This window comes from Pelodiscus sinensis, chromosome 1 (assembly GCF_052426305.1).
Source record: "Pelodiscus sinensis isolate ZL-2025 chromosome 1, ASM5242630v1, whole genome shotgun sequence".
Classification (NCBI taxonomy): domain Eukaryota; kingdom Metazoa; phylum Chordata; order Testudines; family Trionychidae; genus Pelodiscus; species Pelodiscus sinensis.
In genome coordinates this window covers 326,920,413-327,051,060 of record NC_143052.1, presented here as the reverse complement: position 1 = coordinate 327,051,060, position 130,648 = coordinate 326,920,413, and the positions used below count along the sequence as shown (strand labels likewise).

The following is a 130,648-nucleotide window of genomic DNA, read 5'->3' as shown; positions in this document are numbered from 1 at the left end:
AAATGCAAGCACACCCTTCTCACCCGGACCCAGCTTTGCTGTCCTGCAGATAAGCAATAGGCATGCTTCAATCATCACACCCTCTACATATTCCCAGAAGGTCCAGCCCCTGTTCCACTGGACACTCCCAGAATTCACAGGTTTACTACTTACCACCTTACTATTTTCACCTCAGCATCACTGATCCATTTAACACATCGCTCTTAGGTGCATATACAGTGAAAATAAGTAGAATTTCATTCACAAAGAATGGAAATTTGAGAAGCAGCAAGCAGAATTAATGTAAACAAAGATTACGTAAAAGTAAAATCACCACACACTTCCTAAAGGTTAAACTTAGACAACCAAACATTCCGCTGTCTCACAAAGGATAGCTCTCCCAGCTTGAAGCACCCAGACCAAATGTGATCCTCCTAAGTCAAGCAAGCTGGCAGCTTATTCCCTAGATGAAGGATAACTGGTACAGGATACCGCTGGACCTCCCAAAATAGTTTCAAGCATCTCACTAGTAAACAGGTATCCCCTATTGTTTGGTTTTCTTGGATAGAGTCTCCTCTGGAGACTTTGCAATTACTTAATTAGAATTTTCTCAGTCGATTAACATCCATTGTGAATAATTACTCAGCCTACATACAGCCAGACAAAGTTGCTTTTCACCTTCTGGTGACCAGCCTCAACTCATAGACCTCAAAAACATAAATTTTCAGTATACATCCAGAAGTAGTATTCCCTCTAAGGCTACGTCTAGACTGCAAGCCTCTTTCGAAAGAGAACATCTAGACTGCAACCACTTATTTCAAAAAAGCGAGCCGTTTTTTTGAAAGAGAGCACCCAGGCAATCTGGATGCTCTCTTTCGAAAAAGCTCCATTTGCATTCAATAAAGCCTTTTTTCGAAAAAGCCCCATTTGCATTCAATAACACCTCTTTTCAAAAAAAGGCATTATTCCTTGTAAAATGAGGTTTACCGCGGTCGAAAAAACTGCTGCATTCTTTCAATTTAATTTCAAAAGAATGCAGTGGCAGTCTATATGCAGAGGAAGTTTTTCAAAAAAAAAGGCCACTTTTTTCGAAAAAACCCTGTAGTCTAGACATACCCTGAGATTTCCGATCCATAAACGGAATGAGTTTTGTCTTGTGCGCTGCTGTGGCATCTACCAGTTATTAACATACATACATATACTGTATATATATGCAGTCTTTTTCTTTGTTGAGACTGCCATCATATTCTTTCAAATCATAACTTTTTAAAAAGTGTGCAGAAAAGAAATGTCTGTTCTTTTTAAAGTTTGCAAAACATTATGGTGATACTTAAAATAGTGTGCATTCTAACCTACTTGAAAAAGCACATTTGTACAATTTAAAAAAAAACTCTTAAAACCCCCTAAGCAGTTGAAATTTTAAAAATTCAGGTTTTTTCAGAGAGCTGTAGTTGTGAAGACTCTTTAAAATGTGAAGCAAGTGCAACTAAGAGACATGGTGATAGCTGCACGTATTTTCAGAAAATCATAAAAAATAGCTCTGCTACACGTGAATTGCCTTATTTGGGTCAATCATGAATTAAGTTGGATGCCCAGTGATGATATTTAAATGTATTCATTGGTTATTGTGTTGCTCATACAAAGCATGTAATATAGTGAGGACATCATTCATAGTCTATTCTGAAAGGCACTTCACTTTGGTCTTAGGAGTGAGTGGCAGCTGGTTACCATAATTTATGTCTTCAATTTGACCTGTAAAGCCATCAAACCAGAAAGAAGGAACAGAGCCTGAGGGACTCTTGATCCCTACCAAGAGAAGCCAATCCCTCAGGGCCCAACAGAACTGACGAAACTGGGTTTCTGTGCCCAAAGTATCCAGTACAAGCCAATTCAGGAGCCAAGCTTGAGTAGCTCAGCAGAGCCCATACGTCGCAACATGAGGAAATTAAACCCAAGATGCTTGCCAGATCCCACTGCAGTATCCAAACTCCACTGAAGGGATAGCAGAGGACTGAGGTATTTGTGATGTTACTTGTTTGTGATGAAGGTGATCGGTCCTGCCTCAGCTTATTACTGGAAAGTTAGGAGGGCGGCCAAAGCCACCCAAACAGCCGCTGCTGGCAGCCACCACTGGCCACACGGCTCGAGCCCCGGCCGTCCAAGCAGCTACCCCTGGCCACCTGGCCCCACCAACGGGGCCATGGTGGCCTGTCCACTCCAGATGGAACTGGAGCAGCGAAAGCCTCACCATGCCCTGGCTCCAGCCGGAGCAAACAGGGGCAGGGCAGCCTGCTTGCCATCATGCGGCCCTGCTAAACTGCCTCTGTCACCGCTCACCTTCCGATCCAGCAGGACAGTGAGAGGTGAGTGCTGCTGTGTGGCTCTGCAGGCGAGGTGTTGGGCTTAAAATTTGTTGTGCGTGGCCATGCAGACACGCAGCTTGTAAGGCCAGTCCAGAAGGCCTTATATATTATCCATCCAGACATTTTGCAATGATTATGATGATCAGTGTGGCCAGCAGAGGCTTTACATGATACTCTTTGATGAACTGAAATGTAGAGATCAGCTCTAGAGGATCCTGGTAATTCTATGCGCCCCGCAACCTCTGTCAGTTTCCAAAGTCATACCCTCAACTCCCATTGAAGTCAGCAGGAGATCCAAATTTTGAACAGCAGCCAGGTTATACTGGAAACCTCACAAGAGAGCCTTCATGGAGACATATATAGGTCCCTGCTGATCTACCGTCCATCCAGTTCCTTCATGCCAGCCTACTCTGACAGTGGGGAGGAGTGGGATTTGGAAAGGACATGACCACACATCTCGAACAGCAGTTACAAAAAGGTAGGTAACTGGTTTGTTTCTTTTTCGAGGGCTTGCTCATGTCTATTCCGATAGATGACACCCAAGCAGTTCCCATGGAGGAGGGAGCCAGAATTAATTGAAACATCACATCACCCCTTACCTGTTGGGTGATGGTGTGGTGTGACATGACGGTGCAAATAGAGGAACACGTTGCTGCCCTGCAAATATCCTCAATGGGAATCTGTAGGAGGAACGCTGCCAAAGATGCCTGTGCTCTGGTGGAGTGAGCTGATGGCGCTGGAATTTTGGCAAAGTAATAACAGGAAATATCCACAATGAAATACACTGGGATGAGATGAGAAGTCCCTTCATTCCTTCAGCCATGACAATAAAGAGCTGTGGTGATTTACAAAATGGCTTTGTACATTCAGTGTAGACGGCTAGGGTAGGGTCTGTCTGACACATGGTTGGCATGACGTTTTGGGAAGAAAGGAAAATGTCCTGGTTTAGATGGAAGAGGGAGACAACCTTGGGTAGGAACACCAGATGCGGACAGAGCTGCACTTTGTCCTTACAAATGACAGTGTATGGAAACTCATAGGTAAAGGCCCGGAGCTCTGAGACCTAACTAGCCAAGGTTATAGCCACCACAAAGACCACCTTCCAAGAGAGGCAAGCTAGAGGGCAGATTGCTAGGAGCTCAGACAGCAGTCCCATAAGTCTAGAGAGGACCAGGTTAAGGTCCCACTGTGAAATGGGGATGTCTGACCTGGGGATACAGCCTCTCCAAACCCTTAAGGAAACATCCCAGCATAGCATTGCTGAACAGAGATCTTTCCCCAGCCCCAGGATGGAAGGCAAATAACCACTACGTGGACGTTAATGGATGACAGTGTCAGTCCCTGGCACTGGTTAAGGTATAAAAAGTAGTCAAGCACAAGGAGATGGAGGTTTCTTGTAGGGGGATGTACTTTTGGAGGGACCAAACTGAAAATCACTTCCAGATTGTTAGGTATGTTGCCCAAGGGGAGGGTTGCCTCCTGCCCAACAGAACCTTTCTAATGGAGTCTGAGCACTGTAGCTCGAGCTGGTTTAACCATGGAGTTTCTGCACTATGAAATGGAGGTGCCCCAGGTGAGGGTGCTGTAACTGGTGATGGTCCTCGGTGATGAAATCAGGATATGGAGCAGAAGGATTATCGGTCTGTCTACAAATTGGTTCACCATGCTGCTGAGCCTATGCTGCTGCAGCTACACTGCTGCTATGAGGATGAGTTCCGCCTTGTCCTGCCAGATCTTGAGGAGAACCTTGTGTACTAGAGGAAAGAGCAGAGACATGTACACCAGGTGACTGGACCACGATATCTTGATTGCATCTGCTACCGATCCACAACTGTGGGTCTGGAAGGAACAGAACTGGATGCACTTATTGTTGCTCCTTGTGGCAACCAGGCCCATTTAGGGATAACACCAACTTTGGAAGACAGAAAGGACAATATCTGTCCTGAGGAACCATTCACGGGTGTTGACTGAGCAGCTGAAATGGTCTTCTAGGTTGTTTTGCATCCCTGACGGTAAGAGGCGAACAGGTAGATGTGGTGATCTACACCAAAGTCCCACAGGTGAAAGGGTTCCAGGCATAGAAGAGAGAAGCAAGCACCGCCTTGTTGGTTTATGCAGGGCATCACTGTGGTGTTGTCTGTCAGTAATGAGACGCACCTGCCCTGCAGTTGGGGAAGGAAGGCGAGGTGAACTGCCCTGAGCCCTCTGACACCAATGTGCAGCAGTAGTTCTGATTGTGACCACAGGCCCTTAGTTCTGAGCTGCTCAGGTATGTCCCCGCAGCCTGTATCCACTGCGTCCAGGACCAGAGAAAGAGAGTTGGGTTTGGCAAAGGGCACTCCCTCACAGACCCCTGAGGTTGAAGCCACCAGTTGAGATATTCTAGATTAGAACTAAGGTGAGAAGGGTGACCAAATTATGCAACAAATCCTTGTTGGGCTCGTACAGTAACCAGGCCTTTAAAAGGCAAAGCCACAGCGTGGCATGCTATAGGACAAATTTGCAGGCCTCCATGTGCCCAAGAAGCCTCATGTAGCTCCTTTCTGCAGTGGTGGTGAACCACTGGAGGCTGCCAATGAGGTCTATGATGGTGTGAAACTAGGATTTGGGCAGGAAGACTCTTGCCCACGTGGAGTCTAGAACTCTGTCTCTTGTGTCGGGAGGGACCAGTGTGGACTTAGGTACATTCAGAATGAGACCTAGGTCACTGGAAGTGGCTTACATCAACACCCCAGGATCGAGAGCCTGTTTCTAAACTTGGCCATTGATGAGTCAGTCATCCAAGTACGGGAAGATCTGTACCCAATTTTTGTTCAGGAAGGCTGCCACTGCACTCCTATGCACTTTGTGAATAGAGGTGGGGTCATGGAGAGACTGAATGGGAGCAGAATGAATTGGTAATGCAGGGCTGTTGAGTACAAATCTCAGGAATTTGCTGTGTGTGGAGATGATTGAAATATGGAAGTACGTATCCTTCAAATCGAGGGTGGCATTCCAGTCCCCCGGGTCTAGGTAGGGGATAATGGTGGCCAGAGAGGCCATATGAAACTTGAACCTTCTTACGAATGTGTTGATGTTTCGAAGGTCCAGAATGGACCTGAGCCCACTGTTGCCCTTGGGGATAAGGAAATATCAGGAGTAGAAACTCCTGCCCCTGAACTCCTGAGGAACCCCCTCTATCGCCGCCAGTGTAAGGAGCGATTGCACCTCCTCTACAAAGAGTTACTTGTTAAAGAGTCCCTGAAGAGGGATGTGACAGGTGGGTGGGAGGGTAGGCGGGTAAAGAACTAGACAGAATATCCCACTTCTACTGTGCTCAGCATCCAGAAATCTGTGGTGATCTGATCCGATGCCAGCTCCAGAACTGGAGGTAGAAGTGAGACTCTATAAGCAGGAGTTTCAAGTGCCAGTCTCTTTCTTCCTTTGTTCTGGGCTTAAAGCCTTTGCAAATGATGCACTTATTTAGCAGATGGCCTCCACCTAAGCACGTGAAGCAAGCAGCATGCAAGTCCTCTCTGGACCTAGTCTAGCCTCAGGAGTCACAGTGCTTAAATCCCTAGGGTTGCTACATGCCCCATGAATGGGGAGAATGGAAAACAAAAAGGGGGAACCCCCCCAAGGAAATTTACTATTGACTACTAAAAATGCTAATTATTACACTGAAATGACAATTAAGTCAGAACAACATACAACAACTACAGCAAGAGATGCCTTGCAAAACATGAAATCAAATTCTCCAAAGACCATCACTGGCGCTAGGAAGGACCTGGACGGCTGATCAGCTCAGGAGGGATCAACATACATTGCTCACCCTGAAAGCGCCACTCCAGAAGTTTCCAAATCTGATCCAACAGTACTGCTAGTAAAAAAAAAAAAAAAAAAAAAAAGCTACGTCTATATATATTGGCATGATTTTCCGGAAATGCTTTTAACAGAAAAGTTTTCCGTTAAAAGCATTTTCGGAAAAGAGCGTCTAGATTGGCACGGACGCTTTTCCGCAAAAGCACTTTTTGTGGAAAAGTGTCTGTGGCCAATCTAGACGCGCTTTTCCGCAAAAAAGCCCCAATCACCATTTTCGCGATCGGGGCTTTTTTGCGGAAAACAAATCTCTGCTGTCTACACTGGCCCTTTTGTGCAAAAGTTTTTCGGTAAAAGACTTTTGTCCGAACGGGAGCAGCATAGTATTTCCGCAAAAGACCTGACAATCTTACATGAGATCGTCAGTGCTTTTGCGGAAATTCAAGCAGCCAGTGTAAACAGCTGGCAAATTTTTCCGCAAAAGCAGATGATTTTGCGGAAAAACTTGCCAGTCTAGACACAGCCCTAGTGATTGTGTGCATGGAACATGCACACACGTATTGGAATGGACAGGAGCAAGCACTTGAAGAAGAATGGAAAATTCTGGTGAGTAATCCAGAATTTCCCCAGATCTTCTCAGGCTTATCTGTCACTAAGTTCTTTCATTTCATTTTCAGCACTTGCCACAAAAATGTTCCTTGTCTCGATTTACACAAGACTGTAAAGAGCTCTAACTAGAAAAAGATACATGAGAAAGTCACCAAACCTTGTCTTGTCTTTGCTGCTTTTTAGGTTTACACATAATAGATTTTCCTTTGAATGTAAAAAAGTAAGAAAGACTCCTTTACGAGTACCCCAGTGATGCACTACCATCATTAGCATGCTGGTTTTCAGGTTAAGTTCTGTGTCATTCCCAGTGGTACTATGAAGCTATTTATAATTATAGCAGTCTGAAAAATGGTAAGTCTGTTTCGCAAAACAGGAGGAATTTTTTGTTTGTTTGTTTTCTTGATTTTCAATGCCACAAACAAAAAGTGAAAAACTAAAACCATTTTTCAGTTCTTTGTTTTCTCCTTTTCTTACCCCTCATCACCATCCCTTTTTTCCCTCTTCCATTTTCTGATTGAAAAGAGGATTAAAAAAAAAAATAAACAGGAAAACAACTGGAAAAAAAACCCATCTGTTTAAAAAAAACTAAATATTTTCTGTTTGGGTTGGGGTTGTTTTGTTTTTGGTCGAAAAATAACACAAAATAAAAAGTTTCCGTGAAAATGTTTTTGAAAAAAAAACCCATATTTCATTAAACAAACATTGCAAATAAAATGATTTGTCCCACTCTGCTAATAATGAATAATTTATAATTAATTCTTTCCCAGCTGATACATTTGGGCGCAGGGATGTATACTAATACACCTGAAAGTCATCCTGTACCTGAAGCAGCATGTGCTCCCACTGTTCGTGGTTCAGAGAATTCTCTGTGTTTCCTATAAAGCAGGAGGCAAAACAACAGTGTAATTTACAACAGCAAGAATAGCTGTCCCCAATATACCCTCTGCAGTCAATCTTCTTAAAACTATCTGAGTTTTCAATGATAAAAGGGACCTATGCCAATGTAACATACCTGGGATTTCAATGATAAAAGGGACCGATGCCAAAGTTCTCTACTGGGCTAAGAAAAAGTATCACGTTATACATTTTTATTCAGAGTCAGTCAACCCACGAGGAGCGAGATGCTGGACACTCCATAGGATACTTTGGGGTTGCCACCCCAGCTCCTACTTTGGGAGAGACCATGGTGGCCACCTCAGTTGTCCTATGGATGGGTCCAAGAGAGACCCAGCAGCCTGCACTGCCCTGCCCCACCCTGCCACACTGCCCTCTCCCAGCCTGCTGTGTGCATTGTATCTGTGGCAGTAGGAAGCAAAGTGCCCTGGTTCCAAGGCAATGCGCTTCCCATGGCCACGGCGATGCTGGGAGAGGGCTGTGGGGCAAGGCGCAGCAAAGCGGGCTGCCGAGCCATTGTCACTCCTGTTGCTTTGGTGATTGCGAAGGCAGGAGCCCATCCTACTGCCATCCTGCACCAGGACCCCCCAGTAATCCCTCAGCTCAGAAGAGGGGGCTTCAGCAGCAGGGCAGAGCAGGGGCAGGAAGGGATAGGGTAGGGCAAAACAGGGGCAGAGTTTGGAGAAAAGGTGAAGCAGAGGCAAGGTGGAGCCTGGGGCTGGTGGGCTGCCCTAAGCCTCGCCCCTGGGGAGTGCCCCAAGCCCCACAACCCCTGACAGCCCTGCTCCTAATTGCTTTTGTCTTTAATGGGAGCTGAGGGCACTTGGCGTCTCATCAAACTATTTAGCACTAGGGACATTAAATATAGTTTAATCGACTAATCGACTAGTTGATGAATTTTCCATCGACTAGTTGATTAGTCAATAAGCAGGGGAGCCGCAGCAGGGTTAGCTCTCAGTCCCGGCAGCTAACCCTGCTGCGGCTCTACCTTTAAAGTGTATTAACAGCTGACAGGCTCTTAATACATATAAAAGGCTGAAGCGCGAGCCGGGATACCTGACTGCTGGCCCAGGCTAGCTCTCCCCTGCTGAGCTTCTGATTTTTTAATGTATTAAGAGATGGCAGGCTCTTAATACAGTTAAAAAGCAGAGTCGCAGCATCTGGGATGGAGCACAAGTCAGGAATAAGCTGATTTCCGGCTCGCATCCAGTACCCGCTACTACCCTGTCTCCTGCGGAGATGGTGCTTGGGGAAAACCAGCTTTTAAGCTGGCTCTCCCCAGCACTGGCTCCTGCTCCCCCCACTTGCTGTCGCTGCTAGAGGCAGCAAGAGGGGGGGAAGCAACTGGTCAAGGAACTAGTCATCTATCCGATAAGCTTTTGCTTATCAGATAGTCAACTAGTTACTTACATTCCTATTTAGAACATCAGAAAACTGGACTTAACTATGCATGCACATTTTTCCTGCATAATACAAGATTCTGACTTGATCCTAAACTGGTGTAGCTTTACTGAAGTCAGTGGAATTATACTGATTTACATCGACTAAGAATCTGGCCCTGTTTCTGAACAGCCAGCTCTAACTTACCCTTCTTTAATGTCTGTAGAACATAGTGCTGTGGACTCTGTACAGAAACAGCAGCAAGGGAAGATACAGCTCTTTTTTTTTTTTTAATAGCAAGCCCACTTGAAAATTGTAGGGTCCAATATATATCAGAAACACATTGGGATTGTGCATCACTTAGGGTATACCTACACTAACCACTGGATCAACAGGCAGCGATTGATCCAGAAAGGGTCAATTTATTGCCTCCAATATATATACGATAAATTGACCACCAAGTACTCTCCTGTCAATTCCAGAATTCCACCAGAATGAGGACAGTAGGTAGAGTTGACAGGAAAGCATCTGGTAAGTAGATCTAAGTGTATCGATTTCAGATACATTATTCACATAACTGAAGTTGTGCAACTTAGCTTGCTGGCTCACAGTTACATAGTACAGAGACTATATTGTCCTAGCTTTGTATATTGACATAACCCTGTAGTATAGACACAACCAACGCTAAGTTTTTTCCCACTGATGTCAATAGTTTCATACGACTGTAAAATTGGTGAAAGACATCAGGCCTACAATACCTAGATTACACATTATACGTAGGGCACCCACTTGGTCAACATAGCTTTGTTGTGACAGGCATGGATTCTATCGCTAATATATGGATTAAGTTTCCTTACAGAAAGAAAAACTGTGGGTTTTTAAATTGAACTAATCTTGACAAGAAACATAGGCTGCGTCTAGACTGGCAAGTTTTTCTGCAAAATCATCTGCTCTTGCGGAAAAACTTGCCAGCTGTCTACACTGGCCGCTTGAATTTCCGCAAGAACACTGATGATCTCATGTAAGATTGTCAGTGTTCTTGTGGAAATGCTATGCTGCTCCCATTCAGGCAAAAGCCCTCTTGCGCAAATGCTTTTGCGCAAGAGGGCCAATGTAGACAATGCGGTATTGTTTTGCGCAAAGAAGCCCCGATCACAAAAATGGCGATCGGGGCTTTCATGCGCAAAACCGCGTCTGGATTGGCACGGACGCTTTTCTACAAAAAGTGCTTTTGCGGAAAAGCATCCGTGCCAATCTAGACGCTCTTTTCCGCAAATGCTTTTAATGGAAAAACGTTTCCATTAAAAGCATTTGCGGAAAATCATGCCAGTCTAGACATAGCCCTATGGTTTAATTTTTCAGAAAAATTCAGTTTGCAAAAATCAGACTGTACTTGTGACCACAAAAACAGTGCATAAGAGTTTCGCAAACCTCCAGTTTCATGTGTATTGACCTTCCTAAATAACCACCTAGCTAAGATCAGGAAGATACTGCTGTAAAATGGTCATTCAACTGAAACCTTACTGGCCTGATTCCATCCTAAGTGGTTGGCCCCCGGTTTGACACTGGAGTTAGCTCACTGGTTCACAATTGTAGAAAAAGTGAGGTGTCTAGAACCCCAGTTTCAATTCCACACTATTCCCACGTACTGCAACATGGATGGCACCACACATGTCAATAGGAATCTGCATTTTCTGCTTTCTCTTCTATCCTCCATGGACCACGTCACTCCCAACTAGCACTTTACCTTCAAGGTGCTGCAGCAGAGCTGGAATCTTTACTCCCCACATCTCACCCACTGCTGCATGGATATTTTGGTGCAAGGCTTTTAGCAGCTGCAAGACAGAATATCCTTGTCCTTCTCTTTCATATGGAGATGAGGCTACAACCTGTCAATGAGGGAGAAAGCACAGGCTAAGTTCTGCAGCAAGATACCAGCTTGTTCCTGAAGGAGGAAATATTTCAGATTCTCTCACTGTGGAGACTACACACTGTAGAGCTGCTGCTTCTACTGCAGTGACTTCCTAAAGAAGAAAGTATTCTAACTAGCATGAGGGTGTAGAACAGTGTGTCTCTGTCTGATCGGGGAGGGTGGAGAGAGACCCAATCATACACATTCTTCAGCCTAAAGCATTTAGCTGGAAAACTGATTTTTATACTTAACTGTTCCACTTCACATTTCTCAGAAAACCTGTCCTCCATGGTCTACTTACCAGGAGTCGTGCCAGCAATCCCTGAGGTGTAGGGAGTTTCCCTGGGAAAAGAAATAGAAGATCCTTAATTATGCCAGACTTTGGAGAATCCCGCTGATGTTGTTCACCTAGCCATTTCCAATGTGCCCACCAATGTTGCATGCAGCTGATAATATTTGCATTTCCATAGTGTTTTCAGGCAGAGCATCTCAAAAGTGTTTTACAAACATGAGTTAATTCCTCCTCATAGCACCTCTAAGAAACTGGCGTTAATTAGTCCTCAATTTCACAAGTGGGAAAGCTGAGAGAGAGCAAGTGATTTCCCCAATGTTATATCAGAATTTTGGTGGTGATCTGGAACCAGAACCCCCAATTTCTAGCTCCCTCCCATTGCCATGTTTTAATCCCAAGACCATCCTGCATTCCTTTTAGTCTCTTGACTGAAGATGAGAGAATTGGAACAGGCTGAATCTGGTCATTTCATAGTGGCTGGTGAGAATAAATGAAAGAGTTTCTGTTATAAACCTTGTCCACTGTAGTCCAGGCAAGCAGCTTCTCCTCCTTCTTGCATCTTTTTCTCGGCCATTTCCTGGAGGCATCTGCAGAGAGGCTTCAAAGTGCCAGTGTACTGAGTTGGCACCACATACGTTAGAAGCCTTGGCCATAACACCTGCACAGAAGAGCAAGACAGTTCAACACTTGGCTATTTTCATTCCCCCACCTCCTACTGGCTGAATCCTTCTGTCATGCACCTTCTCCTTTTAGTCATCACTGACCCTTCCCTATCTCGTTACCTTATCTCAATCTCACTTTCTCCTCCCCTCCGCCATCATCTCACTCTACCTGTCCCAGTGATCCCTCTCTCTACATTTTAAGTACGCTGCCTTGTTTGGTGAGCATTAGCAATCTGGTTCTCATCCAGAGATGAATCATCTTTCCCTGCATTATAAAGCTACTTAGACAGCACCATAAATTCATCCTGCACTTTTCAGACATACAGAAGGCACAATCACGGCCCCAATAACTGTTTAAATACAGGATCACCAAGTCTACATTTCCAAGGTATTCATGGGGAATCTAAGGAGACGTTGCACTCAGGCAATCATGGTAATTAACAGAAGAACACTGCATTATGGTTCCTTCCAGTGAAGTTCCTTTTTATCTTGTCTGTACTGTGAATCGCTTCCTCCATGATACAGAGGTCCCATCATCTCTGACATGAACTTGACATGCTGTACCTCCATTATTCTGACTGGCAAGAAGCTTCCTTATGGAGAGGTACAGTAGATATACGGAAGAATGTCTTTATTTCACGAAGCAGTAGCAACATGTCACTTACTTGGGTCATTCCAGTGACTGATACGTCCAGGCCTTGCAGGATGTGAATGCACATAGTTTGGATAGTGCTTTCTTCCTGAACATCCTGGGAGGGAAGTTTTGTCCCCTGCTATGAGATAGATACATAGAATTTACTAGCTAGTGGGAAAACACTGGCTGTAGAATCGGTGTCTATTTCTTACAAAGCCTTTCTGAATATTGACCTATGAGAGCTTTTCCATTGCATTAGGAGTGCACAAATCATAAAATCATGGATTAAGGATGGAAGGGACCTCAGGAGGTCATATAGTCCAACCCCCTGCTCAAAGCAGGGCCAGCCCCAACTAAATTATTCCAGCCATGGCTTTGCCAAGCCTGGCATTAAAAACCTCGAATGATGGAGATTCTTAAGGGAAGAGAATAACAGAAACACCTAACTGGTGGGTCACAACCCAGGCTTAGGAAAACCCCAGCACAAGGGGACACAAAGAAGATGGAGAGAGGCTGTTCTCAGTAGTGACAGATGACAGAACAAGAAGCAATGGTCTCAAGTTGTGTGTGGGGGTGTGGATCTTAGGAAAAACGATTTCACGAGGAGGGTGGTGAAGCACTGGAATGGGTTACTGAGGGAGGTGGTGAGATCTCCATCCCTAGAGGTTTTTCAGTCCCAGCTTGACAAAGCCCTGGCTGAGATGATTTAGTTGGAATTGGTTCTGCTTTTAGCAGGGGGTTGGACTCGATGACTTCCTGAATTCTCTTCAAGCCCTATCGTTCTATGATTCTATAAAAGAGTTCCCTGAACAGTATTCATTTTTTGAAAAAATTTCAAAAAAGAACATTTCTTCTTTTTATCTCTGAGGAGAGCCACTCAGACTCTGCCCAGTGGAAATAAATATGCAGAACCTAGAGGGAGCCATTCTGTTTGTTCTGATGCCCCAAGCAGCTTGATCATTCTGTGCATAGTGAATGTGAGTCTATCTATAGGCTAAATTCTGTTCTTCCTTACACCAAACTAAATATTGATCAGCTCTACTGATTTCAGTTTAAATAAGAGCAAATGTGGCCTGATGAGAAAGAGTTGCCTCCTACTTTCTTTGAGATGGGTAGCATGAAAAAGAGGCAGTTGGTGAGTACTGCCATAAGCTCCCACTTCATAGCTAAAGGGCCAGGCAGAGCTAAGATCCTCAACAACTTACTGTAAAGTTAATGTATATCATGGATCCCATCATGGAACTCTGTGTCTGGAGTCCATGACTCTGCCCATAGCTGGAAATACCCATTGAAAAGATTTTGAACTAGTACACATAGAACAGAGTATGAAGTGTGCAGCAAACTTTTCCAGGTTCTAGACATCTTGATGTAGGCTGCATAACTTCAGTGTTTTGCTAATAGTTGATGTATGCTTCAGCAGCCACAGGATTGGGCACCAGTGTGTTCTTTGGAGAGTCTATTTATAAAAAAGATGTGCTTCCTTATACAAGAGCATTTCACTGAAAGATTGTGTTGTCAGAATTTTCACTGACTTGCCCGAGGTCTAAGGAATGTAGGTCGCACTGTCAGATGTAAATATCCAGAATCAGATTCTGGTCTCTGTTACACTTGTGTAAATCCAAAATAATGCCACTGAAGTCAGGGGCATTACCCTGGCTTTACACGAATATCACTGATCAGATTCTAGCTCTAATCCTTCAGTCCAGCTGCATCCTTGAGCATCCAAAGCTCCCACTGAAGTCAAGGGGAACAATCAGCATGCCAGAATGGCAGAACTGAGTCCTAAGTGTTAAGAACTTTCCTTACCAGATTTCTGGTGGACACATCGAACTCTCTGAAAACGTATGCAACCATATCCCCTGCTGCACAATTCTCCACACTTCCTGAACTGAGCAGCTTCAGGACAAAATGGAGAGCTGCCATCCTCACCTGCAAGGGTAGAGATTATGCACGAGTTATTATTATGCCTTCTGCATGCAATATGAGACAGGATATGAGAGTCCTTTTGCTTTTGTTTTTATCTCTTTGGAATGGTGGCTGAAGTACAAATGATTAACACATCTGTTATGTAAATTCCTTGCAACACTGGCTACAAAAGTACCATGCAAATGCCAGTTTTCACTTTCAGGTGACACTGTAATTAGTAAAAAGGCAGCATTTTCTCCTATAAATGTAAACAAACTTGTTTGTCTTAGTGTCTGGCTGAACAAGAAGTAGGTCTGAATGGACTTGTAGACTCTAAAGTTTTACATTGTTTTGTTACAGTTAACAAAAAATATCTACATTTGTAAGTTGCATTTTCACGCTAAAGAGATTGCTCTACATCACTTGTATGAGATGAATTGAAAAATATTATTTCTTTTGTCATTTTTACAATGCAAATGTTTGTTATAAAAATAATATAAAGTGCATAGTACACACTTGTCATTGTGTTGTAATTGAAATCAATATATTTGAAAATGTAAAAAACCACAAAAATATTTAATAAATTTCCATTTTTAATCCCATTAATTTTTAGTTAACTGTGATTAATTGAAACCCTATTAATAATCTCAGCCTAAAAATGTGTCTCATTGCCAGACTCTCCACTGAGTGAAATACTTCCCAGATATTAACAGCAATACCACTATTCCACACACAATCTTACCTTAGCAGTCTGATCACTGAGAGCAGATTGCACTGCCTTCACAATCAGAAACTTTCTAACTCTTGTCTCAGGCACTGAAAGATAAGGAGAAGTGTGCAGTATAGTATATCTTTGTTCCAAACACTCATGCTCCATATTAGAATGTGTCCTGGGCCCTATTTAAGAGTACTACCAAGCTTCACTCATATACAGAATCAGCGGGGAAAATATAGGACCAGACTCTGATCTCAGTTACACCAGTCTAAGTCTGAAGTATTTCCACTTCTGTAAATAGCACAATCATACTATCCTGATGGAAATATTGTAAAAGAGCTAGACAAATGGAGGTCAGTGAAGTTAGTCTGTGTTTACCACCAGTATAGCAGAATTTGGAATCTATTCTAGAGTGTCTAATACTTATTCAGTCAGGAGTACTATTTTGTTTTTATCTCATTATTATTAACATGCATCCGCCACAAGATTACATTTGTATTTGAACCTTGAAAATATCTTAGGCTACATTCAGCACTTAATTAACCCTGTTGATTTCTGTGTGACCACATGGGAGTAACTTAGAGCAGCACTGGGTCCCTTTAGTGAATTTCTAACCCTCTGGTGAGCATGCATCTAAAAGGGTGTCGCAAGGAGAAGGGAGAAAAATTGTTCTCTTTGGCCTCTGATGATAGGACAAGAAACAATGGGCTTAAATTGCAGCAAGGGAGGTTTAGGTTGGACATTAGGAAAAACGTCCCAACTGTTAGGTTGGTTAAACACTGTGAAAAATTGCCCAGGGAAGTTGTGGAATCTCCACCACTGGAGATATTTTAGAGCAGATTGGATAGACACCTATCAGGGATGATCTAGACACTGCTTGGTCCTGCCATGAGGGCAGGGGACTGGACTTGATGACCTCTCAAGGTCCCTTCCAGTTCTAATAATCTATGACTATATGACTCTATGTGTTACAGCAGGAGCAGATGACCGTTTTGCGGGGCTCCGGGCAGCATAATTCCACGGCCCCCCCCCTTTGCCACGGCGCATGCACAGTGACGTCATGCGCATGCGCGGTGGCACCACGGCGCGTGCGCGGGGCTTCTTGAAGCGCGGGACCCTGGGCGGCCACCCCGCTCGCCCTGCCCTATATCCGCCCCTGTGTTACAGATCCTCTGTGCCCCATTTGCAGAGATGATGAGTATGTTATAGCCCTACCATGCCTGCAAAGCCTTGGTTCTTTAGATCAACCTATAGCAGCTCATGCTTTTAGCTCTGGATGTCCCCAACTCAACCCCCAGCACGATGGCGATGATCGCAGCTGTCACAGTTACACCTGTGTTACTTACAGTCAGCACCAATAATAGCTGTGAACAGATTCAGGGATGCCACACGAACAGTCTCATTCTTAATCTTCAGCTGTGAGTGCAGAAATGCTATGAGGTCATCAGGAGAAGAACGGGCTGCAAAGGAAGAAATCACATCCTCACTAACAACTGAAAGCTCATTCTTACCACACCTACAAAAGAAGGAAGTTACAAGGAAACGACTGTGTAATTTGGAGTCTCTTCCCCTACCTAGCAGTAGGATACAATAGCACAGCTCCATTTGATTTTCCATGATGAGCTGCTGAGATGGAGAACAGATCTGTGGGAAGAAGAGAAGTGATCAAAGGAAAACTAATCAGAACAAGTAACTGAAAAGAAGATGCTCAATTAATTTCTAAGCACTTACTTCCTACCTTTCCAAATAGAGCTCTGAACCCAAAATAAATGGTACTGACTGCACAACAAGAATCAGAAACAATGACCGATACACTGGATAACAGAAGTTCCTGCTTTCAAAGTGTTTTTAGCAGCAGAGCTAATTGAATCAAGACTTGACCCTTGGTAACTGGTTCAAATGGTTAATTATTCCACCATAAAAATGTAGGCCTTATTTGCAGTCTGAATTTGTCCAGCTTCATTTTCTAGTTATTGGCTCACGTTATGCCTTTCTCTGCTAGATTATTACATATGTTTCCCCACATAGATATTATAGACTGCAATTAAGTCACCCTGTCACAGGATAGGTCCTCCCCATTTGGATGGGATCAGTTTTTACTATATAACTCTAACTCCCTCTAAGAACTGGCTTATGCTAAAATTGCTTTACAAACTGAGCTGGATTTTAGCTAATAAAATGAGACCACTATCTGCTTATTCTTAAGCCAGCAGAAACCAATAAGGCATGAGAAGGTCTCCGGGCTCTTCACTAGCATTCAAAAGATGTTTATTCTTAATATGCTTCAGATCTGCTGTGCTTAAGCTCAAGTGATACAAGAACAAGTTCCCCTCACCCGGTCGTGCAGAGCACTGCAGATGGCTTGAAATTTCCCTTTAGGTAGAAGGATCTTATATTCACCGGAGACTTCCAAGAGCTGCCTCAGACTCTACAACAGAGGGTGAAAGTTAGAAGGTGGGCATACAAAGGAGCAATATGCAATGACTGAAGCAGGTTCATGAAATTCATAGATTCCAAGGCCAAAAGGGATGATTGTCATCAACTAGTCAGGCCTTCTGTATGACACAGGCCTTAGAAATTGCCAAAATAATTCCTAAAGCAGAACTTTCAGAAAAAAATCCAATCTTGATTTTAAAATGATCACCTTGACTCTTGGTAAATGGTTTGAATGGCTAATATTCCACCACTGAAAAGGTAGACCTTATTTCCCATCTGAATGGATCCTGTTTCAGTTTGTAGCCACTGGATCATGTCATGCCTTTCTCTGCTAGGTCATTACATATATTTCCCCATGCAGATATTATAGACTGTAATTAAGTCACCTGTCACAGGGTAGGTCCACCCTGTTTGGTTGGTATCAGGTTGTGGAGGAGTTAAAGAACTAAGGCAGCCCAAGTGGCCTAGTCTCCCCAACCACCATAGCAGGCCTGGTTCTTAGAGCAGCATTGCCTAATAGTCAGGGTCAGTGCAGCAGCCCTTTAATGAGGCTCTTCAGCTCAATGACCCAAGCCCTTCTAGGTACGACCGTGCAACCTAGTGCTCAACCACCCTTTGGGGCAAACCAGTGTTGCCTAGTGGCCAGCCCTTCTCCACCAGGCTCTACCTACTCCACAGGGTCCCAGCCCAGGGCCTTGTCTTGCAGCTCAATGGGGTTTCTTCCAAAACATGCAGAGTCAAAGCCTAATACCTCAACTCAATAATGCTTAGTTCACATAGATTACTTCCCACCATTCTTCTGCAGCAGGTCATCTCAGTAACTCTGTGGTCTCGCCTCCATCTGTGGCATTGGATGGTTGTGGGGGGGTCAACTGGAACCACAGGCTGGCTGGTTTCTGCATCCTAGGGCACTGGCAGTCCCTCCACAAAAGCCTGCAAAGCACCTCTGCTCCCTTCAGCTGTCAGCCTAGACAGAACTGAGCTGCTCCCTTTTATATCCTGGTTCCAGTTGGAGCATTCCCAGCAAGTATGAAGGGGCATAGCCCACAGATCATGATTAGCCCCCGCTGAACCATGCATGGTGGGTATCCTCTGTCACAAACACTCCCCCTTAAGAGGGTGTCCATTGGTGGACCTTCCTCTTCATCGTCTCCTTCCACTTGGGAGAAGTCTGTGTTTGCATGAGCCTTCCCTGGCCCAGTGTAACATACAGAAGTCATAGGGTTGGAGCGGGAAGTACTACCTCATGATTCAGGCACTGGTGTCCTTCATGTTATTAATCCATCTGAGGGGTGCATGGTTGGTGACCAGTTGAAAGGGCTTCCCCAGTACAGAATATCCCAGGGTATGTCTACACTACAGCGCTAATTCGAACTAACTTAGTTCGAATTAGTTAATTCGAACTAAGCTAATTCGAACTAACGCATCCAGACTAAAAAACTAGTTCGAATTAGCGTTTTGCTAATTCGAACTAGCATGTCCACATTAAGGGGACCCTGAACCGGGGTTAAGGATGGCCGGAAGCAGTGCCGGCAGGGCATCAGATGAGGACTTAGAGCGTGGAGCTGCTGCCTCAGGCTAGCCGAGGGCTATGCTTAAAGGGACCCGACCCCCACCCCGGACAGACAGTTCTCAGGGGTGCCCCGCTTGCAAAGCAGTCCTGGCTTGGAGTGCCCTTAGTGCCCACACTGGGCACATCACAGCACTTGGCCATCAGACCAACTACACTTGCCGCAGGCTGCCATCTGGGGAGAGGGAGCAATTGGGGGGCTGCAGGAGAGCTTCCACCCCCAGAAGCACGCAGAGCCAGCCCAGTCCTCCCCATCGGGGGTTTGTACCCCATTCCTCCCTCACCTCCTTCCGCTTACCCTTCCCTAGCCCCCCTTCCTGATGTACAAAATAAAGAAAACGTGTGGTCAAAAATAGAATCTCTCTTTATTGAACAAAACTCGGGGAGACTGGGAAAAGGAGGTTGGAGAGGGGAAGAGAGAGGGTGGGAGAGGGGAGGGCAACTACAATGATCAGAGGTTTGGAACAGGTCCCATATGAAGAGAGGCTAAAGAGACTGGGACTTCTCAGCTTAGAAAAGAGGAGACTGAGGGGCGATAGGATAGAGGTTCATAAAAGCATGAGTGGGGTGGAGAGGGTGCATCAAGAAAAGTTCTCCATTAGTTCCCATAATAGAAGGACTAGAGGACACCAAAGGAAAGGAATGGGTAGCAGGCTTCAAACTAGTAACAGAAAGTTGCTCTTCACAAAGCACAGAGTCAACCTGTGGAACTCCTTGCTGCAGGAGGCTGTGAAGGCTACAACTAGAACAGAGTTTAAAGAGAAGTGAGATAAAGTGATGGAGGTTGGGTCCATGGAGTGCTATTAGCCAGGGGGTAGGAGTGGTGTCCCTGCCCAAAGTTTGTGGAAGGCTGGAGGGGGATGGCACGAGACAAATGGCTTGGTCACTGTCTTCGGTCCATCCCCTCCGGGGTAGCTGGGGTTGGCCACTGTCGGCAGACAGGCTACTGGGCTAGATGGACCTTTGGTATGACCCAGTAAGCTCAGGGCTCAGGGTCGGGGGTCTCAGTGGACCCCCTTGATTTTCATGCACACCTGCTCCTGGGTGGCCAGGCTGGCAGCTCTCCTGCCCTAGACGGCCACTTTCCTGTGCCTAGTGCAGAGGTCGTGGACGAGGTCCACGATGTCCGCACTAGACCAGACTCGTGCCCGCCTCTTGCGGTCCTGGGCAGGCTCCCGAGAGCCGCCAGCCTGGTCCCGGGAAGAGGGGGAGGGTTGGGTGGCAGCGGGTGGCTGGCTCGAGCCGTGCCAGGTGCAGGGTCTGCTGGCTGGGTGCTGGCAGGCTTGCACCTGGCATGGGCACCGTAGCCAGCCCGTGCCCCTTTAAGGGTTCCGGGGCCGGGAGGAGGGCAATAGAGTTTCCCTGGTGTTGGCCAGAGTGGCCACCAGGGAAAGCTGGGGAGGGCTAGCCTCCCACTAGTTCGAATTAAGGGGCTACACACCCCGTAATTCGAACTAGTAAGTTCGAACTAGGCTTAGTCCTCGTACAATGAGGTTTACCTAGTTCGAACTAAGCGCTCCGCTAGTTCGAATTAAGTTCGAACTAGCGGAGCGCTAGTGTAGCACCTATCAAAGTTAATTCGAACTAACGTCCGTTAGTTCGAATTAACTTTGTAGTGTAGACATACCCTCAGGGTGTAGATCACCCACTTGATGGCCAGGGCCTTCCTTGCTATCGTAGGGCAGCAGGTCTCTCAGGAGAACAGCTTGCAGCTGAGATAAAGGATCTGGTGCTCCTTCCCACCTACTTCTTGAGATAGTACCACTCCTGGTCCTACCTCCGAGACCTCCATTTGAAGGATAAAAGGCTTTGTGACGTTGGATGGGATAGGACCAGCTCTTGGTTCAGCTGCTTTCACAGGGCCTGGAAGGCTTCCTCACAGTCTTCTGATTACTGGGCTTTCTGTGATTGGGTGTTCTTCATCAGGTCCAATAATAGGGTGGCCAGTGTGATGAAGTTGGGTACTAAGCAGCCACTGTGTCTGAAGTATTGTGGCACCTGTTTCTTTGTCATGGAGGTGGGGCAGTCACACAAGCCTTAGACCTTATTTATCAAGGAGCTATAGTTTTCCCCTTCCTACTGTGTTCACTAAGATGGCACTTGGCTGGATTCACAGAGAGTCCTGCATCTATTGGGGCTTACAATACCTTGCTAAGATGTCAGAGGTGTTCCCCCCAGCTAGTGCTGTGGATGACAATATTCTTAATGCACACGGCTGTATATTGCATATATGTTTGCAATATTTGGTTCATGAGCTGCTGAAAAGTGGCTGAGGCTCTGTGCAGCCCAAATGGCATCCTGCTGAATTGCTATAAGCAAAGCAGGGTGTGGAAGGCACTCTTCTCACAGGAAGCCGGTATCAGGGGTATCTACCAATATCTGTGGGTCAGTTCTAGTGTGGAAATGAACTTTGCATTTCCCACTGTATTCCTCCTTGAGATTTCCCCATGTATGCATCCCAGTATCACTTCAGCTTTTTTGACCACAGCATCGCATTTGTAGGTCATGTTCAGCTGAGTATTCACCAAGTTTCCCAAAATATTTTTCAGAGTTACTGCTTCTCAGGAAGCATCCCTCAACATGTATGTATCACTTAGATGCATCTATTTACATTCAGCCATATTTAAATGCACATTTATTGTTAGCATCCAGTTTACCAAATGATCTATATCACTCTGAATCAGTGAGTTGTCCTTTCCATTATTTACCACTCCCCAATTTTTATTTCATCTGCCAATTTTATCAATGATGATTTTATGTTCTCTTCCAGGCTATTGATAATGAGATGACAGTCTAACTCCTTCCTGTACCTACACACTTTTCTTCTTTGCTGCTTGAAGCTTCCAGGATATCTCTGATGAAATCTACATATTTTACTACAGTTAGGCTCTTGTGTAGTCCTCTGATACTTTTAGTCAAGTCCATGAGGCATTGCTTCCCTCAAAGTCATGGGCATTCCAATCCCAAAAGCAACCACATATTCTGGACCAGAAAGCCAACATAGATTGGGAGTAAACCATGGGGGAAGTGGGGAGGGGGGAAGGGCAGCAGGGTTGTGGCCCTGGATTTGCTGCTTGGCTTGTACTGAGCCAGCTCACATAGACTGAGCATGCTCAATCATACTACTGAAGCCAACTGCCCTCACTCCATCCTCTCACTATCAGCAGGCAGGAGTTACCTTGGTCATGTGATACTGAGGGTAGATGAAATAAGAGAGACAAGGTGGGTGAAAAAATATCTTTAATTATATTATCTCACCCACCTTGTCTCTCTAATATCCTTGAACCAACACAGCTACAACAGCCCCGTACACAACGGTAGATGAAATAGACAGTGATTTTATATCTATCTAGTTATATAATCTAAAGCAATGCACTTCAGGCCTTCTTAGTATTAATTTTCAGCTACTGGCAGTTTACTTAATACTGCCCAGAGACAACACACAGCAGCCCCTGCTCTGAGGAGTTTATTTATAATCTAAAAGAGAGACACAGAGTTGATAGGATGTACCAGTAAATCACAAGGAGGGAGTATCTTATGGGGGGGAGGGGCAGGTGTTTTGTTTCTTACCTCCTTAGCATCTCCAGGAAACAGAAGATACTTTTCATGAGAGGCTTTTACCTACAAAACTTGTCACCTGGGTCACCATGTCTATAAAATCAAGACTTGTGTGTTTATCTATTATCTAACAAGTCACTATGTAGACCAGGAAACGCCACTGGTAACAGCTAGTGCAGTTCACCTATGCGCACACATTGATAGTTATTTTAATAAGTATCTCACCTTGGTGACATGAAAAACATTAACGTCCTCTTTATATTGCTCAAGGAGCCATGGGATCTGTTCGAACACCTTATCTTGATACTCTTCTTTATGCAGGAGGAGGCTCATCATGGGACCAAGGGCTAAGATGATGGCCTGCTTGAGCTACATAGAGACACAGAATTTATGTTCCTACAAATTCATTCAATATCAAGCAATGGGCCCATCTTTTCTACTTCTGATGAGTGCAATTTCCGTTTTCCACTGTTGAAACAGCCTTATGTCAATATTTCCTGGTAAAGAAATAAGACTCATGGGCTACGTCTACACTGGCATGATTTTCCGAAAATGCTTTTAACTGAAAAGTTTTCCGTTAAAAGCATTTTCGGAAAAGCACGTCTAGATTGGCAGGATGCTTTTCCGCAAAAGCACTTTTTGCGAAAAGCGTCCGTGGCCAATCTAGACACGCTTTTCCGCAAAAAAGCACCAATTGCCATTTTCGCGATCGGGGCTTTTTTGCAGAAAACACTACTGTGCTGTCTACACTGGCCCTTTTGCGCAAAAGTCTTTCGGAAAAGGACTTTTGCCTGAATGGGAGCAGCATAGTATTTCCGGAAAAGCACTGATGATCTTACATGAGATCGTCAGTGCTTTTCCGAAAATTCAAGCAGCCAGTGTAGACAGCTGGCAAGTTTTTCCAGTCTAGACACAGCTATGGTGTTGGTTTCAGAATTATATTCTACTGCACCTCACAACTTTCCCAAGTGGGATATTTCCCCAGATTAGTATGCACACTAAACCAACTCATTCCTGCTGTAACTCTACTGGAACTGAATAGACATCTGCCAGGAATGAATTTAGCCCATTCTCCTATATTCATCTGCATGTCAGGTGACAAAACTGGAATCTATGTACACTATGTACAGACAGAATTTCCATGAGATTGTGACATTATAATCTTTTTTAAATGTTTTACATCATACTCCGTTCTATCTCAAAGAACCTGCCATTGAACTCCATCATCACAAAGAGTGCCATACACAGAGAATTTAACAATACAATTTCTCATAAAGGTTTAGAAAACCTACAATTCTCACCTCCAAATCTTCACATGTGTTCCATTTACTTGTCACATGACGATAGAGGGGAAGAATTTCATCACAGAATTGAGATTTACCCATTCTGGGAAATGGGCACTTTTCCCAGTTACTAAAATATACATTTACTGCCCTTGACCATTTTTCCAGAACTGCATGGAAGGAAAAAAGACCTTTTTAATTCCCATCATTTGAAAACATATTTTTTCTCCCTTGTTACCTCTTAATTAGAGCTGATTGAAAAGGTAGTTTAAATTAAATTAAAAGTGTTTACTCTTGTTTTTTTCAAAATTTCAAATTACAAAGATCATTCACATGTTTCAAAAATCAACAAATTTCAGCCACCTTTTTAGCTGCACAAAAACACTGAACACATCCTGATTAAAACTGTCATTGACATTTTTCAGTTTAATATTCCATCAAATTGGAAAAAAATATGAAAAATATAATAAAAAAACCAAAATATTTTGACCAGCTGTTTTCTAAATGATTCATGTCCTCTGCAGTTATTGCTTATTTAGCCCTAAAACTGTATGATTTCCTGTTGGGTTACAGTTTGTCTGAAAGATGTTCAGTGCACCTAACTCCTATTAGCAATACTGAGATTTGACAGCATTTTGCCCTAAAATTAGATGCACCCACTGCCCTTGAAAGGAAAATTAAGGCTCAATCCTATGTTCTATGAAGCTGATGGCAAAATTCCCATTTATCTCAAAGGTGCAGGATTAGTTCCTTAGGCCTGATCTACACTAAAGGGGAAAGCTGACTTAAGGTACGCAACTCCAGCTATGTTAATTATGTAGCTGGAGTTGACGTATCTTAAATAGTGTTTTCAGACTGTCCACACAGTGGAAAGTTGACAGGAGTGTTATTCCTCATGAGAAGCAGGACTACCGGTGCCAACGGGAGCACCCACTCAGTTCGAATTAGTGGGTCTTCACTAGACCTGCTAATTTGGACCCTGGTGATCAACTGCAGCAGCATTGATCTTCTGCATAGTGTAGACGTGGCCTTACTTGAGCATCAACTAAAAAGCAAAGGAAGAGAGAAGTGGAGAAGACCAGAGGACAGAGAAAGAGGGTGAAAGGAGATGATAATTAAGAAACTAAAGAGGAGGAATGGGTGGAGGGGTGGAAAACAGGAAATTTTTAAATGTAATTCAGTCTGTTGCCTGCACATTCTCCCCCAGGAGTTTCCTGGCACATGGGCAGCATCAGCTTTTGTTTATTTTTAAAGTATCCACAAGTCATAAAGGGCCTGAACTTACAAATGCTCAGCACCTCCAGCAAAGTAAGGAACACTCTCAACTCCACTGAGTGCCAGAGGAGCATGAGGACTCAGCCCCTGGTACAATCCAGTTCAGAGCCTGTTTGTAAACGGTCAGTCACTTAACTCTGTACCAAGGCCCCTAAATATCCATTTTGGACATCTACAATAAGTGCTGGCACTTACCACCACAAAATGCTTGCCTCAGCCTGCTCTCGTCGACTAACATCCGCATGGAGCTCATGCTGTACAGGGTCATTCCCACAAAAGGAATGCACTTGAGTGCTGAAAAGAAGGACCAGAAGAAAAGGAAGACAGACAATTGACTGTTATCTGCCTTCTTACTATCGCATTTAGAAACACCGCTGGGTCGGATGCTATGGGCTCCTAGGTCATTTTGTGCTGCGTACACAAATGATAAGGCAGCAGTAAAAAATCAGTGGGGGATTTACCCTGAGGAGGAGCATTCTCCACCAATGTGCAGCTGTGCCAGATGCCCAATCCTCTCCCAGAGTAGGAGAGAGAGCACTGGGGAGGGATGAGAAATGGAATGGAGAAGAGCTCCACTAGACCTGATTTTCCTCAATCCTGTCCTTTAAGAACTTCAAATGGGGCATAAGAGCTTGCACCTTGGTGTGGATAGCTCATGGTCTAGCAACTAGAACCAGCCACAGCAGTTCATCTCATGCCCCCCAAATAGCTCTCTGTGTAGCTGTACAGAGCGTGAACCTCTGTCCTTAAATGGAAGACAATAACTTTGAAACAAAAGATGGAAGTTGACATACTATAGGCTGATGATAGGTTGCCCAATGTAATCAAAGTGAACTCGTCAGACAGCTCCAGTGGTTTCAGATGACATTGAAGCTCATACATCACCTCATTGAAATAGCAGCGTGCCAGAGCCACTAATGTGTTGCTCGCTGCCACTTTTAGTTCATTTGTTGCTTCCTTAAAAAATACAAAAAGAGAGAGACTGAAGTGATTAAAGCCAACTACACCAGCCAATGCTGCTCAAATGAATCAAGTTTTTATTTCTGTTTTCCACCCAACTTTCTGTGAACAGAATCATTAGTCATAAATAATCATTGAATCGTTTGGCTAAACACTTGTCAGCCTTTCAGTTTTTTGCAAGCTGCTTAGGCTATTAGCTATTTGTGGTGGATGATTGGCTATCATAGTGACATGATATTTTTCCCTCAGAGGAGGTGGGCAGCTTCAAGATATTCAGAGAATTTTCCTGAATAAACTATCCCCTAAATCCAAATACTGCTTCTTTTGGAAATAGCTCAGATTCTGTTTAAAGGTTTCATCCTGCTGCTTAACACCATAGTATCAGAGCACCTTCCACAGAAAATCAGTATCAATAATGAAATCCCTAGTAGACTTCACAAAAAACTTGCTTGTTAAGAAACGGTAGGCCTCTCCGCATCTGATATATGTCACAATATCCTGACCTTACAAAGCACTTAAGCACATGTGTAACTTGAACAAGATGAAACTAGTCACATGCTGCTTAGGACCTGGGATTTCTGGAGGACGGTGTGGGGATCTGTGGGCCCCTAGCAGTCATCAATCCTGGAGTTTCAGTATATAGTTTACAAAAAATGTTTTAATTAGTTTAAGCTTTCATTCCTGTCATTAGCATATAGGGAAAACTAACTTACCTGAGTATCAGAGGGGTAGCCGTGTTAGTCTGAATCTGCAAAAGCAGTGAAGTGGGTCTTTGACCACAAAAGCTTATGCTCCAACACTTCCGTTAATCTAACTTACCTGAGTCTCTCTCATGTGGTTTGAGGCAAGTGTTATTATTTTGCTCATTAGCCTTCTCTCTAGGACCTGGGCATCCTGCTGTAATACTTTCTCCAGGATACAGTAAATGTCTACTCTGTTTTTCTGGGGACAAAACATAAAAGAACAATTGGGGAAAATGTTTCCTTGATGACAATATAGTAATGCTATAAGCTAATATAGTAACGCAATATAGTAACACTTACGCTAATAAGCTTCTGCCCAAAAGAGTTTACAATCTAAACATGAAACAACTAGCCCAGGCTAAAAGAGCAGATCAATAGCCAGGAAAATAATTCAGGTCTTCTGATTCACTATCTGGAGTCCTCTCCACTAGACCACACTGATTCCACAGCCTGCATACTCACTCAAGTAACCCCTAGTCTTCATTTGTGTAAAACTTGCTATGCCCTCCACAATCACCCCAGCTAGCAGCACTTCAGAAGAAGCTGAGCAATTTACAATTTTTTTAATCAGAATAAGGGCCCTGCACTGCCCCCTTATCTAATTTTGTTTATTATTATTGTTATTGTTATTGTTATTATTATTGTTATTGTTGTTGTTGTTATTATTAGCATCTTGCCCTTTTTTATCCACTCCAGACAGAATTTGTAAATACAATTATAAAATACCCAACTCCTGCAGTAAATCTTCTGCAGCTTTTAGGGAAAATTAGCTCAGGAGTTACCTCTACATTGACAGTAGCACACTTGAAGGTCTCTTTTATGGGGTCCATCAAAGTTGAAATTCACAGATGATACTAAATATGGAGGAATTGTAGGTATGAGTTGTGACAGAGAAATAATAAAGAGGGGCACAGAGAAATTAGAAACCTGAGCAGAACAAGACTGATTTCAGAGAACTGCAAACTAGCGCACCTAGAGAGGGGGTCAATATAACTGACATAATGAGAGGGAGAAAAGTGGGAAACAACAAGTGACCTGGAGTGACAGTGAAAAAAAAAGTCAGCCATCTGGGTTGGGTTTGTTACATACAGGAATCTTGTCATAAAGCAGGAAGTTTCTCATTGTTCATCTGAGGTGTGACTGCTTCTGGCTTATTTCACTTTTTTGGCACCACATTCCCCAGAAAAGATCAACAGCTTGGAAGTAATTCAGGAGAAATTTTTAAAAAGTGCAGGGAGGCCAGCAGAACTGACTTTTAAATAGAGACCTGCAACCTCTGTGGGATCTGACCTCATGCATCAGGGTGAGGTTGGGTGGGTATAGGGGAGCCTGCCTTGACAATAAATGGCCATGTCTCCCTTGAACATGTGCGGATCTCTAACAAGCAAAACCCAGGCCTGTCTCAAGTCTGGTGCACATAAGCATGCAGGCAAGGTCATGGGAGAAGCTGTGAGAGGAAGGAATGTTTTGCATAACAATGCAGATGAAGCATGGTACGTGAGACTATGTCAAGAACACATGGCAAGCAATCTTGTACAGGTACTTCTGTTTCTGATAACCACAAATTACAGATGCAGCCATACAACTGTCAACTATGCACATAGCAGCAACATCCTGAGTGACAGGATGTACTCCAGATAGGGTATTGGGCATGTTACATATCCTACACAATGCGTAATCAATTGGTAAATATTATTAGAACAACCAAGTCTCGCTTTGCTATAAAATGGGCTTAGTAAGAACAATCAGTGGGAGGGAATGAGCAGGATTGACCCACAGGTACTGCTCGATGTAACTAGAAGTAAATAGGCCCTTCACACCGGTGAGCCAGTGCATGGTGTTCCAATGCATGGGAAGAAAAGGAACCCTGACCTCCTGCCTGCTACTGTAGGTAGCATACGGGTGAAGTGTAAGTGAACTAGTCTTTATTATTGTATTATAGTAGCTCTTTTATTAATTGCTTTTGCATTGCTTTGCACTATATTATTGCTTTAGAATGTATGGCATTTAAGGTTTAAATTGTGTAGTAATTGTTTTTAAGGCTTGTAAAACTTAAACAACTGTAATAACTGCTTAAAGCTTGCAATAAATAAGAAAGTGGTTAAGTATCCCTGGAGTGTCCTGGTTTCTCTTGGATCTAAAATAAATCGTATCACATCACAGTGGGAAAACAACTGGACTCCCCTGGGCTCAGATCAGGTCAGCTCTCCTCCACAGAGTCAGCACAACCGTGACTGCCTACTCCAGCCAGCCACCACCTCTTTGCTGCATAGCATGCACTGTGGAGTGAGGATGCTTAGGAGTCAGTGTTTCTTACCCTGCAGCACGTACATTGCACAGCAGGGGGCAGTATCAGAGACATAAAATTTAGACTTTAACATCAGGAAAAATGCCCCAGCTATAAGACATCTATCAGGTTATTACATAGTCTTCATTGGAAAGTGGTGGAAACCCAGTCACTAGGAGCTTTTAAAATTGGTTTGGCCCCAAAAAATGAAAAAGGCACTGCTGGGAAATTGGATGATCCAACAAGCCTTTCACATCTGTCTCCTGTGAGTCTATAACTCTGAATTCAGGCAGCTGAAGGTGTGAACTGCCTGCTAAGGTCATAAAGCACTTTGGAATGTTCAAAGCCAATGGTTGGCTACACATTCCAGTGGTTGTGCTTTTAAAGGATGCTGCTGCAAACTGCTGTTATTACTGCTCTAGTGGGGAGAGGCTCTGCCTCTTTCCATTCATTTTTAAATGTAAGGAGGATTTTTAATTGAAAATCATAATTGATAACTTATGAATACAAGAGCCCCACACTATTCAAGCGAGCCAGAAATGAACTGCTTGTCTTGGCTTCCTGGTACTTGAAACTAAAATGCCTTCTGTGTTGACCCTTAATAGAGAAATGGACTTTGCTGGATGCGAGTATTAATAAAAGAAAAAGGGGTTTGGATTATTTAAGAACCCTTCAAAGCTATAGCCCAATCATATGTCATTATAATTAAGAAGTGTTGTCTTGGGTTTAGAGCAGAGAGTCAGTTCACATGGGTTTTATTCACCATTCTTCTACTAACTCACTATGTGGTGTTGAGCAAGTTATTTAATTCCCCATGACACAGCCCATCAGTAAATGGGGATTTTATCACTCTCCCAAAGGTGCTGTAAAACCTAATTCATGAGTAAGTAGGTAAGTGCTTTGAGGTTTTTGGATGAAGATGCTAAAGGAGGACAAAATACTGCTATAAGAGATTATAGATACCCCTACAGTGCACTTTTATAATATACAGCCCATGTACTCCAGTGTGTACAAAAGGACAGTGCTCCTCTGAGTGTCTCTTTATTATATCATCCTGATCTGTAACAGAATTTTGCAGGATGAGTTTTGCATGAAGACAGAAGGGTAAATACTGATTACACTGAAGGTGGGCTGAGCCAAGTTCTCTATTGAATTACTTCCATGAAGTCAAACAGAATTTGGAGTGGAAACATGGAAAACAGATGTGATTTGATGAAACTGCCCTACCTCATCCTGCTGAAGTTTTTCTAGCAGAACAGTCACAACGACAGCCAGTTTGGTCTCAGCTATCTTGACAATCTGAAGGGCAATAGAGGCCTTATCTTGATCGTCCATATGGTCCAGGAGGAAAACAACCTCACTGTAAACAGCTGAAATTAAAGGAAAGGATTCTGCTGGTTATCATTGATGTTGGGATTCAGTGCTTGTGTCTTTAATTCACTATCTAGTAAAGACTCTGTAGGAGACCAGACATGGTGATAAGTGGACCTGGGAATCATGCAAATCCTTTTCTTCCCTCATGGTGACCATGTCTGTTTGCAGAGCTATTGTGGGGGGACGGATTATAATAAGGAAAAGCTGCTCCTTTTAAATAAGATCCCCACATAAAATAATCTTTTCCACCTTTACTATTAATTTAGGCATTTTGATAGCACACAGAATAATTTATAGCCAAGATTTTTAAAACTGGGTGCCTAAACTAAAACTCCTAAATCCATATTAACACGCCTACATCCTGATACAACAAATTAATCACATGCCTAACTCAATGCCAACAAATAAATCTAAAGTTAAACACATGCTGAAGTGTTTTGCTTAGTCAGGGTGTCATTTCCAAAAGTGCTGAGCACCCAGAATTACCTATGGATGGTGCAAAGAACTTCTAGGGGTTCAGTATCTCTTGAAAATCAAGCCACTTTTTAAAGACCCCACTGTATGAATTTAGAAGTCAAACTTTATGCACTCTGTTTTGAAAAAAGGCTTCAGTTTTATTTTATGGTAATTTAAATACTTGCAGAGAAGACACATGGAATAGGTATTTGTCCAGTTGCCTCTAGAGACCCTAAAAGATTTTCCCCCAATGCACAACATAAGAAGATAAGAACGGCCGTACTGGGTCAGACCAAAGGTCCATCTAGCCCAGTATCCTGTCTGCCGACAGTGGCCAGCACCAGGTGCCCCAGAGAGGGTGGACAGAAGACAATTATCAAGCGATTTATCTCCTGCCATCCCTCTCCAGCCTCTGACAAACACAGGCCAAGGACACCATTTTATCCCCTGGCTAATAGCCTTTTATGGACCTAACCTCCATGAAATTATCTAGCTAGGTGTTTTCCATGGGTAGGGTGACTGCCCCATACCTTTATGTGAAGCCTCAGAGATTAAGTCTTGGTAAGTCTTGCTCACATAGTCAGGATCAGTGTTACCTGTAAACTGAGCACTTGGGTGGCAGACATGTGTTTCTAATGGTTGTACACATCCGTACATGCCTCAATGCACATAAAATGTATTCTACACGTAGAATTGGAGAGAACATTGGTCAGGATGCAATTGATCTCCAGATATGAGGGTGGGGAGGAATTTTCCCTGGGTCAGACTAGCAGGGATTATTGTTTGGGAGGTTGGGAATTTGTCTTCTTCGGGAGTATGGGGCACTGATCAACCACCAGGATCATCAGGGCATTTCTGACCTAATCATTTCTCTACCATTGCAAAGGCCTCAGGCATTGGTAGCATTTCAGTTTCTCCTATCCTCTGTCTGCAGCACACAGCATCTTAGTCTCCTAGGCCTTGGGCACATCTACACAGCAGGGCTAAAGCAGAAATAAGCTACACAACTTGAGCTATCAATTGTGCAGCTTAAGTTGAAATAGTTTATTTCGGCTTTTGGCGCTGTCTACACAGCAGGAAGTCGGGGAAAGAGCACTCTTCCTCCTACTTCCCTTACTCCCCATAAAATGCGGGTTATAGGAGTCGGAGAAAGAAGTCCTCCAGCTTGACATTATTTGACATTATGTTGAAATAATGGCTTGCTGTGTAGATGCGGACTATGTTATTTTGCAATAACATCAGTTATTCCAAATTAACACTGCTGTGTTGACATACCCTTCAAGAGTGACAATTTTTAGTCCAAGACAAGTTTTGGTTTCAGCATAGGGTTGCTAGGTGAAACGTAATGGTTTGTGACATACGGAAGATTAAAGTACATGATCTAATGACCTACCAGCCTTAAACTCTATGAAACTGTGAAATAGTTGATGTATTAATAAAATCAGGATTTTATCTCCCATGTGTCTCTCAGCAGAAATTCTCCTGGAGACTTAATATTTAACAAGAAATCTGAAATGCCATATTTATCTGTCTCCATTGCAACAGCATTCCAAGGCATGGAGGAGGAATTGATCAGAATTTACCCTTCCCATGAAAGATTGCTCAAGATTAGGCGATTACCCATCCTTACCCTTCGATTCCAACACCCAGATGCAGATGGAATCAGAACTGTAACTTACATTGCCCATACAGTTGCAATAGTAATGGTGAAGGATTAAGAGCACTAGTGTTGCTAAGAAACGCTTTGTTATCCTCCATTTAATATGCTAGCTATCCACTTAATATCTTAAGTAGACAGCAGGTACATCTAGACTGCAGAGTTTTTCCAGGATACCAGAGATATCCCAGAAAAGCTCTGCCACGTCCAAGGAATGCGTCTGCTTTTCCAAAAAAATATTGGAAAAGCAGACATGTTTTTTCAGCATCTCAGTAAACCTCGTTCTACGAGGAAGAAGGGATGTTCTGAAAGAGGCTTTTTTTCTGACATTTGGCCCAGTGTAGACGGGCCAACTGTCAGAAAAGCCTCTTTCAAAAGAAAAGTGATAGAACTTTGTAGTCTAGACACAGTCAGCTAGAAGAGAAGTCCTTCTGTGTTTTCTCTTCTAATTTCTCCCATCTCTGATGCTTTGCACCACTAGATTTTGGCTCCAAGGATGCAGAAGTCATAAAATAAGGACCCATATTAACAACATAAAACAACTGGAGAAAGGAAAGAAGACCTTCCCCATAACATCCAATAGTGACACAGGTTGTCAGGAAAGTTTCCAGGTTCAGAGGCTGTAGGCCAGTCCTTCAACTCAAGTCAATTAAAAGGGAAGTCAGTAGAGGCTCACTGGATTTACAGCAGCTAATGATCTGGTCATATAAATGGAGAATATTACACGTTTCTATGCACCCATGCTCTTGAATGTGTATGTGTGGATACAGGTTGGATATAAAAAATACAATAGTGACCCTTACCTCTATCAATTACCTCCTGTTCACTCACAAATGTATTCATGGTTTAGTCTTTCCTCAACACCTTCTCTCAATCCTTTCTCCAACTAGCTCCAGTACTGAGAGATAGATGGCCTCTCAGTCTGTCAACCAGAACTTCCAGTTAAACTTACACAAGCACTATTGTGACATCCTTGTGACCAAAGCAAATTCCATAAACTGTTGATGACCAGGTAGGCACACAGGGACTCTGTCACTGTGCTGGAGAGAACTATGGTTAAGATGACCTGTCACCTGTCTATGACTTTTACTAAAAATGGCCCTAAATAAATTTTAGGTGCTGGGGAAAGGCAGCGCTCCAGCAGACTCCACTGCTCTGAGAGCAGGCTGGGGTGCCACTACGACTTCCACTCCAGATGGGGGATCTGCCCAGGGTACCCTGACTGCTCTCCAACCAATGCTCCAGCACAGCATCTGGCCCCAGGGATGCCCTGAGATGTACCACGCCAACTACTGTGGAAGTCACAAAGGTCCCAGAAAGTTACAGAATCCATGATTTCTGTGATAGAAATGTAGCCGTGTTAGTCTCGTGTAGCTGAAACAAAAAACAGGACTATGTAGAACTTTAAAGACTAACAAGATGGTTTATTAGGTGATGAGCTTTCGTGGGCCAGACCCACTTCCTCAGATCAAATAGTGGAAGAAAATTGGCACAACCATATATACCAAAGGATACAATAAAAAAAATGAACACATGAAATTTGATTTGTCCTTTTCATATGTGTTCATTTTTTTGATTGTATCCTTTGGTATATATGGTTGTGTCAATTTTCTTCCACTATTTGATCTGAGGAAGTGGGTCTGGCCCACGGAAGCTCATCACCTAATAAACCATCTTGTTAGTCTTTAAAGTGCTACATAGTCCTGTTTTTTGTTTCATGATTTCTGTGACCTCCATGAATGATTCACAGCCTTATTCATAATCACTTTCTCCCAAATAGGCCTCTGCCTACTGGTTCACAACCATCTCCTCCCTGTTGGTCAGAATCAATTCTTAAATGCCTATGCCCTGGGTTACTTCCTTCAGTTTCTGAAACAAAGCATTGTCCCCATGACATTCCAAGAACTTATTGGATATTTTGTGTTTTATCATATTACTTTTCCCACTGATGTCTAGGTAGGTAAAGTCCCTCATTACTATAAGGGTCTGGATATTTGTTTTATTTGTTCTAGAAATGCCTCATCTCCCTCCTCCTCCTGGTTTGGATGTGTTTTCCCCACTTCGTCTTTACCCAGAGACTTTCAGCTGGTCTGCCTCTTGCCTCTTTCTGGAACTCAGAACAAGTGTACAATACAACACCACCTCCCTTTTATTCCTACATGCTCTTCCTGAACAAGATGTACCCCTCTATGCCAATACTGCAGTTATGAGATTTATCCCATCAAGTATCTGAGATGCCACTTAAGCTCAGTTATGACTTGTCTATTAGTACTCCCAATTCTGACTGCTTAGTCCTGTTATTCCTTGAATTTGTGAGTAGACGTCTAAAGCAGTGATACTCAAAATGGTCCATGAAACCACTTTGAGAAAACTGCTAACTGGCTACACTGGTGTGTTTATTTACTGGTGCCGCAGCCACAAAGCCTCGTGGCTCCCATTGGATCCGATTTGCTGTTTGCAGCCAAAGGGAGCCATGGGAAGCAGCAGCCACAGCTCCTTTTGCTATGACTGGCTAACCAGAGCCAAAGGGACCTGCAAGGCTCCGTGGCCTCAGTGCTGGTAAATAAACACACCGGCGCGGCCGGTTAGCAACTTTCTCAGAGTGGTTTCACGGAGCACTTTGAGAAACACTGATCTAAGGTATTGATCAAATTCCCCCCAGGGATTTCCCTCTTGTTGCTCCTGTAATTCTACTCTAATTTTCCATATCTGATTCTCCCCAAAGAACTAGTCCTCTATTAAAGATACCTTTTGAACCTAGTTGCCTTTTGTCACCTGCCCCTACTCAACTTAGTTTAAAGCCCTTCTAATAAGATTGGTGAGTCACTGCATTAAGATGTCCTTCCTTTTTGTGGTCAGATCGACCCCATCTCTTCCCAGCAAACCTCCTTCCTGCAACAGTATGCCATGACTGAGGAAGTCAAAACCTCCCATCCATCCATCCTCATCACACTATTATGTGGACATGCTTACCATTTAGTGTAAAAAGCAGAAAAAACACTCAGTGCAGGAAACAAGGGGACTGAAACTGAAGCTGTCAAGTTCACATGCTTCCATTTTCACTAACTGATACATCTGGATCTCTCAAGCTAGTGGGGATGTCCAAGGCAGAAAAATATTTCTGTAGATCAGCATGTGATTATTTGTATTGCGGTACTGCCTCATAGTCCCAGTCATAGGCCAGAATCTCATTGCCTTACGACCTGTACAAACTCAGAATAAGATGGTCCTTAACTGTCATTAAGTAATATTTATTCACAGCACAACAGAGAAGATAATTAAGCAAGAAGATAAGCCTACTTTGACCAGGTACCAACATGAAACTAGTGTAGTAATACTACATATTTAGGAAACTTTCTCCCTGATTCAGGGTCTGTTGTGGCTAAGCCCCAGTTCCATACCATTGTGCAAACTAGGGTCTTATACAACTGCGCTAGATAGAAAGTGTACAGCAGTACAGTTCAAGAGTACTCCATATTTAATACATGCACAGGAGGCCACTTCCACAAGAAGCTAAGGGCATGGTCAGCACAGAGAGACTTCCTGTCTCTGCTAGTTTTACGCATCCCTCACTGTCTACACCTGCTCCATAAGTTCAGGCCTTTCAAAAACACCGCATCATGTACAGGTAACTGTAACAATGCTTGTTCGTTGTATCTGTTCACATGAGGGCAAGGCATCCAATATCAGTCCACTATGGGTGGATCAGCAATAGGAATAATGTTTGTGCATGTGACAAATAACCCCAGGACCACAGAACAAATTAAGGACACCAATGTGTGTGGCAAAGTCATCACAAACACCGTGCAGACGTCAGGGAACTCATAAGTTAGCATATAACCTTAATTCAGATCTTGGTGCAATAGTATATCCTCAAAAGGAAACTTTACTTATTAATTGGTTGTATTTTACTTATCAGTTGGTTGTATTTTACAAGATAAAAAGCTGAATCGTTGGTTGAATGTTAGTTTATTTGCCCCAGGGCCAGATTTTTACAAAAACAAGTCATGTGCACATACGCAACTAAGAGTTCTGCAGCAACGCACACTGTCCTGCAGCAATTAGTAGTGGGATCCTGCCCTTAGCAAGTCCTGGGCTTACAATTCACATGCTTATCTCACTAATGAGTATCAATTGATCAGCCTGTACTGAATATGGCTTGACAATTTGCCATCACTCAAAACACATTACAGTCAGAGAGGATGATAAATATACCATTTATTCACCATTATGTACAAAGTCCAACATGTCCAAGGAGGCAAGAAAACAAAACTGGTGAATACAGAAAAAACATTACAGCCTCTCTCCGAGTTACAGACCAAACACTTGGCTGTAACTCGATCAGTTCGTAACTTGGACCCCATTGAGTTACACGTGACCGCGCTGTTTGTAAGCGCGGGTCACGTTCGTAACTCGGGGACCGTCTTTACGACTGCTCCATGGGAGCTTTGGTCGTAAGTGCGAACGGTCGTAACTCGACCATTCGCAACTCGGGGAGTAGCTGTACTGCAAAAAACAGACTGATAGCAAGAAGCTTTTGTACAATGTGCAGTAAGATGCACACCTTAATCCCGCTCAGTGTTTGACTGACTCTAATTCAACCTAAGTTTTGTCAGAGTAGGGTATGAGGTCCAGATCTTCAAAGGTATTTAGACTAATTTCCATTGAAACCAATGGGAGCCAGGAATCTCAATACCTGGGAGGATCTGAGCAAGGACGGCAGAATTTGATGCAACAACAATATGCATTTCTAGAGAGATTTTCTTTTTTAAATAATTTTACTGACTCTCTGATTCAAATATAAGCCATTATTAGCCAATAATTATATTTTTTCTATCCCTATTAGAGCACAGACAAATAGGAGAGTGGAAATAACATGATTTATTTAAAAGATTTAAACCAGGTTCTTTCATGGAAAAAAAATTAAAGATCCAGCACTGTACAGATCACTCTGCTGAGATGTGAGCCAAATGACTTAAAGCAGAATTCCAATATTACCTCTCTTTTTTGAAAGTTTTCTCACAAACTCCTCAAAATATCTGCCTCCACCTAGTGGTGTGGGTTTGCATAACTTTTGTTATTTATATTCCCTGTTGTAGAAATACATCAAATTATACTCCGCATGATTCTATGATTCTATCTGTAGGGACAGGGACAGGGACAGGGATAATCCTGGGAAGAGGCTCTTTTTTCCTTCACTACTCTATAGAGGTTCTTATACTGCTTGTTGTCAGCAAGACATGAGAAGTCATTCTTCCGCTCTACTCTGCGCTGGTTAGGCCTCAGTTGGAGTATTGTGTCCAGTTCTGGGCACCACATTTCAAGAAAGATGTGGAGAAACTGGAGAGGGTCCAGAGAAGAGCAACAAGAATGATTAAAGGTCTAGAGAACATGACCTATGAAGGAAAGCTGAAAGAATTGGGTTTGTTTAGTTTAGAAAAGAGAAGACTGAGGGGGGACATGATAGCCGTTTTCAGGTATCTAAAAGGGTGTCATAAGGAGGAGGGAGAAAACTTGTTCATCTTGGCCTCTGAGGATAGAACAAGAAGCAATGGGCTTAAACTGCAGCAAGGGAGATTTAGGTTGGACATTAGGAAAAAGTTCCTAACTATCAGGGTAGTCAAACACTAGGGCTGTGTCTAGAATGCATCCTTTTTCCGTAAAAGGGATGCAAATTAGACACATCGCAATTGCAAATGAAGTGGGGATTAAAATCCCCCCCACTTCATTTGCATAAACATGGCTGCCACTTTTTTCCGGCTCGGAGCTTTGCCGGAAAAAAGCGCCAGTCTAGACGCGGATCTTTCGGAAAATAAAGCCTTTTCCAAAAGATCCCTTATACCTCTTAAAAAAAGGAATAAGGGATCTTTCGGAAAAGGCTTTATTTTCCGCAAGATCCCCGTCTAGACTGGCGCTTTTTCCAGCAAAGCTCCGAGCCAGAAAAAAGAGGCAGCCATGTTTATGCAAATGAAGAGGGGGGGATTTAAATCCCCGCTTCATTTGCAATTGCGATGTGTCTAATTTGCATCCCTTTTACGGAAAAAGGATGCAGTCTAGACACAGCCTGGAAGAAATTGCCCAGGGAGGTTGTGGAATCCCCATCTCTAGAGATATTTAAGAGTAGGTTAAATGAATGTCTATCAGGGATGGTCTAGACAGTATTTGGTCTTTCCATGAGGGTAGGGGCCTTGATTCGATGACCTCTCGAGGTCCCTTCCAGTCCTAGTATTCTACGATTCTATGATTCTTTTCATCCATAAACATTTTTACAGACAAAGAGAACGTGATGCAATTGACCTGACCTTGGGATCCCCTCCTGGAGGCCCTATGGTCTGACCATACCCTGCCTAGAGAGACAATAGAAAAGTCCTCCAGGCAGACTGGAGTGGCTGTGGGAGAAGCAACCAATCAGGGCCAGGAAAGTCCTATAAAAGCAGCCGAAAGACCAGATATCAGTCAGTGTCTCTGGAGGCCACAAGGTATGCAGAACCAGGAGACAGGCTGCCTGAGAGAGTGGCAGCACTGCAGACAGCTCCTTGTGAAGAGCTATTGGCAAGTGCTGGACTGTGATGGAACTTTGAAATAAAGCCCTGAGGTAAGGGCAAAAATGCCGTATTTTGGTGGGGTAGCTCTGGGGACACCACTCTCTTTGAGTGGGGAACAAACTTGAAAGGACATAAGAGAGCTAACAAAGATAGGCTCCGATTAGATGTGTACCCTGGAAGGGGTTTTGATGAGCACACACAATGAGTGAGACTCGGCCAGAGACTGTGTCACCGAAGTCAGACAAGAGAGTGCAGGCACATGGTTTCTTAGTATACCTGCAGTGCAGGAAACCCTATTCAGACCTAAAGGGCAGACACCAAGTCTATGGGCCTTATGCCCAGAACCTCAGAGGTATTTCGGCTCTTAGGGTATGTCTACACTGCAGTGTTTTTCCAGAATAACTGCCGTTAGTCCAGAAAAAAAGACTTGCATCCATACTGCTATTGCATTCTTTTGACAAAAAGTTGAAAGAACGGAGGGGTTCTTTCACGAGGAAGACGTCTTTGTCTGAAAGAGCAGAAGAGGGAGTTCTTTTGAAAGAAGAGGCCTCCAGGAAATAGCACAGGTGCCCTGGTGGCCACTCCGTCCAAACTATTCAGAACTCTATAGTCCCTGTCTCCAGCCATCTCTTAAAGCTGCAGGCACCTGGGACAACACTTGTGGCAGGGGGCTGGCCCAGAGAGCTGCACCTCACTGCGTGGCTGTGACTGCCAAACTAATTGGGACCCATGGCCCAGCCACAAGCCTCCTGAGACCTCTCTGGCCCTCACAGGGAGCATGACCAGGGCTCCCAGGACTCAGCCAGAGGCCCGAAGAGGTTTGTGCCATCGTGGTCCGGGGCAGAGATCCTGGCCTTCCTGTAGGTGTGGGGTGAGCAGGAGACCCTGCAGGATCTCGGCTCCCAGTGGCACAACGCCGACATATACGGTCGGATGGCCGAGGCTCGGGCCACAAGAGGCCACCACTTCCAGAACCTCATACAAGTATGGAGCAAAGTGAAGGAGCTTTGCCAGGGCTATGCGAGGGCAAGGGAGCACAGCTCTCTCTCTGGGGCAGGACCCCACTCCTAGCCCTACTACGCTGAGCTCCACCACATCCTGGGGGGTGGTTCAGCCCCTTCCTCACCCCTGGTGGTGGACTTGGGGCTGGAGACACTCATCTTTGCCAACCCAGGGCTCCCAGGCCAGGAGGAGGAATCCGACCCCGTACCCCAGGGCCTGGATGTCTTACACGCATTCTCTGAGCACGGGGAGGAATCATCAGGTGAGTGCTCTGGAAGCAGGCTGGAGACAAGGGCACACACATGGCTGCACACAGACTTAGGAGTGCCGCACACGACACATGGGAATGCCTGCACACTTGAGGCACCACCCACTTCCACGGACAGCACTGGCAGGTGTGCGTGCAGCCCCCATGGAAGAGCAGACTGCTCCAGGCCCCTCTCCTGCCCATGGCATCCCACTGTGTCCGACCACTTCCCTTGCCCTGCCTGTCTGTGGGACGAGGATGGGGGGGAGCAAGAAGCATGGTCCCCTGGGCACCTCAGGGCCTCTGTGAGGCAGGGCCGATGTCCAGGCCACACATAGCCTTGCTCCTGGAACATCCCTGCCCTCTAGCCTGAGGACTCTTGTTCTCAGCTCACAGAGGAGGGCACGGACTCAGGGACAGTGTCTGCACGGATGACTGACCGCCTCTTCCTCTTTATTCTCCACAGCCGGACTAGCGTCACTAATGGGCGATCACCGCCAGCTGAGGCAGCCGCCTGACCCTGGGGGAGCCACAAGTGCAGGAGGGTCCAGGGGACCTGATGAGACAGCACGTAGTCATCCTCCAAGGCATGCAATGGATCCTGGCCTAGAAGGACCAGGAGGACGCTCAGGGGCTGTGTCTACATTTGCAAGATTTTGCGCAAAAACTTGCCGCCTGTCTACACTGGCCATGAGTTCTTGCACAAGAACTATGATGTGCCCGCTCAGGAATAAGCCCTCTTGAAGAAGTGTTCTTGCGCAAGAGGCCAGTGTAGACAGGCAACATGAATTTCTTGTGCAAGAAAGCTCGATGGCTAAAATGGCCATTGGAGTTTTCTTGCGCAAGAGAGCGTCTACACCGGCACGGATGCTTTTGCGCAAAAGCACATCTCTTGCACAAAAGTACATGCCAGTGTAGACGCTCTCTTGCACAAATACTTTAACGCAAAAACTCTTGCATTAAAAGTATTTGTGCAAAATCTTGCCAATGTAGATATAGCCAGGGTGTGTCTAGACTACAGGGGTTTTTTTTCAAAAAAAGTGGCCTTTTTTTGAAAAAGCTTCCCCTGCATCTAAACTGCTGCCATGTTCTTTTGAAAGTAAATCGAAAGAGCATGGCTGGTTTTTTAACTATGGAAAACCTCGTTTCACGAGGAATAACGCCTTTTTTCAAAAGTGCTCTTTCAAAAAAAGGTACTATGTATTGCAAACTGTGCTTTTTCGAAAGAGAGCATCCAGACTGTCTCGGTGCTCTCTTTTGAAAAAGTGTCTTGCTTTTTCAAAAGTACCGGTTGTAGTCTAGATGCTCTTTCGAAAGAGGCTTGCAGTCTAGATGGGACCCAAATATGGGCTCAGATGGTGCAGCAGAGCCAAAACATGTGTGCTACCATATATGAAATGATGGCACACCCAGCTCCTGTCCCTGTCCCTGTCCCTGTCCCTGTCCCCGCTGCTCCCACTGCCCTCCCTGCTCATGCTTCTCCTGCTGTCTCAGGCCCCACCCACTCCCCGAGGTTGCCAAGGTCCTGAGACCTGAGGTGGCACTTCCAGCTGCACCACGCACCACTCCCAGCCCTGAGTCCCCCTCCTCCTTGGCCCTATCCATGGAAGAAAAGGAGGAGTTGCACTATATGTAAGAGAGCACTAGACTACAGGGTTTGTCGACAAAAGTGGACTTTTGTCAACAAAACTATACCTGCGTCTACACTGCCGCTGAGTTCTGTCGACATAATGTAAGGATATTTAAATCCTGCGCTTCATTTGCAATTTCGGTCACCCTCATTAGATCGAACTAGGGGGCTAGTGTAGACATACCCTTCCAGAAGAAGCTTGCAGTCTAGACGTAGCCCTAAAGTCCATTGCTTTCAATGGATGTTAGAAGGCTAAATACCTTTATGGATCTGGGCCCTACTCCTACAAAATGATCCACACAGATAGATCTGTGTGTCTGCATTCATATCAATGGTACTCTACACAGACACAATGAAAGATTAAGGAGTAAAGGATATTTATTTGTGATATATCTCTTCAGACACGCACATACATGCCTGCATACACAGTAGCCCAACAGTTAGTTTGTTCTTTTAAAGAAATGATGTGACACACATAAGGCTGACTCAAAGGCAGGGACTCATAAAAACGTGTAGTGATATATGCCTGTCAACTTGTACAACTATAATCATTCGGAAATACAACTTAAACCAGTTTTATTTCCTAACATGCAGAGCACATGTAGGCAGGGAATAGCAAGCACTTTGAAATGTATCCACACACTTGGGCTACGTCTACACTGGCCCCTTTTCCGGAAGGGGCATGTAAATTTCACCTATCGTAGTAGGGAAATCCGCGGGGGATTTAAATATCCCCCGCGGCATTTAAATAAAAATGTCCGCCGCTTTTTTCCGGCTTTTAAAAAAGCCGGAAAAGAGCGTCTACACTGGCCCCGATCCTCCGGAAAAAGTGCCCTTTTCCGGAGGCTCTTATTCCTACTTTCAAGTAGGAATAAGAGCCTCCGGAAAAGGGCACTTTTTCCGGAGGATCGGGGCCAGTGTAGACGCTCTTTTCCGGCTTTTTTAAAAGCCGGAAAAAAGCGGCGGACATTTTTATTTAAATGCCGCGGGGGATATTTAAATCCCCCGCGGATTTCCCTACTACGATAGGTGAAATTTACATGCCCCTTCCGGAAAAGGGGCCAGTGTAGACGAGCCCTTGGGGTATGTCTACACTACAAAGTTAGTTCGAACTAACAGATGTTAGTTCGAACTAACTTTCATAGGCGCTACACTAGCGCTCCGTTAGTTCGAATTTAATTCGAACTAACGGAGCGCTTAGTTCGAACTAGGTAATCCTCATTCCACGAGGATTAAGCCTAGTTCGAACTTGCTAGTTCGAATTAAGGGCTGGGTAGACCCTTAATTCAAACTAGTGGGAGGCTAGCCCTTCCCAGCTTGCCCTGGTGGCCACTCTGGCCAACACCAGGCAAACTCTACTGCCCCCCTCCCGGCCCCGGAGCCCTTAAAGGGCCACGGGCTGGCTACACAGTTTGTGCCAGTTGCAAGGCTGCCAGCACCCGTGCCAGCACACCCTGCACCTGACACCCATGAGCCAGCCACCCGATGACACCCAGCCCTCCCCCTCTTCCCGGGACCAGCCTGGCAGCTCCCAGGACCCTGCCCGGGGCCGCAAGAGGCAGGCGCCCGCGTGGTCTAGTGCGGAGATCGTGGACCTCATCGAGGTTTGGGGGGAAGCCTCCAATGTCCACGATCTCTGCACTAGCCACAGGAACACGGCAGTCTACGGCTGCATGGCTGCCAGCCTGGCCACCAGGGGCCACCAGCGCAGCCGGGAGCAGGTGCGCTGGAAAATAAAGGACCTGCGGCAGTCCTACTCCCGGGCCTGCCTGCCAGGGGATGATCCGGAGGCGTGCCCCCAGTTTTTGGCTCTGGACCACCTCCTGGGGGCTCATGCCATCCCTGCCCCCCGGGACGTGATAGACCCTGGGGCAGTGGGACCGCTCCAAGAGACGGAGGAGGAGGAGGAGGAGGAGGGCTCCGAGAGCCAGGAGCCTGCCAGCAGCCTGCCCAGGACCCGGGATCCCCGAGGTACCCCACAGAGCCGCTCGCCTGTGTCGTCTGAGGCTGGGGAGGCGTCCACCTGTGAGTACCATCATGCTCCCCTTATGTGTACGGGGGGCTGGGGCGAGAGGGAGCCCAGGGACCGTGCGCCTGGGCCTTGTCCACCACGGAGCAGCAGCTGGGGATCCTGCAGGGGCCCTGGCCTTGCAGAGGGGAGCTGGGTTTCACACACCTGGGCCCCTGGGGTAATTGACCGCTGTTCTTGTTTCACCACAGCCGCAGCACCTGGGCCTGCAGGGCGCACCACCCCGCCTGCAGCAACCACCCACGCTCGGGCCAGCAGGAGAGCCAGGAACCAGGATGAGTACCAGCGGCAGCACCTCCGGTTCATGGAGCAACAGCTCCGCATCCAGGAGCACTGGGTCCAGGAGGACCTTCGGCTGCGCCGGAGGAGCTTGGAGGCCCTCAGAGGCCACCTCCAGAGCCTGCTGGACCACTTCCCAATTCCTCCTGCTCCTGCTCCTGCTCCCCCTGCTCCCGCTCCTCCTGCTCCCCCTGCTCTTGCTCCTGCTCCCCCTGCTCCCGCTCCTCCAGCTCCCCCTGCTCTTGCTCCTGCTTCCTCCACACCCCCCATCCTTCCTGCCTCACCCACTGCAACCATTCCCCACCGATGCCCCCGGATCCGCAGTGTTGCAAGACAGGAGAGGCAGCCGGACCCCCACCCCTGAGCTTTCCTTTCCCTTCCTCCCTTCCCTCCCTTTCCAGCTCCCTCGTCCCAGGTTTCCCCCTCCCCTCTCCCACCCTCATTCCTCCCTCCCCCCACCCCAGTTATGTGAAATAAACAGACGTTTTTGTTTGAAAAACAGGTGTCTTTATTTTACAGTAGGTAGGGAGGGGAAAGGGGAAGGGGGGTAGGGTGGAAAAAGGCCCCAGTGGGGCATGCAAGGGAGAGGTCAGTCCTCCTCCTCCACCAGGAAGCTCTCCCACAGGGCTTCCCGGATCCGGACGGCCCCCCGCTGGGCTTCCCAGACGGCGGCGGTGCGGGGCTGACCGTAGTGGCCAGCCATGCGGTCAGCCTCAGCCATCCAGGCTGGCAGGAAAGCCTCCCCCTTTCTCTCACACAAATTGTGGAGCACACAACATGCTGCCACCACGGGAGGGATGTTGTGCTCGGCCAGGTCCAGACGGGTGAGGAGGCATTGAAAGCGGGCTTTCAGTCACCCGAAGGCCCCTTCCACCACGATGCGGGCCCTGGTCAGCCTGGCATTGAAGGCCTGGCGGGAGGGATTGAGGTGCCCCATGTAGGGCTTCATCAGCCATGGCCGCAGCGGGTAGGCGGCATCCCCCACCAGGCACATGGGCATGTCCATGTCCCCTACCCTGATGTGGCGATCGGGGAAGAAGGTCCTGGCCTGCAGCCGCTGGCACATGGAGGAGTTGCGGTACACCCGGGTGTCGTGTGCTTTGCCGGACCAGCCCACATTAATGTCCATGAACTGTCCCCAGTGGTCACACACGGCCTGCAGGAGATGGAGAAGTACCCCTTGCGGTTCACATAACGGGATGCCTGGTGTTCCAGGGCATGGATGGGGATGTGCGTCCCGTCAATGGCCCCCCCCCCCTCCCCCGCAGTTGGGGAAGCCGAGGGCGCCGAATCCCTGGATGACGGCATCCGGGTCGGTGAGGCGGACCACCCTGCGGAGCAGCACCCGGTTGATGGCCTTGACCACCTGCGGAGAGAGACACAGACAAGCGCCAATCAGTGGGGCGCCCGGGTGGCTGGGAGCGTTCGTGCCCTGGCAGTGCCTCACGCCCCACTCCTGGAAGCAACCCCTCTGGCGGCGTGTAGTACGGCCGGGAAAGACCGACCCCTCCGGTGCGGGGCGCTTTCGCCTCTTCCCGCCCTCCCCCCCCTTTGTCCCTGGGGCGGCCCATCCCCTCCTTGCAGCCCCCCTCCCCTCCCGGCGCAGTGGCCGACGAGTGCCATACCTGCATGAGCACCGCCCCGGCGGTGGATCTCCCCACGCCGAACTGGTTCCCGACGGATCGGTAGCTGTCCGGCGTGGAGAGCTTCCAGAGGGCGATGGCCACCCGCTTCTGGAGGGGGATGGCAGGCCTCATGCGAGTGTCCCTTCTGCGCAGAGCAGGGGCGAGCCACTCGCAGAGCTCCAGGAAGGTGTCCCTCCTCATCCTGAAGTTCTGGGTCCACTGTCTGTCTTCCCAGCGCTCCAGGACAATGCGGTCCCACCAGTTGCTGCTGGTGTCCAGACGCCAGACGCCAGACGCGGCGGGGCACGCCGGTGCCGGGGCGCCGCCGCGGCTGCTCCATGGCCCCCAGGGCGGCCAGGTGGAGAGGCAGGGGGCTGACGTGTACCAGGTGGTGCCAGGCAGCCTCGAGCCATTGGTGGCAGGCTTGCAGCAGCAAGTCCAGAAAGTGCACCAGAAGGTGCATGGCAACCTCTGGCTCCATGTTGCCACCTGCAGCGGCGGCCCGAAGGGAAGCACCAACACAGATGGGCACAGAGACCAACGCTTTGCTGTCCCTCGGCGAGGTAGGCAAGTAAGCAGAAAAGCTGAGAACCAGCTGTCCAGGAGGGGTCCTTTTAAGCTTGAGCCTCAGATAGCCTCAGACAGCAGCCACACAAAGCAACTACTGACCTGATGCCCTGCCAGAACCGGTTTCAGCTGCCCTTAAGTGCGCCCCAGCGTCCAATCAGTGTGGACGCGCTAGTTCGAATTAGCAAAACGCTAATTCGAACTAGTTTTTAGTTCTAGATGCGTTAGTTCGAATTAGCTTAGTTCGAATTAACTAATTTGAACTAAGTTAGTTCGAATTAACGTTGTAGTGTAGACGTACCCTTGCTGAGCTGTATATGGAGAGCGACAGTCTACATCCATAAACTCCAAGGCTGGCATGTCGGATCCAAAGCAATGAGCAAAAGTCTTAGTGTCATCAACTTCCACAGATGTCAGTGGGAGCTGCAGATACTGAGAGCTTCTCAGCACAATATGATTATCTATGTGTGTGGCCAACTTTAGCAGGATTTTGTTTTGTTTAGTTTTGTTTTTCCTCCGAGCCCTAGCTCTTGGATTCATGATTATGTACAACTCAGTTTTTGCCGTCAAAAAGTAAGTTTCTATCCGTCATGATTACAGAGAAGTTTAAAATATGACATGAGTTCACCCAAATGGCTCAGAATCCAGAAAACAGTCCAAAAATAATATTTTTTAAAAAAACCTCATGATTTTTAAGCCAAATGAATGACTTTTTTCAGGCCTGACCTGAGATATTTGTTATGCTTGGGTTTAGAAATATTAATAACATGTTAGAAGCAATTTATATGCTGGGCTCTTGCAGTGCATTAGAAAGCCTGATGAGTGCTATCCCACGAGAAGTACTGTTTTCCAACTGAACAGGGGAGAGGATCTGTGGGATCACGTGAGGGTTACTTGTATTCCCTCCTTCTGGGGTATCTGGTGTTGGCCACTGTTGGCAGACAAGATACTGGGTTAGATGCACCTTTGGTCTGACCCAGTCTGGCCATTCTTATGTTCGTATCAAGCACCCATGCTGAGTGAGAATGTGAATGGAGCAGACAGGGTATGTCTACTAGGGATGTTAAAAGTTGATTAAATAGGTAACTATGTGACCACTGAAAATCTCATGGGCAACATGCTGCATGCTCTTAAATAAGCATTATATTGCTGAGCCCACAGGGATGCCTCCCTGAGAGCAGGCCTGTCAGCCCCTGCTGGCCTGGCTCCCAGGGAAGTGGTTTCCCTGCCACAGTGAAGCTACATCCCTGGGAACTGCCTAAGTTTAACCAACAAGCATCAACTTATCCGTTAAACAGTTAGCTGGTTACAATCTAACATCCCTAATGTCTTCACCAGTGGCCTCCAATCTTTCTATGCACAAGAACATGTTTTAAGTATTAGGGCAACTCAGGATTTACCCACCCTACCCCTGAGGCTCCACAGACTTCATTCCCTGCTCTCTCCATCACTTGCTCTCCCCACACACACACTTTCATTAGGCTGGGACAGGGGGTGCAGGCTCCAGGCTGGAACCAAGAGTTCTGGGAGCAGGAGGTGGTAAGAGATGCAAGCTCTGGGAGGGAAACTGGGTGCAGGAAAGGGGCGCTAGGCTGGAGCACAGTGTTAGGGTGCAGGTGAGGTATAGGGTACTGAGCAAACACCCAGGCCAAGGAGAAAGTCTCGGAATGCTTATGGGAAGCAAGGCTTTGCATTTCCCCCCTCAGTGACCCCTAGCATGCAGGACAGCTGCCTCCCAGGCTGGAGGCCCAAGGAAAAAGCCTGTGTGGGTGGGCGCACAACAGGGCTTGGTGCAGTAATTTGCTTGACCACAAGCCCTCTAATGGGGTGGTCTCGGCTACTGCCTAACTCCATCTGCACTGCTAGCCAAGGCAGCACCTTCTCCTCAGTGCTCACAGGCTCCAGCCTCAACTCCCCTGGGCAGCTGGATAGCCAATCTGTTATAATCTCCACTCCCTCCCCATCCTATCATTCCAGACTCCCTGCTGAATGCACAGGGGCAATCCCATCCCCTGAGTCTGTGGGGGCCGTTCTCAGACAAACACCTTCCTGCTGGCCAGATCCACCATATGCCACAGCAGCTGGATCAGCTCTTATCAGATCCCAATCTAGACCCCCCAGCATCAGCAGTCTTCCTGGACAAGATCACAGAGTAGTTAGGAGGGGAGGAGGGAGAAGCCTGTGGTAATAGCAGCAGCAGAAGGCAGCAAATTGATGGTGGAGACAGCTAAAAGTGGGAGAAAGCACCAGCAAATGGGTGAAAGGGCAGGAGCAGAGGTGGCAGCAGCAGGAAGGATGAAAATTAGATGGGTCCCAAGAGAAGGGGGAGGAAAGAAATAGCAAAAGAGAGGGATAAATGGATGAGAGGCAGCAGGAGACAGAGGAGCCAATAGCATGGGCAAGGGCCAGCAGTACTTGGTAGGAGAAGGCACTTCTAGCAAATGGCAAAGTTGTTTATGAGATCAACATGTCTTCTAGTGCCCAAAGGAGCTCAGCTGAGACCTGGCCATCCAGGCTCTCGCTCTGCATGGTCATTGCAAATGGCCCTTCTCCCTGCTGGTGAAATGTGAACAGCTCTGACACCGCTGTGTGATCATTAAATACTGCCAATGCTGTTCTCTCCTGGGACTCTATGAAAGAAGAAAGGAGGGGCTCCTGGTTTGTCATGCTGGGGGAGGCTCAGAGTACATCATGCCAGCCAACCAGGGTTCATTGGTTAATGTTCATGGTTACACGCAGGTTGCTGGTACGCACAGGGAACCAGCTTCAAAGCCAGCTCCTGCATGAAATTAGGCATGTTATCTTACATGCATTGGCGTAAATCTGCAACTGCTGGATTGTCTGAAACAGTTACATGTTTATAAGTGGGGAGGGGCAAGTGGCACCTGGTGCTCAGCTGGCTCCCCCTGAGCACAGGCTCCTGACATCTACTCATCCCTGCTAGTCCCTTTACCTCTCTCCCTTATTCTTATTCAGCATTCATGTTACGCAAAAGGGCTCGCTCATCATCCCAAACTAGCAAAATGAATTTTGGTGGTGTTTCAGTTAGGACAATGAATGACCTAACAACAAATACCATTTGGAATTCACAGGAAGTAAGTAACCGTTTCATCCCCCTGCCTGGCTGGGAGCACCGGGCTCTTTGCTGGAAACAGGTTGTGCTCCATTCATGGTATTTCCAAGCACCAGTCAGGAGACAGGAGTGTTTCATTTTGTGCTGTGGAAGTTACCAAAATGGCTGTGGTTAACCCTTTCCAGCCTGTCATGCTTAGGCTGCTCTCTGTTTGGGATGGGGTTGACATGCACCTTGCGCGTGTGTGGCTTAACCTGTCTGAGGCTTACTTAATCAAAACTGCTCTGAAAATGGGGCTTCCTTTGACCAGCAACAGCAATTCCTTTTGTTCTTCTCTCCCCAGCCTTACAGTGACTGAACTACTGGGGATTCCCTCCCTTACTGGCAGTGCAGGGAAGCTGTGGAGGATTCCCACCCCTGCTCCGTGCTGCAGCTAGGGAGCCTGCAAGGACTGGGGAGCTGCAGGGGATTCCCTCTATGTACAGGCAGTCCCTGGGTTACGTACAAGATAGGGACTGTAGGTTTGTTCTTAAGTTGAATTTGTATGTAAGTCGGAACTGGTAGATATTGTAGGGCCATGGTCACCAACCAGTAGATCACAATCTACCGGAAGATCTCAGGGGCTCCAAGAGTAGCTCTTGAGCCCTCTCTGAACTGCGCACCTGCGCAGTACATTTACATTAGATTTCCTCATGTAATGTAGGCAGGGCTTCAAGGAAGGGGCAGGGCAGTAGATCTTCGCCTGTTCTGAGACTTAAAAAGTGATCTTGGGTGTAAAAAGGTTGGAGACCACGGTTGTAGGGGAAACTCTAGCCAAACATTTCTCCAGAGCTCAGTTTTATTCTCCCATACCTCACTTCCCTCAGTCCTTTATTCTCAAGCTGAGGTGTCTGCTGAGAAAAGCCGCTCCGCGTCTCCCTGGTCCGCTGGGGGGGGGGCGCTAGCTTCATGTCTCCCTGGTATGCTGGGGGGAAGCAGCTAGTGCGGGGTTGCCTCACCCCGTTTGTAAGTAGGGATCTGATGTAAGTCTAATCCATGTAACCCGGGGACTGCCTGTATTCTCTTTGGTTGGCTATGGAAAGGAAGCACCCTGATCCACTGGCCATTGCTGGAACTTGTTCTATGCTGCAGACACAGCTGATGGACAGTTTTTTTGCTGACTCCTCTTCAGGAGGAGGGAACCTAGCAGCAATTCAAAACAATGAGCCCACCCCATGCCCCTCTCAACACTTCCCTGTCCCTTTAAACACCATCTAAATGTTTTGTGAGTCCTTAAAGTGCTATTAGACCAGTGGTACATAACCCATGGGTCGCGACCCCCTTGGTTCTTAAATCTAGCTAGCCAGGGGCTGGGCCCAGCGTGGGCCACACAGCGTGTTAGGATTGAAAGTTTTATCCTTTTTATTTTTGTATTTTAGGTTTAGTAATGCAGTAATGTAAGGTAATATATAATCATATTTAATATTGTAGTAAGTCAAACCCTTTAGTTAAGTATATATCTCCGACATTTCCGTGTTCTAAAGTGTAGTGAGTAAAGAGATATAGTTTTGGTATTGTGTCTGTGTTAATGAGACTAGAGGAATGTTGAAGGCTAAGGACTTAATTGTTTGATTTACAATGCCTTTTTGCCTTGCCCAATGCAGATACTGATGTTATGCTTTTTCTTGTGAGTCCTTGTAAGAGATTATTTATGTCTGAAAGTGGTATGCATGCATCGAGATAAAGGTGCAAAAGTTATTGCTCAGAACCAGATGGCCGAAGAAGGAGGGCTGAACGTGGGTGAAAACTAGACTACCCATCGTCGAAGAAGGACCATCTATAACCATTGATGTGTACCCCTACTCACAGGATGATTGGATTATTGACAGATTGATGGCCTTAAAGCGGAGCCAGCACTCCTGAAAGACTATTGATTACAGGATGAGCTTTGGAAGGCAGATTTTGATAAGCTCAGAGAACTTGTAGGTAAGGTCCCATGGGAAGCAAGACTGAAGGGAAAAACAACTGAGGAGAGTTGGAAGTATTTCAAAGGGACGTTGTTAAGGGCCCAAAAGCAAACAATTCCGCTGTGTAGGAAAGATAGAAAATATGGCAAAAGACCAGCTTGGCTTAACAAGGAGATCTTGCATGATCTCAAAATAAAAAAGGAGTCATATAAAAAATGGAAACTAGGACAAATAACAAAGGATGAATATAGGCAAGCAACACGGGAATGCAGGGGCAAGATTAGAAAGGCAAAGGCACAAAATGAGATCAAACTAGCTACATGCATAAAGGGAAACAAGAAGACCTTTTATAAATACATTAAAAGCAAGAGGAAGACCAAGGACAGGGTAGGCCCACTGCTTAGTCAGGAGGGAGAAGCAGTAACAGGAAACTTGGAAATGGCGGAGATGCTCAATGACTTCTTTGTTTCGGTCTTCACCGAGAAGTCTGGAGGTGTGCCTAACGTAGTGAATACAAGCAGAGAGAGGGTAAGTTTAGAAGATAGGATACACAAAGAACAAGTTAAAAATCACTTAGGAAAGTTAGATGTCAGCAAGTCACCAGGTCCTGATGAAATGCATCCCAAGATACTCAAGGAGCTGATAGAGGAGGTATCTGAGCCTTTAGCTATGATCTTTGAAAAATCATGGCAGACAGGGGAGATTCCAGAAGACTGGAAAAGGGCAAATATTGTGCCCATCTATAAAAGGGGGAATAAGAACAACCCAGGAAACTATAGACTGGTCAGTTTAACGTCTGTCCCAGGAAAGATAATGGAGCAGGTAATTAAGGAAATCATATGCAAACACTTGGAAGGTAATAAAGTGATAGGGAATAGCCAGCATGGGTTTGTGAAGAACAAGTCATGCCAAACTAATCTGATAGCTTTCTTTGATAAGATAACGAGCCTTGTGGATAAGGGAGAAGCGGTGGATGTCATATACCTAGACTTTAGTAAGGCATTTGATACGGTCTCGCATGATACTCTTATTGATAAACTAGGCAAATATAACTTAGATAGGGCCACGATAAGGTGGGTGCATAATTGGCTGGATAACCGTAGTCAGAGAGTTGTTGTTAACGGTTCTAAATCCTGCTGGAAAGGAATAACAAGTGGAGTTCCTCAAGGGTCTGTTTTGGGACCAGTACTGTTCAATATCTTCATCAATGATGTAGATATTGGGATAGAGAGTACGCTTATTAAGTTTGCAGATGATACCAAACTGGGTGGGGTTGCGACTTCTTTGGAGGATAGGGACATAATTCAAAATGACCTTAGCAAGTTAGAGAAATGGTCAGAGGTAAACAGGATGAGGTTTAATAAAGAGAAATGCAAAGTGCTCCACTTAGGAAGGAACGATCATTTCCATACATACAAGATGGGAAGCGACTGTCTAGGAAGGAGCATGGCAGAAAGGGATCTAGGGGTCATAGTGGACCACAAGTTGAATATGAGTCAACAGTGTGATGCTGTTGCAAAAAAAGCAAATATGATTCTAGGTTGTATCAACAGGTGTGTTGTAAGCAAAACTCGTGAAGTCATTCTGCCGCTCTACTCTGCACTAGTTAGGTCTCAGCTGGAGTACTGTGTCCAGTTCTGGGCGCCACATTTCAAGAAAGATGTGGAGAAATTGGAAAGGGTACAGAGAAGAGCGACAAGAATGATTAAAGGTCTAGAGAACATGACCTATGAAGCCAGGCTTCATGAACTGGACTTGTTTAGTTTGGAAAAAAGAAGATTAAGGGGGGACATGATAGCAGTTTTCAAATATCTAAAAGGGTGTCACAAGGAGGAAGGAGAAAATTTGTTCCTCTTGGTTTCTGAGGACAGGACAAGGAGTAATGGGCTTAAAGTGCAGCAGGGGAGGATTAGATTGGACATTAGGAAAAAATTCCTAACTGTCAGGGTGGTCAAATATTGGAATAAATTGCCAAGGGAGGTGATGGAATCTCCCTCTCTGGAGATATTTAAGAACAGGTTAGATAGACATCTGTCAGGGTTGGTGTAGGTGGAGCTTGGTCCTGCCTTGAGGGCGGGGGGCTGGACTTGATGACCTCTTGAGGTCCCTTCCAGTCCTATTATTTCTATGATTCTATGAAATGTTTTGGGAACACCGACATAAAAAAGATAACACTCTGGTCACAAGCTGACACAGCGGAATCCATAGACTTCAACAGAGAAAAGGATTATAAAAGCAGGGTGCTTTGCTATGGAACTTTGGGTTCGTCTTGCCACCAACTCCAGAGGAGCATCAGATCGATCGACCGACAGAGGCCCTGCTCTCCCTCCGATCGATCTAAGTGGCCACTAGATTGATACAGAATCTGGACTGGTAACTATGACATTGTCTGGCGGGACTTTGTATGCATGGTGTTTGTGTGTGTGATTGAAAAGCATATGCAACTGTTGTATTCTCAATAAATGTAGCAAACTACCTTTTCCCCTATAAAAGATCTCGTATGCTTTGTTTAAACATAACAGGCGCAGCCCTTAGATCCGGACAGCCAGGGGCTGGGCCCTGGAGTTGGCAACCCCCGCGGTGTAGGGGTCGTAGATAAAAAAAAGTTGCACACCACTGTACTAGACTATTTGTTGTTTTTTAAGTTTTTTCAAAGTAAAGACAACAAACTGGCGAGAAAGCATCCAGCAAATCAGCCTGGGGCTAAAGCAGCATGCAGGCTCTACTTTGAGTTCAGCTGAGGCTTTGTTAAAGGGCCATTTGCTACTGGAAAACAAAGGGAGAGGAGATGAGGACTGAGACAGAGATCAACTCTCAGAGCCTCCATGATGAACCAATAGATTGCCATTGTCTGGCTGGGGACAGCTGGCCTGCACAGCACTTTGAAGCAATCTTCCCAGCCTAGTCAACAGACTGGGCTAGTGCTCTGCAAAGAGTTGTAGAGAGAGACCTTTGAAGTTGTGGCTTGGGCTGGAGAACTGGGGAGTTAGGCTTCAGAGCTAGAGCCCAGCCCTAGCCTATACAGCAGAGACTTAGCACTAGCGCAAGTCTGATAAGCCAGGCTGGAAGGCTCCCTCCAAAATGCTGTGTAGACACACCCTCAACGCCAGAGTAGCAGGCAGCGACACGGCTCATCCTCGCTGGCCAGCTGGCCTCCAGGGCTGGCTGACTTCATCTGGGAATGAAATCAAGGCCCTCGTGGGGAAAGACAGGCCTCCCGCTGGGGTCGCTGGCAGAAGGGACACTCCTGCCACTTCTCGTGGGAGTCCCGAAGGGTTTCCAGGGTCCGGGAAATCCTGAATCCAGCCCAGAACGAATGAATTCTCCTCTCCACCCCACCCGTCGTGCTGCCATGTCCACACTGGCCCCTCGCCCTTTCCACAAGCCGCGCGTGGAAATGCCCCGTAGTCAGCCCCGCGCTTCACTGGGATCCCTAAGGCAGCCGGGGCGGGCAGGGCCGGGGGGACAAAGTGCCCCCACGGAAGGCGCGCAGCACATGGTGGCGGCAGCCACAGGCGGCCTCTCTCCCACGCTCCGCCCCACCACACAGGCCGGGGCGCGCCGCTCCCTGCAGCGGGGCGAGGGAACCGCTAGAGCAGAGCAGCGCAGCGCAGCGCAGCTTCCTCCTGCTGCAAAGGAAACCGCCGCCACAGCTTGTCCCGCCCAGCCTGGCTGCGCCCCGCCACCCCCGCCCGCTCCACCACGTGAGCTGCCTGTGCTGGGCCCCGCTCCGCCGCCCGCCCCGCAGAGAGGCGCGGACTGGAGGTGAGGAGGGCGCAGCCGGGTAGTGCCTAGGTAGCAGCCGCGCCCGGCCCCTGCCTCCTGCGCTGGGGGTGGCAGACACGGGACAGATCCCTCTTCCTCCCGGGACCATGGGACTCTCCGCTGGGGCGGGCAGCCCCTTGCGCGCTGCGGCGCTGCTGCTGCTCGCTGTCGCCTGTTTCTCCGCCTCCGGTAAGTCCGCGCCGCGGGTCGTGGTGCGCCCCGAAGAGGCCTTGCCCTACGTGCCTGCACCTTGCCCCCAGTGGGGACCCGAACCGGCCCCGGACAGGCGCTCCACGTGGGTGAAGGGCCCCTGGCAGATCTAACTAGAGGGGGCGAGCTAGCCTTGCGTTAGCTCAGTTTTCTCAGCCTTTTTGATACTGCTGTGCACAGGCTTGCTGCTTTCCTTTACTGTGCCAGGGATGCCACGGGCTGGGGCCAGTCCACGGACAGATGGCTGAGGCAACTAACTCCTTGCCTTTCCTATGCAGGACTGTTCCCTACGCGGTGGCTGTCACGTTAGCTGTTGGGGTAGTACTGGGTTGAGATCCCAGTTTAAAACTGCCTTTTAATTCGAGGGACTGAGTGAGCTTGGTGAGATGTAAATCCAGCTTTTATGAAAGCGGCGAGGAGTCCTGTGGCACAAGACTCCTCGCTGCTTTTGCAGATTCAGACTAACGCGGCTACCCCTCTGATACTTGACATCTTTTATGAGAGTCCCGGAAGCCACGGGTCAGGCAGCAGGTTTATAACATCATGGTTCCGTGTAGTACAGCTATACTCTAGAGCATTCATGAGTTTCGTTTTGTACTGGGGATTTTTAAGAGAAGGGATCAAATACCGCTATAGCAGAAATGTGTTGTGCCTTTCATAGACGTGTGATAAAGATGCTTTTCACCCTTCCAGGATGATCTAATCCAGAGGTTCTCAAACTGTGGGTCACAGGACCCAAAGTGAGTTGTGATCCTGTTGTAATGGAGTCTCCAGGGCTGGTGTTAAGACATGTTGGGGCCCTACCGGTGGGGGTCAAAGTCCAAGCCTGAGCCTCACCACTCCGGCTGAAACCAAAGTCTGGGGGCTTTAGCCCTGGTTGGTGGGGCTCAGGTTACAGGCCCTTTACTAGCTACTGAAACTCTTGGAGGTTCAGCTTCTGCCACTCTGAGCAGGACAGCAGGGCTCAGGTTTTGGCTTTGGTCCCATCTCCAGGGGTCATGTAGTAATTTTTGTTGTCAGAAAGGAGCATGGTGCAATGAAATCTGAGAATCTCAATCTACTGTTATCCATAGAAGGCTACTTTATGTGAAAATCACACTTTGTAATCAGGATATGGTTTTACAGTGTGCAGAAAGGTTTATGATCTGCATTTACTAAGCAATGGTTTTGTATTTATTGGATCAATTGTGCACATCTTGTCCACTCTGTAAATGATGACATGCCAAGCTATGTCCCAATATAATTTTACTGCTTTATGAAAGGACTCAGGGAGTGGACCAGGTGCGCCTTTATCCTCGGACAAATGCTTGCTATAGATGGCTTGGCCAAAATACAAAGTCCAAGAATCTATTGTGCACACTTCCAAAACAATCCTAATTTCAAACACACAGATTACCATTGGCTTTATCGTGTTTACTGTTTGGTTACATTGTAAACTTGTTTCCTAATAAAATCTGAACTATAGCACTGAGATGATTTCTGCAATCTAAGAACCTAACATGTTTACTCTGACCTGCAAGATGTCTAAGGTAGGAATTGGAATTGGAATAAAATATCATTAGCTTTTGGGTCAGCGAAGAAAAAAATCCCAGAAAACCAAACCAAAAATTACTGTATTAGAGAAACTAGTCACCTATCTGTTTAAAGGTATCCAAGAAAAGAAAATGGGTTTTGATGTATAAAAAGGCCCAAAGTGTGTTTGCTTTACAATGGAAATCCAGGTCATACCTTCTCAGTTTTACTTGAGGATCCTGTAGATCAGTGATTTCCAATAAGAGCGGGGTACAGGCTCTGCAGGGGATGGGGGAGTAGAATTTTCTCACAGAACCCTTAGTTTCACTTCACGGAACCTCAGAGTTCTGCAGAACATTATTTGGGAAACACTGCTGTAGAAGACTAGTAGATTTTGATTTCACAGATACCAAGGAAGTGAAACATGATTGATTAAAAAACACTTCTCCTCTTAATTGTACTTAGGACCTTTCCAGATTTACAGTCATAAATAACATGTCAAGAACTGTGAAATCTGGTCTCCTCCCATGAAATCTGCTTTTTTGTGTGCTTTTACCGTTTACCAGGGACCATAAAATCTTGCAGGTAGGCTGTGGGCTAGGGCCTCGCCCTCCCTCCCACCAGTGAGGAGCCTGTGCTGGTGCTACAGCCCCACAACCCACCCCCTCTCCCCGAGAAAACCACTCACCTGGAGGTTTTTTCTGCTGCTCCCATTGGCCAGAATCATGGTCTGCGTTGAGGGGGCTGAGCCGTGGACAAAATAGTTCAGGCCTACTGCCCTATACTGTACTGGTTTCCTAGGGGAGACCAGTGTTTCTCTAACTGGGGTTCCTGACCCAAAAGGGAGTTTCAGGAGGATCACAAGGTTATTTTAGGGATGGTTGAAGTATTGACATCCTTCAGAGCTGGGCAGCTGCAGAGCAATGGCTGTTCGCCAGGCATTCAGCTCTGAAGGCAATGCCCCATCAGCAGCAGCTCAGAAGTAAGAGTAGCAATACTGCAACCCTCCCTATAATTACCTTGCAATGCTCCTCCCTTCCCCCCACCCAACTCCTTTTTGGGTCAAAACCCCTACAATGCAACACCATAACATTTCAGATTTAAATAGATGAAATCATTTTATTTATTATTTTTAAAATCCTGTGACACTGAAATCGACCAAAATGGACTTTGATTTATTAGACATTTGAAGCAACTACATCTTAACCGAAACCAAACAGAAAGTTTCAAACAGTATAAGTAGAGCCCTACCAAATTAAAAGTGAGATCATTAATAAAAGAATCAACTTCTAAACTTTTCAATTTATAGCTGAAAGTTCCCAATCGTACCTGTGATTCCTCTAAAGGAGACCTCCAAAAAAAGGGAAGACTAGACTTGATATTTTTGATGATTCTACAGAGAAAAAAAACCCCTTTCTTTCCCTTAAAAAAGTCCTGGTAAATCTTGTACATAGCATGAAACAACTCCGCTGTTTATTTTTTTATTCACCTTTGAATTTCACTATCCACTCTTTCCCTCAACAAAGAAAAGGACTGATAGATAGAGCCCTGCACAGATTGAGAGGTCTACCCGTGGATGCAGCTATCCATGGATAGATATTGGAATCTGCAGAGAGGAGCATGGTTCCCTCATGCCCGAGAGCCAGCGCTCCACACTAGCAGTTTCTTCGGGCAGTGTGGCTGCACCGCCCCCACCCGTGGCATCTCCTGTCTGGGGTCATACAGCCCTGCTAGCTGGAAGCGGTGCAGCTGCACTTCAGGGAGTAGCTGCTGGTGTAGGGCACTGGCTTCTGGGTGCAATGGGACCACACGCCTCTTGCTGGTCATACTAACTCTTTGGAGTAGAACTCTGTGGCTCCTGATGTCTGTCTGCAGATATCCTCATCCATGGGTGGACATTTCAAGCCACGCAGAACTCTACTGATAGATCTGGGCACAAATAGAAAGAGAAGATACTTGTATATGGCGTTAGTACAACCAAAACCATAGTTGATAGAATCAACAGGAACAGTGGAACAAGGCATAGATCAAGCTCCTTCTAATGAAATCATTTAGGGACCTGTCAGAGAAGGAGAAGCAGGGGTCATAACACTCCTGGCCAGTTGTGTAAGAAGATCCCTAGCTGAAGATCAGTAAATGTACTAAGGCAGCACTACATTTATGGCAAGACTGTGGTTATCTACTACTGTTGTGAGTTTGTAAGGAAGGGCCCCTTTTTGTCACGCATTGCTCTGGTGCTTTTGATGATTAGGAATGTTAAATGCATGTAGTCTATAGCATTAACCTATAAGCTTTTGCTTATAGGTTAATTGGTTAAGCAACTACACTATTACATCCCTAATGATGCTGTCTCTTTCTAGTGGCTGATCCCTGTAAGTATATAGATTCCCCTCTGACATCAGATGAGCTATTTAACTCAAGTGGTGAAGGCACCAAATTCAATTCACACTGATAATCCTATGAAAACAATCTTGCCACAAGGATGGCTGTAAAAAGCTAGACCAATAGAATGCCAGAAGAAAATGCCTTCAAGGAGTCCTACACAAAACACAACAATTTTGTTTAAATTACCAAAATAATATACAAATAAAGCAACCTGATATCAGAAACTAAAGTGCAATTTTACTTAGCCTAGCAATCTTGAATTGTGTCTCATGTTGTAGATACACAATTTAGGGATGTAATAGTGTAGTCAGTTAACCAATTATCTGATAAGCTAAAGCCCCAGGCAGGGGCTGTTGCCACCCTGCACTGCTGCCTCTGTTTCAGAGGCAGCAGCTCAGGGCGACAGGCAGTCAGTCTATGAGGGGAGCTGTTTTTAAACCGTCTCTGCTTGTGGACCAGCTTCCACCTGGCACCCCGTGCAGAGTGGCAAGGGACTCCTCGGGAGTGGAGCCGGAGTGCACTGGCTGCCAACCCTGCCCCCAGGGACTATAGAATAGTCGACTAACCGATAAGAATTCATGAAGTTATGCGACTATTCAATTAACCGATATTTAACATCCCTAACACAATAAGTTTGTACAGTGAATTTACTCTGGCAAAATTGCAATGGAAAATAAAATTAAAAAAAACAGGGGGAGGGATGTGACAGCTTTAAAATCTCATTTTCAGTAGAAAATTCTTTCTTGCTTAAAAATGCTCTTCTCATGAAATATATGCTATATCCTGTCTATTGTCTTGTTTAATGCGTTATGATCCTGTCATACAATGAAACACTGCAGGAGGTCCTGTTTTATGTAAGGAACAGCATGGCTAGTCTTTGTAAACAAATACAGCACCCTGGTAAGCAAGCAGACTGGTAAATATTGGTTAAATGTTGTGCGAAGATAGTTCTGCTTTTATTATCTGTATTTTCCATGCACTGTAAAGTAGCATTTTCAATAAATGTGATATATATGAACTGTGCTTAACTGACTGTGTAGAAAAATAAGCATTTAGAGCCTGATCAATAGAAAGTTTCAGATTGCTTCAGTGAGCTTCTGATCAGGCCATTAATAATATGGTGATAAAATTACAAGTTCTATTCCAAGTTGAATAACTTCATTAGGGACAGTGTCAACTTGAAGGCATATTGATTGAGGGATTTTGAATAAGTAAGTTTAAAACACTTCCAGTTGCTTAGGGTATGTCTACACTACCCCGCTAGTTCGAACTAGCGGGGTAATGTATGCATACCGAACTTGCTAATGAATCCCGGGATTTGAATTTCCCGGGCTTCATTAGCATAAAGCCGGCGCCGCCATTTTTAAAAGCCAGCTAGTGCGAACCCCGTGCACGCGCCTACACGCGGCACGGGCTAGATAGTTCGAACTACGTAGCCATTCCGAACTATCCTCGTTCCACGAGGAGTACAGATAGTTCGGAATGGCTACGTAGTTCGAACTATCTAGCCTGTGCCACGTGTAGCCGCGCGGCACGGGGTTCTCACTAGCCGGCTTTTAAAAATGGCGGCGCCGGCTTTATGCTAATGAAGCCCGGGAAATTCAAATCCCGGGCTTCATTAGCAAGTTCGGTATGCATACATTACCCCGCTAGTTCGAACTAGCGGGGTAGTGTAGACATACCCTTATAGAGTATCCTGTAAATATTCTGATTTTTGAAAATGTAAATTCTGTTAAAAATGTTGAGGGTTTTTCTGTTCCCCTGTTGATATTTTTCATTTCAGCAAGGATGAAAATTATTCACTCATTGACAGTACATGAGAAAGTGTGAAACTATCATAAGAATGTTGTCAAATACACAAAGTAAACAAACTAGGAGAAAATAGAGGCTGCGTCTACACTGGCATGATTTAGCACAAGTACTTTTAACGGAAAAGTTTTTCCGTTAAAAGTATTTGCGCAAGACAGCGTCTATATTGGCATGTGCCTTTGCGCAAAAGATTTGCTTTTGCGCAAAAGCATCCATGCCAGTGTAGACGCTTTCTTGCACAAGAAAGCTCCAATGGCCATTTTAGCTATCCAGCTTTCTTGGCAAGAAATTAACATTGCTGTCTACACTGGCCTCTTGCGCAAGAATACTTGCACAAGAGGGCTTATCCCTGAGCGGGAGAGTCAGAGTATTTGCGCAAGTAGCACTGATTCTGTACATTACAACGTCAGTGTTCTTGCGCAAATACTCGCGGCTGTTGTAAACAGGCGGCAAGATTTTGCGCAAAAGTAGCTGCTTTTGTGCAAAATCTTGCCAATGTAGACACAGACAGAGAGAAATAGGTGTTATAACAATAGTGGATACAGAATTTTCAGACCAAAGCGTGATTCCAAGTTAATGGTGTCTCTTTAGCCTGCTATTAAGATTATGCATGTTCATCAAATATTTAAGAGAGAAAACTTAATTAGAAAATGATGGTTAAGAAATAAAAAATCAGTTCACAAATGTTTGAAATCCCGGAGATTGAGTTACAGTTACATTTAAAACCAAAGTGGAAATGCAGAGTTAAGGAATATCAGACAAAACTTTACTCTGTGTTGTATCCTTACCCACCCTATATCCACAGACAGGGTAACCAGATGTTGACACATTATAAATGTTCAACATAGACAATGCCAGCTACTTACCCCTACTGTGTCCCTACATGCTATGTTTGACATATGGACATGTTCGCTTGCTCATGAGTTGCTGACACCAAGCCCAGTGATCACTTCTCAACTTGCGAGCCCATGACCCCAGAGTAGTCATGACTACCTTCCCTGTCTTTATCTCTAGATGGGAGCGAGGAAGCAGTTCCTCCCAATGTTTTTAAATATAAGAACCGTCATGCTGAGTCAGACCAATGGTCTATCTAGCCCAGTATCTTCTCTTCTGACAGTGGCTAGTGCCAGGTGCTTCTGAGGGAATGAATACAAAAAGGCAATTACCTAGTGATCCATCCTCTGATATCCACTCCCAGTATCTGGCAAACAGAGGCTAGGGACTCCCAGAGCATGAGCTTGCATCATTGACCATCTTGATTAATAGCCATTGATGGATCTCTCCTTCATTAGCTAATCTAGTTCTTTTTAAAATTCTGTAGTAGTTTTGGCCTACACAAGATTGACAGTGTATTGTGAAGAAGTACTTCCTTTAGTTTGTTTCAAACCTGCTGCTTATTAATTTCATTGTGAAACTCCTGGTTCTCGTGTTAGGTGAAGGAGTGAATAACACTTCATTACTTAGTTTCTCTACACCAATCAAGATTTTATAGGCCTGTATCACATCTCCTCTTATTATCTTTTCTTCAAAGCTGAAAAGTCCCAATCTCTTTTCATATAGAAGCTGTTCCATACACCTAATCTTTTTTTTGTCCTTCTCTGTACCTTTTCCAATTCTAATACAGGTTGAACCTTTGTGGTCCAGGACTCTCTGGTCTAGCAATATCCATGGTCCGGAAGAACTATGAATGTTGCTGGACTAAAGAGCCCCTGCACAGAGGTTGCTGGCAGCTTGGAGCAGAGCCAGCCGGTGGGGCCAGCGGGAGTAGAGTTCACATATGGCAGAGCTGGAAATCCGGCAGAGCCTCTTCCCTGGTCCAGAAAACTCCCTTGTCCGGGACCAGTCAGGACCCAAGGGAGCCAGACCAGGGAGGTCCAACCTTTATATCTTTTTTCTGAAGTCATTCTTGATAGACTTTGGAGCATCAAGATCCTTGTATTCTGAGTTATGTCGGTAGAAGTTGAGTGACTCAGGGCTGAATCTAACCTACCTTGTCCTTTTTCTCTCCTAACAAATGCTTTAGTTTTGGTACAGTTAGATTAGGACTCTGATGAAAACTAATCTCATCCTCACTGTCCATAATGTGAGATTATATATAGTGCCAGCTCTATACAACACTTGGATTACTCCTAACCACTCAGGCCCTGATCATGCAAACACTTCCACAAAATGTTTAATTCTCCGATCTCAAGCACTGATTAGTGATCTGCAGCGAAAAGGAGTACCTATTATAGCCCCGGGGCAGAGCTTTTAACTCACTGTCATCTGTAGCAGCTCATGCTTGTAACTCTGGAAGCCTGAAGTTCTGTCCCCCAGGGTCAGCCAAGATAGCAGCCATCACTATCTTTTGAATCCAGACGTTCCTGAATATGTAGAATAAAACATATTATACGTTTTGCTCCTCTTTGTTTTATGCAAATGACAGAAATATGCATATCTCAGTACTTTTTGCCCAACAAACAATTCTGTTGCATTTTGTTCCATCAACCAGAGCCCAAGGTACATCAGAATTAATGGAGGTTGTTCATAACTGTGAAATGTTTGTAACTCTGAACAACACATTATGGTTGTTCTTTTAAAATTTTACAATTGAACATTGAATTGATGCAACTTTGAAACTTTGCTATGCAGAAGAAATACATCCTAATTTAAACGAAACAAGCACAAAAACTATTTCCTTACTTTTTCAAATCTTTTTTTATTCCCCTCCCCTTTTTTTAGTGGTTTGTTTAACTCAGTACTGTACAGTATTTGCTTATGTGTGGTATTTCTCTGTGTTGGTGGCATGCTTCTGGTTCCAAATGAGGTGTATGGTTGATTAGTCAGTTCAAAAATCTGGTGTTTATAACTCTAAGGTTCTGTTGTGTAAGGGAAGGATATTAGGGTTGCTGGGAGTCCCTAAAATGGAGGTAAATAGAAGGTTGACACACAGGTAGCTTGTGGTAGGGATGGAAGAATGCAAGCACCTGGTTTTGTGCTGCGAGCTTAGCCCACAGAAGCAAGAAAGTGCACTACCCTCTAGTTATGCGTAAGTTTAACACACATGAAGATTTTCCTATTCATATACTCTCTCACTCAATTTCATCAGGACATTCATAGAAATAACTATTGGAAATGACTCAAGGACCATTTTCACATAAAATTACAACAACTGATTGATTCTGTGTGTATGAAAGTATGTTTCTGGTCTACTTGAGTTAATTTGTATCAGATATTTGATACTATGTGTGGTATAGGCCACAAGAGTTTTAAGGAGATGGAAATAATTCATAGTGACAGACACCATCTTATGTCTGCACAGGAAACATTCTATCCTTTACACTAGGCCCACTTGATACAGCTGATCCACCTCAGCAGAGCAGACCACAAACACTCATGTTTTCAGATGTATTTACAGATGATACTAGCACAAAAAATAGTCCATAATATTGCTGATATATCAGATAATAAATACACGTTTTCATGAGTAAAAACGGATCCTTGTGCCAAATACAAAGAGCATGTATATAAATGTCATCACTAGAACTTATAAATTGTGGCTATTTCATTAACTGAGACACAAACAAGGGATCTGAAAGTTTACACGGTTAACTGATGAGCCTGGGTTCATCAGTTAACATGCACAGCTACATGCAGCCTTCCCCCCCCCCCCCACATGTGTAACCATATAACCGCTGTTTTTTTCAGCTGTTACATGATTACATAATTCACTGCATTTTAACATTTCTAACACAAACTATTGCAATAAATTAACTTCTAACAGAATTAAAATCTATTCTTTGGATTGCAATGAAAACTAGCTTTATAACACCCCATCCTCTTACACTCTTGAGTCTGAGTAAGTACTGCAGGATTGGGTCCTTTCTAGAAAATATATTTTAACTCTGCTCCCATGTTGCTGTGAAGATAACCAGTCTGGTACATTTCATTGTTATTGTAAACAAGTATTCTTCCCATTTCTTCAGTATATAAATGTTGAGCACTAGTGCACTCTGCATGGGAACCTGAGCTTTAAAATACAGTGGGAACTAGTTCACCTCACTAATTTGCAAGCCTGATCATTCTGAGATCTTTACTGGGAAATAAGAGTGGATGTTTCTGTGACGGTTTGGATCACAGAAGTTCCCTGGGGATTGTCACCTGGTGAGCTGATCAAGCCACTGAACCTGCCTTCCTGTCATCTGGGGCTTTCCACCATCCTATCCTGGTGGGCCAGAAGCTCTGGTCTCCCCCAGCCAAGATACAGAGTTGGGGTTACTGTCCTCCTACAGAGCTACACAGACATTTAACCAGCTCATCTCTTAGAGGACCCAGCTATAAGGCTACTGATAGCATCCAGGTAACCAATCCCCAAAAGACACCAAAACACCAAATAAATCCATCTTACACTGTGTAAAAATTGTTTTAAAAAGAAAGCTCATGAAAATGTTTGTTCCCTTTAACAATGAAAGAGAGAGATGCACAGTGGTTGCTTCCCTCATACGTAACAATTATTTACACTGGTCTTTATAACAAACAAAAATGTTTTTATTAAATATAAAAAGTAGGATTTAAGTGATTGCAAGTAAAAACACAGATCAAAGTAAGTTACTAAGTTAAAATAAACAAAAGAGGGCAGCTAATTCTAATGAACTAAGAAATACACATTCTGACCCTAAACAGTTGTTCTTATCTGCAGGGCCAGCTGACTGGGGGAGGGACAAAAGGTGCAGTTGCCCTGGGGCCTGGTGATTCAAAGGGGCCCAGGACTTCCAGCTGCTATCACTGCCACAGTAGTAGCTGCCAGAACCCCAGGCTCTTTAAATCGTGGCTGGAGCGCCGGGCTGAGGGGCATGATCTAGGAAGTGCTGAGGGCTGGCTGCCTCCAGTCCCGCTCCTTCTGACCTAGGCTGTGTCTCTTCCAAGAATGCAGAGCCACTCCATTCCTATATTGCCTGGAAGCTGTCAGCTCTCCTGGCCTCAGGCCAGAGTTGATCTTTTTTTTACCTGGGCTAAGAACACTCTTTTACCTGGGCTAAGAACACTCTTTTGCTACAGTCTTTCCAGGTCTCTTCATATATATCCTCTTACAGAGGGCAAGGCAGTTTCAAAGGCCAACTGAAAACAAAGGATAGATTGCTTTCCATTCCTTAAATAGACTCCACCACTACCACCCACCACCAGGACTAGATTCAAGATGGATTCCAGGGCCATGTGGAATGATCACATGTGTTTCTAGAACCAACCACAGTTTGGGTTTTCAGGACAAACAAGACCATTCACAATAGGGATGTAAAATTTAGGTGGTTAACTGGTTAAACAGTATGTTTAACCAATTAAAGGTGAGCGTGGAGAGAAGCTCCCCGCTGTGAACAAGGCCAGTGGTGAACCTCACAGGGCTGGAGCATCCCCCTCCCTGTGGCCATCAGGGAGCTGCTCCAGATCCTATTGGTTAACTGGAACAGGTAAGCCTCACCCATTAAGGTTAACCATTCACATCCCTAATTCACAGCTTCTTGGTTCGAGTACTGAGCCATTAAGTTCCTAAACTATCACTAATGACCTTCATTAGCACATTTAGATTTAAAAACAGAGTTACGCTTCATATTTCTAACTTAACATACAAGAATGTTACATGCACAAACAGGATAGACTCACTCAGCAAATTGTAACTTTAAAAATATGGTACATGAGATATTAGCATAAAACTTTTGAGTTATGCATGTTCATATTCATAAGCCAGTTTTCATAAAGCATGCGGGGTGTGACAGCTTCATTATTAAAGCTTCTGTCTGAAGTAAATTACAGCAGGGTTTTAAAGTTGGGTCGCAGGCCTGTCCAGGTAAGCTCCTGGCAGGCCGCAAGAGGCTTTGTTTATCTAAGTCCATAGGCACTAGGGATGTTATATTTAAATTAATCAACTAGAATTTCCGTCGACTACTCAATTAGTCGATAAGGGGGCACTCACTATCCCGTTGTGCCTCTGCCTTTGAAATGTAAAAGTCACCTGCTCCTGTGCCTCAGCTCTCGTACGTTTCAAAGGGAGAGGCACAACAGTAGGGACATCTCTGCCTCCCCTGCCCCCATGGAGACGGTGCAGGGGGGAACTAGCTTTTAAGATGGCCCTCCCCAGTACCGGCTCCTGCTTCCCCACCAGTCGCTTACATCCCTATTAGGCAGAGAGTCTCGCAGCTTCCATTTGACTAGAAATAGGCTCTGTGCATATGGACACTTAGACACTTTGTTTATCTCACGGCCCATCAACGGCCCATGACCTAACTTTGAAACCTCCTGGATTACAGAACATTGGCTTGTATTTTATTGTGTATTGGTGTATATAATTAGCACGAAGCAATGCTTGTTAGAGCAATAAACAACAGTACATTTTGCAATGTAGGATCATTGATCTCTTCCATTGTGTTTGTTTTCATGGTAAGTCACAAAAATCAGTAACCACCACAAGTCACTTGTGCAAACTCAGCAGTTTGTATTATGTGCATATGTGTTTTCTCTCCCCTTGTAACAGTTGCATGTACGTAGACCATATTCTAGCACTAGGCTGACCCTGTGAAGTTAAAGGGAACTGAAACCTTGTGTGGGTGTTCTCATTCAGAGCTGGTTTCAGTAGCTTAATACTCTTTAGGATTCAATTTATACCTATCTCATAGAGCTGGAAGGGACCTTGAGAGGTCATTGAGTCTAGTCCCCTGCCCTCACAGCAGGACCAAGTACCATCCCTGAAAGATTTGCCCCAGATCCCTAAATGGCCCCCTCAAGGGTTGAGCTTTCAGCCCTGAGTTTAGGAGGCCAGTGCTCAAACCACTGAGCTATCCTTCTTCCAGCATTAGCGTTATAATATTACAGTAAACTTCTGATAATCTGGCACCTTTGGGACCCAGGGAGTGCCAGATTATCGAATATGCTGGAGTATCAGGAGGTACTCCAGAAGGGGGGCTGTGAGGGGTCTGGGGGGAGAGGGCTCAGTGGGGAACAGCGCGGCGTGGGGCAAGCCCTCCGCCGTTTTGCAGGGAGGTGGGTGAAGCCCCACACAGCTGCCGGCGACAGGCCAGCTGGGGCTGCAGGTATCAGCAGTGACTTGGAGAAGCGGCAAGGCAGAGCAGCTGGGGTGATGCCGGGTTGGTCCCGCAGCGCCACTCCTCACCCCCCTTCTTGGCGCCCAGCAGCACCCCAATATTATCTTTACCATTATTATCTATTTTGAAAATCAGAGTCAAATAGCTAACACACAATTTTTCCTTTTTCCCCCAAAGAAAACACCACAACAACCAAGTTCTCCCCATCTAGTCCAAAATCTTCAACGCCAGGTAAGCCTCTGGTTGAGGGAAAAACAGGTCCTGCGACTTCTACAAGAATTTCCTAAGACAAAAAAGAACATTAGAGATTCCAGATGTACTAGATAATTAGTATAATGCAGCCAACCCCCGCTTCTTTCATGGATCCTGGAGCAGCAGCATGCAGAGTACTGAGAAAATACAGTGGGGTGGAAAAATTAGGAAGAGGAATAAAATATGAAAACGTGATCATTTAAAGAAGTGGTTCTTAACTTTAATACATCCTGCACCCCTTTGGTTCTCAAAATATGTTCTCGCTTATTAAATATTTAATTATTTAATTTAATTATTTATTTCATTTAATTTTATGTAATTAAATATTAAATTAACATATGTTCAACTTATTAAAAATTGTTGAAGTAGGTCAGTTTTAAACCTAAGATATATCATGAAAATATGGCACGTCTCGCACCCCTAGAAAGGGCATCTTGCACCCCCAGGTGTGCATGCACCCCCGGTTAAGAACCACTGATTTAAAGCAAGGTGTCTATAGCTACAGACTTCCCATAGTGCACAATTAAAAGGAAAATGCAAACATGCAATTGGCAGGGTCATTCACATTGGCTGATGAGGGAAGGCATCCCCTCTTAATGAAGGTATGGGTGAAAATAACTAGTTCCCAATTTCAATTTGATTTTTAAATTGAAAATAAAATGGAATAGTGGCTCTGTTCCAGGTATTGTGCAGCTATGGCTGGATCTCCAAGAGAACATTAAAGGCTACATGTTGTCTATAGGCACAGCTCCGAGCAATGGGTGGTAGGGTAGATTGATTTAAATCAATGATTTAATTACTGATTTTAATTATTTGTACTTTTGTTTTCTGAACAAAGGTTGATTCTCATTACTCGGTGACCATGAATACATGTTGATTTACAAATAAATATATTCTACTAAATGTGGTGCTTCTTTTTGCTAACCGGAAAGATACACTGTATCTGCATGTATTTAGTTAAGCAGTTATATAGCTTATCTTACATTTATTCAGATTCTTAATTTTTACATTTTTAATACATAAAAATTGTGAATGATTAATTTTTTATTTACTAGATTAATTTTTTACTTGTGAGTGTGTCTGGCTATTTGAATGGAAACTCAAATTCAGTTAAATATATACAGGTGCATTTTAATTTTATTTAATAAAATTATCTTAAGTGGTGGCAGCATAAGAAAAAAATTCAAAACATGTTTTGCATTTAATACAAATTAATTTATTAAATAAAATATTATCTGAGGCTAATGAATTGATAGATTGTTCTTGCACAAGAACACTGACGTTCTAATGTGTGAAATCCGTGCTTCTTGCGCAAGAACTATGATGCTCCCGCTCAGGAAAAAGCCCTCCTGTGCAACTGTTCTTGCACAAGAGGCCAGTGTAGACAGGCAACAAGAATTTCTTGCTCAAGAAAGCCAGACGGCTAAAATGGCCATTAGAGCTTTCTTGCACAAGAGAGCGTCTATACTGGCACAGATACTTTTGCGCAAAAGCACATCTCTTGCGCAAAAGCACATGCCACTGTAGATGCTCTCTTGTGCAAATACTTTAATGCAAAAACTCTTGCGTTAAAAGTATTTGCGCAAAATCTTGCCAGTGTAGACGTAGCCTATAGGTGGCAAACAGAATGCATGGAAGTCATTGTTATGAAAATTGCCCAGCAAACTGTGTGTGTACATGCTTCCTTATGTGTATTTGCTTAATATGTTTTTAAATGTTAATCTACTAAATGCTCTGTGTGGAGCTGTTATGGAATCATGTGAAAGGGAGAGGTTTAGAGTTAGAGATTACAAACTGTAGGGAACTCAAGACCTTTTAAGAAAGTCATGCTTGCTTCTCTTAGCAAGGAACAATCAGTTTCACATACAGAATGGAAAGCAATTGTCTAGGAAGGAGTACTGCAGAAAGGGATCTAGGAGTCATAGTGCTCTGGCAAAGCCTCAGAAGCGCGGGAACCCGCCGCGGCTGTGGCTTTGCTCGCGGTGTCCCTGGTCTGCTGGAGACGGTCCCCAGCAGACCAGGGGCACCGCGAGATAACAAAGCCAGAGCAAAGCCTCAGAAGCGCGGGACCCCGCCGCGGCTGCGGCTTTGCTCGCGGTGCCCCTGGTCTCCTGGGGACCGTCTCCAGCAGACCAGAGACACCTGGAGCAAAGCCGCAGCCGCAGCGGGTCCGCGCCAGAGCAAAGCCTCAGAGGCGCGGCACCCCGCCGCTGCGGCTTTGCTCCCCGTGTCCCTGGTCTGCTGCGGGGGGGGGCACAACTAGTGTGCCCCCCCCCCCCCCCAGCAGACCAGGCTTTTGTTGTGGACCCTGTGGCAGAGCAGCTGGGGCGCTGCCGGTTGGTCCCGCAGCGCCGCTCTGGGCACTACTGGACCAACCCGGCAGCACCCCAGCTGCTCTGCCCCAGGCATCCTGATTCAGCCGCTGCTGGTCTGTTTCAGCAGCGGCTGAATCAGGACGCCTGGGGCAGAGCAGCTGGGGTGCTGCTGGGTTTGTCCAGTAGCGCCGAGGAGCTGCGCTACTGGAGCAACCCAGCAGCACCCCAGCTGCTCTGCCCCAGGCGTCCCCAAGTCAGCCGCTGCTGAAACTGACCAGCGCTGACTACAGGAAGCCCGAGGCACAGTTGCTCTGCCCCGGGCTTCCTGGAATCAGCCGCTGATCAGTTTCAGCAGCAGCTGACTTGGGGACTTGAGGTTCTTAAGTTGAATCTGTATGTAAGTCAGAACTGGCGTCCAGATTCAGCCGCTGTTGAAACTGATCAGTTTCAGCAGCTGCTGAATCTGGACGCCAGTTCCGACTTACATACAGATTCAACTTAAGAACAAACCTACAGTCCCTATCTTGTACGTAACCCGGAGACTGCCTGTACCTAAAAGAGTGTCACAAGGAGGAGGGAGAAAAATTGTTCTCCTTGGCCTCTGAGGACAAGAAGCAATGGGCTTAAACTGCAGCAAGGAAGGTTTAGGTTGGACATTAGGAAAAACTTCCTAACTGTCAGGGTGGTTAAACACTGGAATAAATTGCCCAGGGAGGTTGTGGAGTCTCCATCTCTGGAGATATTTAAGAGCAGGCTGGATAGACATCTATCAGGGATGGTCTAGACAATGTTTGGTTCTGCCGTGAGGGCAGGCACTGGACTCGATGACCTCTCGAGGTCCCTTCCAGTTCTAGTGTTCTGTGATTCTCTGTTCTGCTCCTAATACCTCCAAACATTCCTCTCCCTCTTTGCCCCCCAGGCAGCTCTTTTCAGTATGCTATCTCTTCAATCATTATGGAAAGAAGTGGAGGGCAGTAGATGTGTAGCACCAGCAATGTGAGGAAAGAGAAAGAACATAGGGCAGCCACAACTTCCTTAAATGAGGAGAGGAACACAGAACAATTCTGATGGAGGAAAAAGTGGGGAATGAACCAGTAGCCTCAAATCTGGGTGAGGAGTTACAGCCCTACAAAGATATAAAGACTGAAGAGCAGAGACACCCCAATAAGGGTGGACGGGGCAAAGGGGAATAGCATGGAGAGAACAGGAAAACTGAAAAGAGAGAAGGGATAAGAAAAGCGTGTTAGGAGAGTGCAAAAGAAAAACTGAAAGAATAGGATTGTCTTTCTATCCTAGTCAACTAGTCAACTAACTGATAAGCAGGAGCTTATCTGTTAGCACTGTCGACCAGTTGCATTCCCCCTTCCTCCCTCGCCTCTCTGCATTAGAAGGGGTAGGGAAGCCGGCGCACAAAGTTGCTGGCTCATTCCCTGGTCCCAGGTCACTCATTACACAGGATAGACCTCCCCACACTTCCCCTCTGCCACTCTGCATTATAAGGGACAAGGGAGAGGGCATACGAAGATGCTGGCTCAGTCTCTGGGTCAGCATCTTTGCGCGCCAACTCCCCTGTCCCTTGTCATACGGAGCAGCAGCAAGGAAGGAAGTGGTTATGCTGTGCGATGAGCGACCAGGGACTGAGCCAGCATCTTCACAGGCAGGCTCCTCTGTCCCTTGTAATGCAGAGCGGCAGTGGGGGAGGTTATGCTGGGACCAGGCACAACCCAGACTAAGAACTGTAATTGCCTACCCTTATCGACTAATTGAGTAGTCAATTAAAAAAATCTATCAACTACTCAATTAGGAAAGTAACCGCATTTTAACATCCTTACTTTCTATTCTGCTTTAGTATGGCACCTGGCACGGTGAAGTGCTGGTCTGTTACTAGGGCTCCTAGATGTTCCAGGAATACAAACAATAAATAATTTTTAAAAATGAGATATGGAAGTTAAGGAGAAAATGGAGATGTAAAACCTAATCTGCATCCTTGCAAACCTTCCCAATATAGATGCCCCCTCTGCTGTTGAAAAAGTGATTTTTCCCAGTATAAGTTCCCCTGTATCAGTTCCCTGAGCTAAATAAACTCAATAAATAACCTTACAATCTTACACTAGTATAACTGTTTACACAAGGGTTTGCCAATATAGAAATGTCATTAAAAAGCACACCTCTAACTGACATTACTATTTTTACTGTAGACTTGGCCTAAAACAAATTCAGAAGCAGGAGAGGAGAGAATGTGCTAGGGGCAGTGAAAGATAACAAAGCCAAAATACGTAAAAGCTAAACTAGAATAAAAAGGGGAAAATTCAAAATGCCAGAGTCCAGACGTGGGCAGTCAGAGCGCTAGCAGATGCAGCAGCTGCAACAGAGCACAATGTGAAGGGGAGTAAGAAGAGGCAATTAGTAGAAAGGCAGGTGAGCAGGACTCCAACCTATCAAGGGTGGGGATCATGGGACTTAAAGAATGTGGCCCTGATCTTACTGAAAGGGAAATAAATCAATGGCAAAACTGTCATTGCCTGTAGTAGAACAAGACCCACCCATTGTGTGACTCTGCTTTCTGCTCTGACCCCAGTCCTGGCCTGCAGTTGGATATCCTAAAAAAAGGGTGTGCATAACATTGGGAGTTGCTTCTTCAATTGCAGTACATTATGCTTACACAAAAATGGCTTGTTTTTAAAGCTAGAGAACTTAATTCTTTCACCATTTTCTTTTTTCTTGAAGGGCCTGCATCCAGTACAGCCACAAGCATGCATTCCATTTCAAATACTTCAGTACACAGTAAGTATGATAACCCTTTTCCTTCTGGCACTATATAGGCAAGCACAAAAAATATCCAAACGTTAAAATCAGACAACATTCCATAGACCATGATTGAAACACTTCATTTTATGGGGACGTTAACAGAATGGCACAATTAAGAGACCACTCAAGATTTTTACTTTATAGGTCAAATTAAAGGTGACACTATTCCAGTTAACTTGCTGGCCATGAGCACCCCAATGCGATAAGCTGAGAAAAATCAAGAAAGAAAAATCTAAAGCTCCTTGATTAATTTTCTTGGTTGTTCTGAACTTTAGCAAACACATTCCATTTTAGTGCAGAAGGACAGTGAATAAGCTGCTGTGCAAACAGCGAATATATGTTTCAGTTTTCCTACTCTGCAGTAGTCTGTGAATGTAACCAACAGGTGGGAATCCACGTGTCTTGGGGGAGGGAAAGAAAGATATGTTTCTGTTTGGATGAGGCTCCGAGGTAGCTGCGCCATGGAAACATGTTCTGTCTCCATGGAGCCTATAATCACAAAACCCTGCAGTTCAAGCAAGATATTGGCAATAAGAACAAGTCACTCTATTAAAGGTATGCCACCAGCTTTCATCCTCCATTCATTGAGGGAAGAACCTTAATGCATAGAGGTCCCCCAATCCTTATTTATAATACAAGTTATTCAGACTTTAATGATCTACCATTTGAGGGAGCAAGCAGGATCATAACGCCAGGTGTCTTACAGTAAAAGAAGTCAATGTGTGTAATTAATGGGTGGGAACTGTAGACATAGAACCTTGTAAAACTCTGCCCTGCTACCCTAGACACCTACCCCATATTTAGCAGGGCTGAAGGTATGAATTTTCAATGTAATTTTTATTCTGCTACTAAAACAAATTATCCATCTCCTTTGTCCTGCAATATTCCAGCCTTGGTTTTGCTGCAACATGAAAATATTAAAAGGGAACAAATCATGGCAGGAGAACTGAGAAACCCAAAATCATTTTCTGTGGGAGCTTGGCATAGGCTTGTTTCACATGTTAGTAAAGGGTTGGATGAGAGTTTACATATCATACCACTTCCCAGCATGTGTTGATTAAGCATTAGAAAATAATCTCTTTTGTGGCCCTCTGAAATCTTACACTTAAAAGAGGAAGGAGAAGGAAGTCTAGTTTCTTCCCCATGTGTCTATTTTTGTCATTTATTATTTGCTTTACTATCGCAAATAGAATACCACTTATTTATTATTTGGATTCTGCTAGCATCTAGGGCAGGAGTGGGGAACCTTAGGCCGAGTGGCTGATGCGGCCCCCGGCTTGCCTGGGTCTGGCCTCTGAGGCTCAGCACTGGGGAGCCCGCACTGGCTCTCCAGCCCCCCCTTACACCTACCCACAGGGCTGGAGCACACAAACTCTACTAGCCTGGCCCCTCAGGCTCTGGTGTGCAAAGAGTATGTGGGGAGTGTCTTTCTCCTTCTCAGTCACTGGCTTTTCACTTTGCTTCTCACTTGTATGCAGCCCCTAACTGATTTTTCTATGGGTCAGTGGCCCCCAACCCAAAAAAGATTCCTCACCCCAATGTAGGGGCTCCAGCCATGGTCCAGGATCTCTTTGCAAGCTAGGTGCTGTACAAACATGGAACAAAAAAGCAGTCTCTGCCTCAAAGAGCTCTATAAATGAAGGAGTTGTTTTCTTTGGTAAGAGCTATGTCTATGTCAGTTAATAAGTACCCAGTACTCCTATTTCTTTGGGTGTTGGTGATTACCAAGTAGCCCTGAGACCTGTAGCAGTGAAGGAGGTGAGCAGTGGGCTGTGAACATTCTCACTTGGCTCAGTCCTAGATGTTCTTGTTGGATCTTGAATATTGTGCTGCAGCATGAGGTGATTCATACAGATGAAATGCCATCTGTACTTTCCGCAGCCATTATTAGCATTTTGACTTAAGGATTCAGTAGTGGATACGAAGAAAAGGAGAACAGGATGTAATCTTACCAAAGTTGGGTTGCCTTCGGTAATGATAGAAATGGTGCACATTTTAATTTCATTGTTTGCAGAATCTCTGCTCAGGCATACAAGCATAGGCATGAATGAAAAAGAACAGAGAGGTTAGTATCTTAGTTACCTTATCCATAGTAGAGGTTGATATCAGATTGGAAACCATTGTCACGCACGTTTTTAGTTTAGATTGTGTGTACTCTCTCAAGATGGTTCTTAAATCCAGGTAGCCTGAAGATAAATCCAGGTAGCTTTATTATTATTTTATTATTAATTTTATATTATTTGTATTGTGGTAGAGCCAAAGTCCCATTGTGCTAAGCACTGTACAGATCTAATAAAAAGACTGTTTCTGCCCAAACAACTTACAATCTAAGTAAACTCGCTCACCCCCATTTGAAACACATTTGTAGATTTTAAGGACAGAGGGAACCATTGTTATCCTCTTGTTCAGGGCTACTGTACTTTGGAAGCCCCGGGGACCACAACGGTACTTACAGCACAACTTAAATGTAGTTGCATATACATGCAAATATATATGCAAATATATGCAAATAGTTTCTTTCACAGTTACAGGCATGAATACAAAGATTAAACCTTAAGCCGTGGTGCCGGACCCAAATGTGGTCAGTGTGAGCCAGTCAGCACCTCTCAGGCTCTGCCCACAAGGCTAAGCAGCCAGCACTCTCCACAATGCCCCAGCACTCCCAGCACCTTCTCCGTGGGGGCTAGAAACACCGACACTCTGTACCCATCTGTTCCAGCCAGCCCGTCCACTTGTGTCTTTCGGTGCTCACCCTGCCAGGGAGACACCTCATCGTTGTGGAGTATGTTCTCAGTGGAGGCCATGTTCAAAGGATCCCACCCACAGGCTGCATGTTGAGCCACACATAAACCCAAACTGCAAAGTGGGCTGCAAACAAATGGGCCCTGCTCTAGTCTGACCTTTTGCACGTCATAGGTCATAGAACTTTCCTGAATTGGTGATTCAACTCCAAATTTTGTCATTTAATTTTTCACTAGACTAAGGCTTTTACAGTGTTGGTGAGAAAATTCTCAACTTGCTAGCAGTGAGTAGAAGAACCCTGTTTCCTTCAGAGAAAATGGGATTTGTTTTGTTTTATGAATCAGTCACAATGATAATTATTGAGTATGTCATACTGTGGTGCTTAAAAATTATAGATGCATTTGGACGTATCACTAGGTCTTTTTTACACTATGGTAAGTCGGAATATGCATTACAAATTAGTTATTCAGAACTGAGGTGTTCTTTATGCATTCTGACTATTTGACTGAAAGTGTCCATCTTTAAACATGGGTAATCTATCCTGCATAAGAACTGTGATTCATTTTTTAAAAACAAAACAAAAGCATGCAATATTAAACTGCATCATTAGTTGTTTTCCTTTATGTAATAAATATGAAATAATGCAATCTAGGTATGTTTAGCATTATGAGTGACAAGTACAGCTGGTCTTTTACGGAGAAATTAATATATGAAGTGGAAAGATAAAAGGACAGATGTCTGTCTTCTATTGTTACCAGATGTTCTTTCATCTAGGATTGGCTGGTAAAATATTATGGATAAGACTTTCTTTACGGGTAAGGCACAGAAGAGAAGCTGACTCTCATTGACTTACACTGTTTCCCCTTTGTGCCTGTGAAAACTTTGCACTTCATGTATGGAAATTATTGAAACTAAATAAATGGCAAGAGGACAGTTTACAGAAAATATACCTCTTTTCTGCAAAGAAACAGATTACTGAGTCTTGGTACAATGAGAAAATAAAGATAATTCAGCAATGGGACTGAGAGTGCAAACATGCTGAGGAACGTTATCAAAATGCCTTTAAATAAGCACAGATTTTTTTGTATATTGTGGTTCAGGATGTCTGCTCATGGCCTAGAAACCACAGCTGTGTAATTTTATTTATATATAGACACACACACATACATTGAACCACAGAGATAATATATATTACTACAGTGTCAATTTGGCATGTTTGGAAGTTATATGCTTTAAAAAAAATTAAAAACCTATTACTTGAAACCTTTTTGCTGTTTTGCTTGTTTTTGAATAGACTCCTGTTCTGGTTTTTACCTTTGGAATTAGAATAGCAACTGTCATTGATGTATGATATAACTCTGCATGTCTGAAGATCAAGGATGTCTGAAACCTTCATGTAACAGAGAGTCAGTTAGGAGGCACTGTTCCAGTTCAACCCCAGAATTCAGTGAAGATGATGTCATTTTCTTGAAAAGTGGCTATCTGGTATCTTCAAAGAAAGGCTCTCTATATGGCCGGCCAGCATCATCTTCACTCTCCCCAGGGTTCAAAAGTGCAGCCTGTGTATCATATAGGAGGCATAGCCAGAGTGGAGTTGTTGAGATGACACATGGTGGGGAGAGGATTATTTGTGGGTATTGAACAAAAATCAGCATCTGTGAGGAATTTTCTTCCTTTAGCACTTGAACCAAAGTCTCTCAGTCAGTGGGAGTCCTTCCAGTAAGCGTTGGAACGGGACATTAGGACACATCCACAGCTCCAGTTTCTGTTAATGGGACTTGCACAAAGATATCAAGTGTAAATTATAAACTAGTGTTTCACCATGGATTAATTATGTAGCAAAAGGAGCTGCAGCCAGGCAGTCTGCCATCTTCAAGTCAAAACAAGGTGTAAGCAATAGATGGATGCATTTTAATGCCATAATACTTGATTCTTATATCTAAGGATTCAAATACTTGTATTTATTGATTTTCTTTTTCTTCCTTTTAGATAGTAATGGGTCTCTCACAACTACATTGGGTGAGTTTAACTTAAATTGTCTGATAACCCTTTTAATTGTGCTTTAAAACTTTTTTTAACGATGCAGTCAAATTCTTAATCTTAACTAAATTTGCTGTTAAAACCTACAGTTGATCTGGCTAGTGTTCATATATTGTACATTTTAAATTATATTTGATTGGTTTAACCACTTCCTGTTTTAGATTAGTCTGTGAAATACAGTCTATTGCATATGGTTCCACGACTGGATTCATTCTCTTAGAGGAGAAAGAGCATATGGTATTGCTAAAAAGGCTGCAAGTTGAGTATGCTACAATCTAGATTGGTCTCTAGTGTCTGTATGTGTCTCCTTCAGTTGCTCATGATTCCTTCAAATTTCTTGTGTTGGGGAAGAGAACACTTTATAGAAACAGCTGAGCTATTTTTAAGTTTTTAATAGGAGGAAAAATCCTATGAGCTTTCCTCTGCCCTTCAGTTCTGGTTAAACATTTTAGTTGATTACACAAATGATTGGAGCTACAAAGTTCAGGATTTTCCCTCTTTTGTAATTCACTGAAATCTAAGGAATAAGCTAAATTTCAAGAAAATGGTTGAATAGATTTACAATTTAAAATAGGATTTCATGTATTTTATAGAATTTGCTTCATATGCTGGAATTTGCTTTGTGTTAATCTCTGTATAGAATATTATTTAACAGAAGAAGAATAATGTAAAGAGACCATATTTTAAGGAATATAGACATAAGCATAAGGAACATAGTTAAGATTTAGATTTCAACTTCACTATTGCATTTTTGTGACATTTGAGTATTTGATTTATCAAACTGAGTGTGCTATCAGTAACACCTGATGGTTGCACAGAATTTTGTCATTTTTATGTCTGAATAACTGCCATCAGTAATATGTTCCATTTCTGTTTTCTCTGTGGTGAAAAGTACGGTGAACTTCATTAGCTGACATGCATTAGTATAAGAAAACAGTCCTTTACATTGATTTTTTGTATTCCAGATTACTTCAAAACACTTTTCAAACACAAGATATGACCACTATTTATGGGTGCTTGGGAACAGTAGGTCATGTGCAGCAAAATATTGTAGCCAGTCATAACTTTGGGGGGAACTTAAACAAAATGTAGATAGCCACAATGAAAATTATTGAAGACTATATTCCCATATCAATTGTCACTGACCACAGGTTGCTACATCTCATTTACAAGGCAGTGACTGGTAGCACAGTATCCCTATCACTGGGTTAGGGCATTGGGTCAGTATTCCTTCAGTAGGAAGCCAGACTGAATTTGCTGCAGTGTATTATGTCGGAAGGATTATAGGCTCTTCTTGGAGCCTCCAACTTCAGTGGTATCCATGCACTCTTCAGACCAGTTATATAAAGACAGGTGTAATTGTTATCGGGATAATTTGGTCTGCAGACCTTCTATTATTGGTAATGATGGACTTTTATTTGACTCTGGATTTTGACTTGAGATATATGTTAAATCTGGGGCTGGATTAAGGGGGGGGCTAGCCGGGCAGCTGCCCAGGGTGTCAACCTATGGGAGAGCGCCTAATTGAAGCAGTAAGGGGCACCCGGGGGCGGGGCCGTGCATACGCCGGGTGTGCGGCTCCCCTTACCACTTCAATAAGGCGCCCCCCCATTGGATGGCACCCAGGGGCGGGGCCGCGCATGCGCCATGCGCCCGGGGGCGCTGCGCCCCTTACCATGTCAATCAGGTGCCACACATGCACCACGCACCCACTGTCCGGGGCGCAAGTATAGCTTGGTCCAGCACTGGTTAAATCCTTGGCTCGGTGGTAGATTGCCTGTGTTGCCACAGGCAAGTCAATTTCCAGCCAGTGTCTTGGTTTTACATCTGTAAAATTGGAACAGTGCAAAACAGGTGTGTTATGAGGATAAATTTACAGTGTCATCTAAATATTATGGCAGCATTTCTCAAAGTGGGCCATGGGCCCCCTTTGGGAAAGCTGCTAATGGACTGCTCTGCTTTATTTATCTAAAGGCTCTGCAGCCACAGAGCCTTGTTGCTCCCATTGGCTCCGGTTCACCATTTGCGGCCAAGGGGAGCTATAGGACGTGGCCACAGCACTTTCCATGGCTCGTCTTGGCAGGAAACAGTGAACCAGGGATAATGGGATCTGCGAGGCTCCGTGGTTGCGGATCATTTAGATAAACAAAGTGGAGCGGCCTGTTAGCAGCTTTCCCAAATTGGACCCGTGGCAAAGATATGTTCCTGTCTTTGCCACTGGCCTGCTGGATGATCTTGAGCAAGTCACTTCCCCTCTCTGTGCCTCAGTTTCCTCGTCTGAATAATGGGGATAATGATATTGGTCTCATTTATAAAGTGTTTTGAGCTCTGATAAGTTCTATAGAAGAGCTAGGTATTATTTAGATAGATGCACCAAGTAGAAAGAACCAAGCTCAGCTTTCAGAGCCCAGGATGTAACATGGTATGTCCAGGGTATGGGTGACAGTACAATCCAATGAATGCAAGTGTGTCTTGTCACTGATTCTTATAATCATAATACACCTCTCCCTCTCCACCCCTTCCCCTCCCCAGTAGTTGTGGATGTGTTTAAGACCTTCTCTTCAAAAAAAAATGCCAGCAAAATCAACTAGCGACTGAAAAGTCTGAAGGTCACAAAGATATCTATCTCATAGGGTACACACAGTAGTGGTCCTGCCAGTCCACCTACCAGCAGTACGAGCCTCATCCCACTGTAGTCCACTGTACTGCATTATAGGTAACAAAGCTCTGTGCTCAGCAGCCCTTCTGGTATCTCAACATTATTTTTTGTCAACCCTCCTCTGCAGGTTCAAGCCCTATGGCAAGGGCAGTTTTGATATTTACAGATGATTGTGCCATTTGGAGGGTTTGCATATCATTTTTAAAATGTGTTCTGTATTTTACTCAATGTGTTTTACACATGCTTCAGAGAGGAGCTGAATTTCCTAATTGCTACAAGGTAAGCATGTGAATGGAACAAAACCAGATATTTAATCTGAATGAATGTTGCCTTTGAATTGCACAAGAGATATTATGTACCATCCCATAGTATAAAAGTGATAGAAATGTAGCCGTGTTAGTCTAGTGTAACTGAAACAAAAAACGGAAGTACGTAGCGCTTTAAAGACTAACAAGACTAATAAACCATCTTGTTAGTCTTTAAAGTGCTACATAGTCCTGTTTTTTGTTATACAGGCAGTCCCCCGGTTACGTACAAGATAGGGACTGTAGGTTTGTTCTTAAGTTGAATCTGTAGGTTTGTTCTTAAGTTGAATCTGTATGTAAGTCGGAACTGGCGTCAGCCGCTGCTGAAACTGATCAGTTTCAACTGCGGCTGAATCTGGATGCCAGTTCTGACTTACATACAGATTCAACTTAAGAAACCCAGGTGTCCCCAAGTCAGCTGCTGCTGAAACTGATCAGCGCCTGATTCCAGGAAGCCTGGGGCAGAGCAACTCTGCCTCGGGCTTCCTGTAGTCAGCTGCTGGTCAGTTTCAGCAGAGCAGCTGGGGTGCTGCTGGGTTGCTTCAGTAGTGCGTCTCCTCAGTGCTACTGGAGCAACCCAGCAGCACCCCAGATGCTCTGCCCCAGGCGTCCTGATTCAGCCGCTGCTGAAACTGATCAGCAGCGGCTGAATCAGGACGCCTGGGGCAGGGCAACTGGGGTGCTGCTGGGTTGGTTCCGAGCGGCGCTGCGGGACCAACCCGGCAGCCCCCAGCTGCTCTACCCCAGGGGTAGGCAAGAAAAGCCTGGTCTGCTGGGGGGGGGGCGGGCACTAGCTGCAACCCCTCCCCCCCCCAGCAGACCAGGTTGACGCGGAGCAAAGCCGCAGAGCACGCGGGCAGCGGGACAGTCCAGGCGCGCCGCGGCTGTCCCACTGCTGGCGTGCTCCGAGGCTTTGCTCCCCATCTCCCTGGTTTGCTGGTCAGACTAGGGAGATGGGGAGCAAAGCCATGGAGCACGCCCGCAGCGGGACAGCTCAAGCGCGCCTGGGCTGTCCCGCTGCGGGTGTGCTCCAAGGCTTTGCTCCCTGTCTCCCTGCAGACCAGGGAGACCGAGAGCAAAGCTGCGGAGCACGCCCGCAGCAGGACAGCCCAGGCGTGGGCTGTCCCGCTGCGGGCGTGCTCCGCGGCTCTGCTCCTGTCCCCCTGGTCTGCTGGGGGGGTCCAGCAAAGCCGCTGGACCCCCTCCCCAGCAGACCAGGGACACCAGAGCAAAGCCGCCACCTGGGCTTTGCTCGTTTGCCCAGGCGGCGGCTTTGCTCGGGTGTCCCTGGTCTGCTGGGGGGGTCCAGCGGCTTTGCTGGATCCCCACCAGCAGACCAGGGAGACCGGGAGAAGCTTTTCTCGCCCCGGAGGACACAGGTGGCGACCCGCCACCCATGAGCTCTGAGGCGAGAAAAGCCCCGTTCGTAAGTGCGGATCCGACATAAATCAGATCCGCATAAGTCGGGGACTGCCTGTAGTATAAAAGGAGAGTGATAAATAAGATGTATTATGCGGGTGGTGTAGTGTTCTCTACAGTATATGTTCTAATATTTTGATAAGTCCAGGTTTAAATGTCTCTAGGAGTGAGGTTTCTACCACTTCCCTTTTCAAGTTTTATTTCACAGTCTCATAGATCAGTACTGCAGCCTCTCAATTCTCTTTCTTGTTCTCAGCTGTGTTTGAAGCAATGTTACTCAGTCTTTGGGAGAATCTCATTCCTAAGATCAAAATATGATTTCTCAGGTTTTAAATAAAGCTTTGTTCATCATAATGCCATTCAGTAAGAGGTTATATAGTGCTAAACGGGAAAGAGTGCAAGCTGAGTGCCCATTTGTGTATGTAACTAAATTGAAATTTTTATTTTCATTTGATTCAAGAAAGCATTAGCATTACTGTACATTTGAATAAACTAACATACAAATATTCCATTTTATCTGGATGAACCTTAGATGCTATATGATTATATAAATAATGCAAAGGTAGCCAGCTATGAATAGAGCTTTGCATATAGTAATTTGGGGAGATAAATAGAAAACTGCTTTGACCAATATTTTCTGTTTGGGAAAATTTCAGTTATACAGGTTGAACCTCTCTAGTTTCAGCACCCTCAGGACCTAATTGAACCATGGGAGGTCAGGTCAGTTTTGTCTAGCAGCATTACCAACTCTTTCACTGTTGACTGGTCTCTTAGAAGACATTTAGGGTTAAATTAGAGCTAAATAACAGCACAAAACACTGAGAGCCAGGACTGATGGCTGTAAACAAACTTTATGGGACCATGGAAAACTTGGCCACACCCAGTAAGTGGACATCCAGACAACTAAAATCATTGTGGACTACGGATTTTGCCGGATTAGAGTGTGCTGCATTAGACAGGTTCAACCTATCTAATGTTTCAGTTTTACATTAATGTTTTCTTTTAGGATTTACATTTCTCAGTATTTTTCTACTCTTCTACTTCTGTATTCAGGATTTCATTACATCAGATACATCATATTAATCTATTCTATTTTGTATCTTTCCCTATAGTATTTTTATTCTGAACAGTTCACTGTCACTTTCTTAGGAGAGAGAGTGTTTGGTAAGAGTAGAATCAAAGTTTTTAAAAAATCATGTCAGCCAGAATTTGTGAAACAGCATTCCATTCTTTGAAATTCAGCAAGTTCATCCCTCTCTGCAGTAGCATAAATAGCTGTTCCTCATGTAGTAGTACTTAGTTTAATTTTCACCCTAATAGGGAGGACCATAAGAAATCCAGGATCTAATATGAATCTGATGGGTATTCTTTTGTGCTGTGATTTCAGATGTAATAAAAAAAGCCTTATGGATATGAGGAAGTGGTAGATATGATATTTCTTAACTTCAGTAAAACTATTGATACTGTCTCATTCGAACTTTTCATAAACAAGAGATGCAACATAGATGGAGCTACTATAAGATGGGTGCATAATTGGTTGGAAAAGAATTCCCAAAGAATAGTTATCACTGATTCACATGTGAGCTGGAAAGGTTAGCAAATGGGGTCCCACAGAGATCAATTTGATTAGGTATTTTCATGATTGATTTAGATAATGGTATTGAGAATACATTTACAAAATCTATGGACAATATCAAGCTGTGAGAGGGATTGCAAGTGCTTTGGAGGATAGGATTAATGTTCAAAATTATCTGAAAAAATTAGAGAAATGATGTGAAGTAAATAGGATGAAATTTCATAAGGACAAATGCCAGATATCCCACTTAGGAAGGAACAGTCACATGCACACACACAAAATGGGAAAGGACTTCCAAAGGAATAGAGTGGAAAGGGATCGGTGGATCACTAGCTAAATATGAGTTAACAGTTTATCACTTTTGCAAAAAAACAAACATCTTTCTGGAATGTATTAAGAGGAGTGTTGTAAGCAAGATACAATAAGTAATTTGTGCGCTCAATTCTGTGCTGAATAGGTCTTAACTGGAGTACTGTATATGGTTCTGAGTGGCATATTTCAGGAAAGATGTGGATGAATCTTTCCTGAGAGTCCAGAAAAGAGTAATAAAATTATTAAAGGCCTAGAAAACATGATCTAGGAGGAATGACAAAATAATTTGGGGAACATAACAGTTTTTAGGTACATAAAAGATTGTCACAAGTAGAAAGGAGAAAAATAGTTCTCTAGCCTCTGAGGTGAGGACTAAAAACAATGGTCTTAAATTGTAGCAAGGATGATTTAGGTAGACATTAGGAAAAAAATGTTAACTGTCAGGTTAGTTAAGCATTGTAATAAATTGCCAAGGGAGGTTATGCAATCTCCGTCATTTTAAGAGCAGATTAGACAAACATCTGTCTGGGATGGTCCAGCTCTGTGGTTCTCAGAACACAGCCTGCTTGAGGCCCAGACAGCAGACAGCTCCAGCGTCTGTGGCATCATCAGTGCTGTAACTAGAGTAGGGCATGACAGGCACCTGCCCCAGGTGAAGAGCTGGCCAAGAGGATATAAAAATGCGGTGATGCAGTATTAATCCCAACATCAGCCGCCTCGCAGGATCAGGCCCAGCGACATCAGCCCCTCCCCATCCTGGCAGCATTGGCACTAGGCTGAGGTGCTCAGCACCCCCATGCCTTCCAAGATCACGGAGTGAGTGACCCCCACTGAAGTGGGCTTCCCAACCCAAGGACCAAAATCCCAGTGCGGGTTGGATGATGGAGCAGCATTTCCAGGGGGAGGGAAGTCTGAGGAGGGTTTGGGTATATGGAGAACTGTCTCTGGTTGGAGGGCACCAAGCAGGATTCCCCATCTTTGCAAACAGTCTCTGCAGCTGTGCTCTCCAGGCCTCAGTCCAGCCAAACTACCAGCAACCCCCCAGAAGTGAGGGTGGTAATATACTGTGCAGTGTAGCCCTTACAGTAAATTAAGTTTAATAATTAATCTTTTGATTTGTTTTGCTAATTTAAATGCTTTTGGTAGATATTTGCCAGTGTTGAAATGAAAGATTCTATATTGATTTTAATTATATTGCTGTCTTACAACACATACTAAACCCTGGTTTTTGGTGGGAGGGGGGGTTGTTTTGGTTTTTTGGTAGCTGTCCAGGTAGTGTATATATTGTGTGGATGTAACCCACACAACGTATAGAGAGCTGCATAGGTAGCTACAATGGTAAATAAGTTGAGAACCACTGGGGTAAATAATACTTAGTCTTGCCAAGAGTTCAGGGGACTAGACTAGATGACCTCTTGATGTCCCTTCCAGTCCTGTGATTCTATGAATAATTAAGATTTGTCATTTTGAAATCTTTAAGATCTCAGTCTTATAATCACTCACTCAAAGCCCTGATTCATTATAGGGATGTTAGTGGATAGTCGACTAGTGGATTACCCGATAAGCATGCATAAACTTATTGGTTAGTCGAGTGGAGTATTGACTACTCACTTCCAATAGGAGCCGGTACTGGGTGCTCCGGCAGCAGCCCCTGTCCACAGGGATCCCATCAGGCAGTTGTCCTGCCTCACCCTGGACAGGAGCCACCTCACATTTTAAATGTAGCAAGAGCCTGGTGGCCCTTACTAGATTTAAAATGCAGAGCCACAGCACGGGTGGCTCCCAGAGCCAGCACAAGCTGGGGACTGCTCAATCCCAGCTTGAGTTGGCTCCTGGAGCTATCCCCTGCAGAGCGGCTCCTGGAGCTATCCCCTGCAGAGCGGCTCCTGGAGCTATCCTCTGCAGAGCGGCCCTTATAGACTGATCATGTAGTCGATACAAATTATATTTACTACACGATTAGCCAGATAACCACAATTTAACATCCTTAATTCAGTAACGTGTAAGAATCTGCATAACTTCAACTATAAATCATGTGCTTAAGTGCTTTCCAGAATAGAGTTGCTTTCCTAAACTGAGGTCATCATTAAGAATAGGATTGGGAACAGAAATCTCTTTATATAAAAACAGCTTTGACACACCTGCAATGTAAGTAGAGTCAGTGTCATCATCAAGAGTAATTTATGAATTTAGGGATAATCACTGAAGCCTGTTGGAGTTTTGCCGTGGACTTTAATTGGAGCAATGTAAAAAGTATTGGCATTTTATAGTAAAATTGTTTTTCATAGCTAGATGTAGATCAGTTCAAATCCAAATTAATGCTGTTGAATTCAGCAGAATCACTAAAGACTTTAACACTTGTGAAATTGATCAGAATTTTTCCTCATGTGTTTTCTTTTCTTTTTGCTGACAACAATAATCTGTATTGACAATATTTTCACCTAATGGATAAGCTAACAATTTGCAGAAGTCAAACCCACTTCTCTTCCTACTACCTCCAAAGCACTGTCATTGCTCTGAGCTCAAGTTAAGAAAAAGAAAAAGCAGGTTGAAGAAATTCATTGTGCATAATAGTCTCCCAAATGTGGGCTCTAACTAGGCGTAGGATAGAGCAGTTTACCCAGCAGAGGCCCCTGTCATCCATTCCTGGAGTTGAACACTGGGCACTAGCATTGGGAAGTGCACGTGGGGAGGTGGTCTCTAAGACCTGAAACAATGTGCTGGTAGCATAAATGCTTACAGGAGCAGAACATGATAAATGTGATCCCTCCTTTCTGAAGGGATAGTTTGCCATTTTGCAAGGGAACAAAAATAGATTTTTTTTTTACACAGAATCTCTCAAAACTGTCAATCAAAAGCTGCAATTTGAGTTATGGTTAGCATTGTCTTTTTAAATGTTTTTCCCTGTATTACCATTATTGTGCACTTTTTATAGGTTCTACCAAAACAACCATCACCACCACCCAGATAGTCACCACTACCAATACCACCATACAGACAGCTAAACCAACCACCGCCTCAAAGCCCAGTACAACAACACGATCCACAATCAATGTCACAGTGACCACTTCCAAGACTATGTCTCCTTCCACCTCTGTAACGGGTACGTACTATAGACTCCTGCCTATTTCCCACAGTGTGCTAACATATATTCTTCTGTTACCGACATTGTTTGGCAGTCTTTGAAAGCTAGCTTTAAGTATCTCCTTTAGGAAAAGGCCATTTGACCCAATGTGCATTTGGGAGTTTTTAAATGGCACATATTGGTGAATTCATATTCAAGAAATAAACATGCCAGACTTACCGTTAATTATAGTATTATCTGATTGGCTATCTTATACATGTTTCTCCATTGTTTATGAACTGCAGCCGTCAACATTTCCTTAAAAGAAAAAAGAATCTACTGAGTTACTAGAGTAAATCTTGGGTTACTCCACAGAAAGATTTACAGAGCTATAATTGAGGTCAGATTCTGACCTGCCAACACTTAAATAAAAATGAAGTTTTGTTCAACTGAGTTAAAAAATTAAAACTCCAAGTCAGTTTTGAAAATGTTACATGGGACCTTGGAATGGGCACCCTACTCCTTTACTACCTTTTAAAAATCCAATCTTCAAGCTAAAAGTTAATGAATAATTTGACTAGGGTTTTTTGTAGTGATATTAAGGAATGGAACTACCCTGTATACTGTGATAGAAATGTAGCCGTGTTAGTCTGGGGTAGCTGAAGCAAAATGCAGGACAATGTATCACTTTAAAGACTAACAAGATGGTTTATTAGATGATGAGCTTTCGTGGGCCAGACCCACTTCCTCAGATCAAATAGTGGAAGAAAATAGTCACAACCATATATACCAAAGGATACAATTAAAAAAAAATGAACACATATGAAAAGGACAAATCACATTTCAGAACTGGAAGGGGATGCAGGGGTGGGGGGGAAGGAAGGTAAGTGTCTGCGAATTGATGATATTAGAGGTGGGGAGAGTGGGATGTCTGTGTGCTAATGGTATTAGAGGTGATAATTGGGGAAGCTATCTTGGTAATGGGTAAGATAGTTTGAGTATTTGTTCATTCCTTCCCGGAGAGTGTCGAATTTTAACATGAATGACAGTTCAGAGGATTCCCTTTCAAGTGCAGATGTAAAAGTGCAGAATGCATTCTGCTACAAAGACCTTTTACATCTACACTTGAAAGGGAATCCTCTGAACTGTCATTCATGTTAAAATTCGACACTCTCCGGGAAGGAATGAACAAATACTCAAACTATCTTACCCATTACCAAGATAGCTTCCCCAATTATCACCTCTAATACCATTAGCACACAGACATCCCACTCTCCCCACCTCTAATATCATCAATTCGCAGACACTTACCTTCCTTCCTTCCCCCCCGCCCCTGCATCCCCTTCCTGTTCTGAAATGTGATTTGTCCTTTTCATATGTGTTCATTTTTTTTAAATTGTATCCTTTGGTATATATGGTTGTGACTATTTTCTTCCACTATTTGATCTGAGGAAGTGGGTCTGGCCCACGAAAGCTCATCATCTAATAAACCATCTAGTTAGTCTTTAAAGTGCTACATTGTCCTGCATTTTGCTTGTATACTGTGTTAGTGGTAACTCAGTATTTTGAGTTCAGAGACACGAGTTTTACAAGAACAGTTATTTGATGAGAACTTGATTTGTTCATGATGGACTAGATCATTTATATTGTCCTTTCACCAGGGTCCTTTTTTTTTAGCAGTTGTTCACCAGACCTTTGTATGACCAAAATATGTACCTCTCCCCTGCTATGAAAATTGAAACTGAAAACTTCAATACAAACATAATAGATAATGATGGTGCATTGAAAGGGTGACACACTTTAGATAACCTGATAAGTCCCTCTTCTCTCCAGCTTCTAGGATTCTGTGTTGATATCAGCTAAGCCTGTTACACTTGCTGAGTTCATTTAGTTGATGATATACAGCCTCCAGATGCTGGAGAAGAATTTCTAAGAGTTTATCTCTGTACCAACAACAAAGGGAAAATGTATAGTGACAACACCATCTTACCATCTGGCAATAGTTATGCAGTTAACATTCTGTGAGCATGCTGACGGTGAAGCCAAGAAAGGCCCTACTTGTTTACTAAAAATATGAGACATTCTCTCTCCTACATGAGACCCATGTTGGATGAAAGCCTGTTATAGAAGATAGCATGAACTCATCAGGAGGCTAAAGAACTCAGCTTCAATATTTCTGTCATTCCTTCCATTCTTTTTTCTCTGAAGGCAGTAATTCAATTTGGGAGAGGATTTCATTATCAAGTATCAAATCTAAACTCTCAGTTGAACTCAATTAATATTCTAAATGACCTGTTTTCGTGTAGTATAGTTCCTATGCATGACCGTTCCATTTAGGAAGTATAGGTCCTAATGAACTTATTTAATACCACAGCTTTGGATGGATAGTTGGCAGCAGGGATTGAATTTGGGACCGCTAGTTCTGAACACTCGAGTCTCTACTTCCTGAGCTGAAAGATGTAGCTCTGTTAGCCAAAACTGTAGCAGACTCAGGAACTTCTGTGTGTGACCTGTCACCAGAGGAGGTGGACATAATGCCACACTGAGTGGGTTACACTGCATATGAGGGAATATTATCAGATGTGAACATAAGGCTCGCAGTGTCAGTGTTCCTCAGCAGGCAGCTGCTGACCCAAACCACTCCCATAATTCCCACATTGACACTTACAAGCAGATTGTATGCTTCCAGTTAGCTGAAGTGTTTTAGTGTGAGAAGAGCCTGTTAATATCAGCAGGTGCCAAGGAACGTTGATTGGCTACAGCAGCTCAAATTGCATCTTTTGACTGGGATCCTCAGCAGTTAAATCAGTTTGGGATTGGAATTATCTGGGTGAAACTGGGGGATGAGTTACCCTGGTACATGATCTCTGGGGCAGGACTCTCATAGGCAGAGGCTGATTATGCAGGTTTCTGTTATGCTGAATAGCTGTATCTCAAGGTGAAAAAAACCCAGTTTTTCTAAGTCTGAGTCTTGATTCAGATAAACAAGAGGAGTCGCTGTCTAGTCATTTCTAATAAAAACAGTGTGGTGAGAATATATCATAGCATGGGAATCTAGGCATGCAAATGAGTATTTGGTTATGACTGATCAGTTTGTGTTTGGTGTTCTAAAGTCCTAGCTCTTCTGTGGATCTCTAGAAAGCACCAACCTGGAAGAGAGTCTGTTGCATTCCCCACTCCATGCTTGGCCAGTTCCACTAATCAGGGCAGAAAGGTGTTGTGTAAAAGAGGGGTTGCCTGCCAGTTGGACTCTTACCGGACCCTATGCAGGTGTGTTAGGGAGCAAAGCAGGTCCTAGTGCCATCCTCCTCATTCATCATATGTGCTGAAGCTGGCCATAATCTGGCACTTAGGAATGTGCTCTGGATTAGTATTTCACCAACAGTACTGAAGAAAATTGTCACCTTAGGTCCTTGGATGATATGATGGTTGGACAGAAGGTATATAAGAACCTAGACAGTAACTATAGTCATGATACATTATAGTAAAAGTTACAAACATTGTAAAAACATCTTTTTGTTTTCATCTTAGCCACACCAAAATCTGCAGGTGTACTAGCCAGAACTTCTAGATTTGATGTGGGAAGTTTTGTTGGTGGCATTGTGCTGACACTTGGACTGCTAGCCATTCTCTACGTTGGATGTAAAACATATCACTCAAGAAGAGGAGTTCAGTACCGAACTATGTAAGTATCCCCCTCTGAATTTGTTGCTTTCTTGTTGGAAATGAAGGGAAGGAAATGCTTTATTTTCTTATTCAGTGAAGATTTTTTAAAAGGTCAGTATCTCAATCATGTAGAGCTTTCATCATTTTCACCTCTTCAGCTGATCCTTTATTTGTGGGGCCTATTTTTATGGGGGGGTTTATTACTTAGATTTTCGGTTCCTTGTTCATATAATGCCTAGCACAATGGACCATTATGCTAGGCATTACAATAATACAAATAAATAATAGGATTGTGAAGCGATTTAAAAATTTAATTGTGATTAATCGCACAATTAATCGTGTGTGCTGCCCCTTTGAAATGCTGTCGCAGCGTTTCAAAGGAGCAGCGCTGCAGAAGCCTGAGATCAGCTGGAGTCCCCAGCTGACCCCGGCTCTCTGTAGCGCTGCCCATATGAAGCACTGCGGTGGTGCATTCGGAACCTGGGATCAGCTGGAAACTCCAGCTGATCCCTGGCTTCAGGTTGCAAAGCAACTTTTAAGCGCTGCAGCGGCACTTCAAAGGGGCAGCTCAGCATTAACACCAGTGATTAACATGTTAATCCTGTCCTGCATTAATTGCAGGCATTAACGCATGTCAGTTGACAGCCCTAATAAATAATAATGCTAATTTGTTCCGTAGAATCCTTCCCTACTCCCCCTGCCCTTTTGCTAGTCTAAGTTCATTCAGTCTGCTTTTTTGTTGTCCTTATTTATTTCATGGAAAGTTTTGATTGATTTCTAATCTTGTTTCCTCTTCCTTCTCCATTTCCACAATAAAGGTTACGGTTGGGATTTTAGTGGGATCTTTTGAGAAGTTCCTCAGAAAGATATGTTGATCATCTTTCGTTTTCTGCATTCCTCTTTTGCATAGTTCTGTTATGCTGTAATTGTGCTGCCTTTTAGAACCCTCCAGCCCTCTTTCAGAATTTGGCATGTTAATATTCAGCAGTGAAGAATTCTAGTAAATATTTCTTTTATGAACTCTGATGTCTGAAGAATTCTCTGTCACCCACATCCATATCTCTTTCACAAATAACACCAGTTTTACTATTTCTTTGTGTTCTGCATGTAGCTGCTATTCCTCTATCTCCCTCTCTATCCCTTCTGTACTTATTGTACCCATCTGTAGTAACATTCCTACTACCTGTATGGCCATTAAATACTTCTTCCTGGTTTTTCATTTGCCCTCTATCTGCGTATAGATTCTCTTGATGGCATCTTTTCTTTTTCTTCATTTTCTATAGTAGAACAGCTCCATCTTCTGTGTTAACCTAGCTGTGTGGGATGCACGTGCCAGATTCTGGGAATTAAATGACTATTGCTCTTTCCCTTTTACCCTGTGCTATAATTTACAGACTGGTTTCCTTGTTGTAGAGTCACTTATTAGGATTACTTACCTCTGCTTTCTTTTTTAATCCCATGCAGTACTTGTTTCTTAATTACTGATCAAGCTACTGCATGTTTTTTGGCTTATTAGGGTATGTTACCCCTTGGAATAATAGCTATTTTGACTGCACTTTTTTGTCAGGACATATTTCAGATGTATAGGTTAAGAGAATGTCTTTTGCTTTTCTTACTAAGATGCCTTCTTCTCTCTCTCTCTTTTTTTTTTTAATTGTGCATTTCTGTCCAAACTAAAATTTCACCCTGGGGTATCAGACCCGCTTGGTCAGAAGTTGAGACATCTTTACACTAGACTGCTTTACTCCAGTGATAGTGAGTGGGCCACTTGAGTGGCCATTCTTCATCTCAATGAGCCGCAAGATTGTCATAACCAAGACAATCTCCCAAGATGGGTGGTTTTGCTCATTGCACTTGCATGCCTGGAATTTGCAGGAGGAGCCAATTGAATTGTAGTAGCACTTTGACTGGGTTCAGAGGGAGTGCCCAGCTCTCACAGTCAATGGTGTGCAGTCAGTGCAAGCCTCACTTCACATGCCTTTGCTTTAGGTGTTTGTCGATTTAGTAATACTGGTAGGAAAAAACTATGCAGACGGAAACTAGTGGAATCTGGCAGCCATGTCACGTGAGCAACAATAAACAAAATGTCTCACAAGACACGCAGAGAGCCCCAAGGGTCACATGCAGCCCATGGGCCACAGGTTGCTCACCACAGCTGTACTCCCTTTGGTTTCCATTCTCCATGTCAATTGGTGGTTTTTGTTTTACTTGAGCTGACTTGTTGGAACTTGATAGTGTCAGGGAATTCTGGTATCTCTCCCTCTTTTGACATCTGTTTGTTGATCACAGGATCCATCGAGTTATAACTCTACCCCCTCATTTTTATCTTCCAACACTCTGCTGTTCATCCAGCCCCCTCCAAATAAAGAACCACATGCAAGAGTCATCTACTAACTCTTATTTTCAGCCATTCCTTTCCCAGTATAGCCAATTCTAAGTCTTCAAAAATCATGTATGAAGTCCCGCCACCCCATATAAAAATAGCTCCAAAATCATGATTTTTTTTAAAAATGGGCATTCTTTATTTGCCTTTTGTTTTTGGAATCTTTTGATTAGTGTCTTTTCATCTTTTCCCCACAGCAATGGGGGCTGGAAACTTCTTTGTTTAAAATGAAAACTAGGATGCCTCATGTACTCACATGACTCCAGGGGTTGGGCTTTGAGAATAGCATCATATAATTTGAAAGTCGTGATGAAATTTGGAGTTGGCAATACTGCATTTCAAAGCACTGTAGTGATAGTTGCTCCTGTCGTTTCACGAAAACCACTCGGTGCAGTACTCCTGGCTGATCACTGATACTTTTAAAAAACAGTCTTGTCTTGATTTTTCTCATTAGATAGGTGTTGATGCTTAGGAAATAATGACCACATTGTCAGAATAACTATTGATAAAAAGCAGGTAAAATGAGGTACTTCCTAGATTGGAATGTACGTTATGCCAGTTAGTGAATCTGAGCGAATTTTTCCCCTGATGTTAAGAGCTGGTTAATGAACCTATCAAATGAATAAAATCTCTTTTGAAAAAGGTGTGGATAACTGGAAAAGTATTAGAAAAGAACAGGTTGGACCTTCTTGGTCCAGCACCCTCGGGACCTCACTGGTCCTGGGTGAGGGATTTGGCCAGACATGGGGAGGTCATGTCTGGACCCCCTGCTGCCAGCGCCCCATCTGGCCTTCCAGTGACCTCCTCACCTCCTGCTGGCCCCGTTGCTCTGCCGACCCCGCTGGACACATCACTGCTGTGGCTTCACGTTGCACCGGGCAGCTGCGCTGAGGCTCTGGGTCCTGCTGGGCAGCTAGGCGCACACTGTGGATCCCTGCCTCCCTGAGCTACCGCGGCTCTCAGCCTTACTGGGCAGCCACATGCCTGTCTCTGTAATGGGCTGCCTGCAGTGAGCAGACCTGCCACGCGCTGGATGGCCCGTCGTCAGCTCACTGCAGGCAGCCCATTACACTGCTGGCCATTCACCAGGACTCTCTGATCCTGCAACATTCGTTCCAGACCATATATTTTGCTGGACTAGGGAATCCCAGTTAAGAGAGTTTCAACCTATAGAAGAAAAACCAAGTGTATCTGAAGTGGTGCCCTGGCAGTGGTGCCATTTGACAACTTTAAGTCCAAATCTAGAAGAAATTGGAGACAATCAGAAGAATTTTCAGGAGCCTTGTTTACACAGCACCTAGACTTCAACTAGAGTTTCAGATGCTCAGCACTTCTAAAAGTTTAGGCCAGAAAGGATAACACAACTGTAACCAAGAAGCAATACAGGTTTCCAGAGAAAAATCAGGCTAAACAAACTGAATTGTTTTGTCTGATAACATTTCAAAATTATTGATTATAAGAAGACAGTCAGCCACCAAAACCCACAGGGCTCTTGCTACATTCCAAAGTCTGATGCGCCGCAGTCAGAACACGCTTGCCCCGTGTTCCCCTCTGCTCTTCTTCCTTTTAAAGAGCCATCTCTTACTACATTTAAAAGGCTGAGGTGCACCCAGGATAGTGAGCACCCCACCTGCCCCTTATTGACTAATCGAGTAGTCAATGGAAATTCCATCAACTACTCAATTAGCTGATTCAACAAAATTTAACATCCCTATTTTGGGTATTCAGCACTTGCCAGAATGAGTGCCTTTTATTAGCCAATAAACCTTCCTAGCAGTAAAGTGGATAATGATATTCTGAAACTTTTGATATTATGCTGTAGATTATTGATGCTTTTGCAAAATAATAATTACTGTGTTTCTGTTACAGTGATGAACATGATGCCATCATTTAAAGATACTTCAGGGATGCAAATGATGAAAGCGAACTCCACCGCTGCTTTCAGAGCATATGTTTGAAAATAGTTTTTCCTTTCATAGCGATGGTCCCAGTCACTCTAATGCATCTGTAGATCTGATTCTGCACAGTGTCAAAATTCTCCCAAGCACAGTGAGCTCCCATTTCTTCAGTGGGAGCTGGAAGAAGTTACCACTTTGCAGAAATGTGCCCTGTTATTGATACAATTAAAACAAATCTTTGAAGTTCATTATCTAAAGATGAACTGAAATGCTTTTTAAAATAAATGCATACAAATTTTGAGATACCCAATCATTACCATAAAGTGCCACATGACATTAAAATTGTGAATACATTTGATTATTGCCTACATACTCCATAACTGCAAATAGTTCTGTGTTGGTACAATGGGCTGAACAAATAATAATAGTCACAGTTAATGAAAAATGTAATAGATTTGGCAGGTAAAATACAAGAGGAAGTGATTTTTCTACAATTTTATATTAAAATGTATTTATTAGTCATTTAAAACTTGAGAACACTTCTGTTAATGATTTGGGAATCTTAAACTTTGTCTTTAAAAAATATAGATCAGGGTTGATACTAGTAAAGTTATGTGATTTGATAATGTTGTAAACTGTAGAGAAGAGGATGATAGAAAATGTGTAATTAAAATATGGTCCTCAGATGACACCTTCTTTGATGGGTCTGCCCAGAGATTACACAGAACTGTTGATAGTTGGGGTCTGAATGTTCTGATGGCATGCAATGGAGGGACATATGAACCCTGGCTAAAATCTCATGGGGCACGTGACCCTTTGTGTGCTTCCTACCATTGCCTCTGGGTCTGCAGAATGGAATAAGTGATAATCAAGTTGTGGGGAATTGGTATGGGAAGGAGTTACGGTCCATGAGAGGACTTCTCTCTTATTAAGTGGTGTACAAGTTGAAATGGACTAGATAATCATTGTACTATACGCTTTATTTAGAATTGAATTAGTGGTTCATATCCAGCAAGTCACAATGGTGTGATTGAGATACAATTGTATTTTAAGAAAAAAAGGTTTTCTCCTATTGTGAAGATGAAGATCTCCACTGAAAATTGTTCTAGCTTGAATATAACTTAAAATCCCTGCTTTGTTTTAGTAGGAAGCTTTATAGAAGGGTTTTATTAGGATTTTAGGAACCGTTGGGAGTAAGTAATTCTTCAAATGCCAATGGTAAAGCATAATAAGTAAGCTAGCATTTAAAATATGTATGTATGCCCTGCAGTCTTAAAACTGCAGGACCTGGTGTATCTGTGCTTTCACATTAGGGACTAGTACAAAGTCCAGTGAAGTCAATGAAAAGACTCCCAGTGGGCAAGACCAATGGAATTTTAATCAGCTCCTCATTTCATTGGAAGTCATATGCAAGGGGCCTGACACTGATTTCTCATTCCCTTCTCATTTATACTGATGTAATGTTTACACTGAGGTAGTCCTGACTTTAATTAAGAAGATTCATATGAGACTCAGACTGCAAAGACTGGAGGTTTCAGATTATTTCAGTGAGCTAATGTTCACTGCTAGTCAGTTTCTCTTTGCACTAGCCCTGTATGGAAAAGTGCCTGTAATGAAGAGCTGCTTTGATGGTTACTGCTAATGAGAACTCACCATCTTAGACACAACCACATAATTATTAGACAGCTGTTGGATAGTTTGGCCAGAAGCATTTTTCCATGCAAGGTGGCTAGTAGTGTTTAGTGCAGCACTTTGGTGGAAACAAGTCTTATACCAGTTACTGTTTTGTTTAGAAATGTTCCACTCTTTTAAGTCTTGTACTTTCATAGGAGTTTATTAAAAAAAAATCTGTCATGAAGATAAAATTATTTCTGTATATAAGACCCAGACCTGCAAACCCTTGCCGCCAGGGGTAGTCCTCTCTCTCACTCTGCAATCAGTAGTTACTCGTTTGAGTATTCCCAAGAAGAAGGGTTTGTAGGACTATGCTATTAAACTTCTTTTCTTTAAAAAAAAAAAAAAAAAAAAAAAAGTATTTTAAAGTTTTGTTAATTTCACGGTATTGGGGAAAATCTTGTCTATATATAGATAGATACAGTTTGCAAATTGTTCTACAGAATTACAGCTCGTTTTTTGTAGTTACCCAGAGTTTTACTGTATTCAGTGCTACTCAGTAGAGTTACTGAGATCCTCTGACCTCTTGTACAGATGAATAATAAAATGTTTGCCTTTGCTACCAGAATGTAGGTCCAGTGTATTTTTTATTTTATTAAAAAGTGTTGTAATTCCTTCAGAGTCATTCAAAAAAAGTTGGATGAAAATGTGAATATACAGGTATTTAATGATGCTCTTTTTTAGATGGTAGAACACAAAAGAGCTTAATTTTTTGCCAGAACTTCTGCAGTTTAAAATGTATTTTATTTTATTATTTGTAGTTGATGTGTGCAAAACAATATTACTGTCTCCAGTTAAGATGTAGCAGTATATGATTCAAAGAAAAATTAAATTCCTTTAGGTGAGTGCATAGGAAGTAAAAATTATGGAGTCCTACTCACAACTAAGGGTCAGAATTTACAGTCTAATGATATCTGCCCATACGGAGTAACTTGAAGAATCAGGGCCTTAAAATGCTTAGCTATTTAGCAAACTTGATTGTCTGATCATTGCCTAGCTATTGTGCTTATCCTACGGACATGCAGCTGATATAGCAAAAATGGGATTACATCCAGGTTCTCAACTCTCTAGGCTGAGTTGCTTTGTTGTAAAGCTCTTTTAACTTAGCTTCAACATTTCCAGAGTAGATGCATTGTGAGAACATACAATGGAAAGGTCCAAAGATCTGTCAATTCATCCACTCTGGAAATGTTACACAGAATATGCAGATAGTCTTACAATTGTAAAATTGACTTCCTTATAATGAAATACAAGATGTTAAACCCCATACAAGTTTGTGGGGTTTTGTTGTTTGTTTATTGTTGTTTTTTAAAGAAAACTACAGTGCAGGCATCAGATTTGAGATTTTTAATTCTCATAACTATTCAAAATACATTCTATTCGGTCATGGCTTGCATTTTTTATCTCAGTGTCATGTAAAAAATGAGCCTTTGGTCTATCTTCAGACATCACTCAAAATATCTGTATGCAAAATTTCTAATTAAATTGTATATGGGAAAAAACATTTTGGGGTTTTCCCCATGCAGATAACATATAAAAGGACAATCTGGTTTTGCTCAAACTTCCATTTTTAAAAAACAAAAATTTGAACTGAGCCCAAAAGTGCAAAATTGGACTACAAAAGGAATCTGAAAGTTATATTTAGCTGTGGATGTTCTAATAATTCAAAGAGTTTACAGAACAAAAAACAGGCAGGGCTAGAGTTCATGAGTTACTTGGGGGTTTTAAACTTCTGTATATTTGCCTTTATTTTTTCTTTTAAACTAAATTCACCTTTTGTCATAGCCAGTGGGCAAATCACAGCCTAAAAATTCTGTTCTCACTTATGTACACAGCATTCCCATCTTCCACACCTAGCAGAACAGAAGCTTAGCTGAACTACGTTATGCACATTTCAGAAGCTATCTTTCCTCAAAACAAAATCTGCCCCTTCTAACTTAGTTTTCTAAAAATCACATTATAATTCATCAATTTTTGCACCCCAGCTTTACCTTAATAAAATTAATCTTAAATTGATGCTAGCTGTGTGATTTCCCCCTCCCCCAACTGCAAGTGTTATTTAATCTTGCATTTCAGTGGAGTTCCTGTTTTTGAACTATGTACTTGAATAGCTGTTTCACTCTGCTGCTCTATTTTTATCTTCAGGAAGTAGAAAATTAGTGACGTACAACTTTGCTTTTCTGAAGATAGTACAACAGGATTTTCACTTCTGGGTTTCAGCTTCCTAAAGAAAAAGCTGAAGCACACCTCAAAATTGTTAAGGTTATGAGTCCTTAAACTACTGTAAGCATGGGGAACAAGAACCAGGGCTCCTCATTATGTAGCAGTTGCACGCCACCTGCTCAGTCTCATCATTGTGCAGGGATCAGAAATCCCAAAGTAAGCCAAGCAACAAAGGCTGAAGATCTTAAAAAAGAAAACAAAAGCCAACCAACATTTCCTCTCTATATATAACACCACTTCCCTACCCCCCCTCCCAGTTCCACTCCCCCACACACTCCAGTAGGGAGGGAAGTCGCTGTGTGAGAAGCCTGTCAGAGCAGTTTCAAAGGAAACAATTACAGGTCAATAATTTTCCCAAGACATAGTAGCTAGCTGGAGTCACATCCCTGGAGAGTAAGAAATCTGAGGGCCTATTATAAATTCACAGAATCTAATCTATACCGGGCATCAGTCTCTTGGCTGTAACCTCTTTAATGGGCTGGGTCCCAACGGCTCACACAATTCCACCAGGGCAGCCCTGTGTCATCCAAGACTCTGAGACAGGGCCTTTAGTACCAACAATCCCTGTCTCTGTGATTAAACCAGTCAAGGCAGATTCCTGTGGAAGGCTCCTTCTGTACCACAAAGCTCTCATTCAATCTGTTCTTCTACAAAGGAATTTCACAAGTCAACTACAGAAAGTGTGTGTGGAATTGACCTTGATATGCAAATTTGACCCACTTTCCCTTGGCCCAAACAAAGACACTAACTGGATGGCCCATTATAAAACAAGCTTTCCTTACATTTAACACCTGATTGACATCAAAAGTTAAGCGTGGGACACTTCCACCCACTCAGCCTCATTAGCACCGGCACTACAATTGACAGGTATTTTTCCCCTCCATTCTTTTTCTGTTCTGAATTCTCCCGTTTTCCTCCACTCGAGCTCATCTGAAGAAGTGGGTTTTGCCCACAAAAGCTCATGATACTATATATATTTTTGTTAAGCTCTAAGGTACCACAGGACTACTCATTACAGTTATAGACTAATATGGCTACCCTCTGAGACTTTCAATCAAGATAATTTATTGGTCACCTAACTGCAGAAATTGAAAGTCCTTGGAATAGCTGAGAGGCCAACCCAAAGCCAAGATTCCTAGCTTTCTGGTCTTAGGCTTTCGCCCAAAGCTTCCACTTTCTTCTAGAAGCCAATTCTATATCCACACCTGTCTACAGCTCCGTCCTTTGTTCTCCAGGCAGGATCATGCTGAGTTCACAACTTCCCCGGCCGGAGCTTCCAACTGTAGAGTCCATTCATGAGTCACTGGAATTTGCATTGTCTGTCTGGACCCCTTGCTGATCTGGGTAGGTTTCGGCCAATTTTTGAGGCCTATTCATTCCATCTAGGCAGGGAGATATCACCCATATACAGTTTTTTAGTCTGTCCTCAGAGCAAACTTAATCATCTCCACCCACAGACAGACAAATGGAGACGTGTGTAGGATTAATTTTATTATAAAAAATTCCAACTTCATGTCTTCTCCCTTCAAAGTCAAACTAAGCAGGGTCACTTTAACCAGTGCCCTGAGAAGTTTGAACCCACAAGTATTAGCCACAGATGCAGGGGCTTGCCCTCCCCAATAATCAGCGATACAGAACTCTGGTGCTAGGGCAGAATCCCTGGCTGACATATACTACTTGCCTGGCAAGGGTGGGATTTTGGGAGGAAGGGGGAAAGATGAGATGCAGGGAGCAGGGCCTTGGGGCAGGAGGAGGGGCTAAGTCACACATCCCTGAGCCTCAGGCAGGGCATTGGAAACAAATGTACATTTCAGGACTCTCCCACCCAAATAGGAATGGGGGAGATGATTGGTGTAGGCATTGGTACTGACTCCATAAATGCTTGGGGGCTGCAAAAATTGGTGCGTGCTGAGCAGTCCACCAGCAGACTCTTATCAGCTCTTGCCTGGGTTTCCTTCCTGCTGGCAGGCCCAGTAAATCAACACCTACTCCTCCCTCCCTGTGCCTCTTATATGCTGCAATCAACTGCTTTGCAGCATTTGGAACTGGAGGAGGAACAAGGACACAGCATGCTCTGAGGGGGCGGAACTTGGTGGGAAAAGGCAGGGCAGGAAGAGGTGGGGCCATAGGGAAAGTGGTGGAGGGGGAACAAGGCCTCGGGCAGATCCAGAGATCAAGCATTGCCTGGCACTTTTCAAAGTCAGTGCCTTTAGGTTTGTCTCCCTGCAAAATGGGGCTATGTCTACACTGGCCAGCCTTGCACAAGAACATATGCAAATGAGGCACAGCCATGAATATCAGCATGCCTCATTTGCATATTTAATGAGCTACCATTTTGTACAAGGAGCAGACTACATTGCTCCTTCTTGCGCAAGAGCCATTCTGCCTGAAAATAAGCGGCAGAACACCTCTTGCACAAGAAGGAGCAGTGTAGTCTGCTCCTTCTTGCACAAAATGGGGTCTCATTAAATATGTAAATGAGGCTTGCCAACCCTCATTTGCATATGTTCTTGAGCTAGACTGACCCCTTCTCCGGAAGAGGCATGCAAAGCAGGCAAGTCAGAATAGGGAAATCCGCGGGGGATTTAAATATCCCCCACGGGATTTAAATAAACATGGCCGCCACTTTTTTTCCAGCTTGGGGAAAAGCCGGAAAAGAGCATCTATTCCTAAGAGATCCTCCGGAAAAGGGCTTTATTCCGGAGGATCGCGCCAGTCTAGACGCGCTTTTCCCCAAGCCCGAAAAAAAGCAGTGGCCATGTTTATTTAAATCCCGCGAGGGATATTTAAATCCCCCACGGATTTCCCTATTCTGACTTGCCTGCTTTGCATGCCTATTCCGTCTTATGTGGCCAGTCTAGACGTAGCCTGGGTGTTTACCTTGCTGTAGCTCTGGTGACCCAAGATCTGGTGAGGTAAGGATGCAGGGTTCCCCCCACCTTTGGCAGCCCCCTTTGGCGAAGGTGTCTCTGTGTTGAGGCACAGCCTCCTAGCTGCTCTATCCTTTTGTCAGGCCTTTTTCACCCCAGCCAAGACAATCAGGTTTGATCACCATCCTTCCCTACCTGTGTCTCTCTACACTCATCTCAGGGTTCATAGCACAGGGGTCAGCTCTGCTTCCCCAGTGAGGTTAGGCAATGAGCTTCCCCCCTTGGGCTCAGCATGAAACTTCGGGGACATTCCGCCTAAGCCAGTGTGACTCATATCTCCAGCATGAGGATGGGTAGGGCTATTCCTCTGCCCCAGTTAGAGGCAGATGTTTGCTTACAGACAGGAAGGGGTGCTGAGGTTAACAGCCTTTTCTTTGCGTTCCAGTAAGAGGGAGGGAAGGAGGCTCTCCGCTGTCCTGCCAGCCAAACATTTTGCATTTTTCAAGACACCTCCAGTCTCTTCTGGCTGACTTGGTTCAAATCCTTGGCTGTTACAGGAACAGGGTCTGGATTTTGTTTTAGCCAGACATTTGTATCACCAGGAGCATGTCAGCTCTGATAGCCTCACAAACCTAAATGACCAAGCATTCCACACCTTCTTATATCTGCACAGGGCTCTCAATCAGCAGTAGAGCAAACCTCTTCACATTTGGAAGAGCCCAGACTGTGCATTTGTTCAACATTTGGTGGGATTTTTACCACACTGCATTTAACAAGGGTTCTCTCTGCCCCAAATCTCTCCAGCCTCAGAAATGGCTTCCCATTAACTACCACCTTCCAGTTCCACTGGCAATCAAGTCAGAGCCCATCACTGTGCAACAGGACATGTGTACTAGTATGTGGGCGGGAGCCCATCTACCAGTGCACCTTGTGCTCCAGGGGAGGTGGTTGTAGAACTGCCTTCCTCTGGTTCAAAGTTCACTCATTGAGCCTGAGCTACCAGCTGCTTTCTTGCCTGGATGGAGGATGTTAACCCCCCTCCCGCCATCCTGGACAAACCCCATTTCCTTAAGCCTTGGCAGCCTGCCCAACTCTTACTCCACTATAAATTTTGTACCTTGAAAGTCCTCGAGAGGGCCTACTGGGGTCAGCGGTCCCTCCTCCCCCTTTGAGTTTATCAGAATCACACAGCAGGATGCCTCCATTGGTTCCTTTTCTGAGGACCCATGTTTAAGCCACTCCCCTTGGAGAGGGTCTTTTTTCATATCTGGAGCATCTGTCCACAAACTGATCTGCCAATGCACCAGCATTCTTAAGTGCTCAATCCACTAGCCACATATTTAATAGAATTGCTCTAAATCAATCAGATCCTATCATTCCAGGATTCTACTTACAAAAACAACCTGTATCTGCAGATGGTAGTGGGAGCATAGTAAGGGCAGCTGGTTTCAGCAGTTTCTGAGCATGCTCCGTCTGTGTGAGCAAGTTTCCAAACATGGTTCCTGGATTCAGCTGGTCAGAGAGGTACCTTATTCACTGGCCTTGGCCTCAGGCCTACTGAATACAAAGGACACCAGTGCCATATGGACAACAGCATGGGAAATTCTGAGCCAAAGGCCTGTTTCTTCAGCACTGACAGGTGAAATAAGGTGGCAGGGAGAGCATGTTCAATACAACTACAGGAAGGAGCCTGCAACAACACACTTGTGGTGCAACTTTCTGATATTGTGGCGTAACTGCGTGCTATGTTGCATTAGTAGGTGAAGCTGTCTTGCAGCCACAAAGCATCACTGGGCACTGAACGTTCTAATACACTAGCACAAAAGCCTGGGGATTTGTTGACTGTGTGGTCTAGAGCCTCAGCTGATAAAGTAGCAGTGGCTCCACTGAAGTCAATGAAACGCTGCTGATTTATAGCAGTTAGGAAGCTTGCCCTCTGGCTTCATCTGATAAATCAGAGCATCCAGTTCAATGGCTGTTTAAAATCATTTTAAAATTTCCCAACAGCCCAAGCACATCTCCTGCCAGTTCAAGAAGGGCAGTGGGTTTGGAATGCTGACATTTTACAACCGCCTCGAGTCTCTTGGTCAGCAGCATTACATAGGAAGTCAGTGTTTATATTCCCTTTTTTTGTTTACCAATGTCTGCTGCAAAACTTTTGCACAAAGGGTCAAAGAAAGTTCAATACTGAGAAGAAACTGTTCTTTTCTATTATTGTATCAGCAACTGAAGCTCTGCCAAAAGACTGTTAGTGAGCACTGACGCTGCTAACTTTCAAACAAGGCATTAAGAATGGTGCTAAATAAGAACAATAGTTGATTAGTTTATAAAAACCATCAGAAGCCACTGGGTCTGCCAAACAATACTTTCCCCTCTACAGAGATTAATATTGTTAAGCCTCACTCACTCTGCCTTCACACTAAAAGCCTCTGAAGGTTCTACATGCAGTGGACTTCAGCCACTCCTCTTTTGGTTTCATTTTACACCACTTTACACGCCAACAGTGTCACCATGAGGAGCATATCTGCCTATGTGCTAGCTAACCAGTTGTCACAGCAACAGATCACAGCCACCTTAGAACTGGTACAGTCAGCCACCCCAACCTTTAGTTCACAGCAAGTTGGGGTGTAAATCTATCCTGCACATATGAGCCACACATTAAGAGCCTGGGTGCAACCTGTGGGCAGGTACTTAAAGTTTCCCTGCGTGCTTTGAGTTATGCTGCATGGTAGAAATGGAAGTAGATCCAAGCACACTGGTAGGGTTGTCGGGTGTCTGATCTGCAACACGAACACCCAGTCAAAAAGGGATCCTGATTGTTCTGCTAACTGGGCTGTTAAAAGTCTAGCTAATAGTGCAGCAGAACTAAGGAAGGCTTCCAGACTGATGTGGCTCTGTGGGGCTCCTGGAAGCAGCGGCATGTCTCCTGTCCAGCTTCTATGTATAGGAGCAGCCTCATACTGCTCCCATCGCAAGTGCTGGCTCTACAGCTCCCATTGGCCGGAAGGAAATGGAGTGAGCAGGGTAGGGCCTCAGCAGGGGGAAGGAAAGGGTGTTTGGTTTTGTGAGACTAAAAAGTTAGCAACCTTACCCACAGGGGAATGTTTAGTGTGCACAGCAGGTTACTTACTACAGGGTAGACTGACACCCCAGTTTGCCACAAATTGCTGTCTAGACAAACCCTTGAATACCATGGTAGGCTGCTCTTAGTTCATAGACAAAGACCGGAAGGAAGTATTGTGATCAATTAGTCTCAGCTTCTGCATCATCATTGTGTAGTCAGAGGGCAAGACTGCATTACAAGAATTTTCAAACAGATTAGGAGTGATTTTTCTAGATTCCATTGCTTTAGAGAGTTTTGCCCAAATAACTGTTGTGCTTGCTTTGACGCAAACATTTTTTAATCACAAAAGGTGGTGAATAGGGGCTGAAGAGACAGAAGAATGAAGTCTGGTTTATGAGAGAAATCAATTTATCAGCTTTTAGTGCAGATTGGCTCTCTGCTCCATAAATAAAAAGAAACCAAAAATTAAAACAGCTTTGCACTAGGTGGCAGCATAGCATCTAACTACAGTACATCAAACTTTACCACCACCACACTGAGCGGTCTGTGTGTGGATGCAGACACATTGTTTTAGTTTGAATGAATACAATATTGTAAGGGAAGGGGAAAAAAATCTAAGGTGGCTTTAAGTCAAGCTGGTAACTAAGTCATACCTCCTGATGCCAGAGAGTTAGAGTTCTCCCTTTCCCATTCCCCAGTGGATTTTGAGAAGTCACAGCACCTGAGATTCTATCCCAAAAGGAAAGTATGTGGTAAGGGAGGCTAGGATATTTATAACCTTTGTCCATCACCCCAGCTTTGAATCAAGTTAGGCAGCTGTCAGCACCCATGGCTTAACTCATTTGTAGCCCAGTTGGTTTATACATCTAATTAATAGAGATGAGAGAAGCCAAAATCAGGTTATAAAGTCTCTTTAGACTTTAGGTAAACAGCTTCAGCTGAGCTGGTTTTGGGTTTCCGCATTAGGCAACCAAAACAATACAACTATATGCAGGTTCAACCAGTTAGATTTAACCTACACTAGTGCACAGTTGATTCCATTACTTGCTTCTAAGTCCCACATCAATGGAAACTTTAGGTCAACTGGCATTTTGTTGTCCAGGGGCATGGAACAGGTGAGTTACGGACTATGTGTGTGATGCTGTATGAAACAGGGGACCTGGTCTGAGTTTATAATCAACACTAGAGTACCAATTAAGTCACAGACCCATCCTAGTCAACTTACATCAGTGCACAGGCTGGATTCAAGCCCTAGTTTAAAATCACTGTAGATTCTCTACTCAGATCTTCAAGAGTTTCAGCGGGGTAGGCTTGTTTGTTGTTTACATTTTTTATTACAGACTAATAGTAGATGGTATCATGAGCTTTCATGGGCACAACCCCTTCTTCAGATAATCTTCACGAGCCCACGAAAGCTCATACCACGTACACTTTGTTAGTCTCTAAGGTGCTACAAGACCATTCATTGTTTACCCAGCTCTTGTTCAACCCATTAATTTCTTTAATTAAGTCAGCAAGGTAAGTCCAGGCTGAACAATGCATTGGAACTCCAGGCAGTACACAAAGCTTGCCAGATGTTCCTGCTAACTATTCAAAACAGACATTTGACATCACCATGGTCTACAATAAAATAAGAGAAGCTCCTGAGTGTGGAAGCCAAGTATCTTTGGGAATGGTGCATCATAATCTTTTGACAGCAGCTTACCTACCAAGCAGAAACTTTGCAACTGGCCATGAATGGGAGTCGCATTATTTGTAGTCACAGACATCTTCAGCCAATGTGGAACCCTATTCAATCTTTTCACATCCCACAATACCAAATGCACTCCAATATTGCCTGAGAGAATGTGTTGGAACTTTGGTCAGATTGCAAAAGTTATGCTTTGTCTTCATCCTCCTCCCACTTCTTGCCTGAGCCACAAGATTGGATGAGAGAAGACAACCATCCTGATAGCTAGATCTGGCCTTTACCATTTTTGACTTCTGCTCCTCCTCCATTGAAGCATCCTCCAATCACCAACACTCCCAGAGCTACTGGCCAAACACACCAGCAGACTCAGACACTCCAACCCACACCCTCTCCACCTGACGAATAGGCTGACCCCTGCACCATTAAGGTGCCTGCTGCTACCACCATTAGTGAATGACAATCCAGCAGAGAATGAAAGACAATCCTTACCCACCTGTTAGCTGCAGTTTTGCAAAAATATCTTCTCATTCAACTGATTGCTTTCCGCCCCCTCCCGGGACAGTCCAGCCTCTCCCATACTTTATGAAAATTAGCTTGTGGATATGAATATGCGTAACAAATATACTTGACAAAATGCCTTACGTAACATCCATTTTAATGTTACCTGCTGACGGTGCTTATCACTATTTCTGTGCATGTATCATTCTTGTACAAAAAGTTAGAACTTTGAAGTGTTTGTTTATAATTCTAAGTGTGCAAATTAAGGCCATTTCCAATGCCCCAGAAACTTAAAAGAATCAATGATCAAATCAACAGCCTGTGAATAGTCTTACTTGTCCTGTAAGTCCGCTGGCCCCACAAAGATGTGTAACTGTGCCACCTGGTACTGGAAGCATCTTGAACCTAGAGGCAAGGTGAGCCAAACAAAGGATTCCCAGCCTGGGAGCAATCAACTTATAGCTTCAGCTGGCTTTTGAAACTGCCAGGCCCACCCTAAGATGGTACCTAACAAAGGACTCTGAAAAGCTGTAGACCCAAGGTAGAGTAAAGATCAATAAGGATTAAAACTTGCTGAGGTTTCTTGCTCATTTAAAAATGTTAGTAACTTAGATTGTTTTCACTTGCAGCTACTCAGACCCTATTTTTTGTATTTAATAAAAACCACTTATCAAGCAGAGTGTAAATAATTTCTGGTAGGGGTAACCACTGTATCAGTGAAACCGATGCAGTGGGCAATCTTATGAGTTTTCAAAAGCTCCAGGCTCATGCCACATGCACATAATCCTCACTGGGCTACAGATATGGAACTACATCTCAAAGAACCTTTGTTTACCTAATCACATCTTAAAAGCTATAGCCAGTACTGTCCAGCTGCCTCGTTTCCAAGTTCAAATGCAAGACCTATACCAGGACTTAACGATTCCTTCCCAAGGACAGAGTAGTGAGTATAGGGACTGCTGCTCTGTTAGGAACATTTTCCTTCATGAGGGAGAGGAAACTGAACTGTCATCCCTTTTGTTTGTATTGAGGAGCCACCTAAATAACATTTTGATCACAGTACATTCACTCATTCTTGATTGTGCATAATATTGGCATTGTCTACCCTCAATTCTGAGTAAAGGAGGAACTAAAGTAAGGATGTAAAATCCCATTTAATTGGCTAACCAAACATACATATTAACTGGTTAACCAATTAGAAGAAGGGGGGATGCTCCAGCCTGGCTCAGGCTGGGCTGGGCCTCTCCTCCCTCCCCCCCCCCCCACACACCTTGCAAGCAGGGAGTGTTCCAGGCTGGTTGCAACAGCCCCTGCCTGGAGGATGCTCATGCCTGCAAGCAAGGCCCCTGCAGGGCTAGACCAGTTCCCTCCCAGAGCATGTGCTCCTACCACACCGGTTAATCTTAACTTGCAAGCCTCATCCTTAATGGATCAGGCTTACCAGTTAAGCCTTCACATCCCTAAAAGCAGGATTAAATTTGCTATGCAAAGTGTTATTAAAAAACAAACTAAATAGTTGGCAAACACTTTTCCATTGTCACTACTAGCTTTACATTTTTGTATAGCTTACTTTGGGAGCATTTTAAAAGCAAAAATACAGAAAGTTCATTGAACACATTTTAATGCTGTTTTCATATAATTAAATAGTATACACATTTACTGAACAGACTTTATAAAGTTGTATTCTTTAAGAACTACCAACAAAAGAGCTCAAGTAGAGGACTATAGTCTTAAAATATCATTCAAGGGTCATCTCTAGGTAAGTCTTGTGAAAATGTTAAGGTAGCTTTATATTAGGACTAAATGTTGCACTAGTAAATAATTTCTTAAGTTAGGATAAAGCCATGTTTATAGGATCGCTTCCTCATTCACCAAGAGGTTCTGAAACAGGTTCTTCACCAAAAAGTAATAAGTCTGTCAATTTTGTATGAAACATGGGTTTCACAAAAAAAAAAAAAATCTTTAGCAGCATAAGCCTTCATCTGCTCATCAGTTTACTTCATGTGACTGTGGGATAACAGCGATTTATCATCTTCTTCACTAGTTTTCCATTCTTAACATCTGACTGGGTTAGCCTTGAGCACTGCTAGGATGCACGGATGCCTCTTGTAAATTTCTCTCCTCATGAAAGAAATGTACGAACTGTACCCTTTATTGTCCCCCTGCAAATAGGGCATTTTCTAAGGGAAGGAGCACATTCTTTGCACACCACTAGATGACCACATGGAATAAATACAATAGAAACTTCTTTGTCCATGCAAACTTTACAGGTTCTTTCCTCCTGTAATCTTCTCAATTGTTCTTCTATGGGTAACCCTGTAAAGAGCAAGGGGAAAAAAGAGATTCCACTTAGCACCACAATGATTTTAAAATCCAGTAACTTCGGGGCATTCTTATTAGAGGCGGAAAAAACAATACAGTTCAGTGACTGCTACCCAGTTTTTCAATTTATATAAAATCTCCAGCCATCTTTATGTAGTGAGACAGAAAAAGCAGGTACATTTTCTAGAGCCAGGAAGTTAGGAGACGAGAAGGAAATCACTGGCAGGACAGAAGTAGGAAGCATAGGCAGACAATGGAATAGTCAGCAGATATGGAAAGCTATAGTTCTTAAGACTGTCCATTGTTTATGCCTCCAAGTAATTACACAGTAAGACAGTGGTCCCCAACCTTTAGAGGCTCTCGGGTGCCCGGGGGTGGGGCCACTCACGCGCCAGGCGCCCGGGGTGCAGGGCCGCGCGTCCAGGGGCACACCAGGGGACAGGGATGCCCTTGCACCTGGCGCCAGCATGCCCGAGGGCCGGGGCTGTCCGAGCGCCTTGTGCCATGGGCCCAGGGCTGGCGCCGCCGCCTGAGCCACGCGCCTTGAGCACCGCGTGCCCGAGTGCCCAGGGGCTGGGGCCGCCCGAGCGCCACGCACCTGGCGCCGGTGCGTGTCGCGCGCGTGGGGCCAGCACCTCCAGTGCGCCGCGTGCCGGGGGCGGGGCCGGCCCAGGTTGTCGGCAGAAACACACAAACGCCCCAACGGGCGCCATGGCGCCTGCGGGCACTGCGTTGGGGACCACTGCAGTAACATTTTAGAAGCTCAGTGAACTTGGGACATCCTCTGGTGGCAGCCATTTTCAGCATTCAAAGCACAGGGGAAGCGTTTATGTTAACTAATTACAAATAGAATGTGTGCCCATGCCCAGATTTTATTTAGAAAGCACTAAACTATCAGGTGTGTCTGATCAAAAGCACCCCTGTAATTACAGTGGTGTATGAATAATCTGTAAAAAATATGCTGTGAGGTATTTGAAAAGTGACCACCACATTAATCATTAGTATTCTTGTGTAATGTAGGTCTGGAGTTATAGAAATGACAGTGTTTACCAGACACATGTGCGGAGGGTGACTGGTCTGTGAAAGTGAGTTTTAAAAAGGCGCTATCCAAGCTCACTCTTTCCTAGGACCCAGCCCTTTGATTTTTATGGGGGAGATCCTGACAAAAGAATTTGTCAGCCAAGTTGCTAACATCATGTGTTAAGATTTTATTTTTAGCTTAAGTCTTCGTCTACTAGAAAGTGACTACAAGATTTTACTTCAATGCTTTATACTCAAGATTAGTTGGTTTAGTTTGGATTAAGGAATAAAACAGCACTGTGTTTAAACTGAACTACTGGATAACTCTAGTTAAATAGCAAACTGGTGAATATGACCCCTTTGCAGGCAGAATAGACCTTTAATATCTGGAACGGGGTTGGGGGGGGGGGGGGGGGGGAAGGAGACTGAATAACGTGGAACACACTTTTGTGGAAAAAAAGAATTGTGACTATGAAGTCACTCTACAAATAGTAACCAAGGCTGGACTGGTTACTGGAGTGTTAGTGTGCTGTGACAGAACCACTGAACCAGGCTAGACTACACTCAGAATAACTTGTATGCTGGTAGACTGTTTGAGAGCACTGTCAGTTGGGTGCAAAGCAAAGCATTATGAAGCAATCAAGACCACAGAGCAGGGTGTGACAATCCCTCACTTGTCTGTCACGTTCTGTGGTATAATCCACTGTCAAATGAAAAAAAAATATGTTTGACAACCATAATTATCCAGACCATTCAAATAAGTGAAATTGAAATTTACCTAATGTGTCTTCTGTGGGGACATACTTAATGTTCTTTTCAACTAAAGAAACAAAAGGAACATTTTAGTCATCAGAATTATCAAATTCTACTGAATATAATCTACTGCTTTAGTACTACACAGACTGTTTGTAGAGCCCTGTGTGTTGATATCCACGGAGCTGCAGGGCCCTACTGGAAACTGCAGCAGTGAAAAACAGCAGCATGTCAGGCTGCCACTCACAGGACACAGATGGCTGCCTGGAATGGACTCGTGCTGTCTAAGTGGTTCACGTGTTCTTGAACAGCTGCTGGTGAGCCTGGTACCCACTGAGGTAGGTAAAGCTGAGGGAGGTACAGCCACACTGGAGAAGCTGCCCCAGCTGAGCACTAACTCAAGATGTTGCTGCTTTCATGGGCGCGGTTCCTGGTAGAGCCCTGCAGATACCTGCTTTGTATCCATGATATCCATATCGGCAGGTACAAAAATTTCTCTGCACAGAGCTCTATGTATTAAGAATAAAGTGTGTTAGACTTAAAGGCAATTAAAGAGAGACTAAAAAGGAAAGACAGTAGGTCTGTGTAACTCACCAAATAAATCTTTGTATAATATAGGATCGCACTCTCGCAGGCAGTTTCGGAATATGAGCGCTGCTTCATTTCCTTTCACTAAAATTGTATCAATCAGTTCCCTTGCTTGCAATGGAGTTTGGGTTTTTTGTTTAATAACATCATGTTCAAGTTCAGAAATCACTTTGGCTGATAGTAAACTCTCTAGGACAGGAAGCACACACGTCAAACGCTGAAACAAAGCCAGTCGATTCTTACGGATTAAGGACAGGTCATCTGAAATTCAAGGGAAAAAATTCAGGAAGTTAAAAATCTTGAAAATTGCATTGTTACCAGTAACTGATGTGGACTATCAAGTTAGAGATCTTAATGCTTTTCATTCCACTTCCCACTCCAGGTCAGTAGTTATTTACAAGAATTACAGACTTTACATATGAGGCAGACAAACAGTTTAAGTTCTATGAAGTTTTACCATGCCCCTCTTCTCCAAGAGGGCTATCTTATACATTAACTGGTGTTGGGGAATAAAGTTATATTTATTGCCCAGGTGAAATGCACAGACCCAAAGGCCTGTTATGTCATTGGCACTAGCTTAAAAAAAAAAAAATCTACTGCCAATCAAAAATACTGGCAAAGCTGGGTGGACTAATTTTTTTTCCAAAAAATATCCACCCCACACAGGGACAGGATTATGTGAAAGACCAAAGAACAGAACACTCAATACACAATTGTGATTTTCCAGGGTGTCTATCCAATTTTACACTGTGGATATAAGTGCTAGGAATATACACACCACATTTTAATGTGTTGTGCTACAGAAATTAAGTCATGACTCCTACTGTTTTTCAGGAGTTTCAAGCCCAAATTCAAAGCCTTACAAGAATATATGCTTTTCAGTTTGCATACAAGAATCAAAGGAGAGAGATAGAGGACCTTTTCAAGGCCACTTCTATTTCACTCCCCCTTCATTAAGGTAAGACCAAATATCTAATTCTACAGTGTCCCTGACAGGTGTTTGTGCAACCTGTTTTTAAAAGACTTCAGCGATAAGCATTCTAGACTTCCTTGGCAAGCTGTTACAATACTTAACTAATCTTATATGCAGTAGACTTCCGATAATCCAGAACCTTTGGGATCTAGGTGGTGCAGGATTATTGGATATGCCCGACTATCAGGAGGTACTATAAACTGGTTATTTATAACCACACACACTCAAGTGTTTTTAACCCTTTTTATTGTAGCACAAGCACTGTCCAGCTTCAGACAATGCCAGTGGCAGACTGACTCGGTCCTGTCCAGTCTTGCTTGGTTCAGCTGCCGCCACCCTGTGACTTGTTTTTTGCCAAAGCTCACTCACTAGGCTCTTGCCATTTTGATGCCAAACTATCAGGCATGCCGTACAATTGGATGCCAGACTATGGAGTTTTACTGTAGTTTGAATTCCCTCCCCCCCAGCATGTAACCCAGAATTCCCTTTCTGCAGGCTAAGCCCATTCAGTAGACATTGAGACCAATTGTTCTTTGCCCTCTTCAGACGAGTCTGGCAATACTGTAAGGCAGGGGCGGCCAAGCAGAGAGCTGCATGCGGCTCTTTGCTCATAGAAATGCAGCTCTTATGAATTAGCGTTACCATACGTCCGGTTTTTCCCCAGACATATCTTTGTTTTCCAATGTTAAAAAAGCTGGCCAGATAGCAATTTAACACAAAAAAAAAAATCTGGGATTCGGGAAAGGGGTGGCAGCACCTGCCTTCAAGGGACCATTCAACTGTCTTTCGGAGCCGCGCGCCTGGATAGTTCATGGCCACTCCGTGCACGCATGCCTGGAGGGAAAGCACATAGCTATAGCGGTGACTCTAGTGAGACCCAAATTTAATAGAACCTGAGGCTGGGAGAGGAATTGCGTTAGAGGGGGAGGGCAGGGGGTGCCTGGCTCTGGGGGAGGGCTAGGTGCATTGGGTTAGAGCAGGGAGGCTGGGGGGAGCCTTAGGGTTATAGATTGAGCAGTTTGTCAAGCCCTATCTACTTGTCCATGGCGAGTAGATTTCAGCCAGTTGCTCCGTGCGCCCTATTCACCGGCGCTTTGCGCCTGCACAGTGCTGCTCTGGTGCATGAGCAGTTCAGGGCTGGTGAGTGGCTCTCGCCAGGGTTTGTCAAGCCCTAGTTATAGATCTATAAAAATATAATATGTGGCTCTTTGCACTATCATCCACAGCTATTTTGGCTCAGTCCAACTGGTTGGCTGCCCCTGCAGTAAGGGCTGTTTTATCAGTACCTTTCCCTCCTATCCCCCTTAATCTTCAATGCTAAACATGGCCAGGTTTCCTTCCCTCCCCCCAACTAAACCCTTCATTATGCAGGATTTTCAGTGCTTCAGGTACTGAAATTAGGCTGACCAGTTTATAATTCTACAGGTTTTCCAATGTTTCTCTTACCAAAGGCAAGCAAACATAGCACCTTCCTTCCTTTGGGATCTCCTGAAGGTAACTTAGAGTTCCTTATGCAGTCTTAGAATTAGCTTAAGCACCACAGGGTTAGTTGGGTCAGACCCCACTGACTAACTATATCTAACTATGTTCCTTGAAGTATCTAGTCTCCTGTACTTTAAACTCCATGGCTATGTCTACATTGTGCTCTTGTGCAACATATGCAAATCGCCACACCTCATTTGCATATTCAATGAGCCACCATTTTCCTCAAGGGGCTTTTGCAGAAGGAGCAGCCTACACTGCTTCTTGTGCAAAACCCCTCTATTGAACAAGAGCGGTTCTGCCTGAAAATAAGCGGCAGAATGGCTCTTGCGCAACAGGGTTTTTGCACAAGAAGCAGTGTAGGCTGCTCCTTCTTCCGCAAAAGCCCCTTGTGCAAAATGGCGGCTTAAGTATGCAAATGAGGCATGGTACTGTTTGCCATGCCTCATTTGCATATGTTCTTGCGCAAGAGAGCAATGCAGATGTAGCTTAAGTGTAGCTTAAGACTACAGCTGAGTAGTCACAGAAATAACAGAGCTGATTAGTAGTAAATTCAGGAGACCAAGAAATGCTTGTAAGTACAAATTTGATGTGGTAGAAGTCAGTTCTTTGGTTTATATCCATAGTAGCCAACCAGTTCTGAAGTAGTAGTCACTACAGTGAGTACTGCTATAGCGAACTAGCCAAGCAACTGATCAAATAGCCACATGTGGGGCTAGTATGCCAGACACCATGTTTATATGACTGACCTATCAAAACACTGGCATATCGACAAAAAGTACAGTCCATGAGTCCATCTACATTGTACTCCTTAGCAGAGTCAAGACCATATGGAGCCTTAGGGAAGCCAGGAGCGCATCACTAAGAACAACTGCAAGATTGGTGCCTACATTCCATACTGATAGTGTTAATCCTCAATTTTTTTAAAAAGAGGTAAATTAAAATGAATAGACCTTACCCCAGAATTAGCTAAAAACCTAAACAGATTATAGTGAAACCAAGTGCCAGATGCTTACCTGATGCTACTTCTTCAGACTGTCTTTCCTTCTCCTCTTCCCTCTTTTCATCTTCTGCAGTAAGCAGATCAGACACCAGTTCATTAATTGTCTTGTAATTTTCCTCAGTTGCTAAGATTTTACTCTGAACAGTCTGCTTTATTAGTCTTCTACTAAATCCCATCTCCAAGGCAGCTTTAACCACTGGGGTGTTCATCATGATTGCATCTTCTGAATGGCTGTCTCCAGATCCAGAATGAAGATCTATTCAAAATAAATTGGGATGAAGAGAATAATTTAGTTGATTTGAAAACTTTAGATATTTCTAGCATCATGAATATAAAAACCTAGAAGTTTATCATAGTAATCATTTAATACAATGGGCCCTAATTTCTTAATAAAAAGATTTCAATTTAGAACGGTTTACAATTTTATTAGGATGATTTAAACAAAAAAAGCTTTGCTATAACAAAAATCTTAAACCAGCCACAGCAGGGGAATCCAGGTCACATCATTGCTGACCATTAGATTAGAATAAAAGTGTTAGGGAGGTATGTGCATAACTCTCTCATATATTATACCAACTTTTGAGTCCAATTGCATTAATAGAAAGGTTACAGTTCTACTACTGGTAATCCTTTTCCTGGCACTTGCAATCGAGGCCACTGACACTATGGGGAAGTCAGACAGCACTGTCATCATACTTGATTATTCCACTGAAGAAAGCAACTTCACAGACCTAGAGGAAGCTGTCTAACACTGTAGGGCTACGTCTACACTGGCATGATTTTCCAGAAATGCTTAAAACGGAACCGTTTTCCGTTATAAGTATTTCCGGAAAAAGAGCGTCTACATTGGCAGGATGCTTTTCCGGAAAAGCCCTTTTTCTGGAAAAGCATCCATGGCCAACGTAGATGCGCTTTTCCCGGAAAAAAGCCCCGATCGCCATTTTCGATCAGGGCTTTTTTGCGGGAAAAGACTACTGTGTGTCTACACTGGCCCTTTTCCGGAACAGTTTTCCGGAAAAAGGACTTTTGCCCGAGTGGGAGCAGCATAGTTTTTCCGGAAAAGCAGCTGATTTCTTACAGTAGATCATCAGTGCTTTTCTGGAAATTCAAGGGGACAGTGTAGACAGCTCGCAGCTTATTCCGGAAAAGCGGCTGATTTTCCGGAATAAGTGGCCCCATGTAGACACAGCCTAGTAGTTACATGTGTCTACAAGCTAGCAATGCCCACTTTTGAAGGTGCTGGCATAGTTGCAGGGCCCTCAGCAGGGTAGGGTTGTATGTACCTTGTTTAATTATAGCACCCTTTAAGAAGCTCTGATATTAGAGTGGTCCAAACCTTGGGTTATTCTAGCAGAAGACAGCATGATCAATGAGCCCACTGAGTCCAGTGAGAGCAGGGTGGGCAAATACTGACCCACAGGCCTGATTCGGTCCACCAGGGTTAGCTCCTGGTGGACACCCCCCCACACACACACGCACACTATATTTACCTGCATGGCCACAAGTACCAGCAATCTCATCTCCTGTTGGCCATGGAGTGCCATTCCCAGCCAATGGGAATGGTAGGAAGCAGCATGCACCAGGACACCATTTCCTACACTCCCATCAGCTTCAGATCACTGTTCCTGGCCAACAGATACCTGCAGCTGTGCAGATAAAACAGCAACAGCCCATTGGGGCTAATCATGCTGAATTGCCACTGTGTTACTGTCCACCACAGAGTTAGACACTACACAAAGGCAAACTTTTTTTTTTTTTAAAACCACCCACACACAGTAGCTACGTCTAGAAAGGCATGATTTTCTGCAAATGCTTTTAACGGAAAAGTTTTCCTTTAAAAGCATTTGCGGAAAAGATCATCTAGATGGGCATGGACGCTTTTCCGCAAAAGCACTTTTGCGGAAAAGCGTCTGTGCCAATCTAGACACCCTTTTGCACAAAAAAGCCCCAATCACCATTTTCGCGATCAGGGCTTTTTTGCGCAAAACAAGTCTGAGCTGTCTACACTGGCCCTTTTGCACAAAAGGACTTTTGCCCAAACTGAAGCAGCATAGTATTTCCGCAAGAAGCACTGATTTCTTACATGAGATCGTCAGTGTTCTTGCGGAAATTCAAGAGGCCAGTGTAGACAGCTGGCAAGTTTTTCCAGAAAAACTTGCCAGCCTAGACACAGCCAGTATGTATACAAATTCCTAGCATTGGGGAAGTTATAAAAGGATGAGAAATTTCTGGCAAACAAACTTGAAAGGACTATTTTAGTATAAAATTTCAGATACGTCATGTACTTAAGTCAACTATACAACTAATAAGAAAAATAATGCTGCTGCTTCTAAAATGCTATGAAGTACTTAGCAAGCTAATATTTACATTACATGTTAGTTAACATCTTTCATGCTACATGGTACGTACTTGATGGATCAGCACTTTCGTCCACAGGAGTATCTGAAGTTGACAAAAGCTACAGAATGCAAAGAAAGCATTAAAAATAAAGTCAGCATCCTTTTCTCTTTGCATACAAGACTGATAATTCCAGTGCATTCTGTTATTGTAGCATTTAAGAGCCCTAATCATGGGCCAGAACCTTAGAGCTAATTTGTCCCATCACAAGCCTCCCCCTCATGCCAATGGTCTGCAATTAAGAATTTTAACTCAATAGTCTAGGTGAAATATTTGTAGATAAGATTATGCAAGTCTCAACAACTCCTACTATGAATGCGTATGGGGTAAAATCGAAGCAGTTTCTACAACTTAAGTTTCTCTAGGGGTATGTCTACACAACATTATTTCAAAATAAATTTCAAAATAACTGCCTACTGTGTAGATGTGGACTAATGTCAAAATACTGCCAAACTGGAGGACTTCTTACTCTGACTCCCGTAACCATCATTGTATGAGGAGTAAGGGAAGTCAGAGGAGGAGTGCTCCATTTCAAAATAAGTGCTGTGTAGATGCTCCCAATTTTGAAATAAGCTACACAATTGACATTTATTAAACACAACTGAATTAAGCCCTGCTGTGTAGACACACCCTAGACTACATTACACACTATGCTTTCTTTATGCAAAAATCTGTTGCAAATAGTTTTTAAAAGTCCCACAACTGTGAAGCACCGAGAACCAGTTTCTGTACTTATATTTATTGATCTGATGTAATCACTAAACCCCCATATAATCAGAACTACCTTTCTTGATACCAAGTCCAGAATTCTTGTTGCCTGATACCAAGTGTTACAAAGTTTGACTGTTGTGTTCTTCAAATGGCCTGTGGTCGCAATACTACCAGTTCAATATCAAGTCTAATGCCACAAATTGTTCATGGAAACAGCGTTAAGAGTCTGGTTTGAAGACTAATAGAATTAAGTCCATTCATTTCTGTGTAAAGCTGTCTCTATGAGCAATCAAACTTAAAACTCATACCAGTCACAACCTAAAGCAGTATCTAGAAAGCAGAGGGGGGAAGTTGTGTACCACCGTCTAATGTTGATATTAGCAACCAAAAAGTTACATTAAAAAGTTAGTCTACCTGTTCAAGGAGATGGGGGAATCTTGCCTGAATTTGATTGACAAATTCTCGCCCTTTTATTCCCAGTAGATACTCACATCTAAAAACAAAATGAAATGGATGTAAAAATTAAATATTTTAAAACTTCAGTCTAAACTTTGCATTTGTTAATTTAAAAATTTCTCACTCAAGATGAAGAATCCCCTGTTAAAGTTAATGGGGGACATGAACAAGGAGCTAAGCAAGAGTTGGATTTATAATTTAATAGCTTAGGGGTGGCCAACCCATTTAACAAAGAGCCAAAACAGCAGCAGAAAAAAAAATGCAAAGAGCTGCACCAAGATTGTCAAGCAAAAAACAAAACAAAAAAAGCCACAGAACAGAATTGAGCAAAAACAAAAAAAAAATTTAAAAAGGAGGCTGCCCCTTTAAGACAGCTGCTATCTTGGGCGCCATTTTTAAAACCCACAGCTCTGACCCAGTAAGCACCGGGAAGTCAGGGGCCGCTTGGGGGGGGGGGGGGAGCAGCATGCCCACAAGCAGCTTCACGAGCTGCGGGTTGGCCATGGCTGTAATAGCTGATGGCAAACTATGTATCAAAGATCAGCATACAAAACTGTCCAATTTGAACAATGATTTCCCCCCCTTGAACTGTTCTCCACTTCATTAAAGCGATTTAAAATTAGTTAGCATATGGGGAGATATACAAAGGTACAAATCGTGGTTACATGTTCGACATCTGTCTTTGAAAAATCCTTTCCTAGTTAGTGTCATTTCCCCCCCCCCCCCCATTAGGAAGTATTTATATTTTATTAGTCAGAGATGTTCTCAATTCTTTTGATATGGAACTCTTGTACAGAGACAAATTTAAAAGCCCTCTGTATTGACCTAACTCTGCTCCCACTGACAAATTTCCAAGTAAAAAGACTATACAGGAAGTTATGAAAGTACACTGGCCTAATTCTTCCACTTAGAACTTTTTGAACAAGTTACCTTGGAAACCATTTTGCATGCTCAATCCATGGATCATCTCCAGACTCCCAACACCTTAATCCTCCATCACAGCAAAAACATTTGACATCATCATTACGACCTTTAAAAGCAAGTTCACAAAGTATTAAACAATTGTTCACACAAGCAATTACTTAGCTTTGGTTTGTTTCAGGGTTTGCTAAGTCATTAGATGAATTAACTTTTCTTACCTACATAATAAAACCCAGCTGCTGCAAGCTGTTCAGGGCGAACTGGAATTCTTGTTGGCCAGTTCATGAATGTTTTAACACGAGCCACACAAGTTTGCATGCTCTGGTTAGAAATGCTGTATGTTTGTTGATCTCTCGTTTGATTTTCCACGAAAGGGCAATTAGGAAAGTATCTCCGATGCTCTGCCATGGCATTATCCTTTGGTTCCCAATTACTTAGTTGCCCCCCACAAGTAAAGCAAGCAACTTTGTCTGCTGGCCCAATGTAGTAAAAGCCAGCTTTTGCTAGATCTGTTGGTGATAAAAATGTCAGGGGCCACGTGTGAAAAGTACGTAGTCTAGCAGCTTCTGCGCTCATTCCGGGATTATAAAAGTTAACTCTCAGGTGCAATGGGTCCTCCGCTGCCCCAGAAGTTAGTGGTTCTTGAGGAAAACTAGAGAAATGAGTACTGTAATAACCAAATTGTTCTAAGCTTGGAGTCATGGTTATTGAATGCAAAGATGGTGAAAGACTGTTGATTGTAGCTGGAGGTGAAAAGGCTGAATATGAGGATGATCCAAGATTACTAACTGAAGTCAAATTCTGAATATAGCTGCAGCTAGGATAGAGCTGTTTATGTTTTTCCATAGCATTGTCGCCTTGTTTCCAGTTATCCAACATCAAGCCACAACTGAAGCATTTAACTTTATCTTTCACACCCGTGTAATAAAACCCAGCCCGGGCAAGACTCCTTTCAGAAACTGGAACATTGACAGGGAAAGTAGAAAATGTGGACATTCTGTAGAGTTCACATGACAGCTCATACTTCAATTCACACACAGTGCTGTTATTCATCAGACTAGCCAGGAATGAGCTGCTTTCCACTATGTTCATAATGAAATATTATGGAAGAATGGGACAAGTCTTTCTCTGGGAGGTAGTTTTGTGCATGGAGGTGATTTTGAATAATTCCCAGGCCATATAAAAGTGAGGACCTGAAAGTGAAACATTTTGTTTTATAACACTGAGCACAGATGTTAAAGGAATTAGTTGATTCTTAAGTGTTCTAACTGGGAATTCCTAATTTTCAACTGCACAATTGTTTAAAAGAAGAGTTACACACCCTCAAATTACAGAAAGTATATCAGACTGTCATCACATGTCATTTTCCCTTTGAGATGAAAAGTGTCAGTGACACTCTGGTGCAGATGAGATTTGGGATGCAGTAAAGAAAAAAATATGGAAGGGTGATCAAAATCCACCCCAATAAAGAAACTAAAATGGTAAAACTGAAGACACTGCATCTTACTATCATATTCCAAATTATTCATATATCTGTAAAGATTGATAAGAGTGTTGCATACTTATGTTGAAATTCTAACCTGAGACATTTAGAACAAATCCCAAGATTTCTAAAGTATTAGACTGCTAAACAAAAAACCAATTGTTTCAACAATTTTCACACAAGACAAAAAAAATTAAAGGTTATACTCAACTGCCTTACATAGAGGCAATCTAACTCAGGCAAAAATTATTCTTGCCCATACCAGCTGACACCACCATGTTCCACAGACGTGGAACAGCCCCAAGTTATTTCCTTCCATGACACTATCATATAGTACTAGGCGTCAACTTAACCAGGTTGCATGGGTACAGCTGCACTCTTATAACATTTAATACACATACTGGAATATTCTAATATCTTGTATAGATTAATTAAAAGATCTTTGTAGGCCATGTTCATAAAGCAAAGCACTTACAGAAATATATTTTAAATTTTAGTTTCTTTATTTGTGCACAAAACTACCTCCCAGATTTCAGACTGAAGTCCCTTTTAAGGGGCTCACACCTCCATAATGAGATTTGTCGTTCACAAGAAGAAATTGTAAATATCTATTGTCTGAAACATCTGATTCTTGTGTTGCCAAAACCTGTAAAGTAGAAGAGAAACATTTTCTTACAAAAACAAGGTTAATTGTTGTAATTGTCAACTGCAATATTTTTCAAATAAGCCTGTTGAAAATTAGAATCTCAAAGCTACTTTTCTTAATGGTTTGACAGCAGGTTTCAGGATAGTTAAAGGTCACTTCCATGAATACTGACATGAAATCCTATTCCCACCTTGTTAACCTGGTATTGAAAACATTCATAAGAGTAACTGATTTCATAAGTTGTCAAATATTTGGCAGATTGGCCACTTAGACTATGATCTATCTACTTTACATAAATCAATCTATGTTTAGAGGTGCAACCTAAACAGATACAACCCAGGTTTAAATTGGTATTTAAAAAAAAAGTCACAAAAGTTGTACCAGTTCACCTAAACCAATTAAGTTAAACAAGGGCTTGTCTAAATTCAGTTGTCCAATGTAATATGCATTGTCAAAGCCAAGTGCCCTCCCACCAAAGGAAAAACCCTCAACCCTACAAAATACAACCAAAAGTTCCAAAAGTGCAGGGGATAGAAGTTAGAGTCTGTAATTTTAGTGTGTCTGTTTTTTGCTGAGTTTCAAGCTGAAAAGTCTCTGAAGTGTTCCATGCTTTCATTGAACACAATACACAAATATGGGGAGGCCAAGGAGATATATACCCCCCACAGTAACTGTTTCCAAGCAAACAGCAGCAGCTTCAGTTTGGTAATGGCTTATTGATACCATGTATTTAAATGGTCACTGGGGCACAGTGAGTGGGAGGGAGCAAGAAGCCAGTCTTCCCCTTTCTCAGCCCCTGATCCTAGCTGGTTCGATTAACTCAGCTACATCTCCAACAAGATGCAAGGGGGGCACCTAGATCATATCCACTCTATTTCTCTAAACAGGTGCCTCAGTGGAAGTACATGAAACTCCAAAGTAGGCAGCTGTGGAACATATAACTGGAGATTGATTTATACCCAGAGCATGAGGTTTTAGATATCTTCCAAATCTTTTCATTTAAATATTAACTATGGTAACTCTGGATAGTCTTGTAATCAATGTAATCATCCAATCCCTCTTTGAATCTTTTTAAGTGTTGTAGCAGTAAGTTCCACAATCCAAAAAGTATTTCCTTTAATCAATTTTCATTTTGCCACCTTTCAATGTTAATGTTCGCTTGTTCTTATGTTATGAGCTAGAGAAGGGATGCATTAGTCTAACTTCAATGCATCTTCAATATTCTCATCACTTATTCATCTCCCTTTCGAAGGGCATGCCTACACAGAGCAAACGGGAAACTTAGGGTTAAATAGCTGCAGGTGTAAAGACAAACTGAGTGAATTCATCATGTGAATGCTTTTATGGAGTGACAGTTTGCAGTCACCTAATACCTTAAGAAAAGCATCACATGGGGAGGGGGGGTAACATACACTGAAATTTAGGCACACTGACTACACCCCTGCAGTTGATTTTAGTTTTAAGTGACCCTTAGTAGACATGCCCTTAAAAAATAACCAAGTCTTAAGAATTTTTAAAAAGTGGTTATTTTTTAAGTTAGACTAACATGACTATACCACTAAGACTTTTAAACCCCAATCTTGCCACTCATCTATTTTTCCAGTCCCTTAATTATTTGTATTGCCCTTATCTGAATCCCCCTTTGAGATAGGGCGACCAGTGGCACACACAGTATTCCAGATGAGGAAGTGCCATAATGTATGGCATGGCATATCTGAATTGAGCTCATAAGTTCAGAATGCATGCTACATAAACTATTTGAGTTTTCCCCTGCAATAGTAAGCAGTATCAAGCAACATCTGACATGTGCTCACCAAGCATAGTTAAGTAACCCTGAAATACATCACAATCATATCTGGCCTTGACTAAACCTAGTATTTCAAAAGGTACATTATGTTTTTATTTACACTGAAAAACCACACATTTTGCATTTGTTTCTTTCCCCTGCTTTAACTATACAAATATGAGCCCAGTATAGCTTACAAGGGCTATGCATGCTTAACCTTCCAGAACAAAAGGAAAAACGATTTAGTGCTTTAAAAACTAACAAGATGGTTTAATGGGTGATGAGCTTTCATGGGCCAGACACTTCCTCAGATCATAGTCTGGAAGAGAAAGTGGGTCTGGCCCAGGAAAGCTCATCACCTATTAAACCATCTTTCAAGTGCTACATCGTTCTTCCTTTTGTTTTAGCAAAACCAGACTAGCACAGCTACCTCTCTCTAGCTTTCCAGAGCGAATGTCTCAGTGCTCCACTAAGACTACCTGCAGTTTCTTCCTTGAACTTGAAAGAAGGGAATAATTATAGGACACAATTTACGACCAGGCCCCACCGCACATGGGGGTGGGTGGATGGAGCAGTATGCGAGTCTCCGAGTTTCACGCAGCACCAGCCGCACTCCGCAAGGCCTAGCGACCCTCGGGCTGGGAGAGAGCTCCGCAGGTCACCGCGTCCAGGCCCCGCCCCACAGCCACGCGCACGCCGGCCGGCCGGCCGAAGGTTCCCCGTCAGCACAAGTCGCATGACAGCCGCGGTTACACAAGGACCTCGGCTTTCATGGTCCGAACTGGCCCCGGCGCTCAGGGAGCTGGAAACACCCCCCGGGGCGGCCCGCGGGCTCAAAAAAAAGAGGGTCCAAAACTCAAATCTTTCAACAAGACGCAGTTTGGAGCCCTCCACGCAGGAGTGCGCCACGCGCGGGGCTGGCAACTTACACTGCTGCGTCAAGCGCCGCCCGCGCCCAACGTGGCGGCCCAGGCCAGCCCGGCTTAACCGCTCCACCAACGGCTCCCGCGTGCCCGCCCCGCGCGCTGACTGGCGCCGTTAGCGACTCACGCGCACGTCTCTCCCGCACCCAGCGGCCACCCCAGCACGTAGCCCTGCTGCCCCCCCAGCGTATAGGCGGCATCGACAGCCCCTCCTCGCGCCCTTTGGCTGCGGATGGGTCGGCCCGGGGACTGCGCCCAGCTGCGATACTCACCCAGCGCTGCGCTGAGCCTCACGCACGATTGGGCGGCCGCGGCGCATCCCAGGCAGTTATATACCCCGGCAGGCCACGGTCGCTTGGAGGGCGCAGCCTTCGTCACGCGGAAACTCCCCGCCCTACGCGCGGCGCCAAAATCCTCAGACCTGAGCTGGGGAAAGTCCTCCTCCTGCCGGTGCGCATGCGCCCGTTGGCCTAGGCGGTGGCGGCAGCAGCAGCAGCAGCAGCCGGGACAAGCGTGTGGTGGGGCCGGATCGTAGCGGGCACCGGGTCTGTCCCTGGGCCTGGCGCAGCCACACAGAGCGCGCCCCGCTGGCCGGCACCAGGGTGCTCCAGGGCACCCCTCACAGCCTGAAGCCAGCCCCTCAGTCCTGCGCTTCCCCCCGTCTCTGGCTTGTCGCGGGAGGCGAGAAGGCGCGAACTCATTACAGCTGCCCGCGGCGCGTCGTCCAGGCCTGGCCGGCTGCCGCCTTCAGCTCCAGGTGCTACGCGCTGAAGCAGGAGCAGCCCCCGCAGACTTCACTGGAAACAAATATTCTTGGCAGGGCAGCGTGTGGGGGGGCAAAACAGCAGGAATCGGATCCTCCGCATAGCAGTCGACTCGCTCAGGGTTGTGCCCTGTTCGCACATACACAGCCTGTGGGGCAGGAACAGCTGGGCTGCTCCTCTCGTTTAATGTACATTTGGGGACTTGGGATCAAGTAGAGCCAAAGTTTATGGGGAACGATCAGGGGGCCGACCACATAACAGCTGTGCAGCCCCTTCCCCCCTTCAGAATGAAATAATGCTTTCTCAGGAAGCAGGGAAGGGATGGGGGTGAGGGGAGGTGTTAAAAGAGCAGAATCAGGCTTTTTGATCAAAACTTGACCATGTGAATGAATCTAAAAGGCCACCTTTAATCTCTTTTAAATATCTCTGGAAATGCACAGGAAAATCCCTCCTCATGAGTGTAGTTTAAAAAGCCAAAATATTCTGTTTGGAGTAAATCTAATTACATTATCTCCCTCTCCCCCATGCTTACTACTCCCTAAGGGACCAATCCCACTCCCATTAAAGTCAGTACCAAAACTCCCACTGACTCAAATGGTCCAAGATTAGGTTCCAAATGTGTGAGACTTTCCTTCAGGGTTTTTTTTTCCCTCCTTCCCCTCTTGCTCATTCATATAGTCATGCTGAATAAGGGTCTGCTACTGTTCCCACCAAAGTTAACAGGAACATTAGGTACTTTCCTCTTTATAGGGGAAGCCCAGCAGAAATGTATGTGTGTGTGTGTGTGTGTTTCCCCTCCCACTGCTGGGGGAATTCCAAGTGCCTGAACTACTTCCTGCTTTTATGTGTGGGTGTGTCAAGTTAGACTGTAAAGCAGCCAGATTTTACATTCCCTCTATCCCCTTTTTATCCAGATCACAACCGTTTATCACTCCATTAGAGGAAATGTCAGAGAGAGAAAGAGAGAGAGAATAAAATATTCTGTAGTTCCTGCCCTAACACGTGGGTTTTAGCAATGTTCTGGTCTCAGCTGCTCCTCCTTCTTATCCCCCACTCTGAGATCTGTCACCAACAATCTCCTCCCTTTCTTTTCCCTTCACAGTGTTACCAGCTCTCATGATTTTGTAATGAGTCTCATAATTATTATTTTCCTTAAAGCCCCAGGTCCTGGTGTCAAGTAGATGCAATCATTTCAGCCTTCATTTTTACAGAAAAAGTTTCTAGCCCCTGTGGTTGAAACTACAAGATGTGACCCTAGTACAAGTATGAATACCAAATGGATTATTTTTACATAATATCTTCTAAATCTCATGACAATCACATTTAAAGCCACTTCCATTATATCTGGTGAATCTGATTCATGATTTTTGAACATTGTGAGTTGGCAATACTGTCTCTACCCCTAAGCTGAGGAAGAGGAATAGCTTTCTGGAAACCTTGTGCCCTTTGCTTCACTGACTGGTGCTGGGATAAATATCACCAGAGCATTCTAGAATGGATCTCTAGCTGAAACTATAAGAAGGGGGCAATTGTGTTCATCAAACTTTTAGAACTTTAAAGAAAAGGCTGCAAAATGTCAGAAGAGAAAAAAGAAACGGGGGAGCACAGAATGGAATGCAGTCAAATGTCTATCAGACTAGTTTCAGATTGACTCTCCACACAGGAATTTGAAAAAAATTCCACAAGAAACCCCCACCACCACCACCACCACTGACTGTTGATGTCCAAGATAGCCCAACACAATCATGGTACACCCTCTCTTAGGACAGAATAAATACAAGATGAAAAAACTCACTGTAGGACTTTTTTTTTTCAAGGAGAGATGGCTGGTGGGGAGGTTTTGCAATTAGGAACTGAAGGTGTGCAATATAGGAAGCAAAACTGAACTATAAATTATGACACCAAGACCAACTTTTTATAGCAAGCTATTCTGGTAAAATGCATTTACAAAAAAGACTCTATAACCCCATTTACTCAATCTCTCTCTGACATTTCCTGTTAAGGTTGAATGTCATTTGTCATCAGTGTTAAAAGGAAACATGCAAAATTTGGTCAGCTTCTGTACCATTACACTTAGTGGTATGTCCCCATTTTTTCCTATACTGTGGTTCATGGCATACACAGAGAGAAATAAAACGAAATCCTCTTCAGTTTTCAATTTTTACTTGTCAGGTGGAATACGTTCACATCTAGTCTGATTCTGAATATTTGCTTTTGAGTATCATTATGTGACTGCCTGAGAAGACAGGTAGAAGGGGCAAGTGAGCCATGAACTAGTTTTGTAGCCATTATCTTGTTTGCTATAGGTGTTAAACAGTACTACTCACAGATACTGTCTGGCTACATCTAGACTGGCATGATTTTCTGCAAATGCTTTTAACAGAAAAGTTTTTCTGTTAAAAGCATTTGTGGAAAAGAGCACCTAGATTGGCACGGATGCTTTTCCACAAAAACACTTTTTGCGGAAAAGCGTCCATGCCAATCTAGACGCGGTTTTGCGCAAGAAAGCCACAATGGCCATTTTCGCCATCGGGGCTTTTTTGCGCAAAACAGTTTTTAGCTGTCTACACTGGCCCTCTTGCACAAAAACATTTCCGGAAAAGAGCTTTTGCCCGAACGGGAACGTCAAAGCATTTGCGCAAGAGGCACTCGTTTTGGACAGTAGAACATCAGTGCTTTTGCGCAAAATCAAGCGGCCAGTGTAGACAGCTGGCAAGTTTTTGTGCAAAAGCGGTAGCTTTTGCAAAAAAACTTGCCAGTCTAGATGCAACCTCTATGTTTTTAGCTTCTCCAAGGCAGAATCCCAGGCTTCTGGATATGTCAATGTCAGTATGTATGTCATAAGTCAGTGACATATCTTTGAACATGAAAAGCACTTTGTTTGCCCACTGAACAGTAAGGAGATAAGGTACGTCTTGTGGCATCTTCTCTTTGAATGCAGCTGTAAAGCTGGTTTTGTGAGTTAAAATGTGTGTAAAAACTCCTTTGAACCCTGTGATGCTTTTGGGTCTGTCTTCACTGTAGAGCAGTGGTTCTCAAAGTGTGTTCTGCTTTGAGACCAAGACCATGACTATCTTGCAGGTGGCCCATGGGCTTGGGGCTCACACCTCCTTTCCTCCCCTCCCTCAGCCCCTGCAGTGAGGAGTCTGTGCTAGTGCTACACTCATGCAGCTCCCTTCCCACAGCTCCCTCCCATGAGGTGGAGTGCCAGCACCAACTTCCTGCTGCAGGGCGTAGGGGTGGAGAGTCTCACGGGTTGGATCTGGCTTATGGGGACATGAAGCAGCTCCATGTGCTGCCGCTCCCCCTTCTCCTGGTTGGGGGAATGACAGTGCAGCAAACCATTCACCTGGAAGCTTTCCCCGCTGCTCCCATTGGCCAAAATATGGCAAATGAGCACCATGGGGGTGGGTGGTGCCTGGAAGTGGCAAGAGACATAGAGCTAGGTAAGTGCTCCCCATCATCTCCCTCATGCCCAGACCTTGCATCCTCTACCCATCAAGCAGCCCTCCTCCCACTGAGACCTCACACCAGCGTTCCCTCTAATCTGTGCAGAAGCACAGCTTCACTGGTGATTAATCCACCCCACCCAGTCAGAGGCTCAGGGCTCTGTGCAGGGAGCTTACTGACTGCCTGGGAGGGGCTGATTAATCACCCGTGAAGATATGCTACTGTGCAATTTAGAGGGAACAGTGCCCCACATCCCCATCTTGCTCTTGCACCTTCACTCCTACCCAGATCTCACAACCCCATATCCTGCCCAGACCCCCCCACCTCAGCCTACTTTTGCACCCAGCCTCTCACTCAAATCCCCCAACTTCAGCCCACCATTCCTGCATCCTCCATCCTGACCAGACCTCCCCCCCACCCCCACTTCCAGCCTGCTCCTGCACCCAGCCCCTCCACCCCCAACCCACTCCTGCACCTTACTTCCTGGACAGATCTCATGCTCCCATCTCCTTCTGCACTCTTTTTGATATTGTGGGTGGTCGTCTAGTGGTCCACAAAAAGGTCTGCAATGAGTGGGGTGGGCCGCTGGCCAAAAAGTTTGAGAACCACTGCTGTAGAGTTAATTCAAATTGTCTGTGTGATGGGGTGCAATCACAGAAGTCCCTGGGGAGTATTTCCCAGTGTGTTGATCATGCCACTGACACTACCCTTCTTGCTCTCTCTGTCTCCCCACCACTCTGACCTGCTGGGCCAGATCCTCTAATCTCCCCCAGACAAGGCACAGAGTTGGGGTTTCTGCCCTTCTGCAAAGCAACACAGACACTGAACCACTTCAGCTCTGGGAAGACTTGGTTCTAGGGCTCAACACCCAGGAAACCAACCCTCAAAAGGATCAAAACCCCATATAAGCCCATCTTTCTCTGTGTAAAAGTTTGACACATGGAATGCTCATAAGATTAGCCCCCTATCAGTAAAAGAGAGAAATGCACAGTGGTTGCTTCCACCTAAGTAACAATTATTTACACTGGGCCTAATAATAAAGTGTTTTTATGAAGTATAAAAAGTAGGATTTA

General features: G+C 44.3%; 2 protein-coding genes and 1 long non-coding RNA gene across 7 annotated transcripts; 1 reads left to right on the top strand and 2 right to left on the bottom strand.

Annotated features, from left to right (window-relative positions):
* Positions 1-30,482: 30,482 nt before the first annotated feature.
* On the bottom strand, positions 30,483-33,656 carry LOC149525962 (uncharacterized). The gene is made up of 2 exons (XR_016348924.1): positions 33,546-33,656; positions 30,483-30,625 (listed from the first exon to the last, which is right to left on the bottom strand). It is a non-coding gene; the product is annotated as an uncharacterized LOC149525962 (long non-coding RNA).
* A 21,680-nt stretch (positions 33,657-55,336) lies between these two features.
* Positions 55,337-98,120, top strand: TMEM123 (transmembrane protein 123). 2 transcript variants are annotated; one of them, XM_075919297.2, is made up of 7 exons: positions 55,344-55,639; positions 68,617-68,670; positions 73,734-73,790; positions 78,546-78,575; positions 87,803-87,970; positions 91,463-91,616; positions 95,850-98,120. In XM_075919297.2, exons 1-7 carry the CDS (start codon positions 55,558-55,560, stop codon positions 95,872-95,874), a joined length of 570 nt encoding a protein of 189 aa, XP_075775412.1. In that variant the 5' UTR covers positions 55,344-55,557; the 3' UTR covers positions 95,875-98,120. The 2 variants fall into 2 exon arrangements, with proteins under 2 accessions (XP_075775413.1, XP_075775412.1); XM_075919298.2 differs by lacking the exon at positions 68,617-68,670 and having other exon boundaries at positions 55,337-55,639.
* Positions 98,121-108,035: 9,915 nt separating this feature from the next.
* BIRC2 (baculoviral IAP repeat containing 2) lies at positions 108,036-125,822 on the bottom strand. Of its 4 annotated transcripts, XM_075919296.2 has the most exons (10): positions 125,634-125,822; positions 122,482-122,652; positions 120,742-121,716; positions 120,533-120,632; positions 119,561-119,639; positions 118,448-118,496; positions 116,052-116,294; positions 112,587-112,841; positions 112,018-112,059; positions 108,036-110,213 (listed from the first exon to the last, which is right to left on the bottom strand). In XM_075919296.2, exons 3-10 carry the CDS (start codon positions 121,613-121,615, stop codon positions 110,020-110,022), a joined length of 1,836 nt encoding a protein of 611 aa, XP_075775411.1. In that variant the 5' UTR covers positions 121,616-121,716; positions 122,482-122,652; positions 125,634-125,822; the 3' UTR covers positions 108,036-110,019. The 4 variants fall into 4 exon arrangements, with proteins under 4 accessions (XP_075775411.1, XP_089631872.1, XP_014425935.1 ...); XM_089775746.1 differs by having other exon boundaries at positions 120,742-122,652; positions 125,634-125,821; XM_014570449.4 differs by lacking the exon at positions 125,634-125,822 and adding an exon at positions 125,368-125,520 and having other exon boundaries at positions 120,742-122,652.
* Between the last annotated feature and the right edge of the window lie 4,826 nt (positions 125,823-130,648).

Bases quoted from the DNA above. Each gene is read 5' to 3' on its own strand.
- BIRC2 (XM_075919296.2), bottom strand. From the start codon at position 121,615: ATGAACATAGTGGAAAGCAGCTCATTCCTGGCTAGTCTGATGAATAAC. The intron at 118,497-119,560 runs GTAGACTAACTT...TGCATTCTGTAG, and splicing joins TCCCCCATCTCCTTGAACAG to CTTTTGTCAACTTCAGATAC. The intron at 116,295-118,447 runs GTACGTACCATG...TATTTTGAATAG, and splicing joins CGAAAGTGCTGATCCATCAA to ATCTTCATTCTGGATCTGGA.
- TMEM123 (XM_075919297.2), top strand. From the start codon at position 55,558: ATGGGACTCTCCGCTGGGGCGGGCAGCCCCTTGCGCGCTGCGGCGCTG. The intron at 55,640-68,616 runs GTAAGTCCGCGC...TTTCCCCCAAAG, and splicing joins CGCCTGTTTCTCCGCCTCCG to AAAACACCACAACAACCAAG. The intron at 87,971-91,462 runs GTACGTACTATA...TTTTCATCTTAG, and splicing joins TCCTTCCACCTCTGTAACGG to CCACACCAAAATCTGCAGGT.